We start from the raw sequence: 144,179 nt of genomic DNA on the forward strand, positions 1-144,179 counted from the left end.
TTTGCTGATTGGCCGTGTCGGGTGGTGGAGGGTTACGACACATTTATAAATAACGCGATCTAACCCAAAAACGTTTATTATGAGCACTGTTAATACCTGCGGTGATGAAGAGGACGTCTACACAATAGTCACAATGATGCCTGGTCACTTACACGAAACGATTTTATAAAGTGTAATACATATATTTAAAAGTTGACATTCACAGGCAAGTTGTGTGTATATATATATATATAAAACACACTTTTGTAGGTCACACCTGCAGAGGAAAAGTAACACGTTTGACTATATTTAGATAAATAATTGTCCTGTGCATTGCTTGTGTCCCTATATATTAATGACATTCGGAAATACGTTATTTCGTTGACGTATGTGATGACGACGATGATGATGATCCAGTCACTTGCGCACTGACGCAGTCATATTCGTTGATGATCCAGTGATAGGATTCACTCAGTCACAGCCGTCGCTCTCCCCCGTATAGCTCTGCTATTGCTATTACCAGTTACTATTCCCAGGATATTCACTCCCCGATCCCTACACCCGCGTTGAGGACTTGGTCGACCAGACTTACTGTTTCATCCTATCCACGACTGAGATCTCCCCAGTGTGAAGTGAACACAATACAGTACAGCACGATTTGTATGTATGTATGTTGGACTTCTTTGGATTCATAGATCTGAATGCAAAACGGATTTTAAGATTGCTTTGCAAAAAAAAATAGTAGAACACATATATGAGAAAAACGGGGAAGCGTATTCCCTGAATATATTCATATGTGCTCAAGAGAAGAGACAGTCACTCACAAGCAGGGGGGGGGGGGGGGGGGGAGAAGTGTAACGCTTTGAGCTTGGACTTGAAGAGCGGTTGGAAGTTGGCAACTTGGATGCCAGAAGTGTGGTGGGTGGCGGGGGGGGTCAAAACCACAGGGGGGCAACAGAAGGAAATGAGTAAGCTCCCCACTACCAGTCTGTGAACGACTCTTGTGTACGATATTGCTTTTTTTTTGTGTTGAAAGTGGCGTGCCCTTGCCAGTAACATCTGATCACCTAGCAACAATTGTTTAACAAGCCTGATGAGACCCTAACAGGTGGAAATCGAGCGAGAATTTTCGCGTGCTTTAAAGAATGCTGAGATATATATATTTATATACTGGTGATGAAATGCAATAGGCTGGTGGACTCAACATATTTTAAATGTATGAGTGGAGACAGCATGGACTTCACATGTGCTTTAACCCATAATGCTCCATGGCAGCACAATGCTCTTGTATACAATCGCAGTCTGCAAAAGATGACGGGGGTTTTCGACAGAATGTCTTGGTATTCTCTTTGAGCTGACACTACTCAGAGGACCCTGAGCACGGAACTTTGATGGTGGTTCGGTGTGTGGCAAGCCCGGAGTTACTCTATAACTCACCAGACTGACGTGCAGTTCGCACCTATCTCCATCATGAAACACTTCATCAGCCAATGTCAATCCACTGCAATTCAATCATAATAATAATCCACCGATATCGAGGCCAGAACAAAATTGTTTTCATGGCTGCCCATTCGGGGTGCGGGTTCGGGTCATGTTGGCATTCATGTCTGACCCGCACCCAAATGGCAATCTTCAAAAGACGAATTAGTTCTGACCTGATCTGCGGGTCACTCGCGGTCATCCGGCTGTTACCTGAGCCGATGTAGCCGGACTCCACTGGCATCCGGCGTCCGCGCGTGTGATGGTCAGATTCAGAGGTCACGCTGTTCCTACAAAGCGATTCTTCACCATGCCAAGCGACGTCACGGTTTGTGAAGCCAAGCTGTTGGGGACTAGGTCCTATGGTGTGTGTCCTGTGGGGAGATGGGGGAGGGGTTGACCATACTTCACCACGCCGGTCAGTGAGGGGTTACGTAACATCGCGCTCATTAATGATTGGTCATTTTTTCTCAATGAGCATTGTCAATTTTTATTTGTTTAACAGAAGCGAACGGTGGGAAAATAATGGTTAAACGGTAAGTGTGGCAGTAAAACGACTTTACACACACACACACCTTATATTCGCACCTAGCTCAATTAATGGAAATCTATTTGTATGGAAAAATACATGAATCATGCAGCGTTTGTAACTTCTCCGAGTTGCTATAGTAAACATGTTTAAACGGATTATAATTTCAGCGTTTGAAAATAAAGAACACGTTGCCATTATGTTTGGTGGGATTTTTTTCTTTAAAATGTCAAATGAAATAATAAATTGTACCCGTAAGTGGTGGCATAAAATTAATGGAATCTTGTACAAACAAACCGGTCTTTAAGACTTCCACATCACACTAATGAGATCCTGAGTAATGTGTTTTTAATCACGAGTTTGGCAATACACTAAAATTCCCGTGTGATTAGGTACATTTTTATTGATAGGATTCTCTTGCAAAGGTTACATATGCGACAGCAACACAAGTAAAACGAGACGATGTCGTTGCTTGTTCTTTTACTTATTTGTCATATGATGAGCCGCTCTTTTCTAAGCATACATTTTTTTTTTGATCCGCCATAAACAGTTTTAACCAAAATGTGTTGTTTAAATGTACGAATATTTAACTGTTTTATTACTTTCAAATATCTAGGGGAAATACATAAATTCGTGGGTCATCAAACTCTCGTCAAGCTGATCCAGTATAAATAAAATGTCAGCATGAAGTTGTACGTATGGATGTTGCACTTCTTGTACGTAGCCAACTTGGCTCATCGGGACTCATCCAAAAGAAAAGCAGACGAAGCGTTGGCGATTCCCTCCCCAGCAGAGCCGCTAACCGATACCCCACGTCTGATCAGGGCCCAAGAACACACTACATCTGATGTACAAGGTAACATTTTTTGCTAATTGCCAAAGACTGTTGGGGCAAGTGCTGTTAGTCAGTAGGGCCTATGAAGGCTGGCGTGGCACATGAGGGGGGAGGGTGGCTAGAACCACGCCCGACCGCCTTTGTCTCCGGCGTGCGATGACGCTCACCCGCTGCTCCAGGTACTCATTCAAGGCTGGGTCGACTTTTGCTGATTTAACACTCACGAAGACAAACGTACGTCGGAAAGCTTTACAGAATCCATTGAGTGTGAATGTTTTTTTTTTTCCCCTCGTTTTATTTAACTAGTGTAATTTACTAAGGAAAACAAGCACTTGCTTGTAACTGCAGGATGGTAAAGTGCCACTCAGGACCGGTTATAACCTGTCTATGGTGTTAACCAGGTGCCACCCGATGGCTGGGAATTTAACAGTGCAATGCGGTAAATGCTGTGCCTGTCGCTTCATTCAATACCACAGATACAAACGAAAAACGTAAACATGTCCAAATTTGATAATTGGTTTTTTACCCTTCTATCTGGCAACAAAACTGACACCTTTTTTACAAGGACTCATGTTTGCATAGACCACAATACCTGCAGTCATAATGCAAACAAAAAACATAACTCTGATAATGTATGCACTGTCCTTGAAGTTGATTGATCCACACGCGAGACAGCTTTCCTTAGAGCCTTAGAGCCTATGACTCCTTGCAAATAAAGGTGTCAGTTTTGTTGCCAGATAGAAGGGTAAAAAAAACAATTATCATATTTTTTACTGGCAAATAAGGTTCCAATGATGTCCAAATTTGAACTATTAAATGCATGCACAGTGACTTTCAGAACTGATTTAATCAACGGACGAATGCATCATTACATGTTCAATTTCCATTGTTCCTCAAAAATGTTTTTAACGAACTTATACTGGCCCTAAATTGATACAATCTTTAACAATATCTCAGTCATACAATGCAAAACCTATCCTCAGGAACACTTGCCGAGGGTGTCTTATAGCGTGCAGCCCTTATGCTAATACTCATACTTAAGCAGAAGTGTATGCCTGTTATAACAAATGACTTTGAAAAATGACCATCAATCATATGTTGTCATGGGCATCTGGGCTCGGGTCAAGGGGACGTAGTGGATGGGTAAGTTTTCTCAGCCCAAGGCAATGCTGAGTGATGTGTGAGGTGGTGGCTGTTGATCATGGTCATCATCGTTATCGTCACCATTTTTACATCAGGATGTCCTCGTTCATATCTGTAAAGGAAAAGGAGGATGAATGAAGACGTTAGAGCATTAGCAGACAAGGGGTTTGTGAATATTATCGAGAAGCTAAGGGAAATCTGGATTCGATTAATGCTTGGGCATGTATTGAGAAAAGACAACAAATATGAAATGAGAAGGACTTTTGAGATTAGAGACTACAGTATTAGCCTCATACAGAGACCCATAGACTCACACAAAGACCCATAGACGCAAAGTGACCCATGCACTCAAATAGTGATCCATAGACTCATACAGAGACCCATAGACTCACAGATATCCATAGACGCAAAGTGACCCATGCACTCAAATAGTGATCCATAGACTCACACAGAGACCCATAGACTCACAGATATCCATAGACGCAAAGTGACCCATGCACTCAAATAGTGATCCATAGACTCACACAGAGACCCATAGACTCACAGATATCCATAGACGCAAAGTGACCCATGCACTCAAATAGTGATCCATAGACTCACACAGAGACCCATAGGTTCACACAGAGACCCATCGGTTCGTAGGGATATGGAGTTTCCTGCAGTGCGGGGCAGAGGGAGTAGAGGGAGATGCAAAGGTGAGATGGTGTGCTGATGTGCTGAAAATAGACGCCAGGGCAGTGGATGCGACTGAGAGAAGAGGCATAGGATAGATGTAAATATGGAGAAAGAAAACCCAAGCAGTCGACTTCACACAATAACGGGACCTTTGGCTTAGAAGAAGAAGAATAAGAGGATGCCCTCATTACTTTAAACAGACATTTGTTTCAAGTATTGCCTCTTTTCATGATTAACAAGATGGGCCAACAATGGCGCTCAGATTGAACGATTTCGTAATCTACGGCGCTCGAGATGGGCATGTCAAGGAAGTGTGTCTGAGAGACACTCGGTGTCAACATGTTTATTCTAAGACTTTAATTAAAAATCCAGCAGCGTCATGTATTTATCCAGAAAAGCCTCATTAAGTATTCCGTGTTTTTTTTAAATAATCTGCTTGTGATGTTTATTCGTTCTTATCCAACAGCTGTATTAAAAACCTACCTGCTTTAGGAATCGTTACTGTATTCTTATCAGAAACATGCCCTACAATACTCCCTTTGATTTAATTTGAATAAAGAAAAGCCTTTTTCATATCAGCATTCACTTGCATTTAATGAGGGTGTTTGTATTTGTTTCTACAATGCCTCGGCAAACGCAATCTGCAGCACCATTGCTGCTCATTTAAAGTACTGTACTATAAATAGTTACGGGTAATTATTCTCATTAATTACAAGCTGGTGGAAGTGTACCTTGGGTGTTGAAACTAAGGTCGGGCGTCTTACACAAATCAAGAGTAACCTTCCAAAATTGCATGACAGTGAGGATAAGCTCTTGAAGGCGATGTTACTGGTAGGAACCTCCTGGTTACACCAGCCCACAGGGGATTATTGTGTCCGTCGTGCAGGGAGGGGCTGGGTGGGGAGGGAGGGGCTGGGTGGGGAGGGAGGGGCTGGGTGGGGAGGGGAGGGTGGGGAGGGGCTGGGTGGGGAGGGACTGGGTGGGAAAGGTGGGGCTGGGTGGGGCTGGGTGGGGAGGGGCTGGTCACTCCATGGTGCCCTTATAAAACTCAATGTTTAACCTACTCACGCCGGCTTGTGCCCGCCCTCACAGTCGGGCATATTTGCGGAATACACCACGCCGCCGATGACCCTGGCCATTGACCGAGCAACCCAACCTTCCTACCAGCTAACCAGCTCCCTCCGCAGGAATGTGTTTTACTTTTGCCAGAAGAGGACACCCACTGGCAGCCAAGGCCACGCCTGACGTCACACCCAGCACCAACGGAGTCATATGTTTACCAGCGTGCATGGAAATTGAACTTTCCGCGATGAAAACAGAAACCTTTTTAATGGAAGTAAACTGCGAAGGAGCCGGCCGTTCCGGAGAGGCCCAAATACACAAAAACATTCTAATCAAACAGGCACATGAATCAAACTGTACAACTTTGTTTTTGCAGTATAATCTGATGATGAACGTGCCTTTATATAAGCACAGTTCTCAGGTATGCAACATATAACGCTGGTGGTGGGGGGAAGGCAGTGGGCGTTTTATAATGCAAGTACACTTTGCATACAAGCACAGCTGGCCTTGTTCCTCTGGGTTGTCCTTAAATCCAGCTTCGGCCATCCCCAATATTATTTGTCTTGACTCCCCTGCTCCCGCAGGTAGCGATCAATAAAGTGGTCGACAAACATGGGTATTTTGTACGTATGTATGTTGAACTTTTTTCCACACCGTACGTAACCAACCGTGCTAATCGGAGGTGCGGGATAAGGACAACAAACCTACACACTAAAAGCAGTTCTAAAGAAACGAGCAATCAATGTAGACTTTTATTTTGAAGTGCATAAGCTCCAGTGGCTTCCTAAAGTGGGAAGGATGAGCATTCCAGACGGACCGCAGAAGCGTATCTACATTTGTGTGTATTTACCGTCCTGCAGAAAGATAGAATTGGCGCAGCAACAAAGCATTTTCACAGACGCTTCAAAAGACAGTCTTTCAAACACCCACTAATTCACGCCACTGTTTCTGATCTCTAAATCAGTCTGCAGGTCCCTACAATGTATTTTGAGGGCCCTCGTGATTTTTTCTGTCCCCCCCTCTGCCACTTCACAGAGCCACTGTACTCCCGGGTGCCAATGAATCTGATGGCATCTGTCAGGGAATATGCCTTCTATCAGAGGCCCAAAGTGCTCTAAAAGGTGTGGGAGCAGTCCTGAAATGTCTTGCTCATGCACTGCTCACGGAAGCGTCTCCGCTTGAGGGAACTCGAGATAGTCCCCTCGCTGACAGAGCTCCAGAAAGCGCCTGCAGATGGTACTTGGCCTACTCTCCCACACTGGCCAGGTGTCGAGAAAGAGGCAGGAGTTACCCACGCTTTAACCTATCACACGCAATCGACTAAAGTGTGGTGACTGTGCTCTAAAGAAAGCTGTCTCTGGTGTGGACCAATCAGTTTAAAAGACAATGCAAATATTATCAGAGTACGTTTTTTTGTTTGCATTCTGACCACAAGTATTGTGGTTAATGCAGACATGATTCCTTGTAAAAGGTTTCAGTTTGGTGTTTTAACATCTTAACACCTTCGATTTAAAGCTTTCGTGACTGCAGGGATTTATCTTCTTGGTTCTTTCGGTAAAGTCACGTAGAAGGGAAATAATAAAATAATAAAAATAAAAATAATAAAATACAATTCTCACGACGTTTCGGCCACAATGCAAGCAGCCGTCCTCAGGTGAAGAACAGGTCTGAAGCTTAGTGGTGTTCATTCAGACGCTGTCTTTCCGACAGACCTGTTCTTCACCTGAGGACGGCTGCTTGCGTTGTGGCCGAAACGTCGTGAGAATTGTATTTTATCATGTTTAATTGTTATTATTTTATTATTTCCCTTCTACGTGAATTTACCGAAAGAACCAAGAAGATCTTAACACCTGTTTTGTTGCCAGAAAAAAATGGGAAAACCTCTCATATTTTGCTACTGGCAAAGGAGGTCCCATGGTGATGTGGTGTAACCCCTTCGACAGTACTGTATCCTGATGGGTATTGCATAGGTGGGGGCATTTAACAAAAAAAACCGTGCCCATTGTTTGAACTGCCGTGATGGGAGCTGAAACCGGCGACCTTTGAACGAGGAATGAGCGCTATTGATTGGCGCAGGTATAGCAATTTTAGTTTGCGTGGCATCAGGCTGGGAAACGCAGGTGGGGTATGGTATCACACTGCAGATGCTACTTCTGGGAGCTTTTCATATGAGACTGGATACCATTCCTTTGTACTGGGTATTTTTTTTATTTAGCAGAGGAGCAGTGGTGATTTCTTTTTTGTATTACCCATCCCTGTAATTTTTTTTTTCCCACCGAAAAGAACAGCCAAGCCTGTAAAAAAACCACAACAATGAGCTCTGTAAATAGGGAAGTGCATGGCCTGAAGGCCGGCCGGTGTATTTATTGTTGGAATGTACCATGCGTTGGAAACGTGAATAAAGAGAATCTGAAACATTGTTTTGTTGTGATGTAGACCTTCCCAGGCTCAAGTATACACCCAGCTGCCAGTGGTGTTTGTGTGTGTGTGTGCACATTTTAGTTTCTCACAATCTTTTCAGTTGCCACAACAATCCTGCGGTTCCCATCAGCTTGTCGGGTTTGTCAACAGCGTCTGTAAAAAGAGCGCCCCTGTGATAGGCCTTGTTTGTGTCTTCTCTCTCACGCTGTCAAACCATTCACTCCTGATTTGATGACGACAGTTTTTGCATACACCTCTCCGACTGGCCGCTCACTCGCACGGGAGTAAGATGTGTTCTCGAGATGGGCAATTCAAAGCTGCTCGTTGTCATTGTCTCGTTTACAAATCGCGAATCTGTGAGAGATGACGATGTCTTAGGGTGGGTGGCCTTCGTCCGGTAGTGACCTCACCTGATATCAAGGAGGCCATGGGTTCTATCACGACCCTGACGCTGGGATCACATATGGACGTTATATGCTACTTCTATAACTAGAATAATGGAGTGAACGCTTTACAATCAAGAGAAATGTTTTTTTTAAATATATATACATATAAACAATGCAAATAAGACATGAAAATGAGGCGAAACATATTTGGCTCTTGAATTGAACGACGACCTTGACATATGATGATTGAATCGCTAGGATCGAGGTGAGCATTACATACCTACTGTTTACAGTAAATGAATGGCACACACTAATTTAGTTTAACTTTACTGATGCACCAGGAGTGTTCCTTAAGGCATTTGTAGCAAAGGCATATTTGACTTTTCCATTAAATAATACAGGCTGAGCCAAGCATAGACATCCCACTGATGATCATCTTACTTCTCTGCAGCTGGTTGAAAATTGTGAAAGCAATTACTCCATACCTTTGCAGAGCAGCAGAGGAGGGATGTGGTGGCATTGGATGGAGATTCACGAATCTGAGACCCACACACCAGCAGCCGCATACGTCACTAAGTGGCAGTGACGTCACCACAGCGCTTGTGCCAGGCACTTTGAGGCCACTTGAAGTGCTAAAGGCTTCATATTCTTAGGTTTTTTCGGTAAAGTCACGTAGGTAAAAATATTTAAATTAATAAAAGTAAAATAAAAATCACGACGTTTCGGAGGCAACACAAGCTTCCGTCTTCAGGTGAAACAGTCACAGAACGATAGCTGTATCAAGTGAGAGAAATTCCAAGAAAACCGTATTTTTATATATACTGGTTGAGGGTGGGAGGAGCCAAGGTAGGCCCTGAATATTATTTTTTGTGAGGTTCGGTGCGGCTGAAGCACGCTGTTCGGAAAGAGCCTTTGTTGTGTAAACTAGGTGCGGCTGATGTAAAGGTGCATGTAAAAGGGACTGAGCCTTTTTGTTATGTGTTTACAGGAGGTCAAGGGGCACATCCCGGTGTTTTGGATTGACTGACTGAGTTGACTGGTAGATGCAGTATTTATGCTCCCGACTGTATCAATTTGCTGCGTTTTATCCACCCCACGCTCTGTTTGTTGTTGTGGGCATCGCTGCTCTGCCCTCCGTTGTTTTGGGGGGCGACTGCTTCGAACTACCCAGAAGCGTCATTCATGAGCCTCCTCTATAAAGGCTGATCTTTACATCACTGGTACCAGTCTTCAGGACGTCCACTCACCTCTGCAACTTCCTGCACAACATCAGGATATCTCTTTTCGAGCCCGTACCCCACCCAATTAGCGCTCTCTATCTGGCTGCTTTGGATGCGGTGGCATGGCATGTGGGATACATGATGCCCACACGCACAGAGATGTCAACTCCAGAATAAAAATGAAAAACGATTTGCAAATGTTAACGCAAATAATTTCGCAGCTTCAATAAAAAATGGAAATAAGAACAGGAATTTTTTATGAACCGAGATTTTTTAAAATTGTGATTACAGGATAACATGCTTAAACAGCCATCGCTCACAATTAATTCCATGTAATTTCTTGACGTTACTTTAACATCAAGGCTCATTTATTAGGCTGTGTCTCGGCACCGTTTTGTTTGGCCACTCATGGATTCCTAAAGCAAAGAGTTTGGATCCCACATGCCCAAACTCGGCATTTTGCTTTTTTTCTTTTTCCCAAAATAGCTGAACATTCTGTCTGAAACCTCGGGTATTGGCCTTTGTTATTTTCCACACAAGCGAAACTAAAATCTATAAGCAGTCACATGTGCAGTTTCAATTTCTCGTCTGAGTCGGCTGAAAATTAGTGCTTTTATGTTGCATTGTGGACAAAATTTCGGGCACTTCTGGCCACGTGAACGTATTATATTCTGCATTCAAAACCAAGCCAGCATCATATGATGAGGAAATAATTCGGGTGCGGGTAAACATATGTTATTGTGATATCGTGTCGCAAGTGGTATATAGGCACGAATAAGAACAACTCAACAAATTTGTCAATAATTTTGGTGTTCTAAAAGGAAAAAAATGAAAAGGTGACATTTTAAACAATGACCATTCTCAAATAAGTGACGAAATAATGTTGCAAATTATACGTTCAAATATCGAGTAAAAAAATATATATTTTAGTTTATTCAGAGTAAACAATTGTTCATCTCATATTTTATCTATACGGAACATAACGATATTTGTAAATGCTAAATTCATATTGTTATAAACAGCTCGCTCAAATCATGCATTTCTACCTGCACCGTGTATTTGTTTCATCATTGTGAGCTCATGATCATGCCATGGACATTCTTTATAGCCCATATTTAAATCTATGTATGCATGTTCCACTTCATAACCAAAGCAGAATACAAGCACTCATATCTGGCTATGCCTTAGAAACTCAACCCCGCCCCCCACCCCCCATTAATTTCACAAAGTCAACAGCTGCACGAATTTGCTACAAGCACAGTAGTAGTGGTAATAATAACAACTTATTTATCCAGGAAAACCACACCGAGTCCAACTACTTTTTACAGGAGGTTCCTGCATTGTTTTTAACCAACTTATGAGTGTTGATATGTTTCAGAAGAAAACCGGATCAAACCCACACCTGTAAGATTTCTAGACGAGTTCGCGACTGCTACGGGAGACTTCAGCAGCGAGCGTGCGAAAAGGTTGTGCCAACAGAGAGCAGAGGGAAGCTAAGAAGAGCGCCACGGTTATTGGTGGCACAATGCCAGAGGCACCGAGCGAGTTCCACCTATTTGGTGAGTGTGCCTTCTGCTGATGATGCATTTATTGATTTTCGTGTCGGGGTGTTTTATAAAAAAAAAATAGCAAGGGCCATTTGTATTGGGCATCTGTGTGAGTCTGTGCGCAGTGTGTCGTCTCGCTCTGAAGACGAAATTTGAAGGGGGCTCTGCAAGACAATTTTGCTCACAAAATGCGGCCGTGCCAACTCGGTGACGCCGAACTCGCAGTGTCTCTCCGTTTGTCGTCCTTATTTTTGGTGAACATTCGATTCCGTCGTGTACAAAAGTCAGCGGGGTTTTTGTTGTTAGTTGTTTGTTGTTGTTGTTGGTGAAAAAAACAAGATAAAGGTACGGCCTCGCAATGTCTTGCTGATCTTTACACCACTGATGTTCGAGGGCCTCCATTGGTGCGACCTTATAATGCATTCGTTCGGCAACCGGAAGCCAATGCCGTTCGCCGAACACTGCATATGGATATGGTCAAATCTTGCATTAAGGGGCCGTCCATAAATGACGTCACGCGATTTTGGACGTTTTTTGACCCCCATCCCCTCGTCACACGGCGTCGCAAAACGTCAGACCCCCCCTCAGATATGACGTTACAAAGCTCTGCCCCCCCCCCCCCGCCGCTTTAAACTATTGTCATTGTAGTGCGTATTTAATGTGGCGCTGCACTCTGATGTTGTAGGAGGAAACATTTATTGAAAAGTCTATTTAATTAAGTAGAACGTGTTGTCTATATTTATTTAAAGTTGCGCATTTTGATGTGACGTCACATTTCTCAAACCCCACCCCCCCTTTCGTCACACATCCTCACTCACAAATGTCTGACCCCCCCCCCCCCTAGGTGCGTGACGTCATTTATGGACTGCCCCTTATAATGCATTCGTTCGGCAACCAGAAGCCAATGCGGTTCGCCGAGCACTGCATATGGACATGGTGGGATCTTGCAGTAAGGTGGTGGGGGGGGTAAATTAAGAAACTCGCAGCATTGTTTCAACTGCCAGTCGAGGAGATGAACTGGCGACCTCTGGATCATACGTCCAGTGTGCTGACCGATACAGCGTGCCAGTAACCTCTTTAGTTTGGTACAGTTGCATGGAAAAAAAACTCATTGTACTTAAAAATATATAATAATCCAGCATTAATTGAAAAACAATCAGAAATATAATCATCTTTCACCTGCAATTGATATCAAACACCATTTACTATTTAAAACATTCTCATATGAAATAAATACATTTATCGGTGAAAAGATTATTGCATATCTCCTCGATCTGGCTTTTGCACATCCACTGTAGTATAATACACATTCGTATGCATCGGCTACCACGCATTGTTGGTGCATTTAACATTGGCCTGCTTGAGCTGAGCTGCAGTTTTATTATTGGTGTAAGCTTTGGCTTGCAGTTGGAGACCTTTAATAAGACTGTCGTTGCATAGACCAAAGCAGTTACCAAAAGAAGGTTGATTTTAGTTCATTACACATTAACCTTGCCCTTAGCTTTTCTCATTACGCTATCCACATGAGAGTTATTACGCAGCATACATTATGTAAATTAAAACCTTTTAAAGGTGCAGCCCTGCAAGTGCGTGCTTGTGCCACTGCTGGCGAAAGGGACTCCACTAGTGGGAACTTTTCGAGAGAGAGTCCATTTAGATTATCACTTGGCACTACACTTTTCGCGCTGGTCAGGCATCGGGGAGGACGTGGGTTTACCCACACTTTGTTTCACCACATGCAACCTGCTCATTGACTAACTATGCGCTGTATCCACTTGTATTGCTGGGTGAACAGAGGCAGGGGAGGGGGGGTTATAAAATTTGTGCCATTGTTTCAAGTGCCGTGCCGGGAGATCGAACTGGCAACCTCTTGAGCGCAAGCCCAGCGTGCTAACCATTACATCGCGGTGGCAGCATCCATTTCAATGCAGCCAATAAAATGTTGTTAAACAATGAGCAGTTTCTACAATACCACTGCTCCTGGTGTATTTCCAACCCTGTAGCTGCCACGGAGGGGACATCCGCAATGTTAGTGGCTTTACTGGTTGAAAAATACCCTGGCCAAAAATACATCTGCACAACACTGCACATTGGCCAGATATGCCTATCTGCTACAGATTGCAATAATACAAGCACGTGCCTCTATACAAGCGCGCGCTTTGTGATGTGAGTTTGGAGTGCTTATATCCGTGCTGCTTGCAAGCGTGGTCACGGACACAAATTGCATATCTGTAGGTTTTTTTTCCTCTTCTTCTTTGTGCATACGGAAGCTTAAAAGCACTTTGCGTGTGTAACCCAACACGGGAAACGAGGATGAGCCAGACTGGATTTGAGAGGCGGTAGTAGGTGAGACATTCCAGCTCTGATTGCCCGTCAACATATGGCAGCGCCATCCATTCTCACTCTCTTCCACCTGCCAAGCTATCCGGCCGTGAGCCTATGTAATTGAAAAAAAAAACATTTAAAGCATTCTAAACCTCGGAAGAGTGCGGGCTGCATGGTTATAAACAGAAACACCGCAAGATAACCTCACACTTGGTGTGTGTGTGTACGTGTGTTTTTTTCTCTCCCTCTTTTCAATAAGTTAAGCATAGGTCTGCTTTTTTTATAGCAGGTAATTCGATATACTTTAACGCAACCGCAGGGCGAATCCTGCTTTACCGATACGAGCGTGAGCAAGGATGAAATATCAAATAGTTGTATTGTTAGCTTCAAGTATAAAAAATTGAAATGCCAAAAATAAAACTTCAATAAATGGAACAAAAAAATTCTACAGCAAGGTGGATTACAGCGAAGCAATGTGGCACTTTTTTTTTTTATAAGTTATCATCCCGAAGCAACTTGTCTGGTTTTTGCCCGGGAGGATTAATGTTAACTAAACTTTGACAGCATGCAGATTGCACTATATTAAATACCTTCTTCACACAGCCAAACCAGAGGCAGTATTTCACGCGCTGAATGTTATCAAGTCTAAAAAACGCAACTCGCGCGGGTAATGTACCGTACAGTAGTTCATTTGCACGTACGTAATTCATACCGTGAAATCCTTATTGAAGCATAATTTTTGCCTTTAAAACTTTCAAATATGGAATTTAAAAAAATACATTTATACTCGTAATTTAAATATATTGCACTCAGCTAGAGTAAAATATGTAATTGAAACGTTAATATGAGAAGATGATGATGATGAGTTTGATCATTTCAGATCATTAATATGAGATGAAAGCCTGTGATCAAATCAATTGCATTGTGCTCATTTTTTTTCAGATCTCAGAAGCTAAGCAGGTTGGAACCTGGATAGCACTCGGATGGGTGATCACTGTGCATCAAGCAGGAGTTGTAGGCTGGTGCGCGACTACGTCGTCAGCAAAGGGCAGTGTAACAAAACCCTACTGTTGTGCTGTACTGAGCTCCAACATCTATGCTCCCCATCTTCTCCAAACTAAGTTTGGGCCAGAGTGGTGAAGTATTGTCAAATAACCCCACAAAGTCAAATAACCCCACAAGGTCAAATAACTCCACAAGGGATTATTTGCCCATTGTTTGACCACATTCAGCATGTATTTGACAAAACATTTTGAATATTAAAATATCAAATAGATCCTCTGTGATGTCATTTACAGGAGGTACATAGCTCTACCAAGCAAAGGCTTTCTTCACAAATTGCGAGCTGCGAGCAACAGTGTGGCCTTCTATTACAAATAACGTCATTAAGTGGCATGTGGTGACTTAAATATCCACTGGTGGGATATATATATGTGTTGGTGGATAATCATTCGAGTCTTGTGGACCTTTCAATATTAGCACAGCCAATGGTCATAGGAAAATTGTGAGTCACAGCCTATGGATGTATCGGTTGAATGTGCAATTAAACTGTCAACCCTGTCAAGACTGCAACATCGGTCGGATGTTGGTCAATACTATTTTTAACAAATATTGTATCTATTTAGCACAACATGACTACACACATTTACACATGGGGCCGGAGTCACCTCTTGGCCAAAGGTGAAATTTCCGTCAATTTCCAAAAATAACGACTTATGCCCACCTCATGCCGAACTTTGATGCCAACAGATGTAAAATTATGATTTTGAAAGGTGCAGGCGCCTCGTGTTAAACGGGCAGTAAATAAAATGGAGCAGTCACGTGATAGGCAGTTGGGCAGAATACGTGATTGACAATTGGAAGGTCATGAGTTGAAATAAGAGAAAGAGCTTAACTCAGCCCATCGTCCATCCAGGGTTATTAACATTGCAGCAATTTGTCAGACATCAGCAGTGATTGTGTTCGTCACAAGAATGTGGCTTTTCTACCACTGGCTCAGGATTTGCCAGCGGAGATGAATACCATCCAACACTCATTCATGGGGACGCTTTGAATTTGTTCTCGTTGCGTCAGCAAAGAGGGTCTGAACATAAGCATTTTTCTAACAGTGTCACGGGAAATGTGCTATGATTTTGGAAAGTGAGCGAGTCAGGGGGAATTGGATGAGGCACATTCATACTCTTTTGGGTCTTTCGGTAAAGTCACGTAGAGAGAAAAAGAATAAAATAAAATAAAATCACGACGTTTCGATCGCAACACAAGCAATCGTCTTTTGGTGAAAAAATACAGCAGGCGGACTGCTGAGGCAGGATAAAATATAGCGAGAGCTACTGCAGCCAAAGGTTATATAGGTTTGAGGCACATTTTGTTCCACGCAAAGACGTGTGAGGCGTAGAGCTTTTTTTCAGGCTGCACCGTGTGTTGTTCGGCGCGACGATGAACGTTTCAGTTCTTGAAGAGGCTCCCAGCATGCGTGGAGCAAGAACGCCGGACGTGATGCTGAACAACACGCTACACGACCCGAGAGATTACTGGGAGAGTAATACAGCACAACCGGTTAAACATACGCAGTTTTACACGGAGCGTAGATTCTAAAACTAATTCTAGGTTTGAAGCTTTCGTGACTGCAATGATCCATATTCTTAGGTTTTTTCGGTAAAGTCACGTAGGTAAAAGCATAAAAAAGTAAAATAAAATAAAAATCAGCCTTTGTTATGCAGTCTATTCTTAGTCTTAAGCCTCACCTTACCATATTAATAAAAAAGTATGTGGCCCTTGCCCCACCACCTTCTCCAACCATTATATAAACGGAGTGGTAGCTCCTGCAATCTCTCATTTACTTGATGCAGCTGTCGTGGCTGTGACGGTACCACCTGAGGACGGAGGCTTGTGTTGCCTCCGAAACGTCGTAATTTTTATTTTATTTTACTTTTTAATGTTTTTACCTACGTGACTTTACCGAAAAAACCTAAGAATATTCTAAAACTATTCGGTTTTTCTTCGAAGCGAAAGTTCTCAGGAGTATTTTTGCCAATCAACTGCTCGTAATAATTTTCCAAAGCCTCACAATGCCTCACGATGTATATTCTGTGACGTTGAAAGTATTTATTTGGTGACACTGCATTGGCAGTGGTATACTGGCACAATTGACAAAAAACTGTCGATTTTAGTCAATAAACACTGACTTAAAAAAAATATATAAAATCGGTGACGTTTCAGGCAATGCTCCTTCAGAGCACATTGGTTTATTTGCTATTAAGAGCGGTGGTGTTGTTGACGAGAGTTGTTTTTATTTTATATATTTTAGCTGCATATGTAAAATTAAAGTTAATTGTCAGCAGTCCAACAATGGTGATTCCACAACAAGACAAGGACAGCATGCGTGACAACAAGAAAAAAAGCGACAACAGTGGGAAATTATTACTCCCGAAAACGTTAGTGTTTTCATTTTATTTAAATGGATCACGATTATCGATAGCTGGAACCACGAAGAGGGAGAAAAACGACAAAGTCTAGGATCGTGCACGAGACAATTGCTCCCGTGCAGTGTGGTCCATGCAGAAGTATAGGCGCAAATTAGCCTAGTGAAGGTCACGAGACAGATAACAGTGTCGTGGGAAATTTTTACGCGGCTAGCCGGGGACATCATTATGACAAACGTGGATGAGAAAACAGTTTAAACAAAACACTGGTACACTATGAGACATCTCCTTTACCAATGGCAAAATGTAGTAGTAGGTTTTTACCCTTTCAACTGGTACAAAAACTGACACCTTTATACAAGGCATCGTGTTTGTAATAACCACAATACAAGTAGTCAAAACGCAAACAAAAAGAAAACAACTCTGATGATGATAATGATATGCACTGTCCTTGGACATCATCAGAGTTGTTTCTTTTTGTTTGCATTTTGACTACTTGTGTTGTGGTTATTGCAAACATGATGCCTTGTATAAAGGTGTCAGTTTTTGTACCAGTTGAAAGGGTAAAAACCTACTACTAGAACACTGGTAGCCAGTGAGCCAGTGTAGAAGTATGGTGCGGCTGTCTATTCATTCAAAATTACCATCTTTGATGCCACTAAATGTTGAAGTAAGACCTCGCAGCTCAGCAGAAGTGAGCCTGGATAGTGCTTTGATCGGTGACCATCACCTTGCGTGCCAGGTTGTGACCGCCAGCTTTTGGGTTGTGTTTTTTTGGAGGCCGCTGGAGGCAGTGCAACAAAATGCGCTGTTGTACTGTACATCTATGCAGCCACGTCCATGTGCTCCCCACTTTCACCCACAACCACCGATGAGCATGGTGAAGTATGGTCAAAATAACCCCCTCCCCCCGCCATGAATGGCAAGGTGTGGGGGAGGTTCTCATCCAGTGATAGATTAAGAAAATGGCTGCGCACGTGGTGTGCATGTCATTTATTACGTAAACGTGTACCGGTGAAAATCTGGCCATTGAAGGTCATGAGAAAAATAATAGTTTTGCGAAATATCACACAGATAGCCAGGGGCATCGTTATGCCACACATTACGTGAGAAAACATTTTCAGCAAAGTAAACAAAAGTAGAGTTAAAGATTTTCACTTGTAGCCAGAGAGACAGTGGAGAGATTTAGTGGCAATTGTTTATTTATCTTAAATAGTGTATTAGTACCACCAACTATTGAAGTGTTTTCATTATAAAAAAAAAATAACTACTTGAATAATGATACTATTTTGTCAACAGACAAGAGCATCTCACTCTCTGCATACAAATATATATTTGTATCATTATAATCATTAGTCATGGTCAGTCTACGTCTGGATGGGGGAGGGAAAACTCTTCATTTTATAGTCCATCTGCCTGTGTTATTTTGTACCAATGCTTCATAACTGTTAAACAAATGCTGTTATGTTGTTAAGAAGCCATTCATTCAGTACGGTGCAATTATCACGGCTGGTTACGTATGGTGCGAAATAAGTTAAATATACATACATACAGGTACATTCTATGAAAATGAAAGGGCCATTTGGTAAATAAACGACTCTTCCCAATCACATCTGTCGACGTAACATTCGTTGGTTTAACAAATCTGGCTGTCGTCTGATGAAGCTATTTGTAATTACTGACGAAACGTCGTACTCAGATTGTAAATGTTGTGGCTTGGCTCTCCAACACACCGATGTGCTGTACTAGTGACGAATTACCATGTTCTGCTTCGGTGACCATGCCGTTTGAAGTGCCTCCACTAGTGGGAGCTCTAGAGAGCCACTCTGGAGGATATTTTGTTAACAGTCGCCACTTGTAGCAGAAGTTCACGGTTTTAAGGCAGAGACTGCTACCGTAGTAATAATAATAAACATATTTTCACCGCCCTTCTGGAAGATGGAAGAGAACCAGCAACCCCATGATTGCAAGCCCAGTGTGTGCTAACCGTTGCAGCATACAGACATATACACTGTATGTATTAAATGTGTAAGGGAGCATATCATGGCATCATTCAAAATTACAGTTGCCTCGGCCTATTGGCTCATCTGCAGGCCCACACATCCATGCCTTGCATCTTTGCTGGACGTGTCTCGTGTATAATACCCAATTTGCATTTCAATGCAGAATCACATTAGACGAGGGAAGATGGACTATGATGAAGCAAACGGGATGACATTGGAGAGACTAAACCTTAAAAAACCTTATCCGCCGTTCAGTCTCATGAGCTAAAGCGTGTCATGCCTTTTTAAAAAACATGAATTATCACTGATTCTGAATTTGAGCCCTAAGGCAGCCATGTGCATATTACAAGTATTTCTAACATGAGGTCTGGCTCACAGAATATATTTAAATGCATACTGCGCTATGATGGAAAATAATGTTGTGTTCTTCTTTCTGCCACGTTCTGGCTGTCATGTTGATGACTCACGTGATTATTATCAGTTCCTGCGCGGGTTATATTCAGGAGTTTTCGATTAGTTAATTGGCAAATGAGCTCAATGCCACACCTCATACTTGAATACATATATCTCACGAACTCCTTTTCTGGAGGAATTGCCGCAGGCCACCTACACATGCGCATTGGTTAAGTAGATAATTTCTGTTGGAACAGGGGGAATAGCAAATGCCACGTTGCTTTCGTGTTTGGTGAATAGACAAATGATCACACGTGACATCTGTTGACTCAGCTGAAAGCCCCATGACCCGGTACTGCAGACGGTAGTCCAGATGTCTTGTGACCGCCAGTTAATTGACTCCTAACATTTATTTTCTTCTTTTGCGTGTTAATTTCGGTTTTAACTCAACTTCACTTGAAAAAATATATATCGCTATTTTCGAGAATGTAATGGGGCTCACAAGACATTCTGCACCATCACGTACATATGCACAGCAAGCCCTCTTGGTTTAAATAAAACGCGGGGGCTGCCAGAAGCTTTGCAGGGCCGATGACGGGTTGAAGAAAGAGCGACTGAGCGAGCCAGAGAGAGAGAGAGACGTGTGACACTTTGATAAAAGGTTGAACCGGGCTTTGTTTTCCACCAGTGAAGATGTAACCTTCGACAGTTTATGAACCGGCATGAGGCTGTGTGCTGCTGTGCAGATGCCACCACGTAAAAAAACGGCTTGACAGAGTTCCCCCCCTAGTTTTATTGCTTTTTTCATGATTAAGTGTTAACATCCACCTGATGTAGAAGAATGAACTGTGCCCTTACTGCTACTTGGTCTGCTGAATGTCGGCTCGCAAGAAAAGAAAAATAGCGTGGCGTTACGAATTCTCACCGGTAAAGTAAAAAAAAAGTAAGTTGATTTAAGATCACCTGTGATGTGTCAGACCTCGCTGTTTTCCAAAGGTCTCCAGAATTGCCAAAGTCAGCCGCGTTGCATAATGGTGATATCACTTAAATAATAAAAGTCTGCGCTTTCTTATAACCACTGAGTGGCAGTACCTCAATTACCGTACGGACACATCTTATTATCAGTGACCTTCCAACCGGGTGGCACTGACAGAGAACTTGACGCTAATTAAGAAAGTGTTCGAGTTGAAAGCCCCCGTGTGCGAGACGAAGCAGCAGTTTTGTGCGGGACGGTCCAGTCCCTGCCAATGCAATACAAAATTTAACACCCCTGCGTCGCAACATCTATCAGTTGGAAATGCTCACCGGCTCAGTTCTTGGCTTTGCCTGTTTGGTGTGCGTCCCTTTTCCCAAATGTTATGCCGAGCGCGCACCTCGTGTCACGGTCAAGAGGTTGAAGTACTGTTGCTCACAGAACGGGACAGCGGTTTAAAACCCAGTGGCAATGTCCCATGGGGGCAACGTGAGGTGCTTTATTAACGTGTGCAATTATATCGTACATGAGTCATCGGTGAATAATCACGTATTGACATATATAAAATAAATTTCGATTTAAAGCTTTCGTTACTGCAGGGATTCATATTATTGTTTTTTTCGGTAAAGTCACGTAGAAGGGAAATACTAAAGTAACGAATTAATTGGTTTATTTTATTATTTACCTTCTACGTGACTTTACCGAAAAAAACAATAATATAACTAGCATAACATTTACACCCATATGGTAACATAGAATTATGTAAAAAGACCTATAAACTCACTGATCGTAAACAATGTGGGTTTCCAAGAGTGACCAGTGAGTTGATTTGTTTTATTCGCTTGCAGTTACGAGCCAGTTAGAATGCCTCACGAAATGGACAAGTGGTTAAAATATTGATGTTCATTATTCGTACACTTTCTTTTCTCAGAACCATGATGGGTCAGGCAAAGGGAGGTAGCCAACAAAACATGTTTTAGAACCACTGGGGTAGGGCATCTCTTCGTGTTAGAATGATGTCCGCGGAAGTGGATATCACAGAGTTAACGCCGAGATTTTTTCAAGTGACCTCTGGTCCACACAGCAGAGGGCCGCACTTTCACAGCCACTCTGCACGTGACAGTAATCTTCAACACACGACAGTCAAACCGATCTTTTTTAAATCCTTTATATTAAGTTCACTTGCTTGCTTGCTTGCGCGCTTACGACCGTGCAAATATTTCGGTCGTTTTTTAACCCACTTCCCGTGATCCAATCGAGCTGACATTTTGCACACAGACTCGTTGTGCGTGACAATTTATTTTCGTGAAATTTTTTTCCAAAATTTTCCACTTTTTAGGAAAAATTTTTTATTCATATTTCATTTAAAATACCAATGTGATAAAAATGAAACTCTTACTCAAGAAAAACAGAAATTAATAATCAAATAAAACCGATGCCACGCATATAAAGGATTTATAGTGAAAAACTTTGTTTTTACGGGTTAATTTTTTTTTAACTATCAGATCTGGAATTTAACCGAATTAAAGTGCAGAGCAAAAGTTGAAGTGATCGTTTCTTTTTCGTGCGCAGTCATTGGTGACTGGGCTGACACCAGCGACTCACTACACTTGAGAACCGGGCTTAATCACCGGTGGCTGCCTTGATTTGAACCTACGATCTCAGCGGTGCCGGCTCAAAGTGATTGTTGAGGAAATTTAACGAGCTCATCCCGGAAGATTTGTTGAAGACTTTGAACGTGCTCTATGTTTAAAGAATACAACGTTTTAATACTGCGTTTCCCTTATTCCAGTAAGCAATATATTCGGGCGTTGTATTAAAAAGGGTTGACTTTGGTGGATTATAAGGGTTTACATTTGTTTACCTGGCGATGTTAAGCAAGTGCTAGTTATTTAGTATGCATTATGTTTAATGTGTGTACATTATTTGCTTTTATATTTCCCTTTCGGTGTATTTTAAATGCTTTTCCCAAACACCCTATCTTTCAAGTAGCGTCGTCAGCTATGATCAATCCACTGCTGGATGACGGCCTCCACAAGCCATCATCATGATCATCATCTCTCACGGTTCTGTGTTGCGCTTGCACACGAGCTGACTTTATTGCTCAATCTCCTTGGTCGACGAGCCTTTCGGCCGTGTTCATCTCCTTTGGCTGCTGCTCCAACGTTAGTCTCGACCACGGGTCATTGTCCCCTCGAGCGACATGGCCTGCAAAAGGCCACCTGCTTCTCCGCACAGTCAGACACCCGCACAACACCCACCCATCAACCCTGCCCACTCATCCATCCAGCTACTTACCCAGACACTGACTGCCTCATCCACCCACATGCTCACTCACACACCATCTCACCCACCCACTCACCTACCTGCTTCACCCATCTCACCCACCCAACTCACCCACCCAACTCACCCACCCAACTCACCCACCCAACTCACCCACCCAACTCTACCAACCCAGCTCTACCAACCCAACTAACCCACCCAACTCACCCACCCAACTCACCCACCACACTCACCCACCCAACTCACCCACCCAACTCACCCACCCAACTCACCTACCCAACTCACCAACCCAACTCACCCACCCAACTCACCCACCCAACTCACCCACCCAACTCACCCACCCAACTCACCCACCCAAATCACCCACCCAACTCACCAACCCAACTCAACCACCCAACTCACCCACCCAACTCTCCCACCCAACTCGCCCACCCAACTCACCCACCCAACTCACCCACCAAACTCACCACCCAACTCACCCACAATACTCACCCACCCAACTCGCCCACCCAACTCGCTCACCCAACTCACCCACCAAACTCACCACGTGATCCTCTTCGTGTCACCCAGCGTCATCCCAGGCACCTCTCAATCCCCCATGGCTTGGTTACAGACTTCTCAGTTTTTGTTCCGTTTCTTTTCATCAATGTCCCTCTTTGTAAACCATATGTCAGGGCAGGCAATATGCTACTGGTTAACAAAAGGCACGTTGGTGCATTTATTTTCGCATTGAAGTTCAATTATCCAAAAGCACTCCAACCTGCTCTCGTGCATATATTCATTCTGTAATTTTCAACCCCGATCTGTTTTGAATAACTGGCAGATAATCTCAATTATCTTGATTTCTTGATCTCTGGATGTTTTCAAGAAAGTGTTTTCATTGATATCCGTTATTTATTTTACATATGTGATTACACAATTAATTGCGTAATTGTTTAAAAAAGGCATTCAAATTTTTTTCAGAATTACCTTTTATCGCGAGATTCGTCTGCCATACCGAAAACAAAACACATCTGGAGCAATGAAGATCGCACAGATGGATGCTTGCTGTTCTACACCGTTTTTTTTTCTTTAGCCAAAGTTACACAAACATTGGTTGCAGACGAATTAAACGTCTCTTTGCTTTATTGACGCAGGTTCGCATTAATAACAACAACAACGCGTGTTTCTCCGTTATAGGTTACGGGTAATGAAACCTTTCCTAATGGTTTAGATTGCTCGCATTCGACTAATACGTTAACCTTGCCGCTATAGTTACAGACCTCCCCCGCTTGTCAGCCTCTGCTCCTTGCATTTGTGAATTGGGCAAGTGCAGTCAGATAATTGCTCGGTTTGCTCGCCTCTTAAAGCACAGCAGACACACACCACCACTTAAACGCTCCTTCAAAACCCCATGTCTTGTCAGGACACTGATCCAGCATTGAAAGCAGTGGTGACCCAACAACAGAGGTTATTCTTTTGCCCCACACTCTGCCGGTGACCTTGCCCTCTGTACACAGTAATGAAATGGGCCGAGGCTGGTTATTTTCTCCAAGTACCACCTTTCATACCTCTGAACACCGCCGCATGCATCGCAGGATTGACCTCTTGAAAATGCATTACGTACAAAAAATGAGGTCACCGCGGGCCGTATGCAACGTGTACGATTGTGCAACCGTATCGCAGCATTGCTATAAAACCCATGCTCAAAAAAGCTACGTGGAATCTATATGCGCATTTTGTTTTTGTTTGCCAGTTAGCAGCAGTCTGAAATGGATTTTGACATCAGAAACAAAGAGTCTGCTTGCATTTCAATTCTCCATCATAGCACGGCTACCATTTGAACGACGCTTGACTTCGTGACAAAACCCACGAATGTTATTCATATTGTAGAACTGGAAAACAAACATGTAAGTTGAGTGCATAATTTAGGACTCTTTCGCGACTCTGCAACTGTCCCTGCGTGGAGGAAAACAACGGCGTGATTAAAAATAAGTAAAATCCGGTCACGTGCACTATTAATGTCTTCATGTCTGGCACCTCCCTCGTGTTCTATGCAGTTCTAGTTTGTATATGTGTGAGACATCAACGAGCATTGGTTGTGCAATTTGCCCGACATGGGTATGCACTATAAAGCATGACAGTACAGTTTGATATTATTTGGGTCTTTCGGTAAAGTCACGTAGATAGGTTAAAAGAAAATAACAAAAAACTACGACGTTTCGATCGCAACACAAGCGATGACGACGAACGCTTTTGTTTCCATCGAAACGTCGTAGTTTTTATTTTATTTTCTTTGAACCCATCTACGTGACTTTACCGAAAGACCCGAAGAATATGAATTCCTGCAATCACGAAAGCTTTAAGTCAACTACAGTGTGATTTAGTATTATTCAGTAAAAAAAAAGCTACTGTAGAAGCGGTTTTCTGAAACGAAACTTTTATTTTCTAGGTCAAGCCCACTGAGCTAGTGCTTATTTTTGAGAAGTGATCTGGCCACAAATGATAGCTCGACCAAGTGCTTTATAACGTGGCCATTTAAAGCAGCCAAATACTCTAAACGCATGTTTCTAAAAGCGGAGGGAAAAACAAGAGGACTCAGAGAGAAAAAAGCCACGCGATCGTGGGGAGAACACGCAAACCCCAAATATACAGGCGTCAGGGTCGGGGTCAAACTCACAACCTCCTGCATAACAGGCGAGGGAGATAACATCTCACCACCTCGGCGCCGTGTAACTTAACTTAAGAAGATTAAAATAGTAATCTCAGTGTGGCTGGCTAATTCCATAAGTAAAGCCTCCTATGTATGTGGCGAGATGTTAAATACATCACCTGGTAAGGACTCCTAAATTAGTCCTGTTTTAAGGCCCATTCAATATACAATATGAGAACTTATACAAACTAGTTGCTGATGTACGTTCACTTCATGCTCTAGTATCATAATGCGAATTTGGCCATGGTAGTGGCATGCCATACGACACGCTCTGTGCTGTCTGTATGCTAAGCATAATAAAGCACCGGGAGAGGCAGCAGAGAAGTGAACAGGGAAAATCCCCCAATGAAACGCAGACCAGCAGTTTTAACGATAATTTAAGCAATAGCTAACAGACAATCTGGTGCAAAGATTCCCCCTGATACGCGTTTCCCTGTGTTTCACCTTCCCCTTCTTTGCCGCGTTGCTTCACAGCGAATGGATTTAGAAACGGCAAGGTCATTAATGTCTGTCAAGTTACAGCTACAGGTTGAAAGAAAAAAAAAACTTTCTTTACACATTTAGTTTTATTCCAATTAATCTTTTTAAGGTTTCGCTACTGCTCGTGAAACGGATGCAAACGTCGCAACACTCTGGAGGGTAATTTTTGTTTTTATATATAATAGCCCCACGATGCTCGCTGAATATTTTTCAGACATCGCATCATTATTTCCCAAGCTGATAGAGCGAGGATCAATATGCCACTATACAGCACCTACATGCTTTCGGGAATTGATCTGTGTGTACGAATTCAGGGCCTTTACAAAGCCTCGCCGCTGACCTCCCGTCTTCCTGTTGTCTAAGCAGTTTTGGGTTTAGCAACGCAATAAAATATAAACGGCATCGATCGCCGCACTGCAGATTGGTTTCATACTGTGTCGACGGCTACGGAGTTGATGCGCCTTGTCAGACGTTTGCACATTGGAAGGCGCCGCAACCCCCGCCGAGATGGGACATTGGTCGTGATTGATCGGCTCATTTCATAATTGTATGGAACCTGTTTTTTTTTTATTCAATTGTCACACTCGGCGTTTAACGATGTGCTGATGAAATATATACGGGTGATAAATAGTGGATTGTTATAAAAAAAACGCTCTACACATCGGTATAAGAGTGGACAATATTGTTCTATGAACTATATTAAATTGCCAAAACAACAACAACAACAACGTGCAAATCTAATGGCGGCGTGCATGTTTTTGACCTTGTGGGTCTCACCAGCAGTCAGGCTTGTTAAAGGAATACTGCTGAGTTGCCAGATGTTCTTGGCAAGAGCACTCCATCTCATGTTGTTGGGTAATTTAGGTCTGGGAAGCCCACGGGCTGACTGATTGCATTATTATGATTTTTATGTGAATATATGAAAGGAGGTCGCTTTATTTCATCGCCAATTATGCTCCAAAATAGGTTGAGTTTATTAATGCTCAATACATGAAAGTGTTTGGAGCCAACAGTGGAAAAGCTTAATCATGGACGAGAAGAGTATATGTAAGTGGAAGTTACCTGTGATACATTACGACTAACTGGAGGCATTTATCATATAACTCACCTAATCCACAGTGGGGGGGGGGGGGGGGGGGAAACAAATCAATGATTGGAAGACATTTATGCCGTCTGCTTCCTTCATTGAAATCCACAATCGGGAGGGATGCACAATGTTGCTCTTGACCATGCTATTGATCAGAATGTATTTTCTGGTGTTGATGTTGTCATTTTTGCAATTGTTTATTAAAATGAATGTACCGCATCCTGCTCCTCCTTGCTGTGTGAACGAGAGTGAATGAATATATTTTTTTAAAACGCCACGCTCTAATATATACACGCATAATGTGCTCTTATGCATTGTTTAATCAGTGGCTTGATTTTTATTTTGCTCAACGTTTCTGACAGCACGTGGCATTTAAATACGGGATGCACATTTTGAAATGCATTTGAAATGTCGTTCATGAAAAAGATGAAAGCTGCTTTATTCAGTAGAGACAATGATTAAGAAATAATAATAATAATAATAGGGAAAGCGACGAGTGGATAAAAGGCGAGCACAGCTGTATTGAACGGCATAATAATTAATCAAATGTGTTAAACGGGCACTCATTCATTGAATAAAACTACCGATTTAACAAATGAATCCTCGTGTTTAATTGAGGCTACTATCAAATTGGTACAATTAAATTGACAGATCTCGACAGTGGAATTATATAAGCTAGACCTTTGGAAATGTTCACGTCGTTCTCTTTACGTAAAAAAACAATAACACAATTCACAACGCGTACCTATTTTGCTAATCGGACTCAATGTCCCGTCGATAACTCGGAGGTGCAAGATATACGCTGTGAACAATCTGACGAGTTGAACGCGGAGGAGTGGCGGTGCATGGGTCATGAACCCAGCCACCTGGGTACTCTTTATGATCACGAATGTGCGGGTTTGTATGTACGTATGTTGAACTTTCTTCGCACGGCACGTAGCCAACCAGTGCTAATCGTAGGTGCGACAAACATCAGCGGTGAGCGCCATTGCTGCGCACACCTCTACTTTCACGAACCCACGCTTGCCAGGCAACTCTCATGCCACCGAATAACAACCCATCTATCACGCAGAGGATGGGATTGACAAAGGGCTGCACATTCACTTTTGTTTCCATGATGAGTTGAGCTGTGGCTTAATATGAAAATTCAAAGCTTGTATTGTTCTGCTGGATGAGGTGATTTGCACCGTTAGAGAGTTGGAGATTGTATAAATTTTACAAACTTTATCTTGTATTTAATCCCGTTGCGTTGGGGGGGGGGGATTTATTGAGATGAGAATGAGAATGTTATCAAAGCAGGATTCTTAGCAAACATGGGGGGGGGGGGGTAACCGTGTGTGTGTGTTTAAATATACTCAATCACTTAATCAAAAGTACACAAATACAATCAATGTTGCATGGCTCACAATCTGAAAGGTGCAACTTCAAATGTTGAATGATTATAATTATAATCCCACGTTCAGCGAAAATGTATTGGCTGTATAATTATACAGCCAATACATTTTTGGGGTTGATAAAATCACTACTATTTAAATTTCGATTTAAAGCTTTCGTGACTGCAGGGATTCATCTTCTTGGTTCTTTCGGTAAAGTCACGTAGAAGGGAAGTAATAAAATAATAAAAATTAAAATAATGAAATAAAATATTTTATAATAAAAATAAAACATAATAAAATTAAATCTTTTATTATGTTTTATTTTAATTATTTTATTACTTCCCTTCTACGTGACTTTACCGAAAGAACCAAGAAGATCACTACTATTTGTTGGGTAAATCAACAGAGGCCATTGTATGGGAATGTTTACACCCACTTACTCTCGTAATAAGGCGATGGGCTCAGGCGACTCATATCAGAACCCATATACTTACACAGAGACCCATAGACTCACAATGGTAACCTTTCGTCATACACCGGGTTATCACGTTATTTTATGTTCATCTGACCAAGAGAGAGAGAGAACAAGTAAACCCGTAAAAACAAAGTTTTTCACTATAAATCCGTTATATACGTGGCATCGGGGCGGCTAGAGTCATCTCGTCCTCTGGCAGCATTAAACAATTGGTAATTAAATATTTTAAAAAAAATTCCCTAAACAGTGTAAAATTTTGGAAATTTTTTTCACGAAAATGCATTGTCACACACAACGAGTCTGTGTGCAAAATGTCAGCTTGATTGGATCACGGGAAGTGGGTTAAAAAACGACCTAAAGATTTGCACGGTCCTAAGCAAGCAAGCGAACTTAATATAAAGGATTTAAAAAGAGAGCGTGGCTTGCAATCAGAATGATGCAACTTCAAATCCCTGCCAGGCCCAACTCAGGCCTTCATGAGCGCAGAGCCTCGTTCTCGACTGAGCAGGAACCCACGTTGCAATTTCCAAATATTTCCTCTGAATATTTATTTATTCATATTGGAGGAATCCGATGAGAAACAAAGCTATTTTTCCAAGATGTCTAGTAGGGGCGGATAAGAACGTTACAACAACAAACAGTGTAAAAACATGATAGTAGTGCAGAGTAAAAGAGAGGTAAATAAATCAACCAAACCATTTACATGAAACTAAACCATCCCCATTCTACCAGGTTTAACTTATTTAACTTATTTTTTAAAAGCAACCTGGCCACAAATGATAGCTCAACAAAGTGGCCCATCATTTAGACATAGCATCAAAATAATCTAAATCATCTCAATGCATGTTTCTAAATGTGGAGAAAAAATCCGGAGGACCTGGAGAAAAAAAATCCATGCGACCACGGGGAGATTATTGAAACTCCAAATATACAGCAGGCGTCAGGGTTGGGATCGAACCCACGACCTCCTTAAAGTATCACCGTCTTTTAAGTGCTTTTGTTTTTTCAACCGCATTACCCTGCAGTGCATTTAAATTGACATTCATTAAAATAACTCATAAAATGTGATACATTTTTTGTTAGAAACAGCACTGTGAACGTATTTACATGAGCTCTGTAAAACACAGGAACGGCCTATTATACAGATGCAAAGGAAATTTGTATATATTTACAGAAAGTAATGAATTAGCGGCATAAATGCATCATTTGTCTAATTGCAAAATGTCTATGAACATAACCATTCTATAATTTATGCAGTTTGACTATTGTCAAACTGATTAAAAGGACCTTGATGCACTAATTAAGTTCCTCCACCTGATTTCCATTCACCTGCACCTCATTATAATTTATCAGTGATCATCAGCATGGGTTCCGTCAATCACGATCTAACTCATATTTGGGGCTCACACTTTGAACATCTTGGAGAGTTTACGATCATAACCCTTGACATGTATAAAGCATTTATCCTGTCTGGCATTGCGCTTTACTTAGCAAGCTATCATCATTTGGAATCCACTGTAATCTGCAAGCTTGGATTACTAGTTTTGTATCAATGTTACACATTACCGTAGTTGATGATAGCCATTGTGACATCTTCACGGTTAGCTTTCGTATTCCACAGGGATCTGTTTTGAGATCATCATCTGATTATCTTCCTACTCTTTCCTCCACTCACTCAGTACTTAAGCAATCACAGCCTCCTCCTCAGCCGCCTACCTGCCATTAATCCACAGCATGCATCGCATGGAGAGATCACATCCCCATTCTGGCACGTCATCTCCACGCAGCCTTGTGGTGACCGCGAGCATCAGAACGACACCGGGGCAAACAATGTTCAAGAAAGAATTTAAACTCTTTCCAGCTGCGCAAGGAATATTGATGTCATCTTGACATGCAAAGCATGCTCGGATTCCCGTTACTTATTTGCTGTAGAGGACAGCTTTTTGTGGACAGATACAAGAAGGTCAAAGTGCCGCCCTATATTTACTTCCTCACGTCACTGCTGGTGAACGGCCCCCCACGAGAGGCAGTTATGGAGAACCCTTCCGTAGAGATGCTCGCCTCCTTCTGCACGCTGGCCGGACGTCGTGTTAAGAGGTGGGAGGACCCACACTTGACCCCACCGCACTCGGTATCACCCGAAAACGCATCGAAGAGGGAAGAGGGATGTTGCACGCTATTTACCCATTTTTTGTACCGATCTTTTTTGTTCTCACCAAGTAAGGCCCACTGAGCTATATAGCTATTTAAAAATAAAATTTCAGAAGCTACCTGGCCACAAAGGATAGCTCAACCTCAGTGGCTTATCATATGGAAATGTATTGCAGCCTCGCACTCTAAACGCATGTTTCTAAATGTAGAGGGAGAAACCGGAGGACCTGGAAAAAAATCAACGCGACCACAGGGAGAGAGAGAGAGACATGCAAACTCAAAATATACAGGCTTCAGGGACAGGATCGAATCCACAACCTCCTGTATACAAGGCAAGGCAATTAACATCTCCAAGTCACCGCTGCACCCTAACATTGGCAGACTGGGTGGGAGAGGAGAAGCAATAGACTTCAGGCTGCACTAAAATAATTTCCAACATCTGGGGTGAAAGGCAAATAAGTGACTGTCGTTTTAAAAGTAAAAACACATAATAATGTTGAAATTATATCTGGAGTACATTCAAAATGTACTGTGGTTCCAGTAAAACAGTGTTGTTTGGCGGGTACGACGCTATTGCCGCGGGGGGTGTAATTCATATAATTTGTGCGTTAAGCTAATCTGATTCGTTTCCCATCACCTTGGCTACAACACCTCCAAAGGGAAGGTCCTGCGTTGCTTCTAATAAATATCTGCGACATTGCAATATCCCTAGCCCCTGGAAACCACTCCTAGGACCCTCCATGCCCCCACCCGCAGCCATTCGCTCAGAGTCGGTTATCTTTACAAACTCGTAAAACGTGGCATTGCCCCATGCTTGTTCAGGCCCTTCTGTCATCAGCGGCATGACTAAGCAATTGCAGGGCTGCACCTTTACCTCTGCAGGGGAACTCCTCTTGTCAGCATCGACGTAGGGGAGTGGTAGCACTTTTCGTGGATTATCAGAATCACGGATACAAATATTCATCACGCTGTACTTTGTGTGACAGTCGGACACCTTTGTGTGACAGTGTGTGCGTGCGTGTGTATGTTGAACCTCTTTTGGACTGCACATAGCCGACCGTGCTAATCGTTGGGTGTGCGGGAAATATTGACGCTCGACGATTTACTCGAATTGCAAAATAGACCATTGCCTCCGCTCCTTTTGCATATCATTGCCATTTTATGGTAAATGTAATCATATATGCATTATAGAGCACCCCACATGAATTTAGCTTTATCTTTAGGCCTATTATTGCATAAACTGTGTACTCCTTCGGATATCCAATGTATTCCGCTGACATTGAAAAATAGCACCTTATCATTCGCCTAGCCCGCGCTAAAAATAAATTACGCTTTGCGATGTTGCTAATGGAAATTATTATTTTCCTGAAATTTTTTTTTGTTCGTAGGCTCAGCGAATCAGATCTGGGAGGAAGTAAAAAAAAATCAGCGTGTCTACATCAATTTGTCAATTTATTTAATATCCTTTGCTTAAAGTGCATTCGCTTTTGTTGAAATTAAAGATTAATCCCTGGGGCAGAGAACTGAGGAGACACAGATGTCGGCACTGCTGCCACATGCTCACAAGCCTACAGCGAGCGACGGTCACATGGTGAAAGTAGGCGAGTTTTTTTGGCCCAGTCCTGGCCAGCCACCTGAAAAGCTTGCGTACTTTACCAGGCGTTCTTCGTATTCATTGACATGTTAATTTTTTTTCTCTAACCCCTCCAACTCTCTCTGCCTCCTCCCCCCTCTGTCTATTTAAGGCCTCGCCACAGAGTCAATCTCCCTCTCTGTGCCTGTGTTACTCTCTCTCTCTCTCTCTATGTATCTTGGTGATATCTGTATGGTTATATGTCTGTCTATAGTTTTCTGGTTAGATTTTTTGTTGCTATTTCATTTATACCTGATGATGATTGCTTGTGTTGCAATCGAAACGTCGTATGTTATTATTTTATTTATTATTTTATCTTTATACGTGACTTTACCGAAAGAACCAAAGAGTAATTCCTGCAGTCACGAAAGCTCCAAATTCAAGATTATTATATACGCTTCGGGCACGTGACAATTCACACCACTGATTTGTCAAGATTAAAATGAAGTTAAAGGTAAATGTGCAGTCCCTTGCAATTGGGAGAATGCCGCGACTGGTCAAAATACCTTCACTTTGAAGAGGAGGGAGGACCCACGCTTAATCCCACCACGCTTGAACCCACCACGCTTAACCTGCCGATCGACTGCGCTCTCGATTTAACAAGGCACTAAGGTGTGCATTTGCCCGTACACAAGATGTGCAAATGCTCTCCGCCTTATCCAGACCACCAGCTCAAAAGAACTGAACGTGTGGTCATTTTTTTGTCAATTAGACCAGAAGCTCAAAGATTTGAGAATGAAACTAATTGTCGAAGGGTCTTTTTGTTTTGTGACCCGCACTAATTATTCTGTTGTGATGGGAGATTGTCATCATTTAGAGTTTCGACTGAAATTTACCGCATTATTCGCTGCTCGGTAGACAGAAGTGGAAGGATTTGAGAAACGTGCACCATTGTTTCAATTGCCACGCCAGGGGAATTGAACCGGTAAACCTGGATCGCAGGTGCCATGTGTGAACTATGCTGTCACGACAACATCCCCATTTATTTTTTCAAGATATCGGGTCGCAAATTGACTCAAGCATTGATTTTCTGTTTTGTTTATTATTCTGTCTCGTTTGTGCCGTTGCGATTTTGTATTGTATGTGTGTCTGTGTCACGTCTAATATGGCTTCGTCCACATGTCACATTTAATATGGCTCGTCCACTCCGCTGGCCAAAAATGTAACAATGTCTTTCTCTCTCTCTTATCACGAATATTCAATACTGGCACGGGGAACCAAACAGCCTCTCCAATGCGGTACACTTTCCACAGTGATTTATCTTCTCTCCATGTCGTCACGAGTTCCTACTCTACACCTTGTGGTGCTCTTCTCACCCCTCGACCTAGCCCCCCCCCCCTGTTTTGTTGTTGTTCTATGACTCTCTTAGTCATTTCTTCTAGATTTGAAGTTTTCGTGACTGCAAGGATCCATACTCTTTGGTTCTTTCGGTAAAGTCACGTAGGTGAAAATAAAAATAATAATGCAAAATAAAACAATAAAATAATTAAATAATTGTAATACAATTAAATACTAATTCTAATAATTTAATTAAATCACGACGTTTTGGAAGCAACACAAGCCTCCGTCATCAGCTAGGACAGCCACAGCAAGAAATAATTTTCTCTTGGTCGTCCTTTTGTATCTTAGTGCATAAATGGCATGTATCGTCGATTTTTAAATGTTCGATGCTGCGGTGGTGTAATGGTTAGCGCACTGGACTTACAATGCAGAGGTCGCCAGTTCGAATCGGTGTCCCGCAACAATGGGCAGTCTTCTTAACCCCCCCCACCCACCCCGCCTCTGTCCACCCAACAATATTCGTTGCGGACACCACAGTCAATCGGCAGATCACGTAATTTTAGTACGCAAATATCGCCTGATCAAGCTGGATGTAATGACAAGCAAAGCGGCAAACTTGCATTGTAAATGCCCACGCCGGTGGCCTGAAGTAGTAACCAATTGTCACGTGTCTGTTCACGTGACACACCTTGCTAAATGACTGTGTCGGGTGGTAATGGGTTAACGACGCATTTTTTATTTATTTATGAGACTCTCACCCAAAATGTTTTTGTTGTATTATTATTATGGGCAGATCGTGTGTGGTGGAGTAAAATGTGGGAACTCTCGCTTCTTCCATGATGTCTGGCCAGCTTGAAAGACGAAGTCAGAATGGGCCCTCAATGTTTAGATCTCGTGGAGCCATTGCTGGCAGCAGCAGAGCAAGCAACCTGTTTGCTGGTCTGCTGCTAATCCTGCATAATGCACGGACACAAGTACTACTAATCACATACCTGCATTTCCCATGGGTATGCTGGATTCCTCTTGATATGCAAATTCTTTTGTCAAGGCGCCCCCTTCCCCCCCCCCCTTCCAACCCAGCTTATATATATGCTCCAAGCACGTGTGCTGTTTCATTCAGACGCTGTCGCCTCGACAGACCTGGTTTCACCTGAGGATGGCTGCTTGCGTTGTGGCCGAAACGTCGTGAGAATTATTTTATTATGTTTTATTTTTATTATTTTCTTACTTCCCTTCTACGTGACTTTACCGAAAGAACCAAGAAGATGGTCTGCACCTATACCTATTTTTCACATTTAAAAGTGTCATTGTCGTTTGTTCCCAAATGCGCACGTGCAAAGACAGTGCGTCAACTAAGGGACAAGCGGTGACACCCGGATAGAGAGAGTTCGAGAAGGGAAAGCAGTGGGTGGGGATGTGGTTCGAGGCGATTTTGGCGGGCAATTCAGGTCGTGGCTGGTTGCTGTCTCATCGTCCTCGTTGCTGTATCGTGACGCCGGGGTACTAAGCCGCCTTAAATGTTAAATAAAAGAACCCTCTACAGAGTCATTACACATGGATGTATGTATGTTGAACTTTTTTCACACCGTACGCAGCCAACCGAGATAATCGGAGGTGTGAATGTGTTTTAATGATAGGTTACGGGTTCATCCATAGCCTAACTGATGTCCGAATAAAATGTTACATTATTTCGTAGGGAATTATCGCATTCACAGTCTTTGTCCAATAGATGTTACGCTGGACTTGATAAATGAACATGAGGTGCAGCCAGTGTTGGCTGATACAACACGAGGTATACTCAAACAAGGGAGAAAGGAAGACGATTACACAGTTCGTGAACAAGGTGAGTGACTTATCAAGACAGTTGCCCATTGTGTTGCCTGACAGGTAATTTGCTCCGTCGTGGTTCATGAGAATAAGCCAGGTCTCAGCAAACCACACACACAAAAAAACGAAGCTAATCTGTAACAATACGATAGCGGGGAAATGCAAAGAGAAAGCCAAGCTGCTAATTAATATGAGACATCCGTAAAGTCCAACGAGGTACAATTACATTCTGTGCAATCTAAATTTGCGCAATTAAGAATTTGGCATGGGCTTGATGGAGAGTTCTTTATTCCATTGTATTAAACATTTTAAAGGAACACTTTTCATTAATTTTGTCAGTGTGCAAACTGAATCGTTAATCCGTGATTTTTTTTGCAATTTAACATCTTTTTTAATACATCAAATTCACAATTAAGAAAAGTAAGTGGGCCATGGGCAGGACATGTCACGGGATGAGATTATGGCGCATGGACAGAACCTGTTAATGAGATGGAGGAGAGGGGAATAGATGGGGGTAGTTAAGCACTTAGCGATCTTTTGAATGAGCAGGGAAATGTTGTTATGCTTTTTTTTGTATCGCTAGTGGAGCCCAGCCCCAACAGCTCATAATGAGGAGCCACCACTTCCATGGATTCACATCCATGACTTCCAGCAGTGCTGTCTTGGTGTTCTTACATGGGCATAGCGTAAACCCCATGTGTTACCCAGTCACCTCCAATTGTCCCTTTCTGAAAGGATTATACTTTCCCGAATGCTCGGCAGGGATATAAGCCCCCTGCTTTCCGAGCACAGGGGAAGCTGTGTCTGATTAATAAAACATGCATGCGACCGGCGGTCCATAGACTAAAGTAGTACACAAAGTTTCGATTTAAAGCTTTCGTGACTGCAGGGATTCATCTTCTTGGTTCTTTCGGTAAAGTCACGTAGAAGGGAAGTAATAAAATAATAAAAATAAAACATAATAAAACAATTCTCACGACGTTTCGGCCACAAACGTCGTGAGAATTGCGTTGTGGCCGAAACGTCGTGAGAATTGTTTTATTATGTTTTATTTTTATTATTTTATTACTTCCCTTCTACGTGACTTTACCGAAAGAACCAAGAAGATAGTACACAAAGGTAAAGGTGCAGCCCTGCAATTTATTTCTCATGCCGCTGCTCGCGGAAGAGTTTTTTTGCTATCGGGGGCTCTAGAGAACTCACCTAGAGGGTATTTGTGACCGACTCTTACACAACTGAGTTGGTTAGACGTAAGGAAAGAGTAGCAGTACCGAAACTTTACCCCACTGCGCTCGACCTGCCAATCAAACCATCGGTGCTACACTCATTTATACTGCTGGGTCAACAGAGTTAGAGGACATAACGAGATATTGTTTCGACTTAAAACTTTCGTGACTGCAGGAATTCATGTTCTTCGTTCTGTCGGTAAAGTCGCGTAGGAAAAAAAAAATCAATATAAGAAATAAAATTAATAAGGCAAAATTTAATTTAAATAACAAATCAAAATAATAAATTGAAAGTAATCATTATAAAATGAATTGAAAATACTAATTATGAAATAATTATTATTTTAAATGTATTCGTTTTATTTTTAATTTAAAATTTATTTTACTTCATTCATTTGTTTTATTCTTATTTTCCCCCCCCATCTACATGACTTTACCGAAAGAACCAAGAATAAGATATTGTATAAACTACCGTGCTAGGAGATCGAACCAGTCAGTGACCATTCGATTTGCAAGTTTGCATCCGATAATGCAGTATAAACTGAACAAAAAATAAGATATGTATCATGAAAACTGGAATCCCAAAGTTGGCCCAAACTGCAGCAAAGCTTTATGCGCACTGTGAATATGATGGATACACTTTTATAGGTTTTATTCCTGCAAGCTGATGTAAAATTGTTATAATGGACTTTTTCAAATCTCACTGTTAAATTGAAAATTACCCCGCGAAATTCAATAATAAGAAACGCTTGATGTTTAGCAATTTCCTGTAACTGTGACCTTTAAATGTGCACAAATACACTTCGCTAAATTATAATCGCCTTAGCAAAAAACACATCAGTCAAACAAAAAAAATTCCTAACCTTTTTATAATCATGCCTCTCTTGCCTACTTCTGTTTGCAGTGCAATCGTGTACACGCCCGGTGGCCTTGGATTCGTCCTTAACGCTACTCCGCGGCTCGACCCTGAGGACGGCTGCTTGCGTTGTGGCCGAAACGTCGTGAGAATTATTTTATTATGTTTTATTTTTATTATTTTATTACTTTCCTTCTACGTGACTTTACCGAAAGAACCAAGGAGATGAATCCCTGCAGTCACGAAAGCTTTAAATCGAAACGAACCAAAAAGTTAAGCCAACACCTCACCTTGTCGAATATGCTTCAAAGCGCTTTAAACTATTGTCATTGTAGTGCGTATTTAATGTGGCGCTGCACTCTGATGTTGTAGGAGAAAACATTTATTAAAAAGTCTATTTAATTAAGTAGAAAGTGTTGCCTATATTAATTTAAAGTTGCGCAATTTGATGTGACGTCACATTTCTCAAACCCCCCTCCCCCACCCTCGTCACACATCGTCACAAATGCCTGACCCTAGGTGCGTGACGTCATTTATGGACGGCCCCATGGGAGTGAGTGCGGCTCGGTGACAATCTGTAGCCGTCTAGAGGCATGGATCAGGGCAACTTTCAATGCTCTCCGAACAAAACGACGTCTTGAACGTGCACTTCCTATCGCTGCCTACACGTGGTTCTACTGCATTGTCTTAACCAACACGTGGTTCTACAATGCACGTGCTCTTCTTTAAGTCCCTCAGTGTAATTGCAAGCGTGCGCACCTCTCCTCGCTTCTTTGCTCACTCCTCACGAACAATTCGATTTGTTTCATGACACCGCTGTGTTTCTGAACGCTATGTCGCAACAGGTAATGCGCACTGATTAAAACGAATCTTCCGACGGCACACCGAGTACAATTTAAACGTTGATGTATATAACGTCACACACACACACACACGTGGCATTAGGCTCCCTCGTTCACTCGTAGCCATGGGGTGATCAATCTATGCAACGCGCCTGCCAATGTGTACAAAGTTAAATCATTTCTAACGAGGTTTTATTTGTTTTTAATTAACTTATTTATCTGCTTTGAGTCAAAATGCTCGAAGCATGTGGTTTGAAACTTCATTAAAGCAATAATCGAGTAACACGAGTCACCTTAATAAGATTTAACATAAATGGAACGAGGTGTTTTTAAAGCACCCACATACCCCCGCTCATGCATTATCACACGTGCCCACATAGCGCATTTTTTGTTTGTTTTGCACCGATAGCAGTGCATCATTCAGAGCGACACTTCACGAGAAACACACTTTGGCTATTGCAATGCATTGCGCAGCTGTCGCATGAAAGAGAACGGCGGAGTTTAAATTGTTTTCTTTTCAAGGTGAGATTTCCCAACAAACACTGAGAGTCAAGGTGAGCGATGATAAAAAGGAACTATATTCTCGAACGCTCCAGCGTTTGCATGATTTTAACGTCATCGGCGGATATATATATGAACACGAGACAACAACAAAAAACACCGGGGAAACAAAAACAAATCTACATTCTGAAAAGTCATGAATGCTATGTGATGCCTGACAGCATATGATCGAAACGTCGTGATCTATAATTATTATTCTATTTTTCTTTTCCATCTACGTGACTTTACCGAAAGAACCAAAGAGTATGAATTCCTGCAGTCACAAAATCCTCAAATCAAGAGTAAATATACACACACGTAGATTTATGTTTTGGCATTTGGCAACAGCACCATTTTAATGTCCCCCCCCGCCTCCTCTAACATTCTATACGACTTTATAGAAGTAAAACGTTTCAATCAATGCGGAAGCACTTGGGCATCCTGCAAATAATGCTGATATTGGCACAGCGGCCATCTCCTTAAGCTAAGGCAAACGCGACAGCTGTCCTCATCGTGACAGCGTCCCATCGACGCGAGGCGGTGATCCCTGTAGTAGATGAACACGGCTTCTGCCCGGTGTTGTGCATACAGATAAGGCTCCACGCTAAGCAGTGTCTAGCCCAGTCAGTCTATCATTGTCAATAATAATTACGGATGCCGTATTAAATATATGAAAAAAAGAAATTCGCAGCGCGACGATTCGAGCAACAGAGAATGTGGACCGTTATTCCGATGCGCTGCAGCGAAGTGGGTGCAAACTGTGCGCTTGTGAATTATCCCCTAAATCTCAAGGTTGCAGAAGATTTCTGCTCTTCATTCAACTACCCCCCCCCCCCCGTTACGATATTGTCCATTGTCCCTTTAAGAGCAATCGTGTCTCTTAATAGAATATGCATTTTAATTATCTGTAAAGATTACCACGTACAGTGCAATGCCACGCATTTTATCTCTTATATGTGCATTTCTTAATCTTCAATTAGCGGTTAGTTAGGGCGGCATGCTAAGTATGGAAAGCATAAAGTGCACGGCTGTTCCATTACATTAAGTAACTAATGATGTATTTCCACAAAAAAAAAAGTCTCCGCGCCCATAACCCTTGAAGGTGACACGGGAAAAAGACCACGGGCTAGACTTTCTGCAGCGGAGGGTGAGTTTGTGTGGGTGGACAAATTACTCATATGGGTTATCGCTGAACAGTCATTGTGGTACCACACTCACCATTCCACTCAATTACCAAGCTCAACTCATAGGGCTCATGGGTAGGGCCACTGTAAAAATAAAAACAATCGGTATCCATAACATGAAGATAAATATTGTTTTCGTAAGCATGCGTTATTGTCATTAAAGAACCCAGACTACGGTGGGGATTTCAACAGGAGTGAAAGCAAGCAACGTAATGCACCCTCGAAATGCGCGAATGAACGAGGGCGTCCAGGCTCGCTTGCCCTACCGCAGTCGGGAAGCGATCGGGAGCGTCTTCTTGGTTCTTTCGGTAAAGTCACGTAGAAGGGAAATAATAAAATAATAAAAATAAAACATAATAAAATAATTATCACGACGTTTCGGCCACAACGCAAGCAGCCGTTCTGACCAGGTCTGTCGGGGAGACAGCGTCTGAATGAAACACCACCACGCTTGTAGCGTATATTTAAGCTGGGTTGGAAGGGGGGAGCGGTCTATACAAGTGGGTGGGGTGGGGGGTGGATTAATGTAACCAAACAGAACAGAAAAATAAAATGACATGAACGCGATATTCAAGTTTGTGAATATTGCTATCTCCCAGGAGCAATGGTTACGATGTGCTCAGGGTGGTGGTGTAAGTATCAAGTGTCCGTCCATTCATTTAAATTATTAAGCTCAAGAGTATACCTGCCAGGGAATCATGTCCGTATGCAACAATGCTACTGCGTAGGTTTCGCAGCCCGTGCTGCACCTATCTACGTGATATATGTTGCACTTCTTTCGCACCGTACGTAGTCAACCGTGCTAATCGTAGGTGCACGGAGGATGGACAACAAACTAAACACGTAAAAAAGTCAGTTTTAAAGGCGCAAGTTTTTCAAGTAAAGAAATGCGCGAGCTCACCGATGCGGCATCGGCTCTCGCCGCGTGTCGTTTCCGGCACAGTCTCCGACGGTTTCGCTCACCACGGCGTGCCGGGTGCTTCTCCAGGAACGGAATTCAATTCTAGATTTGAAGCTTTCGTGACTGCAATGATTCATATTCTTAGGTTTTTTCGGTAAAGTCACGTAGGTAAAACATCAAAATTAATGAAAATAAAATAAAATAAAAATCACGACGTTTCGGAGGCAACACAAGTCTCCGTCATCAGGTGGGACCGTCACAGCCGGATTAGCTGCATCATGATGTAGCTAAAACGTCGTGATTTTTTATTTTATTTTCATTAATTTTGATGTTTTACCTACGTGACTTTACCGAAAAAACCTAAGAAAACTAAATTCAATTCACGACCAGAAAAAGGGCTTTGGAGAGCTCTACCAAAGAATTCTGCCACATAATCGGTGCCTTGCGGCTCACATTATTCCTGAGGCACCGACACTGACATTCACCGCTATCACAAAAAGTATTGTGTAGCAACAATTCATTGAATGGGTGGATGATGGCGGCTGTAGGGGGGCTAAATAATTCTGGAGGGTCGCATCTTGTTCAAGATACCAGAGACACACACATGCAGAGGAGATACGGAGCAATCAAGATTCATCTGAGTTGCAAATAAATGATCAGATGATGTGAAAGTTAAGTAATTACATCGCGCTAAACGAGCAAGGCATTGCTCGTGCTGGCATCATCGTCCAAGTTTTGCCAAATACGAAAATAATGAATCGCAAATAACACAATTGCAAATTCTGTGAAGTTTAACACCGTCATTGTTTCCGTTGCTCAAAATAATGGCGCAAATTCCAAATGTACTAATTTATTACGATTGTTAAGTATCACTACATATATTCTGTACATCCGTTTCAGTTACCGCTAGGATGAGGGCTTTTGGTGTGAGAATGTGCTCCCAAAGTTGTGGCACAAGTGTACAGACCTTTGGGAGGTCACGTGCATTCTGCGGCGTGTGCAATATCAGGAGCACACAAAGCTATTTTACAGGGCACCCTGATGCAAGCTAAGCCTGCTTTGCAAAGCCTAGCTTGTTCGTTTGAGTTAAGTGGGCATCTAAGATTTGCAGCAATAGTAGATGTGACAGTGTTAAACAAAACATAATATTCCCTCTATACATTTTTTTTAATGGAGAAGTTAAGTTTCGGTGGCAAATGAATCCGAAAATCTACATTTGTTTCCATAGATAAGAGTTCGAAATCGGGACAGGATCTCAAAGATGTCATATTGGTTCCCTTAAATTTACACAGCCAGTACGTCCACTGGAGAGGCTGTGCGTGCAGTGACATGATTTCACACACACACACAACTGCACCTTCTGGAAACTTTGCTGTTAGATTGGTGTGAGAGCCAGTCCAGTGCAACATTTTTCGATCCTGCACGATACGACATTTTCAATGGCCTGAACTGCCTTTGCAGATTATCCATGGCGTACATGAAGACAAATGTAACATAATATACGGGTTAATGTTAAGAGGAGGAATATTTGTGGCAATTCGGGTGGCAGCACTACCTATTCGGAAAACTCACATGGCGTTGCTTCACTTCACCACAGAGAAGAATTTCGATTTAAAGCTTTCGTGACTGCAGAGATTCATCCTCTTGGTTCTTTCGGTAAAGTCACGTAGAAGGGAAGTAATAAAATAATAAAAATAAAACATAATAAAGTAATTGTCACGACGTTTCGGCCACAACGCAAGCAGCTGTCCTTGCGTTGTGGCCGAAACGTCGTGAGAATTATTTTATAATGTTTTATTTTTATTATTTTATTACTTCCCTTCTACGTGACTTTACCGAAAGAACCAAGAACACAGAGAAGAAGTTCCACTGCAGGTGATTGGACCGTAACAATGTCACATAGTGGGGGAGGAGGGGTGGTCTACTCTTAAGAATAATCTCATAGACTCTGAACGATTACAGAGCATTTAATAATATTTGCAACGCTGACCTTGTTTTGCAACACACATTGCCGATTGTGGAGACACTTGTGGGAGCTATTGATAACCATCACATCGTCATGGTCAATAATTTGGGCGTAAAATTATACACAGTACTCTAACCCTTCTGGGGCTAAAGGCATCAACACAATGACACCGTGCATTGCCAACACAATTCCGCACCTGTTGTCCCACTGTTGAACACTTCAACATCAAATTATAAATATTGGGGTTGGGTGTAACTCTACATTTGATCTTTTCTGATAATAAAATGAAGGGCAAAACAATTCGGGGTCTCGGGTCAATTTCATGAAAATAAATGGCAAGCACGGACACCGATGTATTGTTCATTATCGGCATCGTGCTCAACACTTTATCTCGCCAATGCAACATTTGTTCCGTAGACCCGAGACAATTAACAACGTGGGGGTGAACGAGCGAGAAGGTGGAGAGTGCAGCATCATATTGACTGGATTGACTCAATTATCGAGAGACCGCAGAACAAAATGGTTCAATTAATATTCAAACCACAAGGTTTCGTGCTTCTTTTTTTTAGCTCCGTTGCTGCTTAAGAAACAGGAGACATCGTCCGAAGAAACCCTATTAAGCCAATGTTGTATTAGCTGCATTGGCGGCGGTGTGCAAAGCACGTGCTCGCAAAGACTCAACGCGCTTAACAATCGGATGTATTTCTTTTTACCTGAAACATTGGCCGTTCTATAATTTTGTCGTTTTGAGGGCAGTTTTATTTTGGTTGTATTCTTTTGTTATATATCTGGACCTCGTGGGAAATGCATCCAAATAGTATGGTGTGTTTTTGCAGGACATTTTTGCAGGTCACTTTGGACACCACCAACGTTTCCGCACGTGAGCAAAGCATTGGCAAAAGGTGACCTGCAAAACTTGCAACGTGGATGGTTGTCGCGCGCTACAATACTCCGTGTGGCGGAGATGTGATTTTGTTTAACGCACGTTGGACGTTAGCACCACAGACAGATATGTCTTTCAGGAAAAAAAGAAAGATGCCTTGTTGAGCTCCCACTTAATTTGGGTGCAAATTGTTGCATGCAAGCTCAATATATATGTATAAAAAAAACTAATTAAATAGTTTTTCGTCCCACATTTTTAAAGTTTTAAACTAAAATGGTGAAATCAATGCTGGTCAGGTCAAAAAACTAAAATCCATACCGACGATGTTGTGTACGGCTCGCAAACTCAGTTGCCGTGACCCGGGGATTCAGGTGTCCATTCCACCCAGCTTGCTGTCGTGCTGATAGCGACGTATAAAAAAAATGATGAGACCAAGTGGCTGGATGGCAATACATTCACTAATTACAGACGGTAACAGGGAGGGACAGTGGCCATCACTCTCCCTCCGGGGCGTGTCATCCTGCCCGACACTTTCATTTTTCTCGCTTAATTCAATAACACCCCAGTGTTATTAAGTATGGCAGAATGATATCCCACTGTGAAAGCGGAAATTAATGCGATTTGAGCATAATAAACAGTTTCCGTGAATTTTCCACCCGCTGAGCTATTTCCTAAAAACATTTATATAAAAGCACGCTCTCCTCCGTTAGGTTTAAATGTTTTCAGTTGAAATGCACTCTGGGCTGTGACTGCAATTAACGAGAAAATAAATACGTAAATAAACAAACCTGATTTCTAAATAATAATTGCGCTGCCAGTGCGTTGCCAAATGCACGCGTTGAGCAGTGGTTATTATCTCGAATTCCTTTCATACATTTGGCTTTTTTTGCTGGTTTGAGGAAGAATGCCACGTGAATAATTTATAAAATTGAATGACAATGGCAGTTTCAATGAAATTTAGATGCCCGGGCATTGCAATTTTTTTTTTATACCGTGATGTGTATACACAATTTACTTCTTTTTTCTCCCCAGCGAATTTGATTGTGCAAAAATGCATGACATTCAAACATTTTCGGTAAATAGTGTAGATTTATACATACACAACTTTTCCCATGTATCTGCTATGGATACGAGATGATGTCAATGCGAGTCTTTTAAGGAATTACGTCACCAAAAAACGTAATATACATACATCATATGCACCAATGTAACATGGAAAATATTATTTTTGATTTATGTGCTAAATAATATTGGGCGCCACGGTGGTGAGATATGAACTACCTCACCTGGTATACAGGAGGTTGTGGGTTCGATCCCGATCCTGACGCCTGTATATTTGAAGTTTGCATGTTCTTCGCGTGGTCATGTGGATTTTTTTCCAGACCCTCCAGGTTATCCCTCCACATTTAGAAACATGCGTTTACAATATTTGGCTGCTATACATTTCGTTGGGCTATCATTTGTGGCCAGATTGCTTCCGATAAAGAGCCGTATTGCACAGTGTGCCTTACATGGTAAATACAAAAAATGAGTTTCACAAATTGTTTAATAGTTTACAAATGTGTTTCTTACTAAATTGGAATTTCGCCATGGTGCAATGGTAACACGGCCGTGCGGGAGCACGTTCACCTATTTTTGCAGAGCCTCACGGTTCTGATAAAAGTGACCAACCTAATTAATGCTCCGGGTGTATTAACCATAAATAGACGTGCCATCTGTTTCACAGTGGCCTTCAACGATTAGTGAGGACATTTTGCAAGAGTAGGCCATTGTCTGCTGGCGTCATCGTCGTAATTTTCTCAATTTTAGAAAAAAAGTATTCACAAACTGCTCAATTGGAAGAAACAAAGCAATCATCACCCCCCGTACTGTGCAAACTTGGTAGGACCCTCGTGAAGAAGAGTCATGCGACTCACTGAGGCTTTCCTGGCTAAAGAAGCGTGACATTGGACTTGTAATACGAAGATTTGCGGGTCGATCTCCTGGCACGTCGTTTAAAACAATGGGCATTTGTCTCAACACACACACACCTCCAGTGTACACGGGTAAACCACAGGTGACCAGCAGTAGGTCGTGCATGTATGGATAAGTCAAATGTGGGTACTTCCACCTATTCCAATGGCTTCTCGCTAGCTTTGAGAAGTCCAAAATGCCCTCTAAAAGGGCTCTCTGGAGCCCCCTCTAGTGGAGACCCTTCTGCCAGCAGTGGCAAATCTGAAGTGTGTCGCAGAAACCCACTGAAGTGGGAACCCACGGAGGACATTTGAAGGATTTTACCGAACCTGTTTTTTGCACGGTGAAGTGTTGCATAAAACAACTCAACGGGAAATTTAAATACACCACTAAAGAGTCCCATTGAGCTCCCTTGAGTAGAAAACAACGCTGATAGATTTGCTTTAGACCAGAGCCCGTTGAGAGGCATGCGGGACACAGAAGTTTAAACACGCCGTGCACATGAAGCCTATGGATGGGGGCGAGTCCATCCGTAGGACAATCGCTGTTGACCTGCCCACGAAGTGGTAACTATTTTATCGACCTCGGAGAGATGATGGGCCAAGTCAAACACCAACCAGGATTTAAACTCGCAACCTTATAATTGTGAGTCAATCGCCCTTTTGCTAGCCACATTGTTCGTTAATACACATATAAGGGGATACAAGCATAACATAAATAATCTATTGAAAGTGTGTTCAACATTTCACGATGTTAAAATAATTGCGAATACGATATTCGAGAAAAGTTATTTCAAAGAGTGACGAAGAGTTATTGCAGTACTTATGTATTAAAGATTAAACACCCTGTGTTATTATTGCTACATTACGAAACATTCCGCAGGAGTAAATAAGCAAGTATGCGTGCGTTTTAATATTAACGTCTTAACATGTTGTCGAAAACATTACATTACCGGGTGACTTGTGTGCAACTGTTACTCTTGGTGTTTTGTTTATATTTTACTGCAGGACGTTTCATTATTTTTGTAACTATCATAGAGGAAAGGCAAAATTGTTTAAGCCAAAAGAAAAATGCTGCGTAACACATTACAGCCTTTGGCCACAGCACTTGCAATGCACGTGATCTCAGCAGATTTCACTTAGCTAAGCAGGTCTGCACTGTGTTTGGATTGGTAAACACCATGCATGACAGGTGTTATAGACTGTGTGGCTATATTATTACGGGCTGCAGAGGGCTGTGCGGCAAAATACATTGCTGTGGACTTCTATGCTCGCACACACAAAACGAAACTCTTCTTTCTAGATTTGAAGCTTTCGTGACTGCAAGGATTCATATTCTTAGGTTTTTTCGGTAAAGTCACGTAGGTAAACATTTTAAATTAAAGTTAATAAAATAAAAATAAAATAAAAAATCACGACGTTTCGGAGGCAACACAAGCTTCCGTCTTCAGGTGGAACCGTCACAGCACGATTGATACAGCACACTTGATACAGCTATCGTGCTGTGACGGTTCCACCTGAAGACGGAAGCTTGTGTTGCCTCCGAAACGTCGTGATTTTTTATTTTATTTTTATATTACTTTTATAAATTTTAATTTTAATTTTTTTTCCTACGTGACTTTACCGAAAAAACCTAAGAATATGAAACTCTTCTTTATTGTACCACGTAAGGCCCACTAAGTTATATAGATTTTTTTTTCAGAAGTGACCTGGCCACAAATGATAGCTGAACGAAGTGTGGAAATGTTTAGCAGCCAAATTACTCTAAAGGCACGTTTCTCATCGTGTAGGTAAAAACCAGACGACCCGTAGAAAAATCCACGCGACCACGGGAGAAAAAAAACACATGCTGACTACAAACATACAGGCGTCAGGGTCGGGATCGAACCCACGTCCTCCTGTATACCAGGCGAGGTAGTTAACGTCTCCTAGCCACCGTGACGTAAATGCTCCCCACCATTGCCAACCTGCACGGACCAACATGCTAAAGTATAACACGTAGGCTTTCGCGACCAATATTATTCATAATCAACGTTTTTGGGTTTAGATCGCGTTATTTATAAACGTGTCGTAACCATTCTGGCGAATTGCCCGATGATGCTGGATGCAATTACCAGCGAAACGTCGTACTCAAAAATTGAAAATGTTGTGGTTTCACGCTTCAACACACCGGTGGGCTAAAGCAGTGAACTATTTTGTCTTTTGTCAACGTGACACTTTTTTACTGATTGGCCGTGTCGGGTGGTGGAGGGTTACGACACATTTATAAATAACGCGATCTAAACCCAAAAACGTTGATTATGAATGCTAATGTATGGCAAAAAACAAACTCTGTGAGCCATACTGCATGGGGAGGCCCTTATCCAGCTGGGCTCTACGTGTACACATTTCCATTTTCGGTCGTACAACAGTGATCGTCCATTTGCCGCTATCAGCGGATGACGTATAAATGTTGAACTTATTTAACAACTTACTTAGACAAGCATGCATTTGCAGGTGCTTTTCGTGATGCGTGAATGGTGTGTAGCCCCCACTCGCCCCCCCCCCCTTTGCCTCGTTTAAGCATGCAGTGTTGCGCGCACCGATATTCACTCACCGCCCATGGTTTTGCGACTTGCAGATGGCAGTGAGGCGGCACTCGTCAAGCTGTTAGTTCTTGCTGTTAAACGTTTTTTTCGTTCACTGATTTTATTTTGTTTTGTCACAGGTCAGGTCACATTGCTATGAAGAACAAACACAGAGATTTTGGAAAGAGGGATTTTGTTTGCTTACTTTATGTAAAACAAACACACGTGCAATATGCGTATAGTTTAGTAATGTGCATTTTCTTTTTGTAAACAGACGTATATTGATCTCTCCAAGACTCCCCAAACGCTGTAATGCAACTCCCTGCCAAATAAGTATTTGACATTGTTAAAGATGCGTGCTTGTTCGGATTGAATATGTTTGTGATCTGTGTGCAACTTCACACCGCTCCTTGCAAATGAGATGTTTAATCTCAAGGGATTTTCCAGGTCAAAGATATGTATATATTAATACAGATATAAAATACTGTATGAATATAATTATAGTTAATGGATGCTCACTGCATCACCATATCTTTACTGTACATATCTTTATTGTGGTAAAACCCGCAATAGTAAAATTTTACCCAATCATAGGTCTTAAACACATTTAACTTCATTCCAAACAAGTCACGGAATTTTCTATTCCTACACGACATTTAAATACTACTCGCAGTTTTAGTCTAACCCTAAGTGTGTGTTGTTGTTTTTTTTTACTGTTGCAAATGTTGACAATGTCATTCGTCACTCACTTGTTTTTTTTTAAGCATCCTTAGCTAGGCACAATCCCTTTGTGGGGAGATGGGTAATTTGTGTGAGTGGTCAGCTGGGTGGCATGGGTCTGGCAGTTGAGGCCAGCGTTGTCTGGGGCTGCTGTGTAAAGAGCTATGTTGTGTCTGTGTCGATTGCTGGTTACGTGACAACAGCTGCCGGGAGGGGAAGATGGGAGGTCATGGGTCATTGTTAAGTCGTCTTACACAAAAGCACCGAGTGTGCTTGAATTCATTTTAATATTAACACTATCCTAATTTCAGTGCCGGATTAAGCTAGTGCGGGGCCTGTAGAATATGTTATTAAGGGGCCCTAAATAAATAAATAAACACGTAAATATATGAAAACACAATTTTTACTTACATAGTAAAATAATCGTATTTTCCAATTTGCTATAAAGCCAGATAAAAAGACAAATCGCGAACCTTAAACAACCAGTCGTTCATAAAAGTGGAAGGCGGTATAGTACTATATTTATAGAGCAAGTGCAGAATCACTGAACCGAAATTGGTAGCTTGAAAGAATTTAGCGCGGGGCCCTTGAAAGTGCGGGGCCCGTAGCATTTGCTACTTTTGCTACTAGGATAATCCGGCACTGCCTCATTGACGTGTTAGGTTTCTATTACCAGATCATATTATCGTTGACAGTAATTTGCCTTACCTGTACAATGTATCGCAAATTAAAAAAAATAGAACGAATGGTAGACATTCAGCCAGTCGATCGGCAGGTCGCGTCCGTGGCTGCTTTCAGTGGTAGATAAACCCACTTTCAAAAAACGCTTCGCCAGCAGGGAAGAGTAGGCCAAAGATACCGCGCCTTTAAACTGTTATTGAGACTAACGATGGAGTTGCAGCCAGAGGACAGACTATGCCGCGAGGAATGACCACCGTGGAGATGAAGCAATGGGATTAGCTCATGGTGAGCAAACTTCCACAGGGCTAGATTCTAAAATGAAAATGTTCAACATTTATGCCACCTAATTATTGCAAAATGTGTGTTTTTTTATTCTTTTATATTTGTCTTGTTATGAGCATACGTGTGCCCAACTGCTCTCTAGACATGTTAGAAATTGGCATGAGTCACTCACTGGGTTAATTATGATCTTCTCCACAATATACATTTCATAAAGCACAGTTTTATGATTACAGTACTTGCAAGCTATTATTTACAATTGTACGGTTTCAATCTGTTTTGCACTTTAAATAACCTCATACAAATCCCTCGTCAACTTAAAATGTGAATTCACTACAGGTCTTACGTGTTGTGAAATTGTTATGCATAATTGCAGATCCAATAAGAATTTCAGACAAGCAAGCATTGAGGAAAGTTTTTTTTATATAAGTAGAGAGAATTAACTTGTATGCATGCACGTTTTCTGTGACAGAAAATCCAATATAATATGGCAGCATTACTTTAGACACTATCACAACTCATTTCGAGGTAATTTAATTATTTTTGTCAGCATGAAGCATTTCTACCTGCAGGTTTTTCTTCAATGAGTTACAGAGGTGGAAAGAATTGAGAATATGATTTGAACTCTAGAGGGGTCCACGCGAAACCTTTCCACCATACGTCATATGGGAAAGCAGTTTGGAGATTGTGGCTTTTACAATATCACTGTTGAAGTCAAGTCAAAGTGTCTCCGAGTTTAAATGAGTTTTTGACAGTCATTGGCAACCATTAGTCATTGCTGGAAATATTTTACTTCTGAAGTGGGGACCAGTCTCCGTAACCATTGACTTCTCACAAAGCGATGGGCTCAGTCAACCTTCAATGCAAATGTTAACTTATTACCATCTGATTTTAAATTGAGCCTTGTGCCACAGTGCCACATGGCCAGATATTATTTGCAAATCTTTTATATTAATAAGTGGCAGTTTTTGGTTTCGTTTTTGTTTTGTTGGGATGACAAAACACCTAAAAGTGTATTTTTCTTGTCATCATTCCACCTTATTTTGGCAGGACGTATTTTTTTTGCATGATGTCAGCCTCATTAAAACAACTTTTTGCCATGCTTCATCCAGTGCTGCTGCAATTCTATGAAGTTGGTCGAGGCACGTATGGAGCTAGCAGAGCTAGCGGGGAACCACACCATTACTTTTCGTTGTCAGAAGAATTGGCAAGGCACTTGACTTAGAACCCTCCTGAAAATGTTGAGACTTTGGATAAGCTTTGCAAGACAAAGGCTTCATATTCTTAGGTGTTTTCCGTAAAGTCACGTAGGTAAAAAAATAATAATTAAAATTAATAAAAGTAAAATAAAAAATAAAATAAAAATCACGACCTTTCGGAGGCAACACAAGCCCCCGTCTTCAGGTGGAACCGTCACAGCACGATGGCTGTATCAAGTAAGAGAAATTCCAATAAAACAGTCCTTGTATATATACTGGTTGAGGGTGGGAGGAGCCAAGGTAGGCCCTGAATATTATTATTGTGAGATTCGGTGAGGCTGAAGCACGCTGTTAGGAATGAGCCTTTGTTTTGTAGACTGGTTGAACTCGGAGGTTCCAATAGTTGTTATTTTATTTTACTTTTATTAATTTTAATTTTTATTTTTTACCTTTGTGACTTTACCGAAAAAACCTAAGAATATGAATCTTTGCAGTCACGAAAGCTTCATATCTAGAAGACAAAGGCTGTTATAATCATGTCTATTGCGATGTTTAAACAAATGTTTTGAATCAAAACCCAATCAGGATAAGGTAATACAAGTAAGTATATTTATAATAATGTTCAGCCCTTTGCCAATCCACGACTGGATAAAGGCCTCTCAATGCCGTGCCTGTCACGTGGGTCGTTAACCATACTTCACCACGCTGGTCAATGCGGGTTTGTGCAGACATTATTGTTATATTTTATTTAAAAAAACAACAACGACATAGCATGCATGCAAAATACCGGAGTCACTTCTGTCTCTGTAAGAGGCGTTGTACCATGGACGCTGAGGCTATATATATTATATATTACCATGATGCACACACGTGGTTTGCGATGACACACCGCAGGAGTGGGAGAGAATGAGGCTGACCGGAGGCTTCATGATGATGAATAGGCGAGAGATAAAATCCAAAGGCACACACACATCCTCATCATTCCGAAACAGGGTACAGGCACAGAAACGGGCATGAGGAAGAAACGTGTACCTACGTTCTAATCTGGAATGAATCAACCAAAACACCCCCTGTGTATTTAAAATGTATTCATTTTGATTTCTAAAATAGCGGTTGTGGCCGGTGATGTGCAGGGTGGACACTGATTGTGGAGTTGCAGAGGGTTTGGCGGCAGAGTTGGGGAGGTCTTCACGCAGCAAAATAATAATGATGATGATGTAAATGTATACATCACAGATTTTAAAAATATAAATTGTCATCATGCGTGAAGACCTCCCCAAAAACTGCCGCCAACTCTCTGCAACTCCACAATCAGTGTCCACCCTGCACATCACCGGCCACAGACTGCTCGTCGCTCCGGCGGAAGCCACCGCTGCCACTATTTAACGCTCGAACGTGACCCAACATGATGCCGTGCGATCGTTTTCACATTCACGATGAATGACTTCGCAGGTCAATCACTGAAAGCCACTCTCCAGCCGTCCATCCGTTTGCTCGCTTGTGTCTCTTCTTCTACTGCTACTGTCGATGGCAGTGCTCTCAGGCAGCTGACTACCTTCATCTCTCCACGTCCTATTTATAGGGAGCTGTCTAGACGCTCGGCTCTCATCCTTATTGTCTCTAGCTGCCTCACTGCAGAGAAGATTATATTTTTTCCTCTTTATTTTCTTGCACTGCCTTGACTTTAGAATCTTCCTTCGTGTGCATTTTCAACCTCATATAACCTTACTCAATGGAAGGGGCTTGTCAACATGCATCTGTTTTACTTAGCAGAGCTCTCTTTGTTGCTCGCTGCTTTGTGTTGCAGGCCTCGGGCATCTGCTTTAGCAAATGCAATATGAAGCACAATACTCGGCGCAACGAAGAGATGTCAAAACATTCTGAGATAAAAATGCAGGCTCACATTCAACGTGCTACTTTTTTTTACATATCAGTTGTGTAACCAGTCCCACATATTCCACACACAACTTACGTAAAATGTTGGATGAACAGTGGAGTATTGCCTATTTTGTTCAGTATGGTAATGGAATGAACATGAGTGGCTTATACTCTTAGGTTTTTTCGGTAAAGTCACGTAGGGAAAAATAAATAACTAAGTAATACAAATTTAATTTAAAAAATACATAGTTAAAATATATTTTAATAAGTAAATCATATCTATTTATTTTTCCCTACGTAACTTTACCGAAAAAACCTAAGAGTATGAATCCTTGCAGTCACGAAAGCTTCAAATCTAGAATGAGTGGCTTAATTGAAAATCAAATAAAGTGTTTGCAGAAATGTATTTCTTCAAAGAGATTCGTACATTTATAAAGTCAGCCTGTGTGGAATTTTACGATTTGCTTCTCTGCGCCGACTGGATACGAACCACAATTTTCCATTACAAGTAATTCTGCACGATACGTAGCATCACCAATGTACGCAACATTTTTTCACAGGGATTTTTGTTCCGTATTATTAGTAAAGCAGAAAATTACCTGGCATCGGCTAAGGCAGGGGAAGTGCTGCATGTGTTCCTGCATGCACGATTGGATATAATTAGACAGACTTCGCTTGGGAGCAGTATCTACCATAAGCCACCTAATCTGCCTTGCGTAAGGTGTAGTTCACCCATCACAAGTCACGTCTTTTTTTCCTGTTAATCTCCAACTTCACATCATTTATTCATAGAGTAGCCAGACAATTAAGCGTGATATCCCAGGATCATCTGAACATTTTAGTATTTATTTGCTCAGGAAGGAACATTACGGGCAATAAACATTTCGGCACCACGTCACGGCAGCGCTAACGGTTTTAATTATGAGCTTGGCGATGGTCTAAACGTAGTGCGATAATAAGTTTAAACAGTGCAGTTTTTTTTTGCGTGTCAATGATCCCGTGTTGAACCTGTCAAAATTAGAGACAAAAATAGTCAACTATCTATTCTCCAGGTTAATGGGTGGCCTACAAAAAAAAACACAGATAATGGTTTTTTTTTTACCAAAGACTCATGAATATTAGAACTCATATATGTTGAAGTAAAATGGGAGTAAAGGCGTAGAATATGTCTTAAAGTAATTGTTTACATGCTGACATGCGTGCACGTGGACACTGCATCACTGACCCTCGACGAGTGAGGAGCACTGTTATGCCACGACCCGTCGAATCTGTCCATTGGGTGAAGTACATACGGTTCAACCTGGCTGGCAAAGCAGTCAGAGTGCTTAACTCACAATCGGAATACTTAGTTATCGCCCTCATGGAGGGTGATGAAATTAATACTGCTTTTTTCTAAAGTCAACAGTGAATGTCTCTGACTCCGGTCATCCTCGCAGCAGCTTGTGGCTAACCATCGAACAAAAATGGCTCACTGCATCGCTCGCTTTCAGATGCTCTTCTGTAGCCGTCTGGAACGTTCTTCATTCCGATGTTAGGAAGCCACTGAAGCTAGGCATTTTAAAATCTAGATTGAAAACTCATTTATTTCGAACTTTTCGTGTGTGTTTAGTTTGTTGGCCTCCAATTAGCACGGTTGACTACGAGTGATGCGAAATAAGTTCAACATACGTGCATACAAAAGGCTGCACTCAATCTAGCAGAGGTGTGCATTGCTCTCATGGTTAAACGTGAACTGACCAGCATGTCGAGTGGCCACACAACCACCATGACCAACCAGACCTCGGCAGGCTTTTCTTCCAACTGTGGATTGCGAAAAGCTATGTACTTTATTATGATTAATTACATCACATGTAAAAAAAACATATTAAACATCAGCTCTATGTTAGATTTTATAGGCGAATTTTTTTAAATATAAGGCACGTTTAATACCTACACACACTCTGTGTATGCAGCGCGTACATCTAACATGTATCAACAACACAAATTCTGTGGTGGTGACCTCCCACGTCCCGTGCCCTCTAAAGTAGAGAGAAATGGGTTTCGCCACAGCTTGGGAAGAAAGCATTGCTGGCCCTTTAAGTGGCATGCTGCGAGAATTCGACGGTGGGCTGCTCCAGTGCTTGAGGAATTTAGCGGTGTAATTTTGTCCAATGAATGAAGGATACTGTGTGTCCGTCATCTCAGACATAGTTCCTGGAATATTCTCATTTATGTTAGGTCCCATAAATGGTGACCCCAACGTCTACCTTATTGCTATTATTAACGGCAATAAGAAATTTAATATTTACCTTGGGATGCGAAATGTAGCATCCTCGTACGACATGTTGCGGTCGCGTAGGTGAAAAGCATTGTGGATATCTTTTGCTTTTCGTTTCAAATCACGGGAAACCTTGACGCATATTTCCATGCACATCGTGCAACATTTGGGGAATGCATACAGTACCCCCCCCTCCCCCCCCCCACCTACATTCCGTTATTTATAGTGCATTGCTTATTTGTTATTTATGATGTAATTTAGCACCTACAGGATAATGATTGTGACATAGGTTAAAGCTACACTTGAGGTCATGTGCCTTTGACTTAGTCTTATTTTTAAAATCCCCGATCACAGCGTTGGGGGGGGGGGGGGCGAACGCGTGATTTGACGTGAACACATTTTTCAATATGTTCTTGCGAACAGAACGAGTTTTATTTTCCCCTCGCAACTTAATTGAACCCGGTGCACAGTAGACAGTAGCACAGAGGCCATGATTGACGCTTGTGCCACGTTCACAGGAGGAACGCCGAGCACACGATCCTTGATCACAGCAGAGGTGGTACGGGCAAAGGCGCATCTCTGCAGTTGCTTGCTCACGCCACTGCTGCCGGAATAGCGCCCCCTCTCGACAGGGTATTTGGTCTACTCTTCCAGGCTAGCCATACGTCTTCGAAGAGATGGCATTTGCCACAATTCACCCCATCACACGCAACCTGCAGCGTTGGACTGGCTTCAGTGTGTCCATCTATATCGCTCGGTGGACAGAGGTGGAGGGATATTAATGCAGTGCTGGGAGATCGAACCGGTCATCTCTGTATTGCAAGCCCAGTGTGCAGACCATTAGAGCAAGGCAGCTCCCTCATGACAGTTGAGAGTGAACAAAAGCATTATTTCAGACCAATGCATGAGAATTCTTGGTCAAGAGCATTTTCCTAATGCCAAAATGACGGTTTTTCTTTCGGTGCTTTTGTTCTACGCTGCCCCGTCATACATTTGTGAGTGAAAATGACTCAAAAATTTAGAAATCGAATTATTATTTTCTATTACATTTTAATCTCACATGCGGTATTGAAATTGCATCAATTAAGGCTATATTCCTTATCATAGCTTGCAGCATACATGAGGCAGATGAAGATGTACACGTGTATATTCTGCAAGTTTACAATGCGCATATTTAGAAAGCCAGCAATCTGTCAGCATAAGGAGTTGTGCGCTTTTGCTATAGCCATACACCTAAATGAAGCCATAGATCTGTGCGGTCACAAAATATCCTATTATTTTCAGGTTACTCAATGACGCCTCATAGCTGAAATTGAAAAGAGATAAAGACACTATTCTGGCTGAATAATAAATAATCTTCCGTTGAAATGATACTAGGGATTGGATACGTTCCCTCATAATATCCAGGCAGACTTTCACATCTGATATATTTTAAAGGTCAGATTGAACACCATAATCCACCACTAGTGGTTCCTAAATTCTGTTCCTGTGAAAATCCCCAAATTAAAATCTAAAGCATGTTATATATATGTAAACGTTAAGAAGGTCTATCCACACCGTGAAGGTCACGAGGGTTTGTTTGACCATACTTCCCTCTGTTTGTCATCGAGGGGGTGTTGTGAAGGGGGCAGTGGCAGCACAGCACCGGTTCAGCTGACGTTCCCCACCAACGTGAATCGTGGTCCAGAATCAAACTTCAGGTCACGAGATTTAAACCTCGCGAGATTTAAACCTCACGAGATTTAAACCTCACGAGATTTAAATGTCAGGTCACGGGATTTAAACCTCGCGAGATTTAAACCTCGCAAGATTAAACCTCAGGTCACGGGATTTAAACCTCGCGAGATTTAAACCTCGCGAGATTTAAACCTCACGAGATTTAAAACTCAGGTCACGGGATTTAAACCTCACGAGATTAAACCTCACGAAATTTAAACCTCACGAGATTTAAACCTCAGGTCATGAGATGTAAACTTAGGTGATCTGAACCACTGCACATCTGCATCACCGAACATCGGCTGCAGCAGTATTGCAATTGTAAAGTGCAGAGATGTATAACTGGTAGGAACCTCCTGGTTACACCAGCCCACAAGGGATTGTTGTGTCCGTCCGTCCGTCGTGGAGGGAGGGGCTGGGTAGGGAAGGAGGGGCTGGGTGGGGAGGGGCGGGTGGGGAGGGGCTGGGTGGGGAGGGTGGGGAGGGGCTGGGTGGGGCTGGGCGGAGAGTGGAGGGTGGGGAGGGTGGGGCTGGGTGGGGAGGGGCTGGTCACCCCGTGGTGCCCTTATAAAACTCAACGTTTAACCTACTCACGCCGGCCTGTTCCCTGCTCTCACAGTCCGCCATTTTTGCGGAATACACCACGCCGCCGTTGACCCTGGCCATTGACCGAGCAACCCAACGTTCCTACCAGCTCCCTCCGCAAGAATGTGTTAATAATGCCGTGAATTAGTTTCCGCAGGATTAATTTTACAACGTGGTTTTGCTTGATGCACTTTCTGATAATTCAAATGGCCCCCGACAATTTACCGTATGTTTCACTTCTGCTTTTTTTTCTCTTGTGGCAGCAGGCAGTGAGTGTAATGTGGATTGAATATGCAAATTGGATGTGTCTGCCATTGTGGGGGGAGATAAATAATTTAATTTGAAGCAAGGCTCAGATTAATATAAAAAGAGACACCCACCTTGTGCATTGCATCAAAAATTTCCATTATAAAAAAAACTGCTCTGGAGTCTTATATAATTTGCCTTTAACGTGCCAATTACGCTGGTGTGAAATATATTTAACTCTATTCAAATGAAACTCGTTTGCCAGTTTGTTTAATTGTTGGCAAAGCCAAAGCGTCTTCATGCTAAAACTTTACATGCAAAATTCACGGGGAAAAGGGGGGCGCCCCTTGCAATTACTTGCCACACCACTGCTGAAAGAAATGGTGTTCACTAGAGGGAGCTCTAGAGAATCACCTCTAGTGACTTTACCGAAAGAACCAAGAAGATGAATCCCTGCAGTCACGAAAGCTTTACATCGAAATTTAACCACCTCTAGTTGTCATTTGGCCTAATCTTCCACGCTGGCCAGGCATGTTGGAACAGGTGCTCGCATTTTACCCCACTGCACGCCACATGGCAATCGACGAGCTATGGTGTTTTCATTTACACTTGCCAGGTGGGCAGAGGCAGGTGGCATTTTAAGAAACTTCCACCATTGTCACAGCTGCCGCACGGAGAGATCATATTTGACTGGAGACCTCCAGAATGCAGGTCCAATGTGCTTATCCATTACATCGCTCCCCGCATTCAATTCAATGCAGAGGTTGGAAATCTATGCATCGGATGAACATGGTTGACTTCCCACAAAATTGCGATCATATTTTCAGGCCTGGAGGGATTGTGGGCCGTGTTGACCTCTGACTGAAGGTTTTCGCCTAAATCTCGAATTCGTGAGCTTTGAGTGCTCTGCCACAGTGCCACTCGCAAGCACCCACCGTTCTCAATCCACCGCTATGTTTGCGCTCTTCCGCACAATAGGTGTCTGAAATATTAACAGATCATTAAAGTGCATGCTTAATTTACGGTATTTATTTGTCATGTCATATTTCAGTTATCCTTCTTCGCATCATGTCACGGTACCAAGTGATTTCTACGTAGTACTCTGCAGCTAACGGTTTTTCATCGCCCTGTGGTAGAGAAGGGCCCTGGAAGAGGACGATACAGAAGTACTTCTGAAGTCGCTTCATTCGACCACTTTATCCATTACCGCAGGCACACCTTTTCACGCCTTCTTCTTGGTTCTTTCGGTAAAGTCACGTAGAAGGGAAATAATAAAATAATGAAAATAAAACAATAAAACATAATAGAAATTATTGTTTTATTTTATATTAAAAAAAACATAATTTTTTATAACGTTTTATTTTTCTTATTTTTTCTTATTTTATTATTTCCCTTCTACGTGACTTTACCGAAAGAACCAAGAAGATGAATCCCTGCAGTCACGAAAGCTTTAAATCGAAAAATGTTCACGCCTTGTAAAGATTGTTCATCACATGTCAATGTTGAAGTCTCAACAATGAAACAAGCAAAATTTCAGTGAAAATCATATTTATTTGATTTGTTCTACATATATACTTTTTATGTGCCATCATTGGTGACTGGGCTGAGACGATAACCTCAATGCACTTGAGAAACTGGTTTAATCACGGGTGGCTGCCCAGCTGTGAACTCAGGGTCTTAGTGCTCTGACCCCTGAGCCCCCCGGCACCTCGCAATTAAAAAATGTAAATGCTCAACATCTCATTTAGCTCTACGAGCTCTGAATACATTTCCTCGCTTGGCTATCTTGCCTTGTCACCGCTGGGACATTTTCCAATGGCTGCGTCTGTAGTGATGGTACTAAGTCCTGATCAGCGGTGGAAATTCCTGATGAGTATGGCCGTGGCCAATCGTGGTAGATACGACAATGACTGTTGATTTCCAACAAAGTAATGCTCGTCTTATTATCTGCAGATGGATGATTGGCTGAGCTTTCCCTAAACAGTGAATAGAACTCTCGACCTCCGAGCACAGCATCATCATAGTTTCGTGACTTTTACATATTTTTTTGTTCTATTTCATAACGACATTACTTTCGTTGAACGCTTCTAAGCAATGTTCGGAAACAAGTAATGAAAATCTTACGACACCGGGGAATTTCACATCTAGTCGTTTGCGGTTATATTTTTGTGGAATCTAGAAACAAGGGATTATGGGATATTGAGCAGCGAGCAAAAGCGGCCGCTAAACCACGCCATGGCCAAGAAAACGGTCTGGAGATCACCATTTTTATTACATACTTGACAGCTCGCTCCACTCCATTGCTATCCATTATTTCTGCTTTAATTGCCAGGGAATAGACCACATAATGAATGCGTGTGTTTGTGGGGAGCAGTAGTGTAGCGGCTAGCGCTATGCTGCGCTACGAACCCGGCGACCTGAGTGTGCTAGTTCCCGCTCACGGCCAACACCAATGACGATTATCTGAACCGGTCCTAGGCCACCCCTAGGTCGACTCAGCCTCAAAATGAGTACCTGGTGCAGTGTGTGAACGTTGCTACTAGGGAGACAAAGGCGGCCGGGCGTGGTGTTGGCCACCCACCCCCTCGTGTGCCATGCCGGCCTTCATAGGTGCTCGCTAACAGCACTTGCCCCAACAGTCTATTAAAGGCTATACGGGGGATCTTTGCCTTTGTTTGTTTTCTTTTTCAAGCGTACCAAGGTACAGTATTGGTTCACGCACTGCGCTATAAACCTGGTGATTCGAGGTTGATTCCTGCTCACATACAATGTCAGTGCTTGGAGAATATCAGAACCAGCCCTGGGCGTCTCCGATTTTGACTGAACCCAGGCGAGCCGAGTTCTGGGCACGCTGAGGTGGTTCCTGCCACATCACCCCTCGAGCGCTGGTCCGGCCTTCATAGGGGCTCTAGATTATATGGGGGGAACTTTGTACGTGTGTGTGTGTGTGCGTGCTCTCTTGCAAATTCTGCCTTGGTCGAGAAGAGGGGAGGTGAATGGAATAGAACAGGTGATGGCATATTTACAATGCATACAAACAGAATTGACCTCTTGGGGAAAAACTTGGCCCGTTGTATGGGCATATAGTGCCTGGTTTACTATTCCAGGTGCGAATTTAGCATTGAAACCCAGTTGATCCAGCAGCCCTAAATAGTTCTCCCTCTCTCTCTCTAGTTAAGGCTGCTTTTGGAAAATATGACACATTTTTTTCCCCCACGAAAGTGTGCTACAAAATTATAATAATATCCTACTGGTTATTCGGATAATATAAAGGAGTAGTGGCAGAGTGGTTTGCACACTGCTGTATTAACCTGGTGACCGAAGTTGGATTCCAAGCCATGGATAACTGAATCTTTACTCTCCCCCTCCCGCCGTCACCCCCTACACGACCAGCATGGTAAAGTAAAGTCATGGTGTGCAGGCCTCTTTACAGCAATGGATATACAGAGAGCTGTAAACGATAAAAGCTCAACTTCACGAACAGTATCAATATTTCATGGTAAACATGATATTCACTAGGGATGAGATATGGGTTATGAAACATGCATCAAATTGCATGCGTAAGAATGCACTTACTTATTTATTCATTTCTGTTGTAAGTAATGGGTTCAAGTGACATCTGTAGCCACGAGAGACCACTACAATCACCAAAGTGTTTAACAAAAATAATTGGTTGTTGAGTAGAATCACGACAACTAATTGAATCGATAGAAAAGGCCAATCATTATTATTTAAAATTCACCATTGTAGACATGGGTTGAATATATTCATGCATATTTTTGAATAATAATCATGTCGCATTGATGTGCTTGGTCAAGTTTCTAGCATATTTTTTTCTGTTTTATAATACACGTCTTTGGAAGTTTGCATTTAAAGATAGTAATAAATCAAGAAAAGTTCCAAGGAAAATGTCATTTTTTGCACGATGTTCTGTTAATGTCACGCAGTATTCACCATTACACTTGGCCATGCCGTTTGTTATAATGCCGAATGTCAATATTGCCTCGCACATGAGAGAAGCTTTGAATCATGACTCCAAACTTTCTTAAGAATATTCTACCACAAACACGCTGGGTTGTTTTTTTTTCTTCCTCCACCCTATTCCTATAATTCAGGGTTTTGTGTGGATTCTGACTTCATATGTTCTCAAAATACTCACGGATATGTGAGAAAATATAGGCATGTTAGCAGAAAATTGCATGAGGTGGCCTGGCCACACATACATTTACATTACCTGAGGGTAAAAACAATGATATTGTATACGTCATATCGCTTGTTGCAAAAATATTAAGGTTGGTAGGTCACGGCTAAAAATGAAAATTTTTATTTTTATTATTTTACTGCACCACTGCATTAGTTGAAACAAAAACAATTTGCATTCGATCACAATCGGTAATACAATCCAGGTATTACAAATAAAATAGTTTATAATAATTTACAGATTATTGGTCAATCCACCGCTTGACGATGACTTTCTCACACTGGGTCGGTCTTGGGGCTTGAACTTCTTTCGCACCGTACGTACCCAACCGTGCTAATCGGAGGGGGTTGTTTGACCATACTTCACCAAGTTTGGTGCGCGTGGGTTGGTGAAGAGTGGTGGATTAAGGACAGCCTCAGATATCACTCAACACTCATGTTAGTTGTGGTCAATATTTGAAATCAGCTTGTCATGTTCATGGCGGAGGGCACCACCACTCTCGTGTTCAATAAAAATAGAGCAAACATTTAAATAATGACTAAGGGGAAACATTTTGAGGAAGCGCACGCTGTCATTGTGATGAAGGACACGCTTGCCGTCTTTCATACAATAAAAATGTAAATTGTGCACGTGTGTGGGTATTTCATTGCATGGGCAATCTCTCTATCTTAGAAGCCAGCACACTCACCGCACAGACTGTTGGGAAGCGAGTCGGCTTGGTTTGTGGACTGCACTGGTGGTGGGCACAGTCCTACCGGCTAATGGCAGCCCTACCGGGCGAACCAGACACCTCAAGGGCTCCTTACAATGGCCCTAGTGCTTTCCTTTTATCGTTGGCATCAGCACATTTCTCCCAAGCCACTATTAGGAGCAATAGTTCCTGCCTGGGTGTAAATGCCTAAGTGAAAGGGTCTGGTCATTTGTCCTATCTCTCCAAGTTCAGCTTCAGGTCAATGTTGTTCTACAAAAAAAAAACAGTGTTCAGAAAATATAACAATAGCACATTTTAGTTTGGGATAACCTCACTCAACCCAAGCTGACGTTACGCGTCAAGTAAAAGACATATTTCTTTGAATCACAGCTGATTGGCCGGTCACGTATGGTGGAGTAAGGTGTGGATACTCCCCCACCTCCGGCTAGCGAGGCAGTCAGTGTTGGCCAAAAAAACCCAAACAGGGGGCTCTGTAGTGCGTCCTCGGCGCAAGCGGAGGCCATTGCGCCCAGGAGTGATGTGAGTAAACAATTGAAGGGCTTCACTGTTTTTGATGACTGCTTCCCTCTGAAGATATGGAGGGGATGGCGAAGAGATGGGGGGTAGGGAGGTGGGTGGGTGGTGATGGGCAAAATCGGAGAAGCAGGGGACAATATTCGATCAATGCTGGAACGACCCAAGGACCCTTTCCTGTGCAGCTGAGCATAATTTCTCGCGGTCGTGGAGACATGAGCTTGTCTTTTTGGCTTTCAGTCGCACTCGGTCATTAACAGCAGAGAGTTACAGGAGAGTTTTATATATATACTAGCTGTACTACCCGGCTTCGCCCGAGACTTGGATCCACCACGCCCGGCCGCCTTTGTCTCCATAGTAGCACCACAGCAGTTACTCGTTTGAGGCTGAGTCGACCTAGGGGAGGCCCAGGACGAGTTAAAATAATCGTGACTGGTGTTGACCGTGAGCGGGAATCGAACTCGGGTCGCCAGGTTCGTAGCGAAGCGCGCTAACCACTACACTACAATGCGTTACGCTTCCACATCCGCGGGTCATGTGACAGATTTGACGTCACAGCTCACTTGCTGTGCAGAAAAAATATGCATTATTGAGCTCCCCTGCCCCCCCCCCCCAAAAAAAAAAGCAAAAATGTATTTTTATAATTTTTGCATGGTGTACAGTCTGGAAAGTACCCACATGGCAAATTTGCAGTTTGTTGCATGTCGGGAAGTAGCTAAACATTTTGAACAGACACACATATTCACTACTTTGCCTTTAATATATATGGAGATAAAAAAATCTCGTTGATGTCAAACACAGTTCGACATCATTTATAAGATGGCGCTATTATATGCTAATGCTCTAAATTTTCGATCTGCTCAAATCAGAAATGTGTATAATGTCCCCTTGCTCAACTGTAAAAAAAGAATGAATGCCCATGTATGACCATCAACATCGTTATCATAATCCCTATTCATGAGCAGCTTTTACAATAAACCCGGCCACAAATTGCATCTCCATAATCTGCAACGGAAACTGATAATGCTCGTAATGCAAAGGGGATAATGCATATTAATGCTAATGCGTTGGGTTCTCACCAGGTTAAATAAGGGACATTGCATGTAATTGAAGTTCAATACGGTTCAGCACAATAATTGCTGTGCGCAGTAACACGTCTCGTATATGGATACACAATTTACATTAATGGTCAGATTCACATCTGGATAAAATGGTTCAAACACACTACCAAGACAATTCCTACTATTCTTCGTAATGGAAAATTTGAAGTGCTTTCACCAGACATGTGAAGAAAAGTAGCATTCAGAAACACATACAATGTGCATGGTAATGATAATGCAAGTAATAACGTGCAGCTATTTGTAAATCCACTGTTGGATGATGGCTTCCCCATGCTGTGTCAGTCATGAAAGACTTGTGGAACATTCTGTTGGTGAACACCTATGAAGGCCGGCACGGCACATGAAGGTGTGGGTGGCCATTACCACACCCTGCCACCTTTGTCTCCCCAGGGGCGATGTTTACACACCACACCAGGTACTGATTTGGGGCTGAGTCGACCGAGGGGAGGAGGCCCAGGACCGGTTCAGATAGCTGCTGAGGCAGCAGACTATGCTTTAAGAAGCGACCTGGAGACAAATGATAGCTCAACAAAGTGGCTTATCACGTGGAAATGTTTCGCAGCCAAACGCTCAAAGCATGTTGATTAGAAATGTGGAGGGAAAAACCAGACGAACCGGAAAAAAATCCACGCGACCATGGGGAAAAAAAACATGCTGACTACAAATATACAGGCGTCAGGGTCGGGATCAAACTCACACCCTCCTGTATACCAGGCGAGGTAGTTAACATATCGCCACCAGCAAATCGCCACCACCAGATAATGAACGATTGAGCATGTGGAAACAAAGGATATACGAGCCACTGCAAGTTCGTCAAGGTAACCAGTGCAACCAGTCCAATGCCTCATTATTAATATTCAAGATGTTGCCACCTGTGAAAAAAAAACAAATGCACGATGTATTTTATTTCCCTCGGTTCCAGAGTTTAAACGGTCAATAGGCAAAGTTGCAGTCCTGCAAGAGTATTGCTCACGCCACTGCTCGGTGAAGAGCTTGCACTCGAGGGAGCTCTAGAAAGAGCCCCTCTGGAGGTTATCTAGCCGAAATACCCACACTAGCTAGATGTCTTGGAAGATGTGGGAGTAGACACACTTTACCACACCATCTGCAACCCACCAATCGACCAACAGTGCTTACCTTGCATAGAATTTGCACTTCTATTGTAGTTATGTACTGTTTGTTGTTATGTACAGGGACGAACATTTGACTTACGAACTTTCAGAAATACGACAAACCCCTCCATATGTCCAGGTGCCTGTTTTGATCGAGAATCGTAAGCTCAACCGCCACACAATCGATGTCAGTGGTGTGACGAACCAGTGACATCTACATCTATCGGAGATTATACAACTTTTAAAAACATTTCTCGTGTTTAATGTACATGCTATACAACACGTTTGGAATCGACAGGAGTAATGTTGGACGTACGAACAAATCGGCTTACGAACAGACCTCTGTAACCAAACTCGTTCGTCAGTAGAGCAGTCCCTGTAACGTCTTGACCCGCCCCTATTGAACATCTGTGAAAAAGAGCTTTGTAGCTCATCGGATTTCCTCCAGTGTGAAAAAATATTATGATCATCCCGGGTGGACATAGAAGGTGGAGAGGGGGGGTGTTATATAAGAAACCTACACCGTTGTTTCAACTTCCACACGGGAAGGTCAAATCGAACTGGCGACGTCTGCATTGCAAGTCCGGTGGGCTGGCCATTACACCACGTCCGACGTTAAATCACCATCAGTAGACTTGAAGACGACATTGCATTGATTGGCAGGGTCATTCACATCGCTGCAATTGGCGCGTTCGAAGATGGAACCGTGAAAGACAACAGAATGTGCTGTGGTGTTGCTCTTGTGATGTTATTTAAATAGGAGTTACTTTGATACATTGCCCCATTATATTCAGCATTTTTATGAACAAGATTGACATATGAATACAAAAATGTGTAATCAACAGTATTGCTTAAATTCTGCATTTCCCCCAAAAAAACGTAATTGACAATTTAGCTTAATCCACTCAGGCAAGTGCAAATGCAAAGTGAACAGGAGAAAGCGCCCAATAATTAGTTCAAGCAATAAAGTAAGGTCAGCTCTGCTAAATTACTCCACTTTCAGTTTCCTCCTTTCATGATTATTTTGCCTCTATGCAAATGACAAAATTGCATGTCACCAAAACCTAATGGGTTATTGATCTACAGGTGACCGCCACTGAGCATTTATCCACTTTAATTATCGGTGAATGCTTGTGCAGACACCTTTACATCTTGCATGAGCATAGACCCTGATTACCCTTTAGCCTGTAGGGCCATTCATAGTGGAGTTGAACTGAATTTAATATGTTGATGGGGCAAAAGGATGGATAGCATTTTGTTGTTGTTTAAGGTCACATACAAGGATATATATATACTGTATATATATTTTATCACAGTTGATGACCACATGCCGAGAGGTCCAAAACACATAGCATCCAGAAACAAACAGCACTCTTGAAGGCACAATAGATGCTAGCTAATGCATGTGTAGTGATACACTCAGAGACACTAGGAGTAGGAGGCACTCTGCTTATTATAGCCTTCACAGGGTAGAAGGGGTAACTACACTTCAGTCAGGACAGCTGACAGACTGCCTGACTGACAATGCTGAGAAGGTGAAGATGGTGATGGTGACGAAGACTCCAGCAGCACGACAGGATCCCACTCCAAGCAACAGCCCCGAACCTTCGCTCGGGGTCCCCTTTTATCTTCCTAGCATGGCCTCGCTCCGCCCCGGCCACGCCCCCCTTCTAGAACCTACTAGTGGGTTCCCAGGTTTACCTCACGTGACCCCTCTATCACCTCTCTCTGCTTATCACGTGACCTGCTGACAGACAGGGCTAGTGCAACCGCAGATCCCCTTCTCTGCTAGCAACCCGCGCTATGCTCTATAGTGACCCATTTCATGTCACTATATCACCCCCCCCCCCCCCCGTAAATAAAAAAAATCAGCCATCCCGGCTGACCTCCATACCTCGCATAGCGGAACACCAAGAACAACAACGTCCATCCCCCACGAAGCGGAATAACAAAGAACAACAATAACAACCGAGACAATTAATAATCGCTAACACACAGCAATAAACCCCACCCCCCAGGGATATAACAATGCCCGACGACCGTCAGCGTGCCGCAGCCCGCGAGCAATGGGAAGGATCTCAGGTCAACCGACAACCACAGCTCAGTCCAGGTCTGCGGCCACCCGCCAGACGGCGTCGGAACTAAATATAACAACAGAAAGGGAGCGGGCTATCTGAAATGAACAGTTTTGGAATGGGTCCTTGTAGCCGGGCCCCCAGGTGGGACAAGAATGGGTTTCCTGGGGAACCGTTCTGTTCAAAGGGGTTAAAAGAACCCCTCTCGCGGAGCCTTCGCGATCAAGCTGCTTCCAAAGCCGCAAGGGCACCAGCATCTGAGCACCAGGAGGGCCGTGACGGTCTCCTTTATGAGGACCTGAACCGTGGCTTGGCCCTTCGCAATCGAGTCAGGGATGTTACAAACGGTCTGAGATGAAGATGCGTGAATTGACTGTGTCGGCCAGGTGTGTGATGCATTGCGACTTTCCTTTGAGCCTGGAGAAGCGGAAGTCGGCAGGACGGGAGACGGCGAAGGTGGGAAGAATGATCCAGGGTCAGCAGGGCATCCTTTGGAAATGTGGCCCTGCAGGCTGCACTTAAAATAAGTGACGGGGAACCTCCATGGTAGAGGGGGGGTCCCGCTTCGTTGTTCCCGCTTCTGTCGTCATCCTGCACCGACTCTCTCGTGTGGACTCCAGACGAGTGAAGTGCAGGCTTGAGCAGGTTCCTGAAGCTCTGGTTCGTCCTCGTACTCCAAGAATCCCGTGCAGGTGGCCACCTCGGCCCACCATTGCAGGTTGAAATGGGCTTGGATGCATCGGACTACCTTTAGCGAAGTCAGGTCTTCTTCCTCCGTGGCTGGCAGAAAGACGTTCATCTCCTGGGCCAGTGACAGCAGTCTCTCCAACACCACAGATTTCAGTGCCACCTGCGGCGTGGGCCAGTGACAGTAGCGCGCTGCGAAAGGCGAGGGTCATCTCGGTCTCCCGTCTTCGCATCACGAACTTCCGACACGCGTTAAATGGAGAGTCAAAAATTTCTGCCAATTGGGCATGCGCTTGAGGAAGCATTGCCCTGTCTGCTGGGGGGATGACATCGGACGTCGCCAAGGAGTCGTCATCCAAGGTGGTGGGAAGAGCTCATAGCGCCTCCTCGTCGACCATCCCGCGAGGGTGCAAGTAGCGGCGAAATGACGCTGAAGACTATCCAGTTGCCCCCCGCAGCCACAAACTCCTTCACAAACAGCAGCCACTTCTTTAGGGAAGGCACCTCCGGATGAGACGCAGATGGCAGGTCGAATTTGGTGGGAAGCGATTCCCGCCTAATCGACAAAATGGCGGCCGAATTTGGCGCTCCACTCCTGGCAGATAAAATGGCGGCCGCTTGTGTGGGCTGGGGCTCGGCCGATTCCCGCGCTTGGTCGACGGCAATGGTAGAGCTGTCCGCTCGATGCAGCGGCAGCGAGGAGTCAACAGTCCTCTCACGCTGCGCCACAGGGATCGCCTCCTCAGGACCAATCTCCGGGGTCCTGGATTCCGTGGCTGTCGGGGGAATCACTTCTCCGGCGTACTCTTCGCCCGACACAATGGTAGGAGCCTTCTTCTTGGTCGACTTCGACAGATCCCTTTCTCTGCCAGCAACCAGCGCTATGCTCCATAGTGACCCATTCCATGTCACTACACATATATTGAATTGGGCAAGGCAAGGTTATGTTAACTTGGGAACAGAGAGAATGAGAGAGAATTGCAAATTTGAGCAGCGAGAGCAGAGAGGCAGAAATAGAAATGTCATGACCTGCAGTGTGGTTGTTGAACACAGTTGAAATTAAACGAAAACCATCAGTCTGGTAGACCGAGTCTTCAGCATGGCTGGAGACGGTAATCAAGGAGGGAAGTTCAAGGGAACAGTAGCCATTGTAGTCATGTACGTATGTATGTTGAACTTCTTTTGCACCGTAAGCAGCCAACTGTGCTAATTGGAGGTGTGGGAAAGGACAACAAACTAAAACACAAAAGGCAGTTCTAAAGAAATTAGTTTCCAATCTAGATTTAAAAGTGCACAGCTGCAGTGGCTTCCTAATATCGGGAGAGCAATGAGCAGGCAACTCCTCACCAGTGAGTGAATGACTGGAGGGAATCGGTGAGCGTTGGATGAACAAAACACGTGAATGCTCTTTGGTGAACTCTGTCAAGTGCATTGAGGTTGGAAATGGATGCTCCACCCCAGATTTCACGACAAAATGTTCCAACTTAGGCCGAAAACACGACCTTGTTAGATTCAACAACTGACATAGCACCATCCCCCCCCCCCCCCGCGTGTAATGCATTAAGCATTGGTATCCACATGAAGGGTGATGGAATGACACACTGCACCATGAACCTGGTGGCCTGAGTTTAATTCCTGACCATGGCTTAATATCAGTGGTGAGTGCTTTATGAATTGGCCCTGGCTCAACCCCTTCACCACCCTACAACCCCACCACTATGTATGTATGTATGTGAGTTGAACTTCTTTCGCTCTGTACATAGTCAACCGTGCGAATCGGAGTGAAGTATGGTCTGTGGTGAAGTATAGTCAAAGAACAACGACTGGGCTGGTAAAGCTCTGTGCATTAATTCACTTTCTGGCTGGAATACCAACCATCAGCAAAACAACTTTTATTCAAGGCGACATATTAATCATGGTCTGGTTATGGTAAAGCATTCAAATGAATAGGAAGTTCATTGTCAGGGGTCAGATTCGCCCATCATCCCTCTGTGGTTTTAAAAATAAGTTCGACTTCGTGACGAGCTTTTGTCCTCTGGAAACACTGGATGTTGACATAAGAATGCAGAATTTCCACTACTAGAGATATTCTCTGCCCAATTGTTGTTTGACTTTTTGAACATGAAAGACAGTTTTTTTCCCTACCAATTTGTACCAGTAGCTTTGAACTATGAGCCATCCAAATACAAAGATCCCCTGTATAGCCTTTAACAGATTGTCGGGGCAAGTGCTGTTATCGAGCACGTATGAAAGCCGGCACGGTACACGAGGGGATGGGTGGCCAGCACCACGCCCGACCGCCTTTGTCTCCCTAGTAACGATGTTGACACACCGGCCGAGGTACTCATTTTAGGCTGAGTCGACCTAGCAGAAGCCCAGGAACGGTTCAGATAACCGTCACTGGTTTTGGCCGTGAGGGGGAATGGAACTCGGGTCGCCGGGTTCGTAGTGCAACGCGCCAACCGCTACACCATGGCAGAGAGAGCCATGCTTACACACACACACAGTAAGAGATGAAATCACTCGCACAAACGTGTGTGTTCAACTTGTCGTTTGTTTATCAATGATTTTTTTTAGAAACACTAATGCAAACATTTGTTGTAACAAACAAAATCTGTCTGGCGGGCTGGCAGATGTTGCATCATTCTACAGGGGGGACTCACATATACAAATATGAGATCTGTTTACTGATTGGCAGAGCTATATGCCCATGTGTGATATACAATCATGTTATATAAACAAAGCTGATGAAAGACACTTCATCCCTCTGGGAAAAAAACAACATTTTCAGACGAAGAAACATAACACCTAAGGCCTGTGTCCTTGTCACCATGCTTGTCGTTATTGTTGGCAGGCAGAATTTGCTATTTAAACTTTTAGTTGGCTTTTGCAGAGATATTTTCCTGAATCAAATTTAACGGAGCCGTTCTGGAAATCTCGTAGCATTTCAATTCGATCTCAGATATACAATCTGGACTGATTTTTTTTCCATCCTCATTTGTGTTGTGTAATCTTTTCTGTCTCTTTTGTAAAATTATGAATCACGGTGTTAAGCATGAATTACATCTTGATTTGAAGCTTTCGTGACTGCAGGAATCCATACTGTTTGGTTCTTTCAGTAAAGTCACGTAGGAATAATTTACATATTTTCTTTTCCTTTCCATATCATTCTAGATTTGAAGCTTTCGTGACTGCAAGGATTCATATTCTTAGGTTTTTTCCATATCATTTCCATGAACCTGGATGATCGATATTCACACTTGCTTTGATTCACGTGTCTTCAGCAAACACGTTGATTTGAATCGATTAATCAATTCAGCGTCACCTGCCTTTTTTGCCTCACACTGCAAGCTACTCATTGCACGGTGCATATTTATGTAGGCTCGAAGACAGGGAGTCTGTTTCTTCACGATAAATAAAATGTTTTTTTTTGTCCATCAGCCTATATAGGGCCTTCAAGACCAATATTTTCCCATAGCATGTGTTTAAGCAGCAGGCGAATTCTGCTTGCAGTACCATCAGCAGTGACACACCTGTTAAACAGCCGCACTTGCTGATTGAAAAAAACTCTTTACGTAGACAAACTTACTCGAGAGCAGTGGTTTCTTAATCTTTACTTCACAACGGCTACGTTTGTACTCAAATGGTAAAACAATGGATAATGTTAATAACTAGAATGGCTACGTTTGTTCTCAACGGTAAAACAATGGATAATGTTAATAACTACGTAGGTCATCTTCTTGGTTCTTTCGGTAAAGTCACGTAGCAGGGAAATAATAAAATAATAAAAGTAAAACATAATAAAATAATTCTCACGACGTTTCGGCCACAACGCAAGCAGCCGTCCTCAGGTTGTGGCCGAAACGTCGTGAGAATTATTTTATTATGTTTTATTTTTATTATTTTATTATTTCCCTTCTACATGACTTTACCGAAAGAACCAAGAAAACGAATCCCTGCAGTCACGAAAGCTTTAAATCGAAACTACATAGGGTTTGATGAAATAAAGTAGTTGTACTTACATGCCCGTACTTAATTTGTGTTTCGATGATTTACCTTCTAGCAAAGTCTGGCCATGTCTCGCACATTCAGAAAGTGCTTTTCGCACCCCTAATGGGTGCGTGCACCCCAGGTTAAGAAACCACTGCTCTTTAACCATCATGAACCTCACTCTGCTTAAAATAGATTTCCTGTACGTTAATTACATATCCATTGCTTAGGCAATTGGCATAAAAGCAAATCAAGCAATACCTTAGGAGCCGAAGCAGTTCACGAGGTCCCGGATTCAAAATGGGAGTGCATAAAATATCAGACTCAGTGTAAATCCTGAATAACATAGCACGCAAATGTACATTAAATAAACAATTAATGTCACCAATCTTGTCTTCTTTCCTATTCCCAGATCGATTATTTATTGTCTATATTTCTCATATCGCAATATATATTGCCCATATCCCTTCCATCATCTAGTGAGAATTTTATGAATTGAAAAGGAAGGAGGTTAGTTGTCTCGAAGGTCAAAGCACTGAGCTGGCACCTCTGAGATTATTGGTTCCAATCTAGGCAGCTGCCTGTGATTAAATCAGGTTCTCAAGTGTAGTGAGTTGATGGTCTCGGCCAGGTCACCAATGACTGCACAAACAACCATCACATTAAGTCTGGTCCTGTGCTGAATGTGGCTAAAATTCCAGCTCTATATAATGAAAAAAAAATTGGTGGACCATTATGTGATGAACCCCACTCTGCTTTCTACTGTGTGGACCAGAGATCGCTTGAAAAAAAATATCTCACGGGTAAGCTCTGTGATATCTGCTTCCATTGCTCATTCTTTGACACAGAGGTCTGCACTGCACCGGCAGAGATCCGGATGGATAGTTCGCTCGATGACACGATGCCGATAGCGCAATTGGGATATATTTTCAGAGAAAATAACAAAAGAATATGTAAAAGCAGAAGAAGACATTGTGTTATTATTTAATTATGGGAAAGACAACATTTTCTACTAAGAGCCCCCGATGGGCTCGCACCACCACTGATTGCAGATGGCACTACACCGAATGTCCTTAGCAGGTGAGTGGGAGGGCAGCCACTCACAGGCACCAGCGCTTGGCTTTGTCGCAGCTGGCACGGGCACTCGGGTTGCCACCTCCGAGACGCAACACATCAGGACATTGTCACGGGAAGAAGAATATCTCAATGCTAGAAGAGGGGTGAACTGCACGTGAACTCATGTGTCTTGAGTGGGGTACTTAGAACAACAACAACAAAATGTGGCTATTAACGTCTTACGGATTTCCTAGAGCAGCTATCTCAACAAGAGGGCGATCCTGGAGAAGGCAGGACAGGGAAATTCTTACAGGCACTGATTTTTGGGGCAGCCAGTGCACTGACATACCCATCGCCACGGCTGCTTTTGCACCAGCGTGATGTGTGTGTAATTACAACTTGACACACTTCTCTTGAGATGGCACTTTATTGAAGACACGTTCACTTGACATCAGGCAGAGATCCCCACTGCAACAGCCCCTAGTCTCACGCACATCTCCCCCTTTAATATCCTACACGAGGCCACGCCCCCCTTCTAGATCATTCTCACTGACTCTGGACTGCTCGCTCAACCAGCAGACTCCACCATCTGTTGGTGACCACGGCTGCCTTCTCGAACCATTTCCGTAGCCACCAGTCCCTTCGCACTCACAACTGATACCCCTGTAATTAGCTCACGTAGTCCACTAGTCTCCTCACACCGCATACAGGCTCTATTGTCATTAGAGATGTATGTTGAACTTATTTTTCGCCAGTACGTAGCCGACCGTCCTAATCGAAGGTGCGGGGGAAGGACAACAAACTAAACACAAAAAAGCAGTTCGAAAGAATTGAGTTTTCAATATGGATTTAAAAGTGCATAGCTCCAGTGGCTTCATAACATCGGAAGAAAAAACATTTCAAACGGCCGCAGAAGCGCATCTGAGAGCGTGCGATGCAGTGCACGATGCAGTGTTCCTTTTATTGTATATCATTTTACATGAAACTAAAATTACTTTTCTTTTTGATTATTTTTGTCTCTGTCATACATTATAGTTTCATCTCGGCCCCTAGGAGCCAACGATTACTTATACACAGATTAATCAACTCCTTTCCTCCCCAAGCCCCCTCTCCTTTGCTTTCACTGCTTTTCTTATTTTCCATGACTTCTTCATTATATATAATGTAAACAAAAAAAAATCAATATTTGTTGATTAGATTTGTAAAAAGCTTCAGTGATTTTAAAACATGAAACCCATTCTTGCAGGACCCTATAATGTTCCACTAGGTCACAGCACATAAACCCTTTGGCTGGACAATCAGTCATCCTGGCAGAATCAAAGAAAATATATGCACTTTAAAGGGCCATCTCAAGGCCAACCTGGGTTTCAAAATGGTTCAAATCAATATTGCCAGCCATTACCTGATGATTTCACATTTTGTCTTGTGATATGATTATTATTTCACTGCTTTGTGCAAAGGACATTATCTGTGCTCGTGGCATGTGGAAGGGGACAAATAGGTAAGTGATTTAGGGAGGGAGGCTTGTCTTGAATTTCTCAATGACAAGGGCAGGAAATGAGAGAGCGAGACCAGCACATGGGAATGGTTCCTTAATGTAAACAGAAGTTAGTTACAATTTAACAGAAACGTTCACTCATGTGTAATGTATGAATATAGAGGCATGAAAGTTGGTTTAATCTACATAATGTCACCTGAAATATCGGCTAACGGGTTTTCCTCGTGTAGCAATTGCCAAGTCAACGGCACCCCTTAACGTATTTTAACCTTGATGATTGAAATGTAAAGAATTACATGGGAATGTTTGATCGTTGTTAATTAGGCAAACGATATCAACATAACCACGTTCTTTGGTATGTGGGTTTCCGGCTGTTATGAATGCATTTCTATCAACGTACAATGTGAGACCTGCTATGTGTACCAAGTGTAAATGTTGAAACAAAGGCAAGGCATTCGTGCCAAGAATTGTGTTTGGTTTAAATTGTGTAACATGCAAACATAATTATGCAGCGCATACAGGGATGTGTATGCTGGGGTATACGTGTGCCTAAGACACACACACACAATTACAGATTGACTCATTAACAATAGCATACATTCGAATTTTACTTTTGCAATATTTTCATGGCTTGAAAACTTAACAAATGAATAAAAAAATAAATGTGTTTTAACCTATCTACGTAATTTTACCGCAAGACCCAAATAATATTAATTCTTGCAGTCACAAAAGCTATAATTAAAAATGAATTCATGTGATAGTATCATTTTACGTATGCATATTTATAGTGTACCGAAAAAACTATTTAATAAAAATGTGTATTCATTGAAAAAAAACACACAAATTCTTAAATATGCACAGACTCCAGGAATAATTTGCTGAGCATATCTAGAAGCTAATTTAATGACTCAGAAGGTAATGAAAAAACACTTGTTTGATGTCTGTATAGAGAAAAATCCCCCCCCCCCCCCCATATTATTTGGATATACTGTTTGGCCAAGTGCTGTTATCCACGTACCCGGTTATACGAGTGTGACATGTAAGATCAGGTTGTGGAAAGCACCATACATGACCACCTTTTTCTCACCTGTATTGATCGTGTTTGTGTGTGTGACAAATCCATATCTAGATGAACGCTGTAATTTATCGCATACCCACAGAGGGAACATAGCAATGGGCCATCACTCCTGAGATGCTTGGTTCGAGATTCCAGAGGAAAATTTGTCAGTTGATCAACTACTCAGCCTGCTCACCAATGAATGCGCACCAAACATCATCACGTTAAGTTTGTTCATGCACTTAATTTGTCTTGAACTCCAGCTCGTAAGAATTAGAATATCAGTCTGACTGTCATGCGAAAAACATTCCTCTATATGCTGCCCTCTATTGCAATGAATGTGCCGCTCTCCATTGTGTGGACCAGAGGTTACTTGAAGGGCGTTTCAGCCCAGTCAGCAATGAATGCACGTGTTTTTTTTTACATGTCATTCCAAATTTCATCAAAGTAAATATTTGTTTTACTGCCATTTGATAATATATCTCAGTACCAAGGCATGTGGCATAGTAATCCCTCATATTATTTAGATAAACACGGTCACATAAATGGATCTCAGAATTAGTGCTGTGATATATTGTATACCATATGCTTTGAGAATGTGGGGGTGATGACATGGCCCAGCTGCAGCGTGTTCTCTGCTCGTTGCAGAGGTCTGTGGTTATGATTCGGCAGGCCGTCCTGGTTAACACTGCAGGGGTATTAACCATAAAACAAAGAAGCCGCCTGTTTCACAGCAGATGTTAAACTTCCCATTATGTCATTCGAAAAGAGTAGGCCATTGTGCGCTGGGTGTCATGGTCCAAATTTGCAGAATTTGAATTTATTTACGTGAAAATTACTCAATTTGGTAACACAACGCAACATTTCCTCCCCCACTGTGAAACTACTGTGGGCCGTGTCAATGAAACGCAGCGCCGTCGCGATAGCCCTGCACCACAATAACGGTGCGAACACCAAATGCCATGAATTATTTTTAGTCGTGATAGTTATTCAGTATTATAATGGCCACACTTTGTCTCGTTATGCGACACCGATATTACATTTGAAACAACACCCTCGAACACAGATGTTAACCAACACCGACGCCAGTAACTCAGCCTCATCTAAGCACTTCCACGAAGCAAGCTCAGAAAATGCTTTGGGCCGCAAGCAGCTGGAGGGATGCCCTAGGTTCATGCAAAAATTGGTTGCGCATGAAATATCAGCTCAAATGCAAATCTTAATAAACATAGCATGATAACGGTTAACTAATCTTTCTCTTGTGTGTTCTCTCTTCTCAGCTCACTAAATCTATATGTGTGTCAACATTTCTTTTCTCGCTACATCTATATCTGTCATCTGTAATCTCTTATTTCATCTCATGAGTATTTTTTTTATTTAAAGGGGGCCCCATCATTTTTTTTTTACGTCGGGACCCCAAAGGGCTACAACTGCCTCTGCCCAGAATATTGAATTTGCTCATCCCAACCATTACAGATATAATTTAATCTTTTGAAAGTCAATGTTCTAATTCGGGAATGTGCAGCACTGCAGGATAGCTGCTATCGTAAAGTTAACCCATTTAATAGGGACCCTTGGCCATCAACTTTTCCCGTGTCAAAAGCTACCGCCCCTCACAGAAGGACACGGAACAATCATACGATGGGTCGGTGCGTTACTTTGTGTTTATATAAGCATATTGATTTTGTATTACCGTGTTATTGCGAGATTCGTTATTGGGTCAAACTTACTGACCTTACAAATTTAATGCCTAATGCAACCTGTGCTCATTTCCGGAGACTGCTAGTTATTTTTTTGCTTGTCGTTACGGGAGGCATTTCCTCAATTACACAAATGCCATGACACTAATATTACATCTTAGTGGCACGAATGATTACGTATACGGGAATAAATATAGCACTACCACACAGGACCGAGGGATGTGAAATTTGGTCAAGCGAACACCACCGCCAATGCCCTTGATGCCACCGTACGTTAACGTCACTTCTGCTTCCATTTTACTGCCAATATCTGACCTCCAAGATCTGCTCTGGCATTATCTCATCATTTGGCTTTAGGTCTTCCCCCGCCTTTTGCTATTTAGTTTGTTGTCCTTCCCCGGACCTCCGATTAGCATGGTTGGCTACGTATGGTGCGAAAGAAGTTCAACAAACACAAATGCATTGTTGCCATCTCTGGATGTCACTCCAATGGCTGTATCGGTAACCTGCCCTCCCTTCCAAACTTAATATGCGTCCCACAAATTGCAACCTTCTTTTCCCGATTACGTGTTCAGTCATTTCTTGACACATTCTGTTCACGAATTTTCGAGGCCCATAAACGCATCTCAAAAAGAATCTCAAAGTGGCACCACAAAAAAATAATATTGCTGGAGGATGAGGATGGCAAGGAAGCGATGTTCACTTGTGGCTGAAACTCAACTGATGATGTGGCAATATGTTATTGTTGTTGTTTATTGTGGCACAGATGCAATCCATTGGGCAATAAATGCTTCTGTCTGATGGGGATGTGTGTGGAAGCATACACAGTTTTATGGATACAATTCCACCTGAGGTCAATGGAATCTTCGGTTCAAGCCGAATTCCCTTTGGAAAATTCACAAAAGTCATAGCTTATCCCTTGGGAATGGAAAAATGTCCACGCAACAGATGTGTACACTGCGAGCGGCCCTATAAAGTATACAGAATGGCTGTTGATGGCAGCTGATGATGATTTATGGCATCAGGTGACTGCGTAGCCCTTCCAGGTTTGTGTTTGTGCGCATTAAAGGTCAAGTAAATCAAATTAACATGATTAATGTGCAGCTTCCAGAAACTGAGAATTTTCAGACATGAAACAACTCCGTAAAGTAAATGGAACGCGATAAAATGTGGATGTATAATTTGAATGAATACAATCATATTCAGGATGCTGTACAAAAGCAAAGGCAAGTTACATTGTTGGCACCGCATTGTGCACACGTGCATTAACCCTGTCAATACAAACAAACATGGATACGTCTGATTAGACTTGACGTCAACGTTCTCTGTAAGTGCACGGGGTTGTGTAACATTTTGGGCAGCAATTGGCGTTGAGAGGGAGCTCTAGAGTGGCCTTCCAGATGGTATTTTGGCCCACCCTTCCATTACGGACAGGCATCTTGGTAGAGGATGCAGAACCCACACTTTACCCCACAACACACGACATGTCAATCGATTGTGATGCTTTTTATTATTATTATAAATTACGATTTTATTTAACACCCAGTATGATGGTACGTTTTTTTTAATTCGGCGCCGAAAGTGCTGGATTAAAACAAATATCATATATTCTGTTTTAAAACAACTCAGTTACAGCGAAACACCTTCAGTAATGGTGTAACTTAGTTATGTTTTCAATTTCACTACCGTCTTACACTCAGGGATCTGAGCCGGAACACTGCTATCTCAGGGGGCCAGTCACATAAAGTAAAACTCAACTTATCTGTATGCCTGTTATTCAATCTTCCTGTATACCCATCAACCTACATCGATACGGCACAATATCCCATACGCATGGGCACCTCCAGTTAACACGGTTGGCTACATACGGTTCAAAGAAGGTCAACATACATACGTTCATAATATACGAGCCTTTGCATAAATAATACCCCTTTTCCACTAGCACATCTGAGCCATGCCAGCATGGGGCTTTCACAGCACAAAGATCTTAAATCCTTTGCTTGGTGAAGGTCATAGGGGTTGTTTGACCATACTTCACCACGCTGGTCAGTGAGGATTGGTGAAGTGGGGGAAGGTGACCCAAGACTGGTTTAGGTATTATTCGCACACTGATGTTGTCTGCAGCCATGATGCTAACCCAGGTGCGATTGCTCCAAATCTAACAACGTGCACGGGAAATGGGAAACACTACTCGTATTAGCATTCATCTAAGAGCAATGCAGTAAACGTGTCAATGGAGCGATGAGGGTGAGCGTGTGCACGCCATACACTTTTCAAAGTGTTCATTGTGAGAGCAGGTGCTCACTCACACACCTTTCACTTAATGAGCGAATTAGCCATTGAATGACAAATAACAGCAACACCTAAAGGTCGCACTGCGGTTGTTTCCATTAGAGAGGAGTTATGATTTGCATCCTGCTTAATCATTCATCTCCCATGTAGAGTTGTGTGTGTTCGCGCGCGCGTGCAAATCTGCTGCGCGTAATAATTCCATTGATATTTGCAAATATCCTTTGTATTTGGGCAAAGTGATCATTAGTTGCCGGTCAAAAAATATTTAATTGATAAAAAGTCCCAATATGAAAATTATGGGATCGTTTAACAACCAATGAGCTTTTCACACAGCTGGCCAACTTGAGGTCACATGGCCCAAAATATCATCAGTAAATAATCCCCCGTGGCCTATTCTTGTACCCTCAGGATTATGGTATTGTGGTTCAGCTAAGGCACGCTAATGAGATGAGGAGGTGGACATGTGGCACAGTTAACAGGTAAAATTCCACTGCCAAAATTAGCGAGGGGGATGGAGTATTAGCGGTGGATGCCATCGGCAGCAATAGCGAATTTGGCAGAGACACAGTAACGGGAGAATGAAGCCTTATGCAAAAAAAAGCATGAAATTGTTATCACACTGTTGAATTGAACACATTTCATGCCGGACAAGATGTATACGTGATTGATTAATGTGATCATCCTCAAGTCTACATTTCAGACAACAGGAACCATACATACTGTTTGGTTCTTTCGGTAAAGTCACGTAGGTAGAAAAAGAAAAGAAAACAAAAAATATTATTTTTGATTTAAAGCTTTTGTGACTGCAGGGATTCATATTCTTGGTTCTTTCGGTAAAGTGACGTAGAAGGGAAATAATAAAATAATATAAATATAAAACAAGAATTTTGATTGTTTTATATTTATATTATTTTATTATTTCCCTTCTACGTGACTTTACCGAAAGAACCAAGAATAAAATATAATATGTCACGACGTTTCGATCGCAACACAAGCGGTAGTCCTGAGACGGAAAAAATGTATCCAGCAGTGGAACTGCTGAACCAGCGAGAGAGTTGTTACAGCAAGAGGTTATTTATTGTGGCGATTGTTGGATATTTTTTCCGCCTGAGGACAATCGCTTGTGCTGCGATCGAAACGTAGTGACATATTATTATTATTTTTTCTACCGACGTGACTTTACCGAAATAATAAAAAAAAGTATGGATTCCTGCAGTCACGAAAGCTTCAAATCAACAGGAACCAATTACTGTGTTGAATGGCAGAGCATGTTTTGGTTTAGAGGATAAAAGAAAATCAAACGTCTATAATCTTCATATTTTTTACTTGTCATACACGCACTAACTATTCTAACCTGATTGCTTTGTGTTCTCCTAATTTGTGACAAACTCTAGCATGGTATTTTAATTGAAGGGCTTCTGTTGTAAATGGCATATTCACTTATCTGGCCATGGCATGCAGTGCATTTCCAATTTGCTTGACGTTTATTTATTACAATTGCAGCACCATTATGATATGAAATATTACAACTATTTCATCCGAATTACTCTTGTAGTGCTGGAAGCCATATTGCAATGCAAACTTATTTAACTCTTGTAAAAGATATCGATTAAATAGCTAACAACAACAATTAGTATTTCCACACGCGCACAATCCCCGTGGATCGTGAACAATGTCGCCGACGGTTCGACGGTAAAAGTATCAGTCTGTGTCAATTTCAAAACACATGAGCCCCGGCAAATCCATTGCATCAAGGTCTCTTACATGGCCCTCTGTGAGCAAGCATTCTGCAATGCGTGCAACCTTGGGAGTTGCACCGGCCGTTGCACACATTCCAGATGGCCCTTGAGTCATTAGCCCAGAAAATGACTTGTCGCGGTACCAACAGGGGTGGCAAACGCTAACAATTTTTTTTGGTTTTATTGAAGATGTATTTCTCTAGATCGCAAATATATATCTTAGCAAGGTCGCCATAGTAGATTTTTTGTGAAACTAATTTTTTCGTTAAAGAAGGTTGTTTGATTGAGAATATGGATTTTTTTTTCTGGAGAACTAAAAAGTCGAGAGTAAAGTGAAGTGAAACATGAATCATAGAAATACAAATGTATTGCGTCTAAGGAATTTACAGTGTAAAAAATAATGATAGATACTGCCTATGGGCTAAGAGATGTCACCCCTCTGTAAATCCACTGTGCCATCCATGGGGGTTGCTCGAACATACTTCACCATTCCGGTCAGGGCAGGTTCGTGAAAGGGGTGGGGGTCCAAGCCCATATTTTGGTGACCAGAACAAATAAACACATTTGTCAATAACACTGCCTTAAAAGAGACTACGTATATAAGAGGTGACGCTTCAGCCAATGAGGCCTGCTTCACAGCACATGGGAAAGCCAGAGCGATAGAGTGACCAGACAGTTGGGTCCAGAGTCAAACACAGTTTTTGGCTAAGTGTTCTGATCCCTGAGCCACATGGCCACCTAAAAATATTTCCTTTTATGACAAAGGAATTTGATCTGGGTACTAAACGAATTTCAATGAAATAAAAAAATGTGGCGCTCATCCAAGACCTAGTTCAGTTGTATTCGTGCAAAAACAATGCACTCACATTTTCAGCCTATCTACGGTCACGTTCAAAGTTAAAGCATAAATATTGTGAAATTGCATCGACGGTTAAAAAAATACCCAACAACGCATGAAACAATAAACTTCAATTCGATCCTATAACAATTATCACATCAAACCTAAAAGGGTCTAAAACTGACCATCCGTTCAGAGGGCCAACTGAGACAGGCATGAATGAGACGGGCAGTAGTGGAGACCGTCGGGGCCATAACGCTATATGTGCGGGGAAAATACGGGATATAGATGTGCAGGGAAAAATAACATTCAATGATAAACTGTTGTTAGCTTATTAAATTAATAGCAGCCACATGGCTTTTCGTGGTTCTGCTGCCTGGCCGTCCAGTGTGTTGTGGGGTCAAACCACACGTTGCTCAAGGCACGGTGTCCGTTCGTTTTGTTTCACGCACTGGGAGCTTCTTCGGGGAACCGAATTAATGCCCGTAGAGGCTCAGGTTCCAGTGGAGTGGAATTGTCAGGTTAACGTTCAGAAATAATCGCAAAGATCAACAGTGAGCTAAAATACCATTGAAATAAGAAATGTTGATGTTCATGGTAATATTCTTAGGTTTTTTCGGTAAAGTCACGTTGGTAAAAAAATGTAATTAAAATTAATTAAAGTAAAATACTTGTATTAGGTAAAAAAATTAAATTAATACAAGTATTTTACTTTTATTAATTTTAATTTTTAAAATTTTAATTAATACAAGTATTTAATTAATAAAAGTGAAATACTTGTATTCATTTTAATTTTAAAAATTAAAATTTAATTTAATAAAAGTAAAATACTTTTATTAATTTTAATTTTTTACCTATGTGACTTTACCGAAAAAACCTAAGAATATGAATCCTTGCAGTCACGAAAGCTTCAAATCTAGAATTCATGGTAATACTTTTTGGGACATTTGCATCAAAATTGTTGGCTTCATTTTATGAACAAGAGATTATTTGTTTAATGTGTTCACTGAATTCCAGTACGAGATAGTGTGAGTGCTTTCATCTGATGGATGCAAATGTGTGAATTGTGCATCCATCTCATGTGGTGTATCTCGTTTCTATTATTAAAGACATTCACAGCTGCTTAATAACCACACCACAGTACATTCCCATCAGAAGTAAGCTCCTGCAGCTAACATATTATGACATAGCACCAGCATAGTGCAGATTTAAATTTCTGGGGTTTTTAATTGAAACGCTTTGAGTTGTGTGTGTGTTTAGAAGTTGATTTTAAAGAGCTGTATATTTTTGCTAATGAAGCAAACATCCAGTTATATATATATAAATATCCCAGCAAATTATCTATCTTGTTCTTAGGTTTTTTTTTCTCGGTAAAGTCACGTAGGTAAAAAATTAAAATTAATAAAAGTAAAATAAAATAAAAATCACGACGTTTCGGAGGCAACACAAGCTTCCGTCTTCAGGTGGAACCGTCACAGCCCGACAGCTGTATCAAGTACGTGACTTTAAGAATATGAATCCTTGCAGTCACGAAAGCTTCAAATCTAGTATCTATCTTGTTTTGCAAATTTTTCTTCAGAAACATGTTTTTTTTTGCCATCAGAAAATGGATTAGATAACTTTTTTTATTGTAAATGTTGGTTCCATATCAAATTATTTCTGCTCTTCTTCTCTGTTCTAAAGTAGCACCATTATGTGAAATGTGTGCATCGTACATACAGTACGGACCGTATACCTCTACTTTTTCATAATGCACTATCCACAACAATTGTGGTAAAGTATGTCACATTTGTGATTACTTATTGAGAGTAATTTATCACGTGAGAAATAATAACCGAGGTGGTCATGGGATGTCAGCACAGCAATTGATTATTTCATCTATTTTTTTTAAAATCTAGATTGAAAACTCATTCCTTTGAATTTGCATTTTGTGTTTAGTTTGTTGTCCTTGCCTCACACCTCCAATTAGCACGGTTGGTTACGTACAGTGCGAAAGAAGTTCTACATACATGTGCAGTGGCATAGAACAGTAATGTAGCAGCTGGCTGCTGGTAGGGAAGGGGATCTGCGGCGTATGGCAGCCCTGACGTCGGGCAGGCCACGTGATAGACCAGAAGGGGATCTAGAGGAAAGGTCACAGAAGGGGCACATCGACAACCCGCTGGTACCATTGGAACCTCATTTGCCAATAAAAAATATGATAATTGTTTTTTTACCCTTCTATCTGGCAACAGAACTGACACCTTTTTTACAAGGAGTCATGTTTGCATAGACCACAATACCTGCAGCCATAATGCAAACAAAAAACACAACTCTGATAATGTATGCACTGTCCTTGAAGTTGATTGGTCTACACCCAAGACAGCTTTCCTTAGAGCCTAGTCTCACATGGTGTTGGACCAAATGACGCCAAAAGGCGCACAACTCAAAGACAATGCACCATCAGAGTAAGAGAGCTCGGGGTAAGCATTTACACCATTGGAACCTCAGTTGCCAGTAAAAAAATATGATAATTGTTTTTTTACTTGTAAGAAAGGTGTCAGTTTTGTTGCCAGATAGAAGGGTAAAAAAACAATTATCATATTTTTTACTGGCAACTGAGGTTCCAATGGTGTAAATGCTTACCCCGAGCTCTCATACTCTGATGGTGCATTGTCTTTGAGTTGTGCGCCTTTTGGCGTCATCTGGTCCAACACCATGTGAGACTAGGCTCTAAGGAAAGCTGTCTCGGGTGTGGACCAACAGTGCATATATTATCAGAGTTATGTTTTTTTGTTTGTTTGCATTATGGCTGCAGGTATTGTGGTCTATGCAAACATGACTCCTTGTAAAAAAAAGGTGTCAGTTTTGTTACCAGGTAGAAGGGTAAAAAAACAATTATCAACCCGCTGGTAGGTTCTAGAAAGGGGGCGTGGCCGGGGGCGTTGCCAGGCCACGCTGACAGTATAAGAGGAGCCCCTGCAGGGGACCTCGGGGCTGTTGATTGCAAGCGGAATCCCCGTCGTGCTGCTCAAGTCCATCGTCGTCTTCGTCACCATTCTTCTCTTAGTCGCCGCAGCCGTCGTCGCTTGATCTTGCACTGCTATGCGCTTGTTGGCAGTATCGGTCAGCGCCATCGGTGCTAGACTGCTAGCTTCGTGTATAGGCTGGGGTGTGTGTAGCCTAGGCGACTGTAGGGTGTGTGAAGGGAGATTGTGGGTATAATAAAAGAAGTGCCTCCAACTCATAGTGTCATCGAGTTAGTCACTACACATACATGCGGAGCTACCTTCACGTATGCATGGGTAATTATCTGGGATTTCTGGCTTCCTTCCTTATGTCAAACACTTCATTAATGAAGTAGGCCCGATATTCCAAAGCAGGACCCTTTTTAAAATAGACTCATGAGACTCGGTGAGGCTTTCTTGGGTATTTGAAGAAACATTATTATAACAGTATTATTATCATATTCTTGGTTCTTTCGGTAAAGTCACGTAGAAGGGAAATAATAAAATAATAAAAATAAAACAATAAAATTCTCACGACGTTTCGATTGCAACACAAGCAATCATCATCAGGTGTGAAACCCACGTCAAGAAATTTTTAAAAAAGTGGCGGTTTTTTCTTAACGTCAGCACCACGGTCAGCAACTGGCGGTTGTTCAGACGGACGAGTCCATCTATGTTCGGAACGGAGGAGGGGGGAGAGAAAGAGAATGGATAGCGTTCTGAAAGTCACCGTAAGCGTGAACACAATCAATTAAGACCCAAAATGGTTTATCAAATCCTTCCAATGATTGCTAAGCCAGAATCCGTCTTCTCGGTTGAAATTGTCTCTGTGTTTGTATATGTGGATAGCCTAATGAATGAATCTCTCATGATAGCCAGATGGCTTGCAGATAACCTCTGTCTTGGAGAAGTCAATGTCATGTGAGCCCACTGAATTGTAACAGTGATCTGCCACGGCAGAGGTGTTGGTCCTACCGTGTTTTAGGTCTGCTTTGTGTTCACGGATGCGGTCCGAAACATGTCGTTTGGTTTCTCCAATGTAACTGGTACCACAGAGGTAACTTAGTTTGTCGACGCCAGGGTACTGTATGTCTGGAATCACATCTTTTACAGACGGGACCAGATCACGGATTGTATGTACTGTGTTGAATCGGACGTATACAGATACATGTGTGAGGCTAAATAGAGAATTTACTTACCGGTCATTGGCTTGTGATGTAACTCGCTTACGTATTTTTTTTATTCTGTTTGTGAAGTGCTAAGTGTTCCATATATTTCAGAAATTCACGCATACATTTAGACAAGTGTTTCGTGTTGTCGCCAATAAAACAATACGCTTTCATAGAAAATTACTGAATATGCATGAAGACCAGAATGCATTTTTGAGGAGAAAATTTATTTCTATTTAGACCCAGCCATCTTCGTGATTTTTTGGCCACTCTATGAAACTGCATTTTATTAAGCTTTAACACCTATGATGTATATGAAAATGAGAGCTTTGGATGTAAAGTAACTTTAGAAACTGTAACGTCAATATTCGATTACATTTCTTTGTTTTGCACTTGCACCCAGAAATCGAATTACCTTTGACTAAAGATGGCATTACAGATACCACTACCTCTCGTTTTACAAGGGGGTTGTGCCCATCAAAAAAACGGCGCGGAAATCAAAATCGCGTCAATGAAACAGAATTTTCCCGTTAAAAATAACGGAAATGGTTGGGGTTAGAGAGAACATGCTATTGAACTTCATTTTTTCGTCTACATATTACACTGGTTACCGTAACATTATATTTACAATATTACCAGACATGTATTACAGACAGTAGCAGCCTCAGCCTATTTAAATATATATATATTTTTAAATGAAGTAAAACAAAAAATATGTTTTTAACACGTTCATACAACATATCGGTAAGCAAATGCGGGCACGAGACAAAGTTCACGTGGACAAGATCTTAAAAATGACGCGCGAGAAAGAGATGCCGCTGCTGCTGCTGCCCGCGTGTGTGTATTGTCAGCAGGGTTGCGATTTCCGCATGGAAAATGCGGAAGGAGGGTTCAAATTTTCCCGCATTTTTGCTAAAGTCAACCGCAAACGGTGGAAAGACTACTCCTATGACCGCGCGCTTTTAACAACACGTTAATGCGTTCTATTGGAAAGGATACATCATGTACATGTGCTCGTAATCACGGCTCCGCTTTTGAATAAAGTATGTGGTTCTTGTGCGGAAATGCGGAAATCATATATTCATTCCAATCAGTAACTCAAAGCCCTACGTGATGCTGGGCCTTGCATGTATCCTTTCCAATAGAACGCATTAACGTGTTGTTAAAAGCGCGCGGTCATAGGAGTAGTCTTTCCACCGTTTGCGGTTGACTTTAGCAAAAATGCGGGAAAATTTGAACCCTCCTTCCGCATTTTCCATGCGGAAATCGCAACCCTGATTGTCAGTGCTGCTGCTGCCTGTGTAGTTGTCAGTGATGTTGCTGCTGCTGCTGAACCTCAAGCAGCAGCGCAACTGAACCTTGCTGCCCCGATTAACGGTTAAGCTCGGCGCTATTTCATTAGCGGTGCGCGCCTAACAAAGATAATGGTACATCTTCTTGGTCCTTTCGGCAAAGTCACGTAGAATGGAAATAATAAAATAATAAAAATAAAACATAATAAAATAATATAATAAGAAAAACATATATAAAAATAATATAATTATATAATAATATAAAATAAAGTAATAATATAATATAAGAATATAAAGATAAGGGTAAATGAACCTCGCGCGTGCGCGGCGACTGCACACCGAAGGATAGATTTGGGAGTTTAAGCCCCTTCCATTTGGCACCACGTTTGATGAAACCTCCTCATTAACATTTCATGCGGGGGATCGTGTCCCAGGACGTCTTTGCAGAGAGAGCCTTTTGACAGCTCAATTTGGGCAGCTGGAACCAGGTTATTAAAGGGAGGAGAAAAATATTTTGTGTACTTCTCTCCTAACACCGCAGTGCTAAGCATTGGTATGCGAAGACGTTGGACACACGTGGCAGATATGTTAACATTGACAAACTTGCATCAAAGTGTCTCTGTTGAGCGTTCAATTATGTACGCGTAAATGCAAATGTCACATCAATCTGTAGTGGCGATTAGATCTGCATGTTTAGCTATTTGTGCGACTTTTGAACAAAAGAAAAGCTTCCTTTGAGGCCCATCCCCAAAAGGAACTGATGTGTTTTGAGCTGTCGACTTGCGGAGAGAGTGCACAAAGTGAAATGAGCTGAAGTCAAAATTAGCAATAGAATAGGGTATTTGGCAATTGGCATCACAGACACCGTATTAAACACACCCGTTGAACACAATGCGCACAGTCTAACGTACGAATAATGAGTCCACCTTCAAATGTGTCACCGAGCAGGTGGGCTTCACGCATGGCACATGGACCTCATCAACAAAACAACATTCTCTCATGAAGGCAGCTGTTTGCAGACTAGATTAGCGCAAACATAATCAACAGACGGCATGCTGTCGTGGTGCGACGGTGACCCCACACAACAATCCATAGGTCACCGGTTCGATTACCCGGTGTGGCAGTTGAAACAACGGGCACATTTAATAACTCCCAAATGCCTCCTCTATAAACGGGTACACCTCAGTCGATTGTTAGGTCGAGTGCGGTGGGGTAAAGTGTGGGTTCTTCCAGCTCTTTCAATGTGTTTGACCAGCATTGGAAGAGTAGACCAAATATCATCCCGAGGTGGCTCTCGAAAGCTTCGTCTACTTGGAGGCCCTTCCACCAGTAGTGGCATGAGCGAGCATTTGTATAGCTGCACCACTTAATTTTCAAACAGTTGAATTTTTGTTTTAATTGAAGGATTTGCATTTGCTGATATCCACATAGGTTTCTACCTGCCAACATTTTCCATGGAATCTTCATGTAGGATGACAATAGTTTGAATGTGGTACATTTTTCTCCAATATTGACTCGGGTGTTGTTATATTAAAGCGATTTTCGAATTCTAAGATTGTTATAACAGCAACAAGATTCAACAATTTCTGAGATCGCTGAACATTAAAAATAACCAGAAAAAAATAACTAACTGTATACATGCCACGAAACACATGTAACACGGAAATTATAATTGCAATTTAAACACAGAAATAGAATGAGGCTTATGACATCAATCAGACCAATTTGCTTGTAAAAGACAAGGCCATGAAAAAAAACCCTACTCGCAGCAAACTGTACATTCTTTCTCTCCCGTAGCTAACACCTCCAGAATCACAGTCACAGCATCACATTCATTGCATTGTCCTTATTTTCCAAATTGATGGAATTCACATTTTCTACCTTACAGTATATATTATTACAGATAAACCGCAGAGTCGTTTAAGCGCCGAGAAATCCCATGCTAAAAAGTAATGCGCACAATGAAAATTGTGGCTGCAGTGATTTGATGTTGTTGCGTGACGCAACCCGCATTTCACATGTATAACAGACGGCAGTCGTCTGTCACGTTTCTCGAGAGAAGAAGAAGACGAAAAAAAGGAGCGGCTTTGTGTATCTTACATCCTCCCGTGCATAATGGGCAAGCGAGCAAAACGCTGCCACCTCACAGAACCTTTTGAATTGTGCAATTGCAGGAGACCTGACTTGACACCGGGGCAAAGTCTTAGGATTTGGTAAGAAATTCTCCCAGCTCAGAGTTAACTAAAGGCTCAGTCATGCAAGGGACATTGAGAGCAAAGCCCTTTATTATATGATTCATGCCATCCCCTAACGTTGGCTCTGCTCAAATGAAAGGATGCAACGCTGTAATGTTTGTGCGTGTCAGCTTTTGAGCAACACGTAAGTATGAACCAAGCCAAAACACACACAAATTAAGACTGTAAAAAAATATGTATACGATGACAATTTAAGCTCTTGTTGAGTGGTGAAAAATGAATAAATTACCCATTTATCGATCTATTTGCATTCATTCCAGTGGTATGAGAAGCTGTAGTACTAACAATGGTCCAAATTGTGTATGCATCCGTCCAATGGGAAAACAAAACAATCTTCATCAACAAGAAATGCAAATGACGGTGTCAATAGAGTCCTTCCCGTGAGCTGTCTCTCGCTGCAGGGATAAAGTCTGTATGCGGAAAGTCAGTCGTGTACATGGATGTTGGTCAATCAAAGCAGTATTTTCATGTTTCCATGCACATGTTTATGGTTTCAATTTTCACAGGAAACGTTGTTCCACCGCACCGTTTGAAGTTGTATTTTATCTGCATTCCTCAATCTTAACTTGAAGTACATTCATATGCTTGGTTCTTTCGGTAAAGACTTTTCTGAAAGAACCAATAATATGAATCCCTGCAGTCACGAAAGCTTTAAATCGAAATTTAAATACATTCATAATTAACATTTGCAAGGGTGGTTAAGGTTATGAAACAATAATATCGGTACTTTGGCATGACATGATACCTCTGTGATAAACTGTCTTTTCTATACATAAGGAAGTAAACAGCGAAACATTGTAACGAGTCGAGGAGGTCTTCATCCAGCAGTAGAATGATCATGGCTGCTGCAGGATAAATGTAAAAACAATTGTCCATTATTTTCGTTACTTAACTTATCCGTAGCCAATGATCTCATTTACATGTTGTTTAAATACGCAATAATCTGAACTTGTAGCTGATGTCCGTCACGTACGTGTGTATGTCTGTTCAACTTGTACCAGTTGAAAGGGTAAAAACCTATTACTATATTTTGCCACTGGTAAAGGAGGTCTCATAGTGTAAATGCTTACCCCGAGCTCTCAATACTCTGATAGTGCGCTGTTTTTGAGTTGTACGCCTTTTGGCGTCATCTGGTCCAACACCAATGGAGACTAGGCTCTAAGAAAAGCTGTCTCAGGTGTGGACCAATCAACTTCAAGGATAGTGCATATCATTATTATTATCAGAGTTGTTTATTTTTGTTTGCATTTTGACTGCTTGTGTTGTGGTTATTGCAAAAAAATTTCATGTATCCATATCAGAGCGTGCCTATTTTGTACTGAACTTTAATTTTAAAAGTTTGTCATTTTCCGTTACTTCTAGATTGCTTGCTAATACGATATATTACCGGAATATACAACACCAGGGGTTGTGCATTGATTGCACGCACACACACACACACGTGCATTATAACTTGAATTATTATCCAGTGATCGTGTTGCATTGTCCAACACTTTACAGCGCGTGAATATTTAGCGGCGTTTTTTGTTGCTGCTGCTCTAACATCTCAATCCGTGCAGTTTCTCCCCTCAATGTCACTCATTTTAACGGAAGGTATTTCCAATGGAATATTCATGGCCGATGATGTGTTTATCGGTTTGTGTGATGTCAGTTCGGTCTAATGTCCGACGTTTCGCTCCGCGTGCTGAAGAAGCTTCTAGCGTAACTGCAAATTTTTTTTTATCGTAGTCCTATTACAAATCCTAAAACAACACATCTCTACAAAAAGCACTTCACAGCTTGCCACTACCAATGCCCAGGATTGTATAACTGACAAATGAATACCTCATAAAAAATGTTTTATTTTTATTCAAGTTAAAATGCAACATGCTGCACACCAGCGTGGTCAGTGCACGTGTGTTTGAGTGCCAGTGGGTCGCCGTAATCATGCATGTCGTCGATATCGTGTGTCCGTGTTGCGTGTGCACATTTATTTACACGGTCGAATTCCCCCTCACAAAATGACGACCCTCCAAATATACTGGCTTGCCAGTAATTACGGTATTTTGGAAGATGATTAAACGGTGCGTGGTTACGGTTGCTATCTCTGCGTCAAAGTAAAACGTGGACACATCACGGGAATAAGAATATCTCAGAGTTTCCCAAAGAGCAGAGAGCTGCGTGTGACTGACACAAATGCCGGAACATTTTATGTTTAATGTTCCGGAAAGACTTTGCAGATTTTCCAGCACGGCTACCACAACAATGATCCTGAAAAAAGACAGGACGTGTGGCAACCTCCCTTGTATTGGGTGTCAGTGAAAATAAACACGCAGAGGAAGAGGCAGTTGTTGACCTCAAGAGTAAGTAAAACACTAACTTTAGAGGCAAGTTGCTTTCACTAGGGATAATTGGGAAAATTAGAAGCTGAGAGGAGTTTCTGACACGAGAGAAAGAGAGTTTATTGCCTCGCCTATCATTTTATGAGAGTCTCAGGTGCCTGAGTATTCTTATTTTTTCTCAAAATGACCTTGGGAATCTGGTTTGCAAAGCCTAAATAAGTGACACATGCGTACTGCCTGTTGGGGCAAATCAGACAACACGTTTTTAAAACACCGCGCGCATAAACACACTCGCAAAATAAGCACTTGCTGAAAATATTTTTTTTTACGGATTAAATTATAACCTTGGCTTTGAAAAACAAAGTCGAAATACAATATTTGCAAACAAACAAAACAACTCTTGCAGTTTAAAAAGAGCACACAAGTCAATTCGTCTGTTGTGTTTACTGGGAGTGTCATGCTCTTAGTATGTCTTGCAAATTGGCGTCGGATTTTCCTGAGCCATACCTTGATGTGACATCCATACTCTGTATATTTCTGTCCTCTGCCCATGGGGGTTTAACATGTGTAAGTCTTTCAACACTTCCACAAGCACAGCAAGTGATTGATCTTTTGATAAATTCCTACTGTGCTTGTGCAATGACATTTTTTTTGCCAGTGTTCAGATACTGCTCATAAAACTGTATAACAGTAAATTATACAAATGGATACACCCTCCCCCCCCCCTATAGTTAATCGTATGTGGCGGTGTAAAGTGTGGGTTATTCCCACATATTCCAAGATATCTGGCCAGTATGGAAGAGCAGGCCAAACACCCCCCCCCCACCACCATAGGGGTTATCTAAAGCCCCCTCTAGTGTAGGCCCTTCCTCTAGCAGAGGCGTTGGCAAGCAATGACAGGGCTGCAACTTTGACCTTCACCATCCATGACAATCAGCTGGAAACTTTCCGTCACCATTAGCCGTTATCCCGGCCCAAACGTTATGCCAATTTTACAGTGGGTTTTCAAGACTACACGCTTTAAAATACTGACGACGAGATTGTCACAATCCACGGCCCGGTCTATTATATTAGCTTTGTGCTGACGTTTTTTTCATTTTTAAGGCACTTACATTTAGTGGGTTGTTTTTTTGGTTTTACTGAGCAGAATATGAGCTCACACGCAACGAATGCGAGTTTTACCGCGGCGTTAAACATCGTCGCTTTACACTGCCGCTTTTGTTTGCAAATAGTCAGTCTTTAGGCCCCGTTGTAACCGAACATCTACGACGCCACACTATTTAATTACCAAGACGCATCGAAGTGAACAGTCACGGTTTAGCGTACAGAGTCACCCACGTGAGTTGTACGATAATACACGTCTTGACTAAAGAGCCAATTGCCCTCGTACATTTACCTTCACAGACCCCCCTCATACCAACTCACAATCCCCTGGCAGCACCCTTCCTGAGCCTTAATCCCGTCACCTCGCATACCCCCCCCCCCCCTGATAATCGCTGTGGTCCCGCAGAGGTCCACAGGCCTCCAATTGTGAGCTGTTGTGTCGTGGTGTACACACGAATGCGTGTCAATTGCGCGACAATGCGCTCCCGTGTTTAACGGAGTATACACACCGCAGCGTAGTACGGTGTTTATATATTGTTTGCTCAGTACGTATGTGTGTTGGGCTTCTTTCGCGCTGTGTGTAGCCAGCCGCGTATATGGGATTTGGTCCTCATATATAATTAATGTGCAGCGTTGTGGGATGCCGTTGGCATGAATGACGCTATATGAATGTTTTATTAATCAGTGCATATACTACCTGCTGTGACATACGGTTCGAACGCACAGTCATTAACACGAAAATGGACAACAACAACAACAAAACCCATTGAAAAGTGCCATAGGCGCACGCTTGGAATCACACCGAGGCACGGGAAGAGGAGCACGTGGAAGAGAGGGGCGTACGCATGGGACAGTTGCAACTCGTGAGAAAAGTGATCGGCGCCGCAAGGGGTGATTGGTGGATGGTCACTGATAGTAATGAAGCGGCAGGCGAGGCAGCGGGACGCATCCGAGAAACAACGGGGCGTCAGACGTGCGGTAAATGGAAGGGAACGTTACGAACAGCGGGACGCAACAGGGCATTGTCGTGCACAAGGTAAGGGTGCAGCCCTGCAATTGCCCGCTCACGCTGTTTGCTAGCGGAAGGGCCTCCGCTTGAGGGAGCTCTATTGAGGCCCCCTTCGTAGAGGGGATTTGGCCTACTCTTACACCCTGGCCAGACAACTCAGAAGAGGTCAAAGTACCCACACTTTACACCACAGCAGGCGCCCGGGAGATTTAAGAAACGCTCACCGACATTTCAGCTGCTGCGTAGGGAGCTCAAGTCGAACCGGCGAGTCGAGCGAAGTGATCATTAACAAGACAGAGGCATACTTATTTATATCCCAGTCGAACATTCCTTATTTCCTGACATGGTTGTTGCTGCGCGAAAACGCACCGTTAGTTATTTTTATATATTTGTTATCACGTGTTGACCACACTGTGACATCAGTAATGATGCCCGCAGGATAGGTAAACATGGCCGTTATCTTTCGCCGTGCAGGGTCATTTCTTGGCACGCTTGTGACAATGTCAAGTGTCATCCTTACAGCCATTGGCAATGACTTGGATATCCTCGGAACCGTTCCCATATATATATTTTGTTTCTTCCAGCAAAACATTGCGAGCGCTTTAATTTTAAGGAGCATGTCGGCAGCAGGAAATTCCGAATACATTATATTGCTGTGTGGCTCGTGTGTGGTCTAATGATTAACATTACAAAAGTTTATTTTTAACATGTAGAAAACGGACTACTTTTGATGATTTATATTTGTTTTGGAAATTCGCCATGAAGGAGAAAGAGCAAAACAATCCAGATGTGCATGCACAGTCATTTAGTTTAAATCTGAATCCATACCTATAAAGTCAGAGCTGTACGGAACTTTTATTTTAAATCGCCAGTGAACACTGCGTGTCTGCATTTGTAAACCTTGGGGATGCAAAGAGAAAGCAAGCTGTCAATCATTTAGCGTAGACCTACGGTCGACTGATGCAGCACAAATCACACTTGAATTAGTGATAACTTTACGATGGTTGTGCCTATGCAACGCTGTGCCCAAACAAACAGCTTGGAATGCAGCCCATCTCATCAGATGTTAGAAGCTTAAGCAGGGATGAGCTCGGTCTGTGCTTGGATGGGTGAGCATCGTGCATTGAAATTGTTGTAGACTACTGCAGGGCCATTTGATGGATACTGCAGAGACATCTGTTGTTGGTATCGTTCATCTCCGCCCCCGGAGTATACACTCCCTGCAGTCACCAACATGAACCAACCAGTGTGGTGAAGTATGGTTGAAGAACCCCCATGACCAGCACGGCGTGGGGTTGGTCCTCATGCAGCAGTGGACTGGCAAAGGGCTTCACGTGGACTGCATGATGATGTGCTATGAAGTAGGGCTGTTGCACACATAACCCATAACACTGTGTAACAATTTTTTTTGTTCCTGGGTAGTAAGTGTTATTTCCTAAGTGCTTATGCCTCAAAGTACAGACAATGGCTATTGTTCCCCACAAACGTCGCTTTTGTGACAAGGGCAGTGATATTTTGGAATTTACCTATTTTCAATGAAAAAACGGGCGAATTTGTGTCTTTTCGTTGACATAAAGTAAGAAAAAAATAACATATGAATCAAAATGTACATGTATTTATACTAAAGTAATAAAAAATGTACAAAAGATTTAGAAGTGAGTAGTTTTTCGAGATGTACGATTATACTGTAAATCACTTTCACGAATCAGCCCCCAAATGTAGTCTCCCATCATATTCTCGTTATACTGTCCTTGGTAGCGGTGTTCAAAGTCCAGTATATTCTGGTGGAAGCGCTCGCATTGCTCCTCCGAGTACGCTCCCATGTTCTCCTTGAATTTATCAAGATGAGCATCAAGGATGTGCACTTTGAGGGACATCCTACAGCCCATTGCGCTGTAATTCTTCACCAGAGTCTCAACCAGCTCCATATAGTTTTCGACCTTGTGATTGCCCAGGAAGCCACAATGTTTGATTTGTGATAACCGTCAAATTACTTTAAATTTCGAAAAAAAAACAACGCGTAATAATTGCTGGACATTTGTATATCGGCTGAGTGTGTCTATAGTTATCCTGCATTTGAGAGGATGCAAGTCTCCGCAGCTTGCTTGGCTGCATGCAATGCGAAATAAGTTCAACGTACACACAGATACATTCCCAAATGGCTTCAAAACCATCTTCTTGGTTCTTTCGGTAAAGTCACGTAGAAAGGAAATAATAAAGTAATAAAAATAAAACATAATAAAATACAATTCTCACGACGTTTCGGCCACAACGCAAGCAGCCGTCCTCAGGTGAAGAACAGGTCTGTCGGAAAGACAGCGTCTGAATGACCTGTTCTTCACCCGAGGACGGCTGCTTGCGTTGTGGCCGAAACGTCGTGAGAATTGTATTGTATTATGTTTTATTTTTATTATTTTATGACTTCCCTTCTACGTGACTTTTCCGAAAGAACCACGAAGATGAATCCCTGCAGTCACGAAAGCTTTAAATCGAAATTGTATTATGTTTTATTTTTATTATTTTATTATGTTTTATTTTTATTATTTTATTACTTCCCTTCTACGTGACTTTTCCGAAAGAACCACGAAGATGAATCCCTGCAGTCACGAAAGCTTTAAATCGGGCTTCAAAACCCTTCATTGTCTAGTTCCTCTCTGCCACTCTGATCGCGCACTCCCTTTGCTACAAAAACAATCTCAACCTCTCATTCGTGTCTGCATATTGAGATTCCACTATTCGTCTGTCATCGTTTGTTCCTACCAGTTAAGCCCACACTTCTACTTTGCTGTCAGTAATTTCATCTGTCTTCCCTTATTTTTTTCGAAACGTCGACACTACGTAGGGATTTTCGCCGTTCTCTCTTGCACGGCCCTCCGACGTGGCTTTAAGTTTGGATCGCGCGTTGTCCGCCCTGGTTTGCTTTAGAGTTCATTTCCTAGAAGAAGGTCCCAGCGCGCCGATTGAGATGCCAAATAGCAAGTCAAACAGCACTTCTTCAAAACCAACGCACACTTTGGAGGTTTAAATATGTCTGTTCTCTTACAAATATAGCATTCGCTATTTTTTACATCTTGCACATGGTATGATTTGTTCCCATCAACTTCTGGATATTTAACCCTATTGTCTCCGCATCCTCTTTGACAAGGCCATATGAAGCTTAATTGAATTGTCTTGCAAAGCAGTCCGCGAGCAGTTGGCAAGCCGCCTTGAGTGACGGGGGCTTAAGGCTCTCCTAAATTTTATCTTTGTATGATAAGTTTCTAAGCAACAGCAAAATCCCTGTAAGTAATCACTATTATGTGAGAAAATGTGATTACCGTTGCCTTGTTAGCATTCCTTCATTTGACCGGCTTTTGTCAGGATGCATGCGAAGTTTTGTTTGCGATTGTCAAGGCCCGTTCTCTACGCAATTGTTGTGTCAAACAAAGTTGTTTCATACAGACGGACAAACTGAATCATGGACGGATGGGTGAGCAGCGACAAGGGTAGAAAGGAACACCACGTACAATATCAAACTTCCAGCCATGCTGGGAGTTGGATAAAATATCAGAATGTTCATACATATCGGTGCGTACATACGTGCGTGTTGTGTACTTCTCCGTGTGCTTACGCGTGTGCGGTTACGTGGGGAGCGGTAGTGTAGGGGTTAGCGCGCTGCGCTAGCACTATTGATGATGATTTGAACCAGTCCTGGGCCTCCCCTAGATCGACTCGGCCTCAAATGAGTATCTATTGTTGTGTGTAAACATCGCCACTTGGGAGACAAATGCGGCCGGGCGTGGTGCTGGCCACCCACCCCCTCATGTGCCGTGCCGACCATCAGAGGTGCTCGCTCGCTCGTAGCACTTGCCCCAACAGTCTGTTCAGGCTATAGGGGGGATCTTTGTTTTTATGTGTGCATTCTTATGTTGTGGGGAATGGTGGCCTATTTATGCCTACAATTTTATGATTAATCCACTAATTAGGGTTTTGTGGTTGTCATTGACGTCACCCTTAAATTGTGATCCAATATATTTGATCGTCAATTTAAAAGCACCACTGCCTGCAGTATTAGCATACATTTCACATATATACAGAACATTTAAACCATTTTTAGGTGTAGAATAAATATATATAATCTTGTTTTTTTTGTTTTCATTTTTGTTTACCGCGTGCTTGATTCTTACCACAATCCATGTCTGAGCACACCTCACTATCCGTTATCAGGGTCATCGCCTAAAAACACAGATGCGAGAAGTGGCATTGCACGTTCATCATCCATAAATCCACAATTTAACAGATGTGAGAATCACTTCTGAACACATCCTTTCAGATTGTATTGTGGATATCAGCGTAATATTGCTATTGTGTGCTGGCAGAACAACAGTTTGCAGGAAAAAAGACAGGCCAAAGCATAGATCTACCCTTTAGTGCACACACCAAAATAATGTTTGTTAGCACCTGGCGGATACTTATGCAACAGCTATCAACAAAAATGGGTTTTAACAAAATCTGCAGCATTTCACACCAGTCTCGTTTTTTTAAGTTAGCGACACACCAGGTGGTCTAAAAAAATATACACGGTAATATATCTAACACTTTTTTCAAGCTGCCGTGACTTGAAATCCAGAGGTCACTGATTATTTTCAACCTCCCGGAGTGGCAGTTGAAACAAAAAAGGGAATTTTTCCTTCAAATTCCTTCCCAGCTGCTCCGTCTCTGTCCGCCCAGAAAGTGTCCATGGTTTTCACCACAGGTGGTCGATAGTGAAAAATCACATCTGGTGGGGTCAAATTGTTGCTACTCCCACCTTTTCCAAGAAGTCTGGCCAGCATGGACGAGCAGGCCAAACAATTCCCTCTTGAGGTGTTCTCTAGAGCTCCCTCTTGTGGATGCCCCTTCTGTCAGCAGTGGGGTGAGAGCAATTTCAGGGCTGCGCCTTTATCCTTTAGACACACTTTAAACCAAGTCATCATCTCCATACTCAAATAAACGCTGGGCTTTGTTCCGCTGTGTTGGTGGTCTTAATCCCTGGGCAGCGAGTATTCCCGACGTAAATGAAAGCTGTTGACTTCCCACAAAGAGGTACCTATTTTATCAGTCCTAAGGAGAGTTGATGGGTTGAGTTGAACCCAGGTTGGGATTTGAAATCATGTCCATGCGATTGTCAGGGGAGCATCCTAACCACAGTGTTACCTGTATGCCTGGCATTGATGGCTCTTATACTATATAAGCCGAGTTATTTTAATAGCAGTGTTCCATAAATACAACAATTAGTAATGATGATATCTCTTCTGACACAACAAAGCTCATTATAGTCATGCCAAACGAGCCACGGTGGCGAGATGTTTATTACCTCGCCTGGTATACAGAAGGTCGTGGCTTCGATCCCTACCCTGACACCTGTTTGATTGCGTGTCTCTCTCCCCGTGGTCACGTGGATTTTTCTGATAGTCCTCCGGTTTTTCCCTCCACATTTAGAACAGTGCGTTTAGCGTATTTGGCTGCTATACGTTTCCATCTAATGAGTCACTTCGTTGTGGCCAGATCACTTCTGAAAAAGAGCTACATAGCTCAGTGGGCCTTACCTGGTTAAACAAATAGTTTAGTTTAAACATGTTGCTCAATGTAATATATCGACTAGCATGTTGTATTTGAACCTCTAGTGCAGGTAAGATAACCTACGGATATATTGAAGAAAAAAATCTAGGAAGATAATATGCTTCCTTCAACAAAGTAGCAGTTGCACAAACATGCACACAGACACAACGAGCCATCTTGCAGTGTCTGACCAATGTTTATGCCCATGGGTAGTATGTGACTAAGACAAGGGTGATGAATTAAATCATATCTTTATGCACATGTCTCTGATTATAATTTTTTGGGTTTGACAGAAACAGATTTTCAGCCTCAAACTTTTTTTGGGTTTGACAGAAAAAGATTTTCAGCCTCAAACTGTATTCTTTATTCAAAAGCCCAAAGGTGTGAATAGAGTGTCAACTGAAACTGTGTCAATTTTACGGAAGTTATCGCCACCCGGGAGAAAATTTGGTTGTTGGAGGAACTACGCGTAAAATCACAATGTTTCATTGCACAGTGCCAGCAAAATCCCTGAAGAGACGGCAATTTCCACCTTGCAGAAATAAAAGGTGCATTTTCTTCAGCCATAAAGTTACTATAGGGAGCTCAAGGTAGGCCTTTCTCGAGGGTATATGGCTTTCTCTTCCCTCATTGGCCAGACGTCTGGGAAGGGGTGGAAGGCTACCTATACTTTACCCCCTCTCTAAAGTTCTCTCGAGTGCAGGGTCATTCCTCCTACAGGGAAGTGAGGAAGAAATAGCAGGGCTGCACCTTAACCTTTCCTTCCGTAATTTAAGTAAAATTTCCGTAAATGTTGAATGCTGAAACATCTACGTTGCTTTTTTTTTCATTAAGTATTTTCTACATGACCAATATTTTACCCTAATTGTTTTAATTGGGAAAAAGAAATCGTTTTACCCTTTTGTTGTTGAGATATGAGGCAAAGAGATCGAATTAGAAAATTGCAGCAGGAAAATAAAATAATAATCCGATCTGCTCATTGGAATGCGTGATTTCAGGCTGATGTTTTTCAGATCACATCCCAATCAACGCTCCGTTGATTTCATTATGCGATCCGCTTCCTATATAATATGAAAAATCTAACATATTTCATTATGAATCAAGCCGATGATAAACCACAAAAATTGGCACATTTTACCCCGAAAAGCTGGGATCAGCCAATTTAAGTGAAAAAAATATCTTGTTAATTGTATTATGCATCGCTCACTGCGCTGAGGCCATCAACTCTTATCTTTAAAAAAAAAAGTATCGTCTCTCGTGGCTGCTCGGATTCAAACCCAGAATCTCAGTGGTGCTGGCTCAACACTGCAGATTGGCCATTAGCCCCGAGGCCATTTAGCTCCGTCTAATTAGAGATATATAAAACGTCCTTATCTGCTAATTGGTACGCAGAGAAAATTGAACATTGGGGAGTTTGCAATGCATTCTGGTTAGCTCCACCCAAACGAGCGCAACACAACCCTGGGACCATGCATTGTCATTAAATAAAAAAGGAGACTTTGTGTGACATCAAGCTTCGTCGCCATGTCAAGATAACTGTCGTTTCGGTGTTTGTTTCTCTCTCTATCTCTCTTCCACACACGATGATAACAGGGGTTGCGTGCCCGCATCCGTGCTTTTCCGGCCACCTGTTCTGCTCGTGGATTCAAACCAGTACGGCAAGTTGACGCGAAACCAGTTCAGTAATTAAGGTGAACCCCCCTGTGCAACGTGGAGTGACGAAAACAAAAGAAACGTGTAAACTCGTTTTGTCCAACGAGCGGCAGTTGAGTGCTGTGAGTAAGACGTGTGAAGCTACGCGTTCTTTGGGGACGCCTTTCGGCGTTACGTTTTTTTTTTCGAACAAATGAAAGGCGTGGATATGAATGTGGATCCATCTTCTTGGTTCGTTCGGTAAAGTCACGTAGAAGGGAAATAATAAAATAATAAAAATAAAACATAATAAAATAAAATCGAAATGTGGATCCACTTTTTTTTTAAGAAAGTTCTATTGAGAAGGTGCATTGCTGATGTTGTGTGAGCACGCACGAATGTATTTGCGTGCGTGTTTGTGCATACGGTTCGCAAACACGGTCGTTCACAACAACAACAACAACGTACCGAGCATGACTTGAAATGTGCCTAAAGAAAGCGTGGAGATATGCACCTCCGATTAGCACGGTTGGCTACGTACGGTGTGAAAGAAGTTCAGCGCGCGTGTATATTGTACGCACGTACACGCTTGGAATTACAATGAGAAAGAGGATCACGCGGGATAATTCCATCATCCGACTCTGTAGTAAAGTGAGTGGGGGTTGGGTAGGCCACAGCATGTTCATACGGAATGGTAAACGATGGGTTAGGAATAACAATGGGGGTGGCAGCCAAGGAATGGAATGTGTCCAAGCAGATGTCCCACCAAGGAGATGGAGGTAAGTTCGTACCAAGGGTGCTGTGTTGGATTGTCGCATCGCAGGATCATGAAGGAGGGCTTAATTCAGCAGTGGATTGATCTTGGCTGTAGGGTGAGAACCAGGGCAGAACGCATGGTGACACAACAGCAGACGATATTATTGCTCCATTCTGTTCACTGGTCAAGTTTGTGTGAAGTTTTGTTGAATTTGCAGGTTTTAAATGCACCCCCCCTCCAACCATTTTAAATTAAGTCACAGCGAATGGTTGGCTCCGAGCTGCCGAGAGAAATAAACATCCAGTCCATGCTACACTTGAGCACTAAGGGGCCGCCCATATATGACGTCACGCACCTAGGGAGGGGGGGGGGGTCAGACATTTGTGACGATGTGTGACGGAGGGGGGGGGGGTTTGAGAAGTAACATCAAAATGCGCAACTTTAAATAAATATAGACAACACGTTATACTTAATTTAATAGACTTTTTAATAAATGTTTTCTCCTACAACATCAGAGTGCAGCACCACATTAAATACGCACTACAATGACAGTTTAAAGCGATTTAAAGCATGTTTTTTTTTGGGGGGGGGAGGTGGCAGAGCTTTGTGACGTCATATTTGAGGGGGGGTCTGACTTTTTGTGACGCCGCGTGACGAGGGGGGGGGGGGGTCAAAAATCGTCCAAAATCGCGTGATGTCATTTATGGACGGCCCCTAAGATGTCTAAATATCTGTAAATGTAACTGGCAGGTTTGTGCGGCCATTGAAACAGCGGTGCAAGTTTCTTAAACCTCCTCCTTCTCTGTTCATCTGGCAGTATAAGGGGCTGTCCATAAATGACGTCACGCGATTTTGGACGATTTTTTACCCCCCCCCCCTCGTCACACGGCGTCACAAAAAGTCAGACCCCCCCTCAAATATGACGTCACAAAACTCTGCCCCCCCCCCAAACCATATTTCATTTTTGAAAATAAAACATGCTTCAAATCGCTTTCAACTATTGTCATTGTAGTGCGTGTTTAATGTGGCTCTGCACTTTGATGTTGTAGGAGAAAACATTTATTAAAAAGTATATTTAATTAAGTAGAACGTGTTGTCTATATTTATTTAAAGGTGCACAAATGTCTGACCCCCCCCCCCCACCCAGGTGCGTGACGTCATTTATGGACGGCCCCTAAATGGTTGCCCCACAGTTGCATGATCGGCAAATCGTGTATGTGTGGGTGATGTGTTTACCTTGTACGTCGGCACTTCTACCGTGTTCTTGTGTTGTTTGCCGTTGTAACGTTCTTACCCACCCCTACTCGACACCTGTGGAAAAGAGCTGTATTGCTCGCTCGTCGTATTCCTCCAGTATACTCTTGTATAGGCGCACAGCTTTATCTATCTGTAATGAACGCTGCACTTTACATCGTTTTTCTACAGGTGGCGCTGCAAAACTACGCGCCCCCTGCATGAACGCCGGAGGCGCGGGGACAGACGTTCGATTACGTTGGAAGCGATTTGCAGACGGCGGTCTTCTCGCACGGCCAGGTCTGTCGCCTTATCTCGATCCCGCAATCCCAAACAGGTGAGAGTCCGCATCGAACCGAACCCCCCAGCAAGGCCATCTACTTAACGCCGAGAGAAAATTCACACGAAATGTCCTTTTCAATGAAGTCTTCTAGATGTAAAATGATATAAGCTTTTAATGAAGAAATACAATTATCTAATTCAAAACAATACAGTTCAAAGATGTTTATTTTTAAAGCTTCAAAACGGAGCATCGGGTGCTTGCGTGAATGCGTCGTTCATGTGCAATTTTTTTTGTGACTTTACTGGCGCCCCCGAACAACCCCTAGAAAATAAATATTCGAATTCTGATGTATGCGGAACTTCTTTCGCAACGAACGTAGACAACCATGCTAATCGGAGTTGTGTGACAGATTCAACTGTGAGTCCGTCCAAATCTTCCGAGCCGCCGGACCAGTGTATAAAAATAGGCCCGAACACCCGCTAAAGGGGCTCTCAAAATCTCCCTCTGGTGGACGCTTTTTCGCTAGCGCTAACACGAGCGAGCAATCACAAATACTCTGCGAAACCTGGAATGTGCAGTCCTTATCGTGACATTTCACTGGCTAAACGTTAGCCTGGTACTATTGAGGTTCGTGTGAATGTACCCGTGGCCATTCACTCTGCTTGCCAGTCATGTACTCATTAAGGGGAGGACGATAAAAAAAAAATTCACATTCACAAAAGACCAAAGGAAAATAACTTCGAGGAACATGCAGGCAAATATGGTTGCGGGTGAACAGGTTAAATAAAATATATGAACTCGGTTCCATGGATTGCTTTGCTGATATAGTGGACTGTGTAATAAAATAAAAATGCAGTAAGGAGAAGACTGTGGTTATGATGTATTTCGCCGTCTTCAAGGATAGCTTTTTTTTGTTGCAAAATCATCTACAATATGAAAGTGTATTTTTTGAGCCTTTAGGCTTTTTGTCCTGCGACTTTCTCTGTAATCTTAGCAGTATTTTTCAATCAATGTAAGGACAGTGGGACACCTTAATCGCCGCCCCATGAGACAAATTGCACTAATAGGTTGGAAAATGACAGAGCTGTATTTCGTCATATCAAATACCTTTAAAGAGTAAGTGGACATACCTTCACGTCACACATTTTTGTCCGATCCCAGTTTGACGTGCTTCATTGTGAGAAAATTGGGAGACGAAACGGTGAGCGGCTATTAAAGCTCTGTGGCCAATAATGCCCATCAGGGGTTTGAATTGCAACTGGTCCTCGATGTGCCGCAGTGTGAACCGTTAGACATTTCCCCCCACTGATGAGTTATACTTTTTGGTGCAAAACGAATCTGCAACCACTGGAAAGCCATTTCGCGTGATAAATGGATGCATGACGCATGACCTCTTCCATGCTTAGGGGTACGTGTATTCATCTACAAAATGTATTCAAAAAGGTATGGACCATGAATGATAAACCAACATCGTGTGAAGGGAATTTGTGGGTGATTGATTGATTTTAAAAAGTAGCACTCAGGTCACAATAGAGGGCAAAGTGTGTGTGGTGCAACTTTCAACCCAGTGTGGACCATCTTAGATGTGGTTTCTGATATAAAGCCACAGCAATTGAATGGTAATGGTAACGCTTGTTGAAAATAATGGTGATCAGACCTAAATGAAAGCAAAACAAAAACCTATATTTTAATCTCGTCCAACTATTGCCCATTTTATTCAACACTCTTTGTACGTTGAACCCATTTGTCCATGAAAGGCAGAGCGTGTCCATGTTGTCAAAAAGTTGAAAGTGTCAAACACATATCCAAATAGGCGTGAGTCTTATTTGCAAGAGATGACACTAACACCTGGGCCAGGTAGTCCCAAAGCCAGGCCACACATTGACATGAATACGTTTGTAGATGTGCTGTACATCTTTCTGATGTTTGACATTTTGCTTCGAAGAGGCTACCAGAAATGGAGCGAAACGTCGAACATCATGCCGAAAAACATGCGTTACAACTCCCACTAAAAAAAAAAAATCTGAGCTGCGTATGCATGTACACTCAGACGCTTCGACTGGCCTCATTTTCTCAGTCCAGACCTCTCGTGATGCTATCATTTATTACAACGGCGTGTGCCATCGTACCTTTTTAGTATTCGTCACGCATAAGTAGGGATTCAATTGTAGGGAAAATGGTGTTGTCAAACGTCCCTCCACCCTCTCCCCACCCGCTGAACCTCTTTGACTGTCCCAGCCTTAATGTGCACAGCCGTTATGGCAGGATGGCATTCAGTTTAGTGACATCCCGTAAAGGAGAGATGATCCCATACCAGTGATATCTACACTCCCCCATTCACCATAACCTCCGCGCAGTACGGTAAATTAAAGTGTTTGAATTACAAAATGCCAACTTTATCCCAGAAACAGCTACTGACTTCCAACTAGCTGCACATTCTAATGGGAGTGTTGAGCAACAATAATTTAACGAAGGTCAATGCCATGCACTTATTTGGAAGCTTTACGTGTTTCCGTATATGTCGTGGACACGGACGTAGTTTCGTGCATATGTTCTAGTCTCGCCCTCTGATGTGTTTTCGGGGTTCTACCGCATGCTGTCCGGAACAATGTCCCGCGTTGCACTCCGCGGGCAAGGAGTTTTTTTTTCATTTCAATTCCCGAAGAAGCTCCCAGAAGCTCCCAGCAGCTGGAACGACATGTCCGACGTGTACCTTGCCGAACAACACCAACAACAATACGCGGTAACAACCTGCAAACGCGTCGGAGGGAAGAAACCGGCAAATATTGTTTTTCTATGCAAACATGACTCCTTGTTAAAAAGGTGTCAGTTTTGTTGCCAGATAGAAGGGTAAAAAAACCAATTATCATATTTTTTACTGGCAAATGAGGTTCGAATGGTGTAAATTCTTACCCAGAGCTCTCATACTCTGATGGTGCATTGTCTTTGAGTTGTGCGCCTTTTGGCGTCATCTGGTCCAACCCATGTGAGACTAGGCTCTAAGGAAAGCTGTCTCGGGTGTGGACCAATCAACTTCAAGGACAGTGCATACATTATCAGAGTTTTGTTTTTTGTTTGCATTATGACTGCAGGTATTGTGGTCTATGCAAACATGACTCATTGTAAAAAAAAATGTCAGTTTTGTTGCCAGATATAAGGGTAAAAAAACTATTATAATATTGTTTTTCTTTCCTTAAATAAAACAATTATGGAACGATGATGGCTACTCTAAGGTACCCTTTCGTTACCCAATGCACCATTTTATCCTGCTCCGCAAGATGCTCTTCCTCGGTAGTTTTTCACTTACTTCCCGTGGTGTAGTTGTCTGCTCGCCTCTTCATTGGAGGTCACAGTTGTTTCGTCGTTAGGGGAGGTTGCGGTTTTTTTTCATGCCACGTGGCTTTGTGCGGCGAGCAGAGGCAGACAGCGGGGGCTGGTGCTTGGGGTCAGGGCAAGGCTGGCTGCAGCGAGCGCCTGGCGCGTCAAGCCACGGACGCTGATCGGAGGTGAAGTGAAAACTAGGGGAGGCATTCGCAGAGGTGCCTCGCGGGACTCGGATGTGACATCGCCTGGCAGATATTTGGAACAGGACTCTGAGAGCCAGGTCAAATAATCAATATGCATAATGAAGAACACCCACCACGTAGCGGGTTATTTTTTCTGCTGAGCTTTTTTTTTTATTTAAGTCACGGATATTTCCCCAAAAAAATCCTGTTATTCTAGCTTAGCTAATTTGTGTTGAAATTTTCGTTTAGAAAAAAAGTATAAGTATGAAATTTCAATGCTCATTATACACCCAGTGGGAGCGGCTGCTCCAAATGCACGATCAAAAATACGACACATTATACTGATGTTGCAAGTTTTTCACGCACGTTGTATCACTGAATGTTGCGCATCTCAATAGCCGAACGATATAATTTGACAAGTGCTTTTCTACAGAGCCTTGTGCATGATGGCGAATGTGTGTGCGGTTCTCAAAAAAACTATCGGGAAGCATTATTTTCACGAACGCGATATTCTTTGGTCTTTTGCCCGAACGATGACATACATCATTGCCACCGTCAGCTCATTGTAGCCTGTGTAGGCTGCCTGAAGCGCACACCAATTACCGTCACTTGTGTCGGTCCTTCCAAGACAAACTGCAATCTAACAACGCATATCAAACGGAATGTTCCAGCATTACCATTCACTACTTCCCTTTTTTCAGGTTTGCTAAAGCGACCTTGGGGATTTTATTATTTGGCATTCTGCAGATGTAATGGGTCTAATAAAAATTATTACGTGAAGTGATTCCTGCACCAACCTATTTTGTCGTTGATCAATTAAAAATGTGGTCCTTCTGTCTTGCTCTGAGAAACATCAACGCTGTGGACACGAACAACATCCTTGCAACTTTTATTTGTCACTGAATTCATTTCCCACATTGCTTATCCATGAATCCTTTTAAGCGTATAATGTATCTTAAAACGCCAAGTGTGTGTAAAGAAAGCAACTGTGTACATTACTATAGATATATAGAATGGCACAGTCAAAATGTTCTAATAGGAAAACCCATCACCTTTTTGTAATTATGTTACAAATTGAAAGAAAATTTACTAAGAAAAATTTGGCAATTAATTGCATATTCTCATCTTATTAATTTACTCTGAATTTGGATGTAGTCTAAATTAATTTCGTACACTCTTATTAAAAAAAAATTAAGCTCAAGGTGCAGCCCTTCAAACACTCTCTCATGCCTCTGCTGGCGGAAGGGGGAGCTCTAGAGGGGCCCTCTGGTGGGTGTTTGGTCTACTCTTCCATGCTGGCCAAATTGGTGGACAGAGGGTTGAAATGTTTAAGAAATGTGTGCATCTTGTACCATAAAATATCGGCCACCACCCAGCAGCGCTACAGAACAAGGGGCTTGGTGTCCCCTGTTGAAGTACAACGTTGCTAAGTTCATATCCGTCCTTGGGGCATGTTCTTCAGTTGAGTAAAACAAATGTAAGCAATTCATTTTCTGACTATACAATTAATATATTAGTTTTCAGATTGAAATTCACTGATTAAAACGTTGAATTTTTTGTTTTTTTTACTGTTGGGAAATTAATACATTGTAAAGAAAATGCCAATCTTCCCCCAGGTTGACTTTGAAGCTTTGCACCCTAGCCTCGGTGCGCGTGTGTTTGCTCGTGTCACCTAGCATGGTAAAATATGTCTTGGGGTACCCCGAGGTTGACTCGGCCTGGTGCGGTGTGTGTGGATATCAGCACTGGGCAGACAAAAACAGTGGCCAGTGGTAGCACGGTTGGCTACGTACGGTGCGAAATAAGCATAACAATCATTAATACAGACCACAACACTCGTTATGCACCTTGCCGGTCTCGATATAGGATTGCTCAGCATTAGCCCCAGCAGTCTATGTAGGCTACACATGGAATTTTTGCCTTTTACTTATTTTTATTAGCTTACGCATACTGAAAAACACGCAATGCTGTTCATTTAGATTTTTGGACAGACTCTTCCAGGTGGGATTTTTTACATTTTAAACTGCGTTGACGTGAAATATGTGGAGTCGTGATGCAATTCGTGGATTATTTTATTTGTCGAACCGTTTTGGGACCATGCAGGAGCTATGTTGGCCGCAAGAGGTGGGATTTTACTCGTGTATACTGTAACATCATTGTTTCTTGCCGTTATTGTGGAGCAGCGGTGGTGCACGCCTGTAATTCAGAGCTTTGAATGCAGGGATTGGTTGATCACACAGAGATTTGTGAAACTCCCAAGCTCACTGGACTATGAAGTTGTGGAGAGATAGTGCTCGTAGGTGGATTCACGGACCTGTCTGTGTGCACATTTGCGTGACATACCCTCCTGCGTGTAAATACGTTTAGGGTTGCTCAGATTTCTCTTGCAAGCGAAATTCTCGGTATTGAAATACAAATGAATTTGCCAAACATCCCAACTCAAGGTGAATAAATACTTCCATCTGCACCATTGGAACCTCCTTTGCCAGTAGCAAAATATGATAACTATCTCTGGTGTGAACCAATCAATTTCAAGGACAGTGCATACATTATCAGAGTTGTGTTTTTTGCTTGCATTCCGACCGCAGGTATTGTGGTCAATGCAAACATGACTCCTTGTAAAAAAAAGGTGTCAGTTTTGTTGCCAGATAAAAGGGTAAAAAAACAATTATCATATTTTTCTACTGGCAAAGGAGGTTCCAATGGTGTAAATGCTTACTCCGAGCTCTCATACTCTGATGGTGCATTGTCCTTGCGTTGTGAGCCTTTTGGCGTCATCTGGTCCAACACCATGTGAGACTAGGCTCTAAGAAAAGATGTCTCGGGTGTGGACCAATCAATTTTAAGGACAGTGCATACATTATCAGAGTTGTGTTTTTTGTTTGCATTCCGACCGCAGGTATTGTGGTCAATGCAAACATGACTCCTTGTAAAAAAAGGTGTCAGTTTTGTTGCCAGATAAAAGGGAAATAAAACAATTATCATACTTCCAGCTGCTCTGAAATGTTATGGTCCGCATGGAAGAGGAGGCCAAAAAGAGTAGGTCCAATATTCTCACGATATTCTTAGAGTGCAGGACCCTTCTACAAGTAGCAGCATCGCAAAAATCAGGCTGAAATATGAAATTCAGAATGATACAAAAAAAGGATTGTTTCGTATTCATCCTGAAAATATCACTCCACAAGAAGTGACGTCACGTGAATGCCATTACATTCCGTACTTTTCCCACAACAAGTGATGCCGTGTAACATTGGGTAATAACACTTTTTTTCTAAGCACTTTTACAAGTTAAATCGTGTAAATCATAAAAAAATCTGGGCAAATATCTGAAAATATCCTTTAACAATCCAGAAATCTCTAATCTTATTATATATATTTTTTATCCAAAAGTATTTTGAGCCAAATCTACCCCTAAATGTAGTCACTGGGATTTCCTCCACTCATTCCATATGTTATACAATATTCCATTGATTATTATTTATTTACCAATTACACTGCAGTGTATTGCATATGCGGTGAACAGGAATTTGAAATATCTACCTAATTAATATAGCTTTGCAACTTGGAACTTTTGCTGAAAGAGAATTTTATTTTAATGTTGCAATAGATGCATGAACTGGTAAACATCAACGTTGCAAGAGGCCTTTTATTGTCAATTATACTTCCTGTTGATCAATTCCTTGCTTTTTTCAAATAAATAATTGCAAACAACCTTCATCAGCTTTTCTTCGGCATGTGGCACCAATAAACACTGAAATATAATCAGGTAGCGTGTGGCAATGCATAAGGCCATTAGATGAAGTTTTAACTAGCACCTAAAGATTGAGACACAAATAGAGGGAACAAAATATAAATACAGTTGATAAGGTTGTGGCAAATGGTGATTTACTATTACTTAATATGTAGAATTTGGCTGTAGTAATTTATGTAAGTTAATACATTTAATGGGAAATCATAGGGAATTATTTTTGCACTAAAATAATAGGTCACCAGGAATGCAATTTTTCAAGTAGCAACATTTAAACTGGAAGTATTTTAGAATTTTCTTTATTTTACTGAAATAATGCCACATTACAATAAGTGCAGCAGCAGCAGCAGCAAAGCATGAAAGTACATGCACAGTGGTGAAGGTGATTTCATATTGAAAGAAACTTCGGTTACGTGTGGCAATGAAAGTGCACATTTTATAGCAGATGCGATTGTGATCACTTTCAGGTCATACATTTTTATCACTTGTCCTTTATTGGATTGGGCTCTAAAATGCCAACCCAAAAAGGTCAGATGAATGTCAATGAACAATCATATTGGCTCATCGCCGAAATTGTTGCCCGCTAAAGTTAATTCACTCCCCGTAGACCAGTCGGAGTCCATTTGAAGTCCTGTACACATACAACTTTATCGCACACACACACACCAAAATAGACGTCACAGACCAAAACAAAGGTTTTAATCCATAATAGAGGTTTTTTGGGTTAGATCGCGATCGTACCCAAAAAAAACATCTATTATGGATGATATTGGTCGCGAAAGCCTACGTGTTAAAAAGGTTTTAATGTTCAAATGTAAAGTAGCATTCTTGGTGTTTTCGCACCCTAGAAAAAGACTAGATAGTATGCAGCTCACTTATCCACTACATCGTCATTTATTTTTGCACGTGTCAAGTTTGTTCCATCGCTAATGGGACGAAGGAAGCATCTTGCGAGGCGAATCATTAAGTGCGGAAGTTTCCGTCTGAAAGGATTTCTGCCTGTGAAGTTTCTCTCTCTCTCTCTCTGTATGTATTTCTAAATTGCTGCCAGCTACGTGTGTTGAATTAGTTCTCCCTAATTTGTGTGTTTTTTTTTGCGTGTGCGAAATGTCTTTAATACCATGATTTTAATTATGGACGGAGGCCAATGCAGTCCCCTTGGGTTAAACAGCCTTGGCATGCAGACAGAGTAGATGGCCTTATACCGTGTACCCCTGTTACCAGTCGTTAAGGCAAACAATGATGCAAAGGAGCATTTACAATAAAAAAAAGCTGGACTTGCCAACCCAGTGCATGCACCTTATCATTAATCTTTAAAAGGTCAGCTTGTATGTTAAACAGTACAGCATTGACATGCATTGGTGTAATCCAGCTTTTGTACGCTGTGCAAATTGATGTCAATTGCAAGCGGCCAGTGTATGATGTTTAATACACCCAATTGTAGGGAGTTTTTATCCACTTATTTTTTTTCCCAGTTGGCATCCAACGTTATGTAATTATTTTATTTATGCTGTCATGCATTAATATAGTGTCATAAATTGTATGCATTATAGCACATTAAGTAAATAATATGCACGAGTCAAAACGATGTCATCAGGCTCATTGTCTGACACGTGGGAGAAAGTGGAGCATCTGAAGCAAACCGATGCATATGAGAGGGCAACGTTTAATGCTCTGCACGGACAGATTCAAAAAGTATATATGCCGTTAATTTTCGTCTCCTGGCTACTTGGAGCTCATGCCCGCAACACCTGGCATTGCCAAGCAACCTGCTATCTGAGTTCTAATCAGCACAACCCTGTTGATGTTGTTATTAGATTATGGTTATTGGATTTTGGGTGCTTTGAGCTTTCGAGGTTATGGATGGTTTGACGGCTCTGTGATTAATTGCAATTAGGTCACATGGGTTTGAAACCACCAAGTAGCATACTGTATTCTAGATTTGAAGCTTTCGTGACTGCAAGGATTCATATTCTTAGGTTTTTTCTTTTTTCGGTAAAGTCACGTAGGTAAAACATCAAAATTAATAAAAATAAAATAAAACAAAAATAAAATAAAACAAAAATCACGACGTTTCGGAGGCAACACAAGTCCCACCTGATGACGGAGACTTGTGTTGCCTCCGAAACGTCGTGATTTTTGTTTTATTTTATTTTTATTAAATTTTATGTTTTACCTACGTGACTTTACCGAAAAAACCTAAAAATAGCATACTGTATGTCTATTAAGATATTTTGTTACATCACATTTACCCTCTTTATTTAAGACAGAAACAGGAGCATCCCTTCACAATTATGGCTGTCACCTGATGAAGCTGGTTGTAATTATCGGCAAAACGTCGTACTTGGATTGTTGTCGGATTACTCTCCACACCGGTGTGTTGAACTAGTAACTAATTGGCATGTTTTTTTTTACGTGACAAACCTTACTGATAGGTTGTGTCGAGTCTAACGATGTATTTATACGAATGCGATCTAACCCAAAAAAACTGTATTATGGATCTTGGGCAAAATTGTATTTTCCTTCGGTAGACCTGGTGAAGAAAGTTGTGTTTATTATTGGTTTATTTTGGGTTAGGTTGTGTACAAATGTGTGTGCTGCAGCAGACGACTATGCAGTAATATTACATTCAATTAAAAGTGTTGTTATTCGACTTTAAATCACAGCATTTACTTGCAGATTAGTGTCACGCAATTAGTGCAACTGCATGGGCGCGCGATTGAGCGACTTGCGATTTATGCTGTGAACAATTTTGGAACGCATCCGATTGGAATTAAATGACGGCGTTGGCACAATGATCTCAGTTTTTTGTGCTAATGCTGGTTGGACGTAACATTACGTTCCGGGATCATGACAAGTGGTTGCAGCCTCCAAGATGGCTGATATTCAGCAGTGGATTTACCATGGCTGATGATGACAATTTACAACAAGTAAACCCGTAAAAACAAAGTTTTTCACTCTAAATCCTTTATATGCGTGGCGGCTAGAGTCCTCTCGTCCTCTGGCTTGAGATGGCTGCAATCTATGGGTCAGATGATTGTCTGCCAATATTAAGCAATTGGTGATTAAATATTTAATTTGTTTTCCCTAAACAGTGTAAAATTTTGGAAAACAAATTTCACGAAAATTAATTGTCACACACAACGAGTCTGTGTGGAAAATGTCAGCTGGATTGGATCACGGGAAGTGGGTTAAAAAACGAGCGAAAGATTTGCACGGTCGTAAGCAAGCAAGCACGCAAGCAAGCACGCAAGCAAGCAAGCAAGCGAACTTAATATAAAGGATTAAAAAAAAAGATGTTGAAACTGTGGCCCACTGTAGAGAATCAATCGCGGTTGTCCATACTTCTCCATGCTTTACTGGGTTACATGTGACACATGATGTCCTTGTAATGGCGTCAAAGTATTGCCATTCATACTGTTTGGTTATTTCGGTAAAGTCACGTAGTTAGAAATAAAATAAACGAAACAAGTCACGACGTTTCGATCGCAACACAAGCAGGTCGTCATCAGGCCTGATTATTTTTAACTACGTGACTTTACCGAAAGAACCAAAGAGTATGGATTCCTGCAGTCACGAAAGCTTCAAATCAAGATATTGCCATTCAGTATCATGGAGTTTAAGAGGAGGCAGGAGAGGTCGGGTGACCTGGTGAGTGAGTGCTTTCCTGTCTGGATTCTAGCGAGGACGGTGCAGTGCCAATCAATGACTTGCAAAATTATCACTTCAGTAGTACATTCCGATAATGCATGTAAGACCATTCACTCATATCGTGCAAATGATAAAAGTGGGGGGGGGGGGGGGGGGGGGAAATCACAAGCTATAAATATGCTTTCGAAAATATCATACACGTTTGTGGTGGGGATGTGTTCCCAATTTTCAGAATAATCTGAATTTTTTTTCTGAAAATCAGGCCCAGATCTGAAATGTACGTAATCCAATAGCTTCGGATTTATCCAAAAGTGTGACGTCACAATAAATGACATCACATATATTGGAGTCACAGCTGTGATTTTCCCGCCAAAATTTATGTGACGTGGCATACGTGATGTCGCTTTCTTTTTATCACGAAGGCACATAGAATTATTTCGAGGAGAACATCATCTGAAAAATCAGAAAAAACGAGATCCTAAATTGTCCTCAAATATCTGAACATCTAAAATCCAAAATACGTATATCTCAAACTCATCCCCAGTATGCAGGAACGCGTCTTAATTGGTCAACACAGTTTGATTCTGTAAACAAATGTACATTTAAGATCACTAGTGCGAAGTTTGATTGCGATATATGCATATGATTTAATAGGTGAATATAATGACTTTTAAAGAATTAGAAATGTAGTTTCTTTTGGGAAACTGCATGTCATTAAGATGTGTCATTCAGTTCCCCATTGTTGCACTAACTTTACTTCCAAGATTACCTCTGTCTAAAGGATATATGAATAATGCATTGTCTGCAGGTAGAGTATTGCCTTGAGATACATATCCTAAATGCTTTACATTAGTGTGAATCTTTTTCTCATTAAACATATCTTTGAATTCCTTTAAAAGCAACTGTAGTTGCAAATTAGTTTAAACAAAAGGAGGACACCTATGATTATTACCCCGCTATTTAATGGCCTCATTTCTGATGTCTTTCACCCCGGAATATGACATTTTATTTTCCGAGGTTTATGTTTGGAAATCCTTCGCTCTGTATGCAGCGCCGTTAAGAGTAATAATTCCACATTTGTTTGTTCATGGATAAACAATACATGACGAATAGCAAACTATACTCGAAGTACTTATGCATTTAACAGTTTCTTTGCTTAAATATAGACGGAATAATCATACAAAACAAATATATAAAAACGTTGCATATATAGGAAAGAGTGGTGGCACAGTGGTTGTTGTGAATTCGATGACCCAAGTTTTATTCCTGAATATGGAGATCATCAGTGGCAGGAGGTATCTGAACAAGTTCTGAGGCCCCTTTGCCCACCAACACTGGCCATCATTGTGAAGTGAGTTTAACATGCAGTAGGCTTTCGCGACCAATATCATCCATAATACAGGTTTTTTGGGTTAAATCGCGTAAATATGTGAATGCGTTGTTTTTTTTACGTAGTAATTGTTCTTTTGTGGATTACCTAGAATAATTAACTGCCAAACATCCTTGTTTGCTGGACATATGGAAAATAATAATGTACCTAAATATGCTCTGTTTTATTTCGATAATGTTTCTAGATCATGACTAAAATTGCTGAAATGTTAAATGCCAAAGTTGTAACTTTGCCCTTTTTGTTTATAAAGGCAACATAAAAAAGCAACATTATTCAACTGACAAAAAAAAACATTGAAAGATGATATCCGTGGGTCACAGAAAGTACGATTTCACAATACAATACAATTTATGAACACCAATATTTCCTCCACATTCAAAGGAAAAATACAATTTTGCGGAGACTAATTCATAACCTGTCATGAAATCAAACGTCAACAATTGTTCAGCAAACTTGACTGTGCTGATGAAACACAGGAGGTCAAAACTGGTTCTTAACATTGGTCTGGAGAGCCAGTAGATGTATGATCTAGGTAAATATTTACATGTGTATGCGGAGACAGAATGGATTTATGCTTATATATGCTTTTACCTATAAGTTTGAAGAGTACTTGCCATTTTGTTGCTCAACCAATTGGGATGTTTTGAAGTGACTGAAATAAAATCTAAAATATCAATCACGTGCTACAACAGCAAGACATGCAAAATAATGCAAAAGTGTATTCAATATGTGCCATGATGCCTATGATGCAACTTTTAAATGGGAACAAAAATGTACTATTTTAGACTTGTGGGATATTTTAATTCAAACGTTGGAAAGTGTCATGCTGTTGAGAGGATAATGGGAAAAATGTGGTACTGGAGAGAGAAATTAGAGAAGATATGGAGAGGAATTGCAGCAAGCAGAGTCATAAAAATAATGAAGCACTTTCTACAATAGGAAATAATTAAGCAGGTGGATGTGGATGATTCCTAACAGAAAAACTAAAACAAAAATTCCCCTGTTCTTGCAGACGCGTTTCGGGAACATTACGGGCATTGCTGAAACGTCAAAGCCTTACGCCGACATAGAAACCCTTACGGCAGCGAGGGCAAACGAGTTTCAGAAATTTGCGATTGCAATTGCATTGTCAACAATAGTGCCTTCAGATTCGATTGTAAATCACAAAGCACACGGTAAGCAATGTTTCCACCTTTAAAAAATGCGCGATTATTAAATGTAGTGAATTCAAATTGGCTGGGTTTCTCTGAGGTCCAATACAGTATTGCGTCTGTGCCGTGGTGTTTATTAAGCTACGTGGATGATCCCATAGTGTATTTGTTGGCACACCATACTCGCAATCTCCGGTTTTCTGGAAATAAACAACACAAACATTTGGTGTGCTCATCATATGAGTAACTATGTTTACCATGGTTATTTCCAGAAGATTTGATATACAGCAGGAAGGGAAGCTTATTTAATGATAGCATACTTACAAATGGGCCATGACCTGTTTGGAATAAAATAGAAATAGCCCCAAGGCAATCGTGGACGCATTAATAAGGCATAGATGTGGGCATTAATAGGGAAATAAGAGCAGATGCTAAATATAAACTGAATGACTTATTTAGTAATCACCAACATGAATTCAAAGCCTCTAATATGTTATGGATCACACCATCTTCTTGGTTCTTTCGGTAAAGTCACGTAGAAGGGAAGTAATAAAATAATAAAAATAAAACATAATAAAATAATTCTCACGACGTTTCGGCTACAACGCAAGCAGCCGTCTTCAGGTGAAGAATGAAACTGCCAAGCTTGGAGCGTATATATAAGCTGGGTTGGATGTGGAAGAAGAGCGCCTACAACCCAGCTTATATATATGCTCCAAGCTTGGCAGTGTTTCATTCTTCACCTGAAGACGGCTGCTTGCGTTGTAGCCGAAACGTCGTGAGAATTATTTTATTATGTTTAATTTTTATTATTTTATTACTTCCCTTCTACGTGACTTTACCGAAAGAACCAAGAAGATGAATCCCTGCAGTCACGAAAGCTTTAAATCGAGATCACACCATCGTTATTCTCTTCAGAATGCAATGAAGGTGTGTAAAATCCGAAGCAGCGGCCGTCCCTTTTACATCAATTAAATGATGACTTTGCTTCGTTCAATGATCACTTCACTTCGTTGTGCCATCATTTGGGGGCCGGTCGCTTCTGAAAAAGAAGCGAATAGCTCGGTGAGCTTTACCTGGTGCAATAAAATAGTTTTTTTTGTTTAATTGTGATTTGCTTACCTTTCCTATAATTTGCACTCATATCATGTTTTTGTATTCTTTGTTGTTATTGCAACGTTCCAACCCGCCCCTACTGGCCATCTGTCAAAAAGAGCTTCATAGATCATCCGAGTCCTCTAGTATAAATACACATTCTAATTCTGAATCTATCAGTAAGTGCGATCACATGGGATCTACAAAAATGAGCATGATCTCCATTTTGGCATTTGGCCGGGTACTTCAACGGTATAGCGAGCGGCTTGCAATTGGCACTCACCCATCATCCTCTCTGGGGTTGATACAACGAGTACCACTTTGTGGACAGTTATCATTAGCTGGGTTGTCCTGTGGACCTAATACTCCTTCAAGAAAATGACAGGAATGTTGGCATATAATTTACGTGGCCTAACCCAAAATAAAATGTGCACCATTATATTGTCTCTGAACACTTACATCTTGAGTTAACCAACGAAGCCTTAATTAAATGAAAGATCTTTAGAGATTTTTTTAAATTATCTATCTTTGCAGAAGTCCATGTTATTTCATCTTTACATGGCGAGGGAGTGAGCACGTAAAAAGTAGAGCTCATTTGAGAATCGGGTTGATATTTCTATTTTGTAAGAAAAAGTGGTGAAGTTATTGGATAATACTCTAAGTATGATGTGATATTCTAGGTCAATTGAAGTCTACATTTTTTATTTATTTTGCTTCACTGAAATACAGAGATAGAACAACTGAATTTGGCATCGTGAGATTATTAACTCAAACTACTTTTGTACTTTTAATTGGCTTGCGCTGTCTCAGACAATCTGCTCATTTATAATAGGGAAGGGAGAGATTTAATACGAGGAGGGAGTGAAGGGTGGGGGTGGATGTATATAAGGGTGTTGATGGATGAGGGTGGATAAATTGGCTTGGCAGCAAAACACATGAAGCGTGCTTCTGTGACCACTAGTTTTTATGAAGTTTTTGTTTCTCTTATGTAATTGTTGCCCCATAGCCAAAAAAAGAATGTCACAATGTAGTATCGTGCTTAAGTGGTGTGCTCAGCCACTATATGGTGCTATTCTTTTACTGGTATACCATCGACTACATCAGAACATCAACAGGCTGATGTGCAAATCTCTTTCACGAAATGGAACATTAAAGACAAGCAACAGGTCGTGCAATTGTGGCCATTCAATCCAAACTATGGACCACACATGAACCCACTATAGTTTGTGCTCCTTCCGTGGAGGAGGATCAAAACTACACAAACACTCTCCTGAAGCCCTTTCATGGCTGGCAGACCTCGACATTGACATTTAGCTGCTGAACATATTGCCATCCTGCAGAAGACATCGAATATAATTATTTCACTCCCATGGGAAGAGGCTGATATTTGTAGGACGATGCCATTATCTATCTCGTAGAAATCAGGATTCAAAAGCCAATTAATAATAATTTTGATCAAACTTCTTTTTCCACTGGCACATCTGAGCCATGCCAACGACAGTGGGCCATCGTGGTTTTCGGTTCGCTATTTTTACTGAGCTGAGCCACCTCAAGCTCTGACCTCTGATCCTCAAGCCATCTGAATCTTGCCACGGGGAAAGCGAGGCCAGGCCAGGGGTGAATTTCCTGATTTTCCTCATGCAAAATTATTAAACCTCGCGTTGTCGGCAGCACTGCATTGAAAAAAAAACAACCTGGCACCTCCTGAGTTGCATCGTCATGGCTTGGCATGGCACCACAACGAGGTGGTACTGTAAAAACGAGGTATTATTTGCCTCGGAGAAGCCCGAGTCTAAATTATTTTTAGAGGAGTGTTCTGCACTGGGATGTTTGACACAGGGAAGCAGAGTAACTGGACAAAACCCGTCCCCATATGTGGGAGACAATCAGCGCTGCCTGGCTACACCTTGCCACCCAATATCTAAATCGCCTAGCAAACCACGGTGGTAATATTTGCATTGAGAGTGCTTACACAAGATGTAACCCATTACACTTCCACGTTATTCTGCGCGAGCTTGTTATGATGGCCTCAACCTCAATAAATCTTGCTAATGGAAACTAAAGGCGTCACAATTGATCATGTTACAGCAGGTTACAACGCAGATGAATTTCCTGCATGTTCTGCATAAACCTATGTAATGTATCTGTGCTTTATGAACATGCACATGCGTTGCTGCACATTAATAAGATTATTACCAAATGGGCGAGATGCGAGATACACACAACGCATGGGTATCCAGTCGCTTGTGTTGCACATGCAAATGCCCGGTAAGCTTCCATGCTTGCTTCGCGTGACTGTAACGCGTCCACATTTGCGAACGTTCATTGATGCCACATGTGGCAACTGTGCATATGAATTTACGAAGGAAACGCATGTCCGGGCAGGTGCATATGTGCGGGCGCGCAAGGAGCACATTGATAAACGTGCGCACAAACTTGGCCACAAGTAAACCCGCGCCCCGCAGATGCGCTCGTGCGATGTGTGACTGTGCACAGCTATGTCGAAGACTGAAATAACGCTACTGCGAGGGTTTCTCGCGTGATTGTGCTGCGTGGCAACTCGTCGATGCATTTTCTTCCTTGTGCCGCAATGCTCTATGGAACTTCGGCTCCAGAAGAAGCTCCCCGTACCCAGAGAGAAGCATAGGGCATCGAGGCAAACGGCACGCGGCACAACCCTGAAGCACACGCGGGAGACCTGTGACCACTTCATCTGTCACCTCCTGATAGATAATTGTTGTCCTTCCCCCGCACCTCCAATCAGCATGGTTGGCTACGAAAGAAGTTCAACATACATATTCTAGATTCGAAGCTTTCATGACTGCAATGATTCATACTCTTCGTTATTTCGGTAAAGTCACGTGAAATTAAAATTAATAAAAATAAAATAAAAATCACGACGTTTCGTAGGCAACACAAGTCTCCGTCATCAGGTGAGTATTTCAACATACACACACTGAGATGCAGCCTTGACAAGAACGTTGGCACATGACATTGTTGGATAGGTTTTACCAAACAATATTAATGGGGACAAGCAAACATGGATTAGAAAACACACGGCCTCTTTGCTAAGCCCGCCGAGGTATACATTCTCAGCTCGCAATGGCAGATTAGGTAGTTCCTGCAATTGGGGAGTATTTTTGTCATGGACGGCTTGCATTTTCAAGATATTGATTAGTGGCTGATTAAGTCTAAGCCTGGATAAAGCAATAGATTCACGGAGATGATTAAAACTTTTAAATTCTTGAGAATACTTAAAGGAATGAAGGATAGTTCAACACTAATCCGGTAATTAGAACGAAATAATAATAATTCGTTTGTATGTACGTATGCATTTATGCATGGATGTGTGCTGTGTAAATGGAAGGCATTATTGGATTGTTTTTATACGATGATTAAAAGCGATCGAAGCTCATAATCATCATCATCATGAGTCATGATCAATAATGCCAATGTGTCATCCCATGTCCTCAATGTAATGTGATTGCGCAGCTCTTAGTCAATCAGCTGCTGGACAAAGGCCCTCACCACGCCCAGTAGATTATGGGGGAAGTTTGACCACATTTCGCCACGCTCGCCTGTGCAGGGTTTTTCTCGACGGTGTCCGCTATTCACTGTACCGCTGCTCCATCGTATGTCTTCACAGAGAGATAATTTCAACAGCATTCCGTGAAACGATATTCGAATCGGATGCATTCATTTACATTCCACGGTAACTGTAACCCAACACGTTTTGACACGCGTTTGCGTAATGTCAACAGAGTGAATTTTGATTTGGCAACAGCCATCCGTGGAAATGTCGTGAATCCTCTTAAGTACGTTTCCGGCAGAAAAGCAGAGTTTTAGCCAATTAGATATCACTGGCGGTGAATCCAGCGCAGTGCCACTTGCCAAGCGAGGTGTTGAAATTTAATTTTTAAAAACACATGGTAAATCAATGCCGTAGAAAGTTTGGGTCCAATCGCACCGCTGATGAATGCTGAAGTTGGAAAGGTAGATTGGAAGAAAGGTAGACCAACACAAAAAAAACAACGGATGGAAAAGTTAGCAAATGAAAGATTGAATAGTTTTTTTTTAACACAGTACCTTCGGGAACAAGTCCAACAAATTCACAGCAATAAGACATTCTGTGATGGGAAAAGAGAAACACCGTGGTTAGGGGTGGTAAAACTGCGTGATTGGAAAACGAGAGGGGGAGGCGCAGTGGGGAAGCATCCGAGAGGGGTGTGTGACATCTGGAATGTTAAAATACTGTGTAGAGTACAAAGTAGCAGCATTCGCATCAGCTTAGATGGCAATACGGAAAGGAAAAAATATATAATTTGAGCGTAGCAGCAACTGTGAAACGTGTATGTATTAACCTGTACACGGCAAATGTATGAAGTCAGCAGCAAACACATTTGCTAAATGCAAGTCAACACTACATTGTAATTAGAGTTAAGCTCTAGTAATGATTTAGTTATTGGCTAGATGCACAATTTTGTGGGTGGATATTTAAAAACGCTTCGCAGAAATTCACTCGTTTTCACCAAGTCTGCTCTTGTGTTGCAGTATTCACAAATTGGATTCAGAGAGAACTTGGCAGATCCTCCACAGATCTGCCAAAGTGGCTCTAAAGCATCCGCAGGGCATGGGCAGGAGGACGGTATTGGCATAATGACTTCAGCACTTTCCAGTGCCTAAGAGGCCAGCAATGAAGGGCACAACACACAGAGTGGGGCAGTGCATGTGTCTGCAAAGGGATTATAATCCCTCAGCACCTCCCATAGCCCACAAGCTGCCGCATAATGAGTCCTTATTCTGTCTGCATCTGTGAGATCTGGAAATGAATGACAATTATAGTTGTTGTTGTTATGGGGATGATGCTACTGCTGCGGTGGAATGGTGAGCACACTGGACTTGCAATACATTAAATATATGTACGTATGTTTAACTTCTGTCGGACCGAATGTAGCCAACCATGCTAATCAGAGGTGCGTAGGAAGAAGAATATACTAAACACAAAAAGGAGTTCTGAATAAATTAGTTTTCAATTCACATTTAAAAGTGCACAGCTCCAGTGGCTGCCTAACATTGCAAGGAAGAGCGTTCCAGACGGTCGCAGCACGCGATGCCGCGGCCGTCTTTGTTTCGTGGCCAGTCAAACGCTGCAGCAATGATGAGAAGAGTTTGCGTGATGGTTTATGCTCCTTGGCGATTATTATCTCCTGGTGCAGCAATTCAAACAATGGACGAGTTGGTTTTTTACCCTTCTATCTGGCAACAAAACTGACACCTTTTTTTTACAAGGAGTCATGTTTGCATAGACCACAATACCTGCAGTCATAATGCAAACAAAAACACAACTCTGAAAATGCATGCACTGTCCTTGAAGTTGATTGGTCCACACCCGAGACAGCTTTTTGGCGTCATCTGGTCCAACCCATGTGAGAATTGGCTCTAAGGAAAGCTGTCTCGGGTGTGGACCAATCAACTTCAAGGACAGTGCATACATGATCAGAGTTGTGTTTTTGTTTGCATTATGACTGCAGGTATTGTGGTCTATGCAAACATGAATCCTTGTAAAAAAGGTGTCAGTTTTGTTGCCAGATAGAAGGGTAAAAAAAACAATTATCATATTTTGATACTGGCAAATAAGGTTCCATTAATGGACGAGTTTCTTAAATACTCCCTCCCGCCTCTTCCACCCAGCAGTGTGAATGGGCACAGCACAGTCGATCGGCCAGGTCACATGGGTTTAAGAGCGAATACTTCCAACCTCTTGCAAGACGTCTGGCCATCGTGGAAGAGTAGGCTTAAATTAGCCGCTTTCCGCCAGCAGTGGAGTGAGCAGGCACTTGGAGCGTTTCCACATCATAAGCCACTTTGTTGAGCAATCATTTGTGACCAGGTCGCTTCTGAAAAAGAGCTAAATAGCTTAGTGGGCCTTACCTAGTAAAAGAAAAAAAAAAGTTGAGTTTTTTTTGTTTAGAGTTTTAACTAGCAACAGCAGAAGCAGCACTGCTGATGGAGTGATTGTTTAATGTTCTGCAGATGGTATTTAAAGACAGCATTATGTTGTGCAACATTTGCTCCTTACTTGCTTATTGATGTTGGGCACAATCTGGAAAATAAAGTGATCATCCGGTCGATCGGTACTCATCTGATTTTAGAGTGCATACTTTAAATAGCAACACATCTTTAAAAAAGATCCGAAATTTCACATGTAGAAATACAAGACCATATCAATTTTTTTTTTAATCTTTGGCATGGAACTGAATCCTGACCCTTTTGTATCTGGCATAAATAATTGAGACAGAGTGCACTCATTTTTTTTCTTCATCTGGCTAGTTTGTGCCGGCACATAGGAATTCCATTTTTGCCCATATTCGAACGCATTGTGTTTGTATGCAAACGAGGGCTTGTGGGATAGTTCAAACTCACCGTGGCGCATCCAGAAGGCATCCGCGCCAAGTAAATTGCACGCACGTGGATGCGACAGCACTCGGAGGGGGGAGGTGGAGTTACAAACAGTACGCACGAGAGCATTATGGCTGGGGCCGGGTTCAAGCTTGGCTGCTTAACGTGACACTCATTGAATTCTATCACACTTACACAATCTGTCGCTACACCACACAGTGCTCACCTCCAATCTGGCGACATTAATCGCCGTGCTATAAATTATCCATGGCTTTCGCGCTTCGCAAAAGCATTGCACGCGAGCAGATTGCAGCGTCATGGGCCATTAATGCAAAGACGATTACTCGAATTCGAATTGATAGGCCGCACCATTGATATAGTCACTTTATTAAGCCGGACTCTTCAGATCAATGTACTTTATTTAGCAGTATTTGCAAGCTGTTAATGCAATGCACTTCTCTGAATCCTCGGTGTATTGACCCTACGGATGTACGTTCCCTGGTGTGGCTTCCACCAAATGTCCCAAGGGCACGAGGCGTAGATCAGATATATTAACACTGATGGCTTAGCAATACCTCGACGCCGTAAGTTGCTCTGCATGTAGCGGCTATCGAACTAGGAGAGAGAGAGAGAGAGCAGTGTGCGCCTGGACGAGATCCCTCAAGCCCATCGCATGCTCGCTTGTCATTGCTGGTGCCACCTTGGATGACCTGGCCGTCGTTTGCAGCGCTGGTTCTCGAGAGGGTGGTCCCCAGGTGGCACGCGGGGCTGTGTAGCCGGACAATAATGACAATTTTTCGCACGCCTTTTTGTTTCGGATGTGAGTTTATTTTTTACTCATGATTTTAAATTTTAGGTCAGCTACCCTGATTAAATTACCCTAACCCTAAGATCGAAATGCACCCCCACCCCGCCTAAAAATAAACCTTATAGTCGCGTAAAAAAAAATGTGTTTATGTTCCAGGAATATGAATCATTTTGTATGAGCGGTATTTAGAGAGATAAGCAAAAATGCGTTTTGTCACCGGGGGTGGGGGTCCTGGACGTTCCGTGGAAATGTTTGAGAAGCACCGGTTAACACGATGGCGCCGGGTGGTGTTTGTGACTGCGGTGATGTGATCGCTGTGCCCATCGTGACACGCAAATTGTCTTCTGATATCGCGATACGCTCCGCCTCAGCTTCTGAGAGACGATATCAACCGTTCAATTGATGATTGTTTGTGAATGGACGTTTATTCCAAAATAGCTGTCGCCACGAAAATGTTTTGCCAGTTTGTAATATCATCTTCACCGTATTTTCTGAATTCTAATACTCCCCCCTCCCACGCCATGTATTTTACGGTAAAAGTCGGTGGTGTATCTAATAAACTGGTAGGTGTGTGTGTGTGTGCGCGTGGCCAGAATTGTATGACTAAATTGACACCGGGCACACATTTTGCAATGCATCTTACTTTCCGGAGCATCTTATATTCAGGGGAATACGGTAATATGGGTGGAAAGGTATTTTATTGTTTTGTGTGGACCTCTGCTTGCACACTGCTGTCAATAGAATCCCCAGAGTATGAATTCAAGTCACTCGCAAATAACTGCGGCGATCGGGAAATCACATCTCTTCCTTTGAATTGCTCAACGTGTTCCCCCAGTCTTTAGACGGGCACTGAACACTCTGTACTGTTGCACCAGTCTCGGCACTGCTTGATATGCATCGGCCTCAACCGTTTATTTGTTGTGGCATCAAGTAAGTGCTTTCACGTCTCAAACAGAACTCAGGGATTCAAGACCAATCAGAGGCTCTTTGACACGGCACAAGCGACACATATTTCAGATGCCATCTTTCGTCCATTCACTTTTAATGTTACATTTTTAAAGCAATCAAAATGATTCTGAACATTCTTTGGACTATCTGTGCACATTAACAGAAGTGGATTTTCTTTTCTTTTCAGATTATTCGTGTTTTGCGGTATGTGTCCACCGAGTATTTAAAGAGAATAAAAAACACGCGAAACTTCTTCTTTCACTATATTCCCACATACCAATTGGCAGTCGTGCAAAAAGCACAAATAAAAAAGAACTCAACGCATCTGTCAACAACACTGCCCTGAAGGGGGGAAAAGTAGGTTTTGGGCAACAGCCATTTTTCGCTGTACTATGAAGAGGGCCCCGTGGTGGCGAGATGTTAACTACCTCACCTGGTATGCAGGAGGTCGTAGGTTCGATACAAACCCTGAGGCCTGTATATTTGGAGTTTGCATGTCTCTCTCCACGTGGTCACGTGGATTTTTCTCCTGGTCCTCCGGTTTATCCCTCCACATTTCAAGTATTTGGCTTCTGCGTGAAATGTCCACGTGACAGGCCGCCACCTCGCTGAGCTATCATTTGTGGCCAGGTAGTGTCTGAGAAAGAGACAAATAGCGCGGCAGGCATAGTTCTTCTCGAATACGAATAAAGGCCATTGTCTGAAATGTCATCGATTGCATACGTTCAAGGGCAGTGCTATTGACAAATGGGTTGAGTATTTGAGTGTTTAAAACGTATTTTCCTGTAGTTTGCCTAAGGTGTCTCTGTACTCTAAACGAGTGTTGGGACGTTCACATGTGCGTTGGCGTTTGAGCCCGTGGCGAAGCGTCACATTTGTGTGGTGAGGACAAATCTAACCATCGGGCAGTGTATTGAACTCCGCGCAGACGGTGTCAGAGAAGACCTCGAAGCAGGATTTGAGCTCTGATTTCGATCCAGCTCCTCTGCCACATTGGGCTGTTGTCGCTGCGTGAACGGAGGTAGCACATGTGACTTGCAACTTAAGAGGTCACGGGGTTCGATCTCCCGGCGTGATGGTTTAAGCATTTGCCAAGTTTCTGAAATTCCTCCCCCCCCTCCCTACAGCAGTATAAATGGGTAGAGTGTAGAATAGTCAATCGGCAGGTCGCAATGTGGTGGGGTGGGGTTTAGTGTGGGTACACCCATTTCTTCACGAGATCTGATCAGCATGGAAGAGCAGGGACAGAGTTTCCTCTAGTAATATATACTGCCGGAGCAAGTACTGGCAAATACCCTCAATCTCAGCGTTGTCTCTCGTGGCAGGGGCTCTTCCACAAGCGGTGGAATGTACAAGCAATTGCTGGGCCGCACCTTTACCTCTTGCCCGAAACACATAGGTGCCAACCGACCCGCAGAGCTAATGCATCAGAGGGTAAATTAATGAAGTCGTCCACTTTCCTCTAAAAAGTGTGACGGGAAAAAAAAAACCGCAGGGGCCCAGCAGCTACCTAGCTCGGATCTCGCTAAATGGAGAGTTCATCACCAGTGCAAGACTTCATTATTTAACCGAACGCTGATTAAATTCCTCCGTCCTTTCATCCAGGGCCAAACTGCAGGCACCGTTGTTGCTAATTCTCACATTCTGCAGGTAATGTTTAAGCCAACACGGCCACACATTAATTAAAAAGGGGAGGGGGGGGGAGCCCCATTGATTATGTGGCTGCTTTCAGTGGCTAACTAATGAAACATTGCAAGCAATTCGCATAGTACACAACTAAGCGTTGCTTTATTGCTGGAGTAATGCCCTTTAAGGGATACTTGCAGCTCGCAGGAGCAGTGACAGAGCCAACGTTTCGAAGCACGTTCAAGCATTAAGCACCTCTGATGGCAACTCTGACATGACAAAACAAATATTTCTTTATGTCAAATTAAAAAAGAGGCAACGTGATTTGCTGCTCAGATGAACATTGAGGCGGTGCTCATCCCCCTGTTACAGCCCTGAATCAGGAGTTAAAATTCCACATTCTTATGACAGGCACGAGTGTATCCATAGACACCCACTGTTGACTTTTTTTCCGGAAAGCGGTACGCAATTTATCAACCACGGCGAGTCGATGGGCTGGGTTAACGCCCTAGCAGGATTTTTTACTAGCAACCTTCCGATTGCGAGCTGCTCATACTTCGGCAGTCACCTGGCCAAGCGCCACGTGTGCGTGGCTGTTGGCCAGATTAATTTACAATGCATGAAGAGGCACCTTTAAAATATGCTTGCATGCCATAGATCTTGCTACATGTCTGCCTGAAGTAACGTGGAGAAATATTGTGCCGAGTGATAGAACCAGGATGATTATGATATAGGATCAGAATATTTGTTCACTCTTTTTTTGCCTCGGTGGACCTATAGGGACCCCATATTATGGAACAAGCTCAAAGTGATACTACAGACACTTCAATATACGACTGTGGAGGATTCCAGTGGTGCTGTAACAGCTCTCCGATGGGTTTTCTAGTTGGGAAGCGAGTTGCTCGGCCTACGATGTCTGACGTTTCGCTCCACTTGCCGGTAGTTTTAGCAATCTGAATAATTTCCATCAGAATGCAGGAGATTTGTGAACGTGGAAATGTGTACCTTGGTAAAGCACTGGAGTTTGGGAGACTGACCCAGTTGCTATATATTCCATTATCATGGCCTATAGGTTTTTATATGTGCAAAAGAAAGACAAATGTTTACACACCGCACTAGGTAGTCATTTGAGGCTGAGTCGACCTAGGGGAGGCTCAAGACTGGTTCAGACAATCGTCACGGGTGTTGGCCATGAGCGGGAATCGAACTTGGGTCGCCCCGGTTCGTAGTGCAGTGCGCTAACCGCTACACTACCGCCCCCCACGGTACACGTTGCTACAGCGGAAGGGGAGGTTGGGGAGTTTGTTGAACGAAAATGTTTTCTTAAGTTTTAATCACCGGCTCGTCTTCTCCGAGCCGTTTCACTCCGCGTGCTGGAAGCTTCTTAAGGAACTCCCAGCACGTGGGAGCAAAACGTTGAATTGTCGTGCTGAACAATGCTAGACACGAGCCGGAAAACGAGTCGCAGAGATATTAGTTACATTTCCTTCAAGGATCTATTTCGCATAAAAATTGTGAAGCGTGCTCCTGTTGAAGTGTGCAGATTGAGCGAGCGGCTCATTCCAGGTCCATCCGGCTGGGTAATTCCTCAGAGCTGTGTGATGAGATAAGGCGCCGAATGGAATGTCTACTATATTTTTAGTTTAGTCATCGGTGACCTGGCTGAGAACTTGGTTTTATCTCAGGTAGGAGCCCAGGATTCAAACAGTATCTCAGTCGTGCGGGCTGAGTGCCCACAAACAGGCACGGCATTAGCTCTATGAGCCACTCAGATACCTCTATAGCTCAGATTTTGACAAGGATGAGTCAGGCCACATAGGGGAATATATTGGGAGATATATATATAGTTTAAATGATATATATGTGCGAGTGTTATGGTCATAGATATAATTTACACTGTAATGTTATTGTATGACCATGATGAACCTATCTCAATAGTTTTGGTCCTGTAGCAAATGGATCAATAAGTGAATAATAATAATAAAGTCATGGTCAGCAGCAGCCATAGCCAATTCACTGCTGGATGATGGATTCCCAAAGCAGCGGCCGTGTCTCCGGATCGTGCAAGGTAATAACAAACGTACGCACTGCAAAACTCCCGTAGAATATTACAAATTCAACACGTAATTAGGACAAATCGTCGGCGGTTAGAACGTTACTTTCTTGTAGGATCTGAGTCAGCAGTAGAAACTACACACGTATTTTATTAGGAGGCAACGAATATCCACAGAGGCCGCCCACTCCTGATTTTACTCCCGAACAGAATTTTAGCTGGTAACTTTTCTCGCGAATATTTTCTGGCCATCGTAATGTCATCGTTTGGCAGCATGCTTGCTGCTGTTTCCTTTTTAAGAATGTCAACTTAATGTGTTTATTTTGTTGTTGTTGTTGGAAGTCCAAACACCTCTAAAGAACAGTCTGGCGACTTCATGCAGGAGGCTTCGAGTTCACTTGCAGAGTGAATTCCACTGTGCCTCAGTCCACAAGAGGAGTGGGCTGAAGAGGACAGAGCTAGTTCACAGGATGGTGCTACAGAATTGCCTAATTTGCCCACACATCACGGGTGCCATTCCACACCTTTTGGGTACGGTCACGAAGGTGAGCCTCGGGTCGGCATAGTGACATATTCCCCAAGATCTATGCAGTTAATCATTGTGCATTCCACAAATGTTGTAAATGCTGCAACCCAAAACTTGTTTCGTGCAACAACAAAAATTTTGATTTAAAGCTTTCGTGACTACAGGGATTCATATTCTTGGTTCTTTCGGTAAAGTCAAGTAGAAGGAAATAATTAAATAATAAACATATAAAACAATAAAAAAATTCTCACGACGTTTCGACTGCAACACAAGCAATCATCGTTATATTTTTTTATTGTTTTATATTTTTATTAATTTATTATTTCCTTCTACGTGACTTTACCGAAAGAACCAAGAATAACAAAATAAAACTCTACGAGCTTCCCTTGACTCTGCCCTTATAACATCACTGAGTCCCACTTTGGACTTCCAACAACCCCCCCCCCCCCAACAAATTAATTTGACATTCCGACATTTCCAGGAGCATTTGTAATCCACGCAAGCCAGGGTCACGAGCAGGCCCTCCCCACTGCCAGGGGCTGCTAAGGAACGGCTGCAAGCGGCTGCGGCCTACAATACTGGCTTTGGCTGACGAGCACTGCATCTCCACTTCTGCCTGACCTTGTGCGTGTGTGTGGCTCTCTTATATGTATGTGGACACGTACTGTAATCCAAATAGTGAGGGAGAAGCAAAGAGAAAGTAGGTGTAGGCTGGCATGATCCCGTAATGACCTTGTCAGCCATGGGAAGAGATATATTTAAATAATTACGTAAGTATACAATGTTATACTCCCCCCCCAACTTTACGCTCAAAAAGACAAAGGTACCCTGTATGTACATTTAAGCTGTTGCGGCAAGTGCTGTATGCGAGCACCTATGTCGAATTACGGGGGTAGTATGGGCAGCATCATGCTCTGCTGCCTTTGTTAACCCACACCTGATGTTTACACACTGCATCAGGTACTTATTTAACGCTGTCAACATAAGGGAAGTGCCCAGGACTAGTTTCAATAATCAGCCATCAATATCAGCCGTGACTAGGAATCTAACTCGGGCCTGTCGGGTTTGCAGGGCAGTGCACTGAAAACGACATGACCACTTCCCACATCACATCCTTACACCCACACACATGCATCTGTGTACCGGTGTTGATTCAGCTTGCTGCCGTTATTTGTTTTCTATGCATATTGAGTGAAAAGCACTACATCATTCAAATATAGAAAAATAAGCAAATATCGCCGGCTTGTGCCAGAATTTGCACAAAACCTCTGCGGTCTTCTTACCTGCAAACATCGAATGCCGTATGACATATTGAGCGAATTATTAATGGCTTTCATGTGCAAGCAAAGCGCGAAAACAATAAGTCTACTCGAGTATGGCCAACAGGCAATTTAACAGCTCTCAGATCATCTGCAAACAAAGATGTTGGAATTAATTTGCACTGTTCCTCTGTATTGACTCAGCGTACCCACCTGTCAAACTCACAATAAGGCAAAAGGGCAGCTGGATTATCCCTGGAGAGACACACATGTGTGTGTGTGTTCTGGGGTAGTAATTCAATTGTGTTTTCTGTCTCTGGTAGAAGGTTGAGCAGTCAAATTAGAATATGCTCATTAAGATATATCAGGGACAAGTGAAATATCTTTTTTAAAAATGCATGTCAGTCAAACAAACTCCATTTATGAAAATAAATTATCACAAAAACGTAATAAAAGATGAATGCGACTATAAAGATAGCAAGAATATCAAGATGAAGATATCACCAGAGCAAATGCCGCAGCATTTTCCCATCCCTTTCATGCTTCTGCGAGATCCAATAACTGTTGTTCAGTCGACACCACGTCCGATTATTCTTGGTATCTTCATAGTCCCACCGTCAGTCATGGCCACCGGCCATTAATCCATCCCTCGTGACATGTTTCGTCCAAGCTCACTCACTCTCATTAACGGTCAGTTGGATGCCTCTAATTTGCAAATGTCGTGAGATCCACGTGCTTCTCCTTCTCCATGTGAGTGTAATTGCGAGCGTGCAACTCTCCATGCTTTATAATGCACATTACTGCCTAAACCAACAGTCATCTACTAGCGCCACGGTCTCGCTTCCCATTAACACCTGTGATAAAGGAGCAGGAACCTCATCATTAACCACTGCCAATACACATGCATAATACAAATACACGTACTCAGGTGCCGCCTATGTGCAAATTACCCATTGTGGGGTTTTGCACTCTCTCCTGTCTTATGCTCATGGATGTAATGTTGCATCATCTGTTCAATCAAAATAGATTTCTATGCTCACAATGTTGCATTGTGCACGTGAGAGTAAGACATTTGCGGTTCATGCAAATTGCATGCTAATGTTGGTACATCGTTGTTGATCATCGTGACAAAATGGTACAAATAAGACAGAAAATAGAAACAATGCAAACGAGATAGCAATTGGCATTTATATTTTAAAATTTTAATAGGTCTCTGATGTGTTTTTCGAGGTACAACCGCGAGAATGTTCCGCACGTTGTCCGACGTTTCGCTGCACGTGCTGGGCCGGACCAACACGCGGTTCGACGGGGAAACGCATCGGAGAGCTGTGCAGCGCAACTTGGGCAGCATGAGCAGTCGCATCCTGATGTCCCTCCTTTTAAATGCACACGAGTGTGCGTCCTATCATACAACACTTTAAGCAGTAGTATTATCTCACCTAGAATTACATAGCAACTAAGCAGTTCTCGATCATAAAATATATTGTGTAAATAGTTTATGAATTTGCGTGCACGTGGTGAGTATACCTTTATATATATAAGCATGTCTCTTTGTTTGTCTGTTTACTTACTGGGATTTCACTCCCTATAGAGACCAAGGGGGCAAATTACATCTTAAAATGGAGCTCACGACCTAGGTCTGTGGCAGCACCAGTTGTATTCATTAAAGCGAGTAAGGGAAATAGACGCAACTATTTAAGGAATGAAAAAAACCCAGCACGAAAGCATCACGGTCTACAAAATGCAGAGCTTGTATTTCTCTTTTTGTTCGAATAGAATGTAAAAAAAGGAAATGTTGTGCCCTGTGTGTTACAACTGTAAAATCCGAAACACATTAAACCTTTTTTCTGAAATGTCCTCAACTTAATGCTGTTGTTATTATCGCACCGTGCCTCTGCCCAGGCACGTTTGACACCTCCAAATTATTCACATTCGTAGCAACACTTTAGTAGACTTGTTCTTTTTTATATGCTTGCAATTTCAAGCGAATGTTAGTCCACTCAGAAACTACCAAAATGTATACTGTGGACTACATTAAGCAACTTCTGAATGTGAAAATTATCTAATAGTGTCATCGAGGTTTCTATGTGTTCAAATTGGATAATGGGGCTGACAAGTAATACTTCTATTTTCATTCTCGTAGCAAACTTAGTTGTTTTATCGTCCACGTTATGATAAACAAACGTGATATCCCAACGAAGCGTTTGTTTGGGTTAGACCGCGATGATCACTGTTTCATTGCTTTTATGGCTTTATTTTGGTGATTTTTGAAAAGTTTTTCGGTTTGGCCATGTTTGTTTGTTGTAGTACAGAGTTAGACTGATGGCCTTAATCTAAGTTGTCTTGTGGTTGTTGTTGTTGTTTGACTTGCATCCCACTGGGATGTTTGCACACAGTGTTGGTGTACGGTGCTTTTTCTGCAATATTTTGCTGTCTTTTCTTGGATTTTCTGTTTGCACATAGTCACTTTAAGATGTTTTATTGTTCATGTTTTTGTTTGTTGCGGTTGCACCCGATTCAAGAGCCGAATGGCTCAGCAGGGCTATACCTAATAAATTAAATTAAAAAATGAAAATGCGTGCACGGTCTTCACCAATTTCGCTCCACGTGGCCTGGAGCTTCTCACTAAGCTTTAGCGAGTGGTGATGTCCCGCAATCGTAAAACGGGCACTGGCGTTGAATGTCACCGTAGTTTTCGGACGACGCACGGTCATTAAGAACGAGTGCGCTTGGGTAGTCCCATTGGACATTTCCACAGTTGAACATGGTTCAAGATTTTATCTCTCCAGCGAGTTAATGGGCATAACTTTTAGATCAAATTACTACGGTCGCAGTATGTGTACACATCATGTAATAACAATTGTTATTTATTGTTCTCGTGTCAATTCAGTGCTGGATGAATGCCTCTGTGTGCCTTTTGATGAAGGGGGCTGTTTGACCATACTTCACCACGCCGATCAATGTGAGTTGGTGAAGTGGTCTGCTGAGGAAGAAGAGGCAGGACATGGCCCTTACAATTATCACTGGCCATCAATAACAACCATTGCCGAGAATCGAACTTAGGTGGCTGGGTTGAGTTTAGCATGCTAATAAGCAACTGCATCACCCCCTCTAACCCATGGACATCAAATAATCATTGAAAATATATTTACAAAAAACTTGATCGTGATGGTGAATAGCTAGCAGAGGTGATCAAGTAACTGATCATACAAATGCTTGTTACAGAGCAGTCAGATTACAAGCTGAGATCCTGGAATCACATTTATGGTTTCATTCTGGTCACTGATAACTGCGCTAAAAAAAGAAAAAAATTGTTCATATTTATTTTGCTTGGTTCGGTAGAATCCACCTTCAAAACTAAAGATAGTAGTTACATACAAATCAGCGGCGGTGCTAGGCTAGGCGTAAACAAACCAAGCAAAGGCTTAGGGATCCAGTGAGCTCGAGGGAGCCATGGATTTGTGAACATAACATACATTGGTGCATCAAATGTAATCCCAACAAACATACCGAGCGAATTAACGTAAACATCAAATTAATATCTCTTGCCTGAGTCACTCTTCCACCATCTCAATACATCTACATTTTTGTCTAGATTTTGTCTTATCTCACACACCTATATTGTCTGCATATCTTCTGTCATCTAACTCGCACTGTGTAAATAAAAACAATGGGGGGGTTGCCCAAATATATTTTTTGTTTTGGGCCCCCAATGGGTGCGGCACTGATGAAGAACCATGAAGAGTTTTGATTATTAGACTGCTGGTGTTAAAGTCAGAAGATGTGTTATATTCTAGGGCTTGCTTCTTCGCAATGCCATGTATTGCTCACTGAGAGCCTCCAAATTTTCCAAATTCAAATATCGTCATCTCTTGACTTACATCCCTCGTATTATTTGAATGAAATTGGAGTTTGTAAAAAAAAAATTGAAAAGATAAAAACTTCACGAGTCTTTACTTTGACTAGAACTTCATACATTCGGAAATATCCACCCAATCAGAAAGCCACGTGCTTTTACATGAATATGATTATCTTTAGTCCCAGGAGACAGATATGTCAACACTGTGGTAAGAAGCCTCATCTATCAGCTTCACAGTTTTATTGTAGGTACTGCCTTTACTCAGAAAACGTATTAAAATATATTATTGCATGGTCATCATCTTCACATTATTACGTCCAAAAGTTTTTTGTAACAACTGAATGGGACATGCCTGATAAATAAAACGCATAACGTTAAAATTAGTCTTGAAGTTTATGATGGGATCTGTTAGCCAAGATATATATTTTTGTTACCCTGCATTTTCATGAGATTAACTGCAGCGTTACGGTTTCTATTGTGCATAACGTGTAATTAAATGCTCGTTAACTTTATGAGAAAAAAATGAGATTATTTGAAGACGACACACCACATGTGTCTATAATAACGATATTTTGTTGTTTTTAACATTCTTAAGTGGTGGGTTTTAGGCAGTAGGTTGAACACATCTGGTTAGTAATGATAAGCATACAAAATAGATCCAAGATCATACCCACACAGCATCATTTTAAAGCTCAGCAATTACGTTCTGCATAGCATCATGCAACTCTTTGTGTGTGTGTGTGTGTATTTTCGCCATCTAAACATGCAATATCGAATGTCGGTAAACTGATGTTGGTAAATATTCAAAATTAAACACAAAAATTAGTTATTGGACGGTGAAGGTTAAAACTTTAATTCATTTATTAGAAATTGGTACATGGCAAGATAATGAAGTGATCACCGGGAAGGCAGACAGAGATGAATAAAGTTGGCATTTATTTTATTTAAGATTAGTGTGAGGTCTACAAGAAAAAATTAGATGGAAGATTAATTTTTAGTGCCATCTATTATATTTACATGCAGACAGATTAGCATTGCAAGAAAACGCTCAATGCAACACTCACTCCTATGGATTTGCATATGAGAATGGACATTTTGGGGATTGTTTATTTTTCTGTAACAAAATAGTTAAATGTGCAGCTCTGGCATTTGTTTGCTTTTGGCACGGCTGGCAGATGTGCCTCTGCGAGAGGGAGAACTGGAGACCACCTCTAGAGGGTTTTTTAGGCCTACTCTTCCACACTGGCCAGACGTGGTGAGTGCATTCTAACAGTTTGAAGATATCTAGATTTCCCATATGAAGCACGTGAAGATTTTTTGTCAAAAAATATGATTTGATGGACTTTCTCTTCGAAGGAAAAGAAAGCAATACATTATATCAAGTAGGGGATGTAACGATTTATATATTAATTCATTAGTATTGGAGCTTACATTAATGATGAATGCACTAACATATACAAACGAAATTTAGGTTAATCAGCAGCTGTGATCAATCCACTGCTAGATGAATGCCTCCCTTACATTTGAGCACCTGCACACGAGCTCATTCCATCGCTCCATCTCCTTGGCAGACGTATTTCGCAGATGAGCTCCAAGCCTGGGCTGCCACTCTGTCACTATTCTTGACCTGATCACGCATTCTCGGCCATAATCACTTCAAGTCATGCATGCTGCCCAAGCCCACCTTCTTTTCTCATCAGTTTGAATGATGTAGTTAACCCGCATACGTGTTCAGGTATGTTGTATATAATGAGTGTGGGAGCGGCGGTGCAGCGGTTACTGCGCTGCACTATGAACCCGGTGACCCGAGTTACATTCTGGCTCATGGCCAAGTTTGGTGACGAATATCTGAACCGCTCCTGGACTCGGCCTAAAATGATTATCTGATGTGATGTGTAAACGTCGCCAATAGGGAGATAAAAGTGGACAGGTGTAGTGCTGGCCACCCACTCCCTCGTGTGCCATGCCGGTCTTCATCGGTGCACGCTAGCAGCACTTGCCCCAGCAATCAGTTCAGGCTATACAGGGAATATTTGTCTTTGTATATAATGGGTGATGCAGTGGTTCATTCACCCCTGGTCATGGCAAGCGATACCTGAACTGCATTGGATACGGAATTCATAATTTCTAACTTATTATATGTTGTCATGCTTATGAATAATTTTCAGCATTTCGTGCATTCTAAGAATATTTACACGACACCGTTCCTACATGTTACAAATGTTTGACGCATACCAGATGCATGAATGATGTGTTTTCGTGCCCTTGCAAGCTTATACATATGTATACACATACACAAAAAAATAAACAAGCATGTATCCTTTCATTCCACATCTGCATGATCTAGAAATATAACGTGGAAATTGGCCATATTTTTCTGAAAGGCATTTGTAATGGCAATGATATAGAGATATCTATATAAGGTCACCCAGCCAGGCATAGAAGGATTTTGAAAGCTGGAAAATTTATTGACTCCACTAAAAGATATTTAATGAGGACACAGTGTTTTATAAGATTAATTTATATGGAGTTGTAGCACATGATCTTAATAACTATCATGTGACCTTGGTTTAAAGTCCCATTTAAAATACAGGACGTCCCAAAGGTATTATTACATAACTAACTTCGTTATTCTCTTCGAGAAATGGGTTGTCAGTAAAATATCTGAACACTTTATTAATAGCAGTTCTAATGCCACACATTTAACCAGGAGAGCATCACAGAGTCTCAAGACCATTTCAAGAGGGCCCTTGCATTGAGATAGTTGGGTGAACAGAGGTGGGATTTAATAAACTTGTTTCTTGTTTCAACCGCTGTGCCGGGACATTGAATCAACGACCTGGATTGCAACTCTCACGTGATAAGCATGACACACTTGCAGCATTATGATAATAATAGCAGCAATAATGTCAGCTAGAATTCGAAAGTGAGTGGAAATAAATTCTGCGAGCAATAGATGAGTTTTGTGACAGGAACCGGGAAGTGATTGTGATTTATGCCTGACCTTGTTGGCAAAGTAAATTGCAAAAAGCATGCAATACTGAGTTCATTAATATACGAGGGTGTCATCAGAACGCCAACATCATAACAACAATGATGATGATAATAATGATTAAGATGTATTGTCTCTCCATTAACACTGCCTGCTGCTGAATTGCATTGTAATTAAACTTGGTTCCTATCTTTTGTACGCTTTGTGTGAAATAAAACACCGCAGTTAATCAATTGCCACATTGTTCATGGTGAGGCGAAGCGCCAGTCCTCTTCACACCTCCTCAAAGATGTCTGGTAAGGATGGAATAATACATTTCGATTTAAAGCTTTCGTGACTGCAGGGATTCATATTCTTGTTTTTTTCGGTAAAATCACGAAAGAACCAAGAAGATGGAATAATAGGCACAAATTACCATCTAGAAAGGACACACTGGAGGTTCCACGACAGGGGGGCCCTTCCAACAGCAGTGGCATGAGCATGACATTTCAGGGCTGCACTTTTACCTTCTATTAACAAAAAAGTATTATTTGCATCACATGCAGGCCAGTGCAATTTAAATTACGCAAATATGATTTTATTTGATTACGGTGTTATTGTTGCGATTTCTGACAAGGGTATACTTCTCATTTTAGCTTCCAGGCAAATGTAGCCTTGAACAACATTTACAATGAGTTGGGCAAGCTCTGCTTTCAGGGGCATATCATTATTCATAAAGCACGTTTTCAAAACACTGCAATATATTCTGGGTTGCAAAAAGGATCATACATACGTGAAATGACCAAACAAATAGTACATTATGCATACTTACAGAATAACGTTTGTTTTTTCTAGTGATGAAATAAGTGATAATTGTGCAAGATGCCTTAATCGGTCTTGTTATTTAGAACGAGCTAAATACCAGCCTATCACAAAAACGTGTCCGTCATGTGTTCACAGTGAAGCCACGGAAATTATGTGTGAGTAAAAAAATAATTTTATACATAATGTGAAACATGCGAGTGCAGAATATAACTTCACTCAGCAGAAACTGCAAATGTAACCGTTTCAATTTGGCACGCGTTCACAAGCACACACCCCGGTGTGACTAATTGACGAAAAGCGACGAGCTGCTGATACAAAAGGCTGACTTTGCGCACAGCAGCTGCTTAAAAATAAACGCCATCTAAATTAAAGTTCGCTTGACCTGATGTGTTTATACAGCCCATCGCGGTTGATTAGAAATCCGCGCATTGGGAATGGACGTAGCCGCACCGTAAGACGGCGCCGTCGGCAGTCCCCTTTGGGGCCCGAGAATGACGTGCATCAGCTTCTTGGTTCTTTCGGTAAAGTCACGTAGAAGGGAAGTAATACAATAATAAAAATAAAACATAATAAAATTATTCTCACGACGTTTCGGCCACAACGCAAGCAGCCATCCTCAGGTGAAAACCAGGTTCGTCGAGGCGACAGAGTCTGAATGGACTGGTTTTCACCTGAGGATGGCTGCTTGCGTTGTGGCCGAAACGTCGTGAGAATATTTTTATTATGTTTTATTTTTTATTATTTTATTACTTCCCTTCTACGTGACTTTACCGAAAGAACCAAGAAAATGAATCACTGCAGTCACGAAAGCTTTAAATCGAGACGTGCATCAGGTTTGGTGGTGGCTCTCGAGGTGGTTGAGGAGTCCAATTCTGGATCCAACGGAACTGAAGGCCATTGCCCCTTCCTGGCTCCCCCCCCCCCCTTAACCAGTATATAAGGTCGTACCTCTTAGGACTTCTCTCCAATTGATACAGATTTTTTTGCTGACAGTTTCACCTGAAGACGGAAGCTTGTGTTTGCCTCCGAAACGTCGTGATTTTATTGTTTTTATTTTTTATTAATTTTAATTTCATTTTTTACCTACGTGACTTTACCGAAAGATCTAAGTGTATGAATACTTGCAGTCACGAAAGCTTCAAATCTAGGACAACCACGTGGTTCCGCCATGCGGTCCCAAGTGGAAGTGGGGATACTCAGCGCCGGGTCTGCTTGCTGGAGGATGGGACGGCCGGCAGCCTACTCCTCCTCCTCCCAGTCTTTGAATGAAGGCTGATGTCTCCGCGCTTCAGGGAGCACTTGAGGGTAAGGAAGACGGTATATCACGAACACCAATTGGCCATCTAGAATATCCTTATTCTTGGTTCTTTCGGTAAAGTCACGTAGAATGGAAAAAAAAACAATAATAAAAATAAATAATTCTCACGACGTTTCGGCCACAACGCAAGCAGCCGTCCTTAGGTGAAGAACAGGTCTGTCGGAAAGACAGCGTCTGAAAAACATAGTTATTTTATTATGTGTTATTATTATTATTTTATTATTTGCCTTCTACGTGACTTTACCGAAAGAACCAAGAAGATGAATCCCTGCAGTCACGAAAGCTTTACATCGAAATAGAATATCCTTAATAGTAGGTTTTTACCCTTTTAACTGGTACAAAACTGACACCTTTATAAAGGTGTCAGTTTTGTACCAGTTAAAAGGGTAAAAACCTACTATTATATTTTGCCACTGGTAAAAGAGATCTCATAGTGTAGTAGAATATCCTTGCGAAGCTTATTTCATCACTGGTGAATTATGGCCTCAATGAAATGTATTTACTTACAAGTTTTACAATTTCCATCCATGGATGTATAAGAAATCTGCGTGGTCGATTGAATGTGATACCGGCTATCAATTTTAGTACAAAAGATTTGATGTGACGGGATTAAGACGTTTTAATTTTCCTAACCGCTTTCTGCTGGTTTTAGCGTCATACTCCACAGAAGACACATTTACCCGGTTCACCGATGATGGAGGGAATGTATTTGTAAGTGTGTAGCGTGATGATAATTAAAGCCGTTTGGAACTTTCAGCTGACCCTGTCCAGTGAATGAAGCCCTCCCCACCCAGCCCCTCCCTGCACGACGGACGGACGGACACAATAATCCCCTGTGGGCTGGTGTAACCAGGAGGTTCCTACCAGTAACATAGTTCTTGATTTGAAGCTTTCGTGACTGCAGGAATCCACACCTTTTGTCTCGGAGTTCTTCTTTAATTTGGCGTTTGGAAAAGCAGCATGCAACTAGCTCCAATTTTTGTTTAACTTTGCAAGCCATTCCACAGCATATTCGGGCAAAGCCGAGTGCGGTCGACTTGTTCTACACTGTGTGTTGCATTGGGCAGTCATCAGTCATGCCCCCGATGGTGCGAACAACACCGCATTCGCAGTTCGGCGAGCTCTTGATAATTCCATTTCTGAAGGAAATATCCACACCTTCCCTGTGTTGCTCATGTATATACGTATTTATGTTGAGCGTCTGTCGCATCGCACGTAGCCAGCAGCGCTAATCAGAAGTGCGCCGGGAAGGACATCAAACTTAACGCACACAAACAAAATAACAACCCAGACATGGTTGAGTGCAGGTCACTGATGTCAGGGCAGAGAGAAGCAAGGCTGTTCCAAACAATGTGCTCGATTTTTTGCCCCTAATATCGAACCCCAACCTCCTTCCTCTCAGGGCCCTCTCGTTCACCGGACACGTGTTCTCTCACAGAAGGATTCTGTCGCCGCTGTGGAACACGTTTAGTGACATTGGCGGTGCTCAACACAAACGAATTATTGGTACGCTCTTCAATAATGTCTGGCCAGTGTGGGGAATAGGCGCGCGAAACTGCCCTCTGGAGGGCCTATCCTTTTAGACTCAATTACGTGTAAAATGGCCATTGTGGACATCTTTAACCATGAAAGGTCACAGCCACAGTGGTTGTTCATGTCTGGTTTTTTTTTATGAGCTGTACTCGAAAAGCCACGCCCGACCTTTAACAACGGCATGATTAAACATTTTAATAAGGAAGCATTAACATAGCCACGTACAGTTAAGGCAATGCATTTTACGTTACATTTATGTATGTCGTGGTAAATAGAAACAATAATTAATATCTCAACGTAATGTTAACTTTGTGAAATATCATACCAAATCTCGAAGAAATTATAAACACATCCCTTTGGCATTCTTGTGAATTCATCTCAGGAAAGAGCAGCAAGGCAAAGAAACTGCATCCTGGCCTTGCTCTAGCAACCTCATTTACTCCAACTATTTCATTCACTTTAGCTATCTCATGCACTATAGCTACTTCATTCGCTCTAGCTACCTCATTCACTTTAGCTATCTCATTCACTATAGCTACCTCATTCGCTCTAGCTACCTCATTCACTTTAGCTATTTCATTCACTATAGCTACTTCATTCACTCTAGCTACCTCATTCACTTTAGCTATCTCATTCACTATAGCTACTTCATTCGCTCTAGCTACCTCATTCACTTTAGCTATTTCATTCACTATAGCTACTTCATTCACTCTAGCTACCTCATTCACTTTAGCTATCTCATTCACTATAGCTACTTCATTCACTCTAGCTACCTCATTCACTTTAGCTATCTCATTCACTTTAGCTACTTCATTCGCTCTAGCTACCTCATTCACTTTAGCTATTTCATTCACTATAGCTACTTCATTCACTCTAGCTACCTCATTCACTTTAGCTATCTCATTCACTATAGCTACTTCATTCGCTCTAGCTACCTCATTCACTTTAGCTATCTCATTCACTATAGCTACTTCATTCTCTCTAGCTACCTCATTCACTTTAGCTATTTCATTCACTATAGCTACTTCATTCACTCTAGCTACCTCATTCACTTTAGTTATCTCATTCACTATAGCTACTTCATTCGCTCTAGCTACCTCATTCACTTTAGCTATTTCATTCACTATAGCTACTTCATTCTCTCT

This window comes from Lethenteron reissneri, chromosome 40, assembly GCF_015708825.2.
Source record: "Lethenteron reissneri isolate LAM-NWPU_2019-01 chromosome 40, ASM1570882v1, whole genome shotgun sequence".
NCBI lineage: Eukaryota > Metazoa > Chordata > Hyperoartia > Petromyzontiformes > Petromyzontidae > Lethenteron > Lethenteron reissneri.